Below are 142,370 nucleotides of genomic sequence, written 5' to 3' on the forward strand. Positions count from 1 at the left end.
GCTTAGAATGATTGAAATGAATAACACTTGGGAGTTGCTGGATAGACCTCAACACAAAAGGCCTATAAGTGTCAAATGGGTTTATAGAACCAAACTTAATGCAGATGGTTCTATAAACAAATATAAAGCCAAATTAGTTATGAAAAGGTATGCTCAAGTGTATAGAGTTGATTTCTCTTAAACTTTTGCTCCAATAGCATAAATTGATACAATTAGAATACTTCTTACCTTGACAGCATAAAAGGGATGGAAGGTTTACCAATTGGATGTAAAATCTACATTTTTAAATGGTTATTTACATGAAAAGATCTTTGTTAAGCAGCTAGAAGGTTTCCAAGTGAAAAGACAAAAAAAAAAGGTCTACTTGTTAAAAAAAGCCTTGTATGGCCTTAAATAAGCTCCCAAGGCCTGGTACAATAGGATTGATAAATACCTACTAGGTTTTGGTTTTGGTAAAAACCTACATTGTATGTAAAAGAAATTGATGCAAATATGATTATAGTTTTTATTTATATTGATGACATGCTTGTGATAAGAAGTGATAAAGAGCTAATAAAAGAGTTTCAGACTAAAATGCTCAAAGTATTTAAGATGACAGATGTTGGTTTGATGTCTTATTTTTTAAGAATGGAAGTGAAGTAAAATCAAGATGGAGTCTTCATATACCAAAAGAAATATGTTGGGAAAATACTTAAGAAATTTTATATGAAGGACTGCAAATGTGCAAATACCCCAATGAATTAGAAGGAGAAATTTAGCAAGGATGATGGAACAAGCAAACTTGATGAAGATCAATACAGAAGTTTGATTGGTTGTTTGATGTATCTTCCTACCACTGACCTAAACATTATGTTTGCAGTGAGTTTGCTCTTATGATTCATGCATTATGCCAATGAAGTGCACTTTTAAGCTACTAAAAAGATTGTCAAATATATTAAAGGCATAGTAAATTATGGTATCAAATATTTTTACTATCAAGATTTTAAACTCCATAGTTATTCTGATAATGATTGGGCCGATTCAGTTGATAACATGAAAAGGATAACAGGTTTTTGTTTTAGCTATGGATGAAGAATGTTCTCCCGGTGCTCAAAGAAGCAAGAAGTGATAACTCAAAGCACAACTAAAGTTGAGTATGTTACAGCCACTGTAGTTGTGAATCAAGTACTTTGGCTCAAGAAGATACTTACAGATTTGCACATGGAAGAGAAAAAGCCAGCACAGATTCATATAGACAACCAAGCTACAATTCTAATATCAAATAATCCTATTTTTCATGGCAGAACTAAACACTTTAAGATCAAGTTATATTTCTTAAGAAAAGTGCAAAAAAAAGGTGAAGTTAATTTGCTTTATTATAGAACTGAGGATTAAATTGCATATATGTTAACCAAAGCCCTCTCTAAAGCAAGATTTAAAGCTTTAAGAAGTAAACTAGGTCTTTGCAGCTACTGCGGCAAGGAGGAGTATTGCAAGAATGCCTTATCAGCTGCATTATGTAGACATGGGCTGCTAATAGGTGGTGAAGAATGAAATGTGCATAAAAAGTGGTGAAACTAAATATGCCATGTTTGACCAAAATTTTACAAAATTAGTTGTGTGTTAGTAGTTTTTATTTATGGCTTGCAAATAGTAAGATCATGCCTTATAACTGGTAGTCATTCTAGTTTTTGGTTAAAAGTTTTTTGTATTTAAGAAAGTTGCATTAAATGAAGAAGTTGAACAACATTTCAATTTCATATTCTCATTGGTCATTCGTACGAGTTTTTTTTTTTTTCTTTGTCTTTGTAAAACCAACAAGGTTGCTAAACTAAAACTTAGGAACGAAGATTTGTTGCCATTTCTGAGCCACCTAGCAACTAGCATGGAAGAGAGTAAGGCCATAGCCTTCAAGACTTGTTGAGAAATTAAGGGACCTCTTTGTGACTATTATCCTCAATAGTTTGGGAAGCCCATTCTACTAACAGGACATGCCTCGCCTAAACACAGAGCTTACAGCTTGAAGAGAAATGGGCTAATTGGCTAAGCAAGTTTGAGAGAAGTTCTATGGTGTTTTGTGCCTTTTTGGAAGCCAGATTAGGTTACAAAAGGATGAGTTTCAGGAGTTAGTTCTTGCATTTGAGTTGTTTGGGCTACCATTTCTGTTGGCATTAAGACCACCCACGGAATGCAATACGGTTGAAGAAGCATTACCTGAGGGATTTCAAGAGAGGGTTCAAGGAAGAGGGTTGGTCCATGGTGGTTGGGTTGAACAAGGATTGATACCAAGACACCCATCAGTCGGTTGTTCTGTGAATCACCGTGGTTATGGAACAATGTGGGAGTCATTGCTCAGTGAATGCCAAATTGTATTGATCCTGGACCTGGTAGATCAATGCTGAACACCGGATTAATGGTAGAGGAATTCAAGGTTGCAGTTGAAGTTGAGAGAGAAGAAAACAGGAGAACTTCACTAAATCCAGCAAGTTGGTGATGGACAAGGACAATCAAATTGCTGGTCTATTAAAAGATAATCATGCCAAGCTGAAGCTAATCCTTTCTGATCAAGTCCTTCAAGAAGAATATATCAAAAATTTCATCCAAGGTTTGCAAGATCTTGTGTCAAATACTAATAGTGTGTAAATTGCAAAAAGAAAAAGAAAAAAAAATCTTTGACATGATTCAAATAAAGCCAAGGTGTAAGTGATTGTAGCCATGTATTCGTAGTTATATAGAACAAGACTTGTAAAAATTCTTGACCAGCTTCTTTTTCCATTCCTAGCGTCAAGTTTTATTTTGATATTTAAGAGGCTTATATTTGATGTACCGATTATAAATATTATACGCTTTCAAAGCATCACAGATTATCAATTTTTTATAATTATTTCCATAATGAAAAGATAATATATATGATATGAACTATAATATTCATTTAAATTATTTTTAATGTTTCGATTAAAAAAACAAAATTTCATAATGATTTAAACAAGATTAAAAATAAAAGAAAAAATTCTCTGAACTTTTTTCATGAATCACAAAAATTCCTTACAAATAGTATTTCATCTAGTTTTAGTGAAATTTTTAAACTTTATTTTGAAAGTAGAATGACTAACACACCTGTAAGGTATATTAAAAATGATATAAAAAATTAATATAACAACAAAATAGTTAAATCTAAATGTGGTTTATAAAATTTAAAAATTCTAGATATGACTTCTCTGTGAAACTTATTTAACCTAAAAATAAAAGAAAAGCCATATTGAATGAGTTCTTTTTATTTGGTTTAATTAATTGAAAGTTTGTTTGACATTTTGTTTCACTTAATTTTTTATTACAATTTTATAATTATTCAATTATAATAAAAATTACATAAATTTGATCATTTATAAATGTAAATTACATATTAAATTTGACAAATTTTAAGTTATAATAAGTAACTAGGCAGTTTTCTACACGTGCTAAGGTTCAACAACAACAATAATTAAAAATATTAAAACATATTTTTACATACCTATTTTATTAACCTCTGAAATATTAAATTTTTTAAAATCAAATGTGAAAATTTGTCATCAACCCACCAAAAAAAAAAAAAAAAGAATTGAAATGGGTTGAGAATTTTGCAGCACAAATTAACAAATTTATGATCAAATTTTTTTAATATCTTTTAAATGATGGATTTTGCAAAAAAGAATTATATATTAGTGAATATATTTATCAATAAATTATAAAAATTTAAATAAAACGATAAAAAAATATTTACAATTCGGTGAATGTTTTTTATAGGAGAAAAATTTGGATGACGACTAAAGAATTAAAAATGGGTAATTTTTTTTTAAGGTTTTCTTATAAAGGCTTTTAAAAAATCAATAATATTAAATAGATCGACAAAAAAAATAATTGAATAAGAAAGAAGAAGAGATTTCATCGTTTTTTAATTTAATGAATTAAACTTTTCACTTTTTCTAAATTGGTAAATGTTGGAATTAAATACTTTTTTATTTAAATATTTGTTTAGATAATTGTAAAATTTTAATTTACAAGTAAAAAAAATTAAATCAATTTATGGAGTTGTACAATCAAATAAATAACAAAATTCCCTAAAAATAAAAAGATAACTTATGTATGAAGTTAATATGTAACATCTTTCATGAAAAATATAGATTCTAATAAAATTATGCTAAATTGTCGATGATACAAGACAAAACGTGAACTTCGTTTTTTCTTTTTCAGTGAACAGTAGTAGTCACATATAAGGTTGTAAACGAGTCGAGCCGAGTCGAGTAGTGAGAAGCTCGAGCTCGAGCTCAACTCACAATTCGAGGCTCGATACTCGGCTCGAGCTTGATCGAGTTTTATTTTTCAAATTCGAGCTCGATTCGTGATCGAATTCGAGCTACTCGAGCTCGCTCGATTAAGCTCGATTAATATGTAAAAATAAGCTCGATTCGTATACTCGATAAAAATTCGATTATTCATGCTCGAACTCGAACTCGAATTCGGACTCGAAATATTTTATTAATTAAAATAATAAAAATATATTTAAATATAAAAATTCGATTAGGCTCGCGAGCTACTCGAGTCAGATATAATAATACTCGAATTCGGTTCGATCGATAAGTCGAGCTACTCGAGCTCGAGCTCGACTCGACAATAATCGAATCGAATTCGAATTTTTTTTGAATCAAATCCGAATAACTTGCGAGTACTAATGTATCATTTACACCCCTAATCACATACTCACATGCCCGACTGAAGAGTTGGGCCAAAGGACACTGACGACTCCAATCTAATGTCCCCTTGTATTTTTCAAATTTTGCATTGAAAATGATATAACAATCTAGCTTTTGAATATTTTTCCTTCGTTTTAGAACTGATCGTAGGTTGTCCTAATTAATTTCCTATTAGCCGAAAGTATATCATTTATGATTATTAAATTATAATTAATTAATTATAATTTAAAATTATATAAAATTTATATTTATAAGTGATAAATTTTTGTATAATTTTTTTATTATAATCGGACGTAAGCCCTAAATTTCATTAAAAATAGCAAACATTGTGAAATATAGGGCCTACATCTTTATTACTTAAAATAATTGATGGAAATTTTAGTTGTTGAAAATGTGAAAGGGTAATTTTTTTAGAGATAATATCAGAGACGAAGTCAGTATCAAATCAATGGTAAATTAAATTAGAAAAGGGTTAAGAATGAAAATAATAACATCAAAACAGTGCCAAAACAATAATTTTAAGGGCATCAAAATTTTTTTTGGGAAAGCCACGACCCCTGCCCTAAATTCACCTACGTATAATATCATAAACAATTCTTTAATTATAATAAAATATGTAATATGGTAGTTAAATTTTAAATTTTTTTAAAATAATATTTAAATTATTAATTTATTAATTAGTATAATTATTAAAAAATTATTTGCTCATATGTATCATAATTTAAAATTAATCATATCATAAATAAGTATTATATTAATTAACTTACTTTATTTATCAAATATCAAACAAAATATTTTTAAAGTTTAATATAAAATATTTCAAGGCTATTCTTAACATTTTTTTTTTTTAATAATACACTGAAAAGCTGATAAACGCAGGTATATAACATTTTCTGTTAGCCAGTCAACACACAGTAGAAGCAAAAGATGAGCAAATCCGACTGCTCCAAACTTCACATAGCCTTGTTTCCATGGTTTGCCTTCGGCCATTTCATCCCCTACATCCATCTCTCAAACAAGCTTGCTCAGAAAGGTCACAAAGTTTCTTTCCTTTTGCCTAAAGGAATACAGCCAAAGTTGGAACATCTTAACCAGTACCCACACCTGATTCGATTCTTTCCTCTTGTTCTTTCCCATGTAGATGGCCTCCCTCCAGGGGCTGAATCTACATCTAATGTGCCTCTGGAACTGCAAAAGTACCTTGCTATTGCCTTGGATCAAACCCGAGATCAAGTTGAAGTCGTCTTAAAGGTTACAAAACCTGATATGGTTTTCTGTGATTTCGGGCACTGGATTCCAGCCTTGGCTCGCCAAATTGGGATTAAGTCCATATGCTATGAAGTGGTTTCCTCAATGCCCTGCGGCCTAGCCGGCAGGAAAATAGCAAAGGAAATGAGTGTAGATGAGTTGATACAATTACCTCCTGGATATCCTTCTTCCAAAGTGAGAATCAAAGCTGAAGAGGTTGCTGCACTATTGTTTATTGCTGAAGATTTCGGAATTGGGTTGTCATTTCAGGATCGTATAAGAACTTGCGTGAAAGAAAGTGATGCCATAGCCTTCAAGACTTACCGTGAAATTGAGGGGCCATTTTGTGATTATGTTGCTCAAAGATTTGGTAAGTCAGTTTTGCTGTCAGGGCCTTGCTTGCCTGAAACACAGACCCAGCAGCTTGAAGATAAATGGGCTAATTGGCTAAACAAGTTTGAGCCAAGTTCTGTCGTATTCTGCTCATTTGGAAGCCAGAGTATGTTAGAAAAGGATGAGTTCCAAGAATTGCTTCTAGGGTTTGAGCTATCTGGGCTACCATTTCTTGTAGCTTTGAAACCACCACAAGGGTGCTTAACGATCGAAGAGGCGTTGCCTGAGGGGTTTCAGGGGAGGGTTCAAGGAAGAGGCTTGGTGCATGGTGGTTGGGTTCCTCAAGAGCTGCTACTAAGGCACCCATCCATTGGGTGTTTCGTGAATCACTGTGGTTATGGAACAATGTGGGAGTCTTTGTTCAGTGACTGTCAAATTGTGTTGATTCCTGAAATCTCAGATCAAATTCTCAACACCAGATTGATGGTAGAAGAACTCAGGATTGCGGTTGAAGTAGAGAGAGGAAAAAACAGGCAGATTCCGAAGGAATCCTTGAGTAAAGCCATCAAGTTGGTGATGGACAAGGACAATGAAATGGCTAGCCTCTTGAAGAGAAACCATGCCAAGCTGAAGCAACTACTTTCTAACAGAGATCTTCAAGAAGAATATATCAACAATTTCATCCGAGATTTGCAAAATCTTCTCAAATAGAATGTTAATTTCCCCAAGTCTTAAATCTTATAGGACTTTAATAAAGGCAAGATTATAATAAAGTAAAGGTCCTTTGAGACTGATCTTGAATTATGTAAGTGATGTTGAATATGGATCATGGGGTTTGCTTTAAATTCTTTTTCCTCCATCTTCAAGTGGTGTTCTTCCTTCCATAATGTTGAATCGCTTAGCTTCAAAATGAAAATTTGTTGTATTTGGTTGTTTAGGATACATAGTCTGATATTACTTCAAAATATGTATTAATTTCTAAATTATTTTACAGTGGTAGGTGATAAGGAATGATTTATATCCACTCAATGATACTATTATTTTCCATGCTAATATCTCCTCCATCTCTTTTATAAAAAAAATAATAATAAATAAATCTCTTGCAAGTCGAAATTTTTCGCAGCGCATGAAACATTGCCTTGTAATTGAAAAAGCCCCTCCGTCTCAAAATGTTTGGTTATATTAATTTTTATGAAATAAAAAAAAAAAGTTTTGATTTTAATGTATTTAATATTAAAATTAAAATTTCATAATTTTTAATATTAAAAAGTAAAAAATAAAAAAAATAATTTTAAAATATAAAAAAACAAAAATTTTAGATAAGAATATAATTTTAGGACATCTAAAAAAATAAAAAATAAAAAATAAATAAAACAGAAAGAATAATAATGATTTGCTCGATATATAACCACATGAAATAATTAAATGAAATAATTATTTGCTTAAAAGATAATTTTTGGCTAGATTAACCAGCTTTGGTTCAAGTCCTCTCTCACAAATAATAAAGAAGAGAACTTTTTTGCTTTTTATTTAATTTTCATTACTTTTATAAATAGTAGTAAGATCATCTATTTATAAATGTCAATTTAATATTAAATGTGTATAATTTTAAATTATGTTTGATTGATTGTATTATAATAATTGTTAAAGATAGAAGAAAAAAGTGGTTTTTTTTTTTTTTTTTTGGGTAGGAGTAATAGTAGTCACATTATTGCATGTCTAGTTATAGGATTGAGCCAAAGGAAATAAACAAATATAATATAATGTCTCCTTTTTGAAAAAGGAAAAAAAAAAAAAAAAGGCATCCAATTGATATAAGAATGGATAAAGGGTATAACAAATATAATCTCATGCCTCCTTTTTCTTAATTTTTTTAAGGAAAAAATAAAGCATCCAACTGATATATATAAGAATGGTTAAAGGATATACAAAATTCTTGAATTATAATTAAAAAAATCTAAATATTTATTATTTTTATTATAATCAATCAATTCTTTAATATTTATTTGCATTTAATTGAAATTTTATTTGAAAAAAAAAGTTAACGCCGTTAATTTTACAACACAAATTAACAAATTTATGATCAAATTTTTTTAATATCTTTTAATTGATGGATTTTGCCAAAAAAATTATATATTAGTGAATATATTTATCAATAAATTATAAAAATTTAAATAAAATGATCAAAAAATATTTACAATTCGGTGAATGTTTTTTATAGGAGCAAAATTTGGATGACGACTAAAGAATTAAAAATGGGTAATTTTTTTCTAAGGTTTTCTTATAAAGGCTTTTAAAAAATCAATAATATTAAATAGATCGACAAAAAAAATAATTGAATAAGAAAGAAGAAGAGATTTCATCATTTTTTAATTTAATGAATTAAACTTTTCATTTTTTCTAAATTGATAATTGTTGGAATTAAATTTTTTTTATTTAAATATTTGTTTAGATAATTGTAAAATTTTAATTTACAAGTAAAAAAAATTAAATGAATTTATGGAGTTGTACGATGAAATAAATAACAAAATTCTCTAAAAATAAAAAGATAACTTATGTATGAAGTTAATATGTAACATCTTTCATGAAAAATATAGATTCTAATAAAATTATGCTAAATTGTCGATGATACAAGACAAAACATGAACTTCGTTTTTTCTTTTTCAGTGAACAGTGGTAGTCACATGCTCACATTAAGAGTTAGGCCAAAGGACACTGACGACTCCAATCTAATGTCCCCTTGATTTTTCAAATTTTGCATTGAAAACAATGACGGGTTCACTATTGAATATTATTCCTTCGTTTTAGAAAAGATCGTTGGTTGTCCTAATTAATTTCCTATTAGCCGAAACTGTATCATTTATGATTATTATATTATAATTTAAGATTATATAAAATTTATTAAAATTTTAAATAAAATTTATATTTATAAGTGATAAATTTTTGAATAATTTTTTATTATAATAGGACCTAAGCCCTAAATTTCATTAAAAATAGCAAACATTGGGCTACATCTTTATTACTGAAAATAATTGATGGAAATTTTAGTTGTTGAAAATGTGAAAGGGCAATTTTTTTAGAGATAATATCAGAGACAAGTCAGTATCAAATCAATGGTAAATTAAATTAGAAAACAGTTAAGAATGAAAATAATAACATCAAAACAGTGCCAAAACAATAATTGTAAGGGTATCAAAAATTTTTTTGGGAAAGCCACGACCCCTGCCCTAAATTCACCTACGTATAATATCATAAACAATTCTTTAATTATAATAAAATATGTAATATGGTAGTCAAATTTAAAATTTTTTTAAAATAATATTTAAATTATTAATTTATTAATTAGTATAATTATTAAAAAATTATTTGCGAATATGTATCATATTAAGACTTTAATTAAAAAATGCTAGCTATAAGCACTCTTAATTACCTGGCAAATAATGCAAGAATCAGGTTCCTGGTCAATGGGCGCTGCCTCTTCCAGATTTATGTTTTGTTGCAAATGTTGAATAAGTTCTTGTTTTCAATTTACTTCTAATGGTTTCCTCTATACAAACACAGTAACATACAAAACCCTTAATCAAATGGAGTTAGATAAACATTCTCAGTTGAACCACCAATCTTTGATAGTGACAACCATCAAGCCTGGTGTCATGAGCCACCTTTGTATATGGTCATGACCGGGACTTAGGTTGCCATGAGCTATCCATGTATAGGGCCATGGCTGGGTAGATCCCTTGTGCTAGGAAAAGTGTCCCCATTTCAAACATTGTAACGGTTACTAGTAGCATAGCTCTAAAAGTTCTAAGGCTCTTTAGGGGGGTGAGCCGGCAGCGTAGTGTTGGGCTGTCTCACCGGGTGCTATGCGAGCTTAGGCCACCCACTAAGGGCTGCCCCCTGACCCTGGTGATGGTGGGAGGTCCCGATGTATGATTCTCGTTTATATTAAATTCACCCCGATTGAATGCCCGATTGTTGCCTCGATGTGTTTCTTTCTTTCTCGATGTGAATGTGCCTTGTTGTGTGTATGCTTGAGATTGACCTCGATATATTGTGCCTTATTGTGAATGCTTGAGACTAACCATGGTTTATGGTTATTTGTTCAGATCTCGATCTATTGAAGGCTGACTTGGGTGGAAGCGTCCATTCAAGTGCCACACGGGCTAGTGCTTGTTGAGAGAAAGCTTAGTCCGTGACACTTGGGCTGTTAGAATGGTAATTTATTTGGATGCTTTGGATCTATAAAAAGTAGTGAATGATGACTATGAAATTCTTACAGTACCTATTAATCCAACAATTGCTCAGCTCAAGAATCATAAAGAGAAAAGGACTAGAAAGTTAAAAGCAAAAGCTTATTTATATTATGTAGTTTCAAGCACAATATTTACCAGAATCATAAACCTACAATCAATAAAAGAGATCTAAGAGTATCTCAAAAAGGAAGACCTAAGCAATAAAAGGATAAAAAATATGCAGATGCTGATTTTAATAAAAAAATTTAAGATGCAAAGAAAGAAAGAGTCAAAATCCATCAAAGAGTACGTTGACAAGCTACTTAGTATTATAAATAAGGTGAGACCATTTGATAAAAAAAAAATTTATGAGAGAATTGTGCATAAAATTCTGATTACATTATTTGAGAAATATGAAGCTAAAATTTTTTCTTTAGAAAAGTCAAAGGATCAATCAAATATTTCTTTGGTAGAGTTGATGAATGCATTGTAGGCATAAAAGTAAAAAAGGATGATGAGACAAGAGAATTCTATGAATGGTGCTTTTCAAGCAAAGGCATAAAATTCAGAATGAGGAAAAAATAGAAAGCAGAACAACAACAAGCCTGGCAATAATGCAGGTAACAACAAAAATAAGGATAAAACTTATCCACCTTATCTACACTATAAGAAGACCAATCATTACAGAAGAAGTGCTAGTGGAGACCAGATATTCAATGCAAAAAAATATGATCAAATTGGGCACATAAAAAAGATTTGCAAGTCACATAAATATGAAAAAGAAACAAATATCACTACTAAACAATATTATAAAGAGCAGTTGTTTATTGTAAAAAGCTTTGCAACGAACAACAGTTTTAATGACTATTGGCTTATTGATAGTGGTTGTACAAACCACATGACAAATGATTAAGAGCTTTTTAAAAAACTTGATAAAACTAACATTTTCAAAGTCAAGATTAGAAATGGTGAATACATTACAATCAAAGGCAAAAGAACAGTGGTTATAAAGAGCCAAATAGGTTTGAAATACATTATTGGTGTTTTATATGTGCCTGACATTGATCAAAACATGCTTAATGTTAGACAACACTTGAAAAGGGTTTCAAAATATCATTCGAAGACAAATGGTGTAAGATAAAAAAATGCATAAGGCATAGATACATTTAAGATAAAAAGAAAAAGAAAAAACTTTACTCTAAATCTAATGAAAGAGAAGCAAATAGCATTTTCATGTAACATAAGCTATGCAAAATTATGACACAAAAGGCTTGAGCATTTTCATTATGTTGGACTTTTTTATATGTAAAAACACGATCCGATGAAAAGAATGTCATTGCTAGAAGAGAATATGGTAGATTATGTAGCTTGTCAATATGACGAACAAGTTAGAAGTTTTTTTCTTTAAATTGCATGAAAAGCAACACATAAGCTTTAATTGGTTCACACAGATGTACGAAGGCCTCAGAAAACATCATTTTTAAATGGCAATAAGTATTATATTGTATTTATTGATGATTATACAATATTCTATTGAATTTATTTTTTGTTAAATTCTAATATGAGGTTGCTAGTGTATTTTAAAAATTTAAAGTATGAGTGAAGAATCAAAGTGGTTGCAAAATATAAGTAATAAGGTCAGATAATGGGAAGGAAGATACTTCTTATAGGTTTAACAAATTTTACAAAAAAATTGGTATTGAACATTAACTTATATCACCATATACTCCATAGCAGAATGGAGTAAATGAAAGGAAAAACAAAACTATAATGAAAGTGACAAGGTGTATACTATATGAAAAGGAGCTGTCAAAGAAATTATAGGTAAAAGCTATAAACACAGTAGTCTTTATACTAAACAGACTATCAACCAAAATTCTACATAAGAGAACTCCATTTGAAGCATGGTTTAGATATAAGCCAGACTTACAGCATCTAAAAACCTTTGGTTGCCTATGTTTTTCTTATATGCCATAGGTAAAATGAGACAAACTCGATAAAAAGGCAAACCAGGAGTCTTTATTGGATATAGCAGCTCATCTAAGGTTTATAAAATTTTTTAATCACAAAACAAAAAAATTCTTATGAGCAGAGATGTTAAGTTTATGTAGGATAAACAATGAAACTAAAATGAATGACAAAAATAACAACACCCAAAGTTTCAGCAAAATCTTGAGAATGACATAAATGATGCACCAGTCAAAGGTACAAGTTCATTGTCTGATATTTATGAAAAGTTTGACATTGTTATTTTTAAACCTACAAAGTTTAAAGAGACAAAAAAGGATGACAAGTGGATTGATGCAATGAAGGAAGAGCTTAGAATGATTGAAATGAATAACACTTGGGAGTTGCTGGATAAACCTCAACACAAAAGGCCTATAGGTGTCAAATGGGTTTATAGAACCAAACTTAATGCAGATGGTTCTATAAACAAATATAAAGCCAAATTAGTTATGGAATAGGTATGCTCAAGTGTTTAGAGTTGATTTTTCTGAAACTTTTGCTCCAATAGTATAAATTGATACAATTAGAATACTTCTTACCTTGACAGCATAAAAAGGATGGAAGGTCTACCAATTGCATGTAAAATCTACATTTTTAAATGGTTATTTACATGAAAAGATCTTTGTTAAGCAGCTAGAAGGTTTTCAAGTGAAAGGACAAAAGGAAAAGGTCTACTTGTTAAAAAAGGCCTTGTATGACCTTAAATAAACTCCCAAGGCCTGGTACAATAGGATTGATAAATACCTACTAGGTTTTGGTTTTGGTAAAAACTTGAGTGAAGCTACATTGTATGTAAAAGAAATTGATGCGAATATGATCATAGTTTCTATTTATATTGATGACATGCTTGTGACAGGAAGTGATGAAGAGCTAATAAAAGAGTTTAAGACCGAAATGCTCAAAGTATTTAAGATGACAGATGTTGGTTTGATGTCTTATTTTTTAAGAATGGATGTGAAGCAAAATCAAGATAGAGTCTTCATATACCGAAAGAAATATGTTGGAAAAATACTTAAGAAATTTTATATGAAGGACTGCAAATGTGCAAATACCCCAATGAATTAGAAGGAGAAATTTAGCAAGGATGATAGATTAAACAAACTTGATGAAGATCAATACAGAAGTTTGATTGGTTGTTTGATGTATCTTTTTACCACTGACCTAAACATTATGTTTGCAATGAGTTTGCTCTTACGATTCATGCATTATGCCAATGAAGTGCACTTTTAAGCTACTAAAAGGATTGTCAGATATATTAAAGGCACAGTAAATTATGGTATCAAATATTTTTACTGTTAGGATTTTAAACTCCATAGTTATTCTGATAATGATTGGGCCGATTCAGTTGATAACATGAAAAGGATAACAGGTTTTTGTTTTAGCTATGGATGAAGAATGTTCTTCTGGTGCTCAAAGAAGCAAAAAGTGATAACTCAAAACACAGCTAAGGCTGAGTATGTTGCAGCCACTGTAGTTGTGAATAAAGTACTTTGGCTCAAGAAGATACTTACAGACGTGCACATGGAAGAGAAAGAGCCAGCACAGATTCATATAGACAACCAAGCTACAATTCTAATATCAAATAATCCTACTTTTCATGGCAGAACTAAACACTTTAAGATCAAGTTATATTTCTTAAGAAAAGTGCAAAAAAAAGGTGAAGTTAGTTTGCTTTATTATAGAACTGAGGATTAAATTGCATATATGTTAACCAAAACCCTCTCTAAAGCAAGATTTAAAGCTTTAAGAAGTAAACTAGATCTTTGCAGCTACTGCGGCAAGGAGGAGTGTTGCAAGAATGCCTTATCAGCTGCATTATGTAGACATGGGCTGCTAATAGGTGGTGAAGAATGAAATGTGCATAAAAAGTGGTGAAACTAAATATGCCATGTTTGACCAAAATTTTACAAAATTAGTTGTGTGTTAGTAGTTTTTGTTTATGGCTTGCAAATAGTAAGATCATGCCTTATAACTGGTAGTCATTCTAGTTTTTGGTTAAAAGTTTTTTGTATTTAAGAAAGTTGCATTAAATGAAGAAGTTGAACAACATTTCAATTTCATATTCTCATTGGTCATTCGTACGAGTTTTTTTTTTTTTCTTTATCTTTGTAAAACCAACAAGGTTGCTAAACTAAAACTTAGGAACGAAGATTTGTTGCCATTTCTGAGCCACCTAGCAACTAGCATGGAAGAGAGTGAGGCCATAGCCTTCGAGACTTGTTGAGAAATTAAGGGACCTCTTTGTGACTATTATCCTCAATAGTTTGGGAAGCCCATTCTACTAACAGGACATGCCTCGCCTAAACACAGAGCTTACAGCTTGAAGAGAAATGGGCTAATTGGCTAAGCAAGTTGAGAGAAGTTCTATGGTGTTTTGTGCCTTTTTGGAAGCCAGATTAGGTTACAAAAGGATGAGTTTCAGGAGTTAGTTCTTGGATTTGAGTTGTTTGGGCTACCATTTCTGTTGGCATTAAGACCACCCACGGAATGCAATACGGTTGAAGAAGCATTACCTGAGGGATTTCAAGAGAGGGTTCAAGGAAGAGGGTTGGTCCATGGTGGTTGGGTTCAACAAGGATTGATACCAAGACACCCATCAGTCGGTTGTTCTGTGAATCACTGTGGTTATGGAACAATGTGGGAATCATTGCTCAGTGAATGCCAAATTGCATTGATCCTGGACCTGGTAGATCAATGCTGAACACCAGATTAATGGTAGAGGAATTCAAGGTTGCAGTTGAAGTTGAGAGACAAGAAAACAGGAGAACTTGACTAAATCCAGCAAGTTGGTGATGGACAAGGACAATCAAATTGCTGGTCTATTAAAAGATAATCATGCCAAGCTGAAGCTAATCCTTTCTAATCAAGTCCTTCAAGAAGATTATATCAAAAATTTCATCCAAGGTTTGCAAGATCTTGTGTCAAATACTAATAGTGTGTAAATTGCAAAAAGAAAAAGAAAAAAAAATCTTTGACATGATTCAAATAAAGCCAAGGTGTATGTGATTGTAGCCATGTATTCCTAGTTATATAGAACAAGACTTGTAAAAATTCTTGACCAGCTTCTTTTTCCATTCCTAGCGTCAAGTTTTATTTTGATATTTAAGAGGCTTATATTTGATGTACCGATTATAAATATTATACGCTTTCAAAGCATCACAAATTATCAATTTTTTATAATTATTTCCATAATGAAAAGATAATATATATGATATGAACTATAATATTCATTTAAATTATTTTTAATGTTTCGATTAAAAAAACAAAATTTCATAATGATTTAAACAAGATTAAAAATAAAAGAAAAAATTCTCTGAACTTTTTTCATGAATCACAAAAATTTCTTACAAATAGTATTTCATCTAGTTTTAGTGAAATTTTTAAACTTTATTTTGAAAGTAGAATGACAAACACACCTGTAAGGTATATTAAAAATGATATAAAAAATTAATATAACAACAAAATAGTTATCTCTAAATGTGGTTTATAAAATTTAAAAATTCTAGATATGACTTCTCTATGAAACTTATTTAACCTAAATATAAAAGAAAAGCCATATTGAATGAGTTCTTTTTATTTGGTTTAATTAATTGAAAGTTTGTTTGAAATTTTGTTTCACTTAATTTTTTATTATAATTTTATATTTATTCAATTATAATAAAAATTACATAAATTTGATCATTTTTAAATGTAAATTACATATTAAATTTGACAAATTTTAAGTTATAATAAGTAACTAGGCAGTTTTCTACACGTGCTGCGGTTCAACAACAACAATAATTAAAAATATTAAAACATATTTTTACATACCTATTTTATTAACCTCTGAAACATTAAGTTTTTTAAAATCAAATGCGAAAACTTGTCATGAACCCACAAAAAAAAAAAAAAAGAATTGAAATGGGTTGAGAATTTTGCAGCACAAATTAACAAAATTTATGATCAAATTTTTTTAATATCTTTTAAATGATGGATTTTGCAAAAAAGAATTATATATTAGTGAATATATTTATCAATAAATTATAAAAATTTAAATAAAATGATAAAAAAATATTTACAATTCGGTGAATGTTTTTTATAGGAGCAAAATTTGGATGACGACTAAAGAATTAAAAATGGGTAATTTTTTTTGAAGGTTTTCTTATAAAGGCTTTTAAAAAATCAATAATATTAAATAGATAGACAAAAAAAAATAATTGAATAAGAAAGAAGAAGAGATTTCATCATTTTTTTATTTAATGAATTAAACTTTTCACTTTTTCTAAATTGATAATTGTTGGAATTAAATATTTTTTTATTTAAATATTTGTTTAGATAATTGTAAAATTTTAATTTACAAGTAAAAAAAATTAAATCAATTTATGGAGTTGTACAATCAAATAAATAACAAAATTCTCTAAAAATAAAAAGATAACTTATGTATGAAGTTAATATGTAACATCTTTCATGAAAAATATAGATTCTAATAAAATTATGCTAAATTGTCGATGATACAAGACAAAACGTGAACTTCGTTTTTTCTTTTTCAGTAAACAGTAATAGTCACATATAAGACTGTAAACGAGCCGAGCCGAGCCGAGTAGTGAGAAGCTCGAGCTCGAGCTCGACTCACAATTCGGGGTTCGATACTCGGCTCGAGCTCGATCGAGTTTTATTTTTCAAGCTCGAACTCGATTCGTGATCGAATTCGAGCTACTCGAGCTCGCTCGATTAATATGTAAAAATAAGCTCGATTCGTATACTCGACAAGAATTCGATTATTCATGCTCGAACTCGAACTCGGACTCGAAATATTTTATTAATTAAAATAATAAAAATATATTTAAATATAAAAGCTCGATTAGGCTCGCGAGCTACTCGAGTCAGATATAATAATACTCGAATTCGGCTCGATCGATAAGTCGAGCTACTCGAGCTAGAGCTCGACTCGACAATAATCGAACCGAATTCGAGTTTTTTTCGAATCGAACCCGAGTAACTTGCGAATATTAATGTACTATTTACACCCTTAATCACATACTCACATGCCCAGCTGAAGAGTTGGGCCAAAGGACACTGACGACTCCAATCTAATGTCCCCTTGTATTTTTCAAATTTTGCATTGAAAATGATATAACAATCTAGCTTTTGAATATTTTTCCTTCGTTTTAGAACTGATCGTAGGTTGTCCTAATTAATTTCCTATTAGCCGAAAGTGTATCATTTATGATTATTAAATTATAATTAATTAATTATAATTTAAAATTATATAAAATTTATATTTATAAGTGATAAATTTTTGTATAATTTTTTTATTATAATCGGACGTAAGCCCTAAATTTCATTAAAAATAGCAAACATTGTGAAATATAGCGCCTACATCTTTATTACTGAAAATAATTGATGGAAATTTTAGTTGTTGAAAATGTGAAAGGGTAATTTTTTTAGAGATAATATCAGAGACGAAGTCAGTATCAAATCAATGGTAAATTAAATTAGAAAAGGGTTAAGAATGAAAATAATAACATCAAAACAGTGCCAAAACAATAATTTTAAGGGCATCAAAATTTTTTTTGGGAAAGCCACGACCCCTGCCCTAAATTCACCTACGTATAATATCATAAACAATTCTTTAATTATAATAAAATATGTAATATGGTAGTTAAATTTTAAATTTTTTTAAAATAATATTTAAATTATTAATTTATTAATTAGTATAATTATTAAAAAATTATTTGCTCATATGTATCATAATTTAAAATTAATCATATCATAAATAAGTATTATATTAATTAACTTACTTTATTTATCAAATATCAAACAAAATATTTTTAAAGTTTAATATAAAATATTTCAAGGCTATTCTTAACATTTTTTTTTTTTTAATAATACACTGAAAAGCTGATAAACGCAGGTATATAACATTTTCTGTTAGCCAGTCAACACACAGTAGAAGCAAAAGATGAGCAAATCCGACTGCTCCAAACTTCACATAGCCTTGTTTCCATGGTTTGCCTTCGGCCATTTCATCCCCTACATCCATCTCTCAAACAAGCTTGCTCAGAAAGGTCACAAAGTTTCTTTCCTTTTGCCTAAAGGAATACAGCCAAAGTTGGAACATCTTAACCAGTACCCACACCTGATTCGATTCTTTCCTCTTGTTCTTTCCCATGTAGATGGCCTCCCTCCAGGGGCTGAATCTACATCTAATGTGCCTCTGGAACTGCAAAAGTACCTTGCTATTGCCTTGGATCAAACCCGAGATCAAGTTGAAGCCGTCTTAAAGGTTACAAAACCTGATATGGTTTTCTGTGATTTCGGGCACTGGATTCCAGCCTTGGCTCGCCAAATTGGGATTAAGTCCATATGCTATGAAGTGGTTTCCTCAATGCCCTGCGGCCTAGCCGGCAGGAAAATAGCAAAGGAAATGAGTGTAGATGAGTTGATACAATTACCTCCTGGATATCCTTCTTCCAAAGTGAGAATCAAAGCTGAAGAGGTTGCTGCACTATTGTTTATTGCTGAAGATTTCGGAATTGGGTTGTCATTTCAGGATCGTATAAGAACTTGCGTGAAAGAAAGGGATGCCATAGCCTTCAGGACTTACCGTGAAATTGAGGGGCCATTTTGTGATTATGTTGCTCAAAGATTTGGTAAGTCAGTTTTGCTGTCAGGGCCTTGCTTGCCTGAAACACAGACCCAGCAGCTTGAAGATAAATGGGCTAATTGGCTAAACAAGTTTGAGCCAAGTTCTGTCGTATTCTGCTCATTTGGAAGCCAGAGTATGTTAGAAAAGGATGAGTTCCAAGAATTGCTTCTAGGGTTTGAGCTATCTGGGCTACCTTTTCTTGTAGCTTTGAAACCACCACAAGGGTGCTTAACGATCGAAGAGGCGTTGCCTGAGGGGTTTCAGGAGAGGGTTCGAGGAAGAGGCTTGGTGCATGGTGGTTGGGTTCCTCAAGAGCTGCTACTAAGGCACCCATCCATTGGGTGTTTCGTGAATCACTGTGGTTATGGAACAATGTGGGAGTTTTTGTTCAGTGACTGTCAAATTGTGTTGATTCCTGAAATCCCAGATCAAATTCTCAACACCAGATTGATGGTAGAAGAACTCAGGATTGCGGTTGAAGTAGAGAGAGGAAAAAACAGGCAGATTCCGAAGGAATCCTTGAGTAAAGCCATCAAGTTGGTGATGGACAAGGACAATGAAATGGCTAGCCTCTTGAAGAGAAACCATGCCAAGCTGAAGCAACTACTTTCTAACAGAGATCTTCAAGAAGAATATATCAACAATTTCATCCGAGATTTGCAAAATCTTCTCAAATAGAATGTTAATTTCCCCAAGTCTTAAATCTTATAGGACTTTAATAAAGGCAAGATTATAATAAAGTAAAGGTCCTTTGAGACTGATCTTGAATTATGTAAGTGATGTTGAATATGGATCATGGGGTTTGCTTTAAATTCTTTTTCCTCCATCTTCAAGTGGTGTTCTTCCTTCCATAATGTTGTATCGCTTAGCTTCAAAATGAAAATTTGTTGTATTTGGTTGCTTTAGGATAAATAGTCTGATATTACTTCAAAATATGTATTAATTTCTAAATTATTTAACAGTGGTAGGTGATAAGGAATGATTTATATCCACTCAATGATTCTATTATTTTCCATGCTAATATCTCCTCCAGCTCTTTTATAAAAAATAAATAAATAAATCTCTTGCAAGTCGAAATTTTTCGCAGCGCATGAAACATTGCCTTGTAATTGAAAAAGCCCCTCCATCTCAAACTGTTTGGTTATATTAATTTTTATGAAATTAAAAAAAAAAATTTTGATTTTAATGTATTTAATATTAAAATTAAAATTATTTTTATAGAATTAAAATTTCATAATTTTTAATATTAAAAAGTAAAAAAAATAAAAAAATAAAATTTTAGATCTTCAAAAAAAGAAAAAGAATATAATTTTAGGACATCTAAAAAAATAAAAAATAATAATGATTTGCTCGATATATAACCACATGAAATAATTAAATGAAATAATTATTTGCTTAAAACATAATTTTTTGGCTAGATTAACCAGCTTTGGTTCAAGTCTTCTCTCACAAATAATAAAGAAGAGAAATTTTTTGCTTTTTATTTAATTTTCATTACTTTTATAAGTAGTAGTAAGATCATCTATATATAAATGTCAATTTCATATTAAATGTATATAATTTTAAATTATGTTCGATTGATTGTATTATAATAATTGTTAAAGATATAAGACAAAAGTGTTTTTTTCTTTTGGCAGGAGTAATAGTTGTCACATTATTACATGTCTAATTATAGGATTGAGCCAACGGAAATATACAAATATAATATAATGCCCAAAGCTTTTGGTTTAGTGGTTAAAGGTGCTTAAGGAGACATTAAGAATCTGATTTCAAATCAAGCATTCCTTCTCCCCTTTATATATACTAGGGTTTTACTCTCCTGATGTAATAAAAATGTATATATATATATATAATATAATGTCTCCTTTTTTAAAAAGGAAAAAAAAAGCATCCAATTTATATAAGAATTGATAAAGGGTATAACCAATATAATCTAATGCCTCCTTTTTCTTAATTTTTTTAAGAAAATAAAATAAAGCATCCAACTGATATATATAAGAATGGTTAAAGGATATACAAAATTCCTGAATTATAATTAAAAAAATCTAAATATTTATTATTTTTATTATAATCAATCAATTCTTTAATATTTATTTGCATCTAATTGAATTTTTATTTGAATGAAAAAGTTATCACAGTTAATTTTTTTCAATTAAAATAAAATTTTATATGTCATCTATAAAATAGATAAAAATTTGCTATTACGTAGTTAATATATGTGAAAACAAAGTAAAATAAAATCTTTTTCTTTTTCTTTTTCGTTTTTTTCTTTATTTTCTCTCCCACTTTTTTTCTAAGATCTTTCCAAGAGTTTAATTGATTGTGAATTGGGAATTACTTGATTTAATTTTTTTTGCATGATTAAATTTCATCTAATTAAAAGTTCAATTGAGTTGATATAAAAAAATTAAGAGTTTGATTAATTATAATAAAATATTAAAGGCTCAAATGATTATTGAATTATAATTTAAGGACATTTTTTAACCTTTAGCTTATAAAAATCTAACTATTAAATTTATGGAATTCTCCATTATTTTTAAATATATATATTTAAATAAAAATTAATTATTTAATATAAAATACTTTCATGAGTTAAGCTTAGATCAACTCAAACTTAAAAAGTTATGTCCAAATCCAATCTCTAGATAGGTTTAAATTAAATGTTATATTTTTCTTTTTAAATGAGTTGATTTTAAATTAATTTTAATCAAAATAAAAAATAAAATAATAGATTCTAAAAAATTTTTTAACAATATTAAAACTCATCAATTTTTTTAGTAAGTACTTTTATTATTACATCACCTTCATTATTTCTAATCTGTTGCCCTTATTTAAAACTCTCCCCTTTAGACGCTTTAAATGGAAGAAGTTTTCAATTTTAGAGGGAACCAGTAACGCAAGTAAAAACTAGCACACTACACAGTCGTCGCTGTAAATTACTTGAAAAATTTTATTGCTAAAGATAAACTGTGATTCGTATTTTACCAAATTTAAAATTTAAAGATTCAATCTGAAAATAATATGATGATATAATAAAAAAAATTGTTTACCGATCATTCAAAATGAAACCTTCAAATAAGGTAGCAGTTCGAATTAATTGTCACCTTTTCAAATATGTAAGTAATGCTAATTGTGGTTTAGGGTTTAATCAAAAGTAATGCTAATTGTCACCTTTGATTCAGGCGGACAAGGCCCTTTTGTCATAAATGAGTTTAATCCGTTGATACTCATTTGAATTTTATATTATTTTTATTATATGATAATTTTTTTTATATTTTATATTAGTAATTTATAGAAATTAAATTGTATCATATAATTTACTTATAAAATATTTAAACTATTAATCGATAAAATTATAATTTTTATTTTTAATTATTATTTTCTAAAAAATATAAAATGTATATTACTTAGTTTAATTATGAACAAATCAAAAATAAGACAAAAAAACATGATATAAATGAATTATCATATGAAAAAAAACAAATAATAAAATAATGACATGATATCCATGTTTTTTAGAATTTACAAATATAAAATTAATATTGAGTAATTTTCACATATTAATTTGATGAATTCTTTTAATTTTTACTGATAATTACAAATATTTTTTCGAATCATATAAATTATATGATTCATGTATTAATTTTATATATTATTTTTTATATATAATTAAAAATATTATTCAAAAAACTATAAAATTTTAAAAAATTATTAATAAATTATAGTTGATCCGATACAGTACGAAAACTAATACCGTCCTAGACACGAGCACCATGAACCATAAGAAATGTAAACCATGTATCTTGTCGGATCATATTCTTAATTTTTAATGGCTGTTTCCCTCGTAGGACACGTTAAATAATAAATCTGAATCATACAATCCATTGACATATAAATTAATTTTTTTTAATAAATATGTCAATCTAACGTCTAAATTCCGCCCGAAATAATGCAATCAATAAGGTCAGGGTTTATCATCATTGTTTCCTTCAAAACAAACTATTATATCTACTCCATTTACCCATTTTTTATGCATCCCTCAAAAGGCAAAAGTGCATGAAACCGTTGTTGCTTGCACCATGGAAAAGATATTGCCGAGTGGGTTCTCAAATGATTGATGCTTGACAGAATTACTTTGAAAAAGAAAAAGAAATGAAAAACACATTATAGTTGAAAGTCAATATTACAGCATGAGACTGCATAATGAGAGTCTGTACAATTGTTGATAATTACAGAGCCAACAGAATAAATGATTGACTGTCTGTTAGATATCTGCAAGTTCCATGTACAAAATATTCGACAAAATATCAATTTAGTTTATAGTAAACAGATTAATCATAAGACATCTGGGAGAGCTTCCCCTGATTGATTCTGCCACCATCAACCATTTTATGTAATTTATTACCTTTGCTGGATAAACTCACCCCATGTTTTATACATCCTTGGACGCTGTGGCTAATGCCTCAGATTTGCAGATAGGACATACATTCTTCACAAGCAGCCACTTCCTTAAGCAACCCGCATGATACTCGTGTCCGCAATCAAGACTTCCGATTTTCTCTTGGTTCTTATAATCCTCCTGCAAAATTCCAAGAGAAATGTGTAATAAAACAAAGAAAGAGATGTGCATTTTAAGCTCTTCAATAAAAGAAAATGCTAGCTATAAGCACTCTTAATTACCTGGCAAATAATGCAAGAATCAGGTTCCTGGTCAATGGGCGCTGCCTCTTCCAGATTTATATTTGTTGCAAATGTTGAATAGGTTCTTATTTTCAATTTAATTCTAATGGTTTCCTCTGACAACCCAGTGTTCACATTGCCAATCCGCTCTCCCAGTGCAAGTAGCTCCTGCGGTTGTTTGGAAAATTTTCCAATAAACTTTCAGTAAAAATAAAGTCAAACCATGTAAGAAAAATAACATTAATGAACTTCAACTTACCTCATAAGACATGTCCTCTATATCCAAGCGCATATCTCGATGATGATCAATAAAATTACCCACTTCATAAAATTCTGGGAACTCCAGTACAGCAACTCCCTGCACCAATCAACTAAAAGACATCAGCATATTTATAAACAGAAAAATAACGAAAAAGTGTCACTTATATATGAATTCCTTTTTCCTAGTTTCAGAAAAGAAAACATACAAAAAATCAAAAGAAATAATGTTACACAAATGAAAATTAGGTACTTACATCTGGTGGAAGAACTCTCAAGTGAGGAAGATTGCGGTGTCTCAGAGTTGTCACAGGTACAGCACCACTCTCTCGGCGAGAATGATATATCCTAAAGCCATTAGGTGGAACTGGTCCCATATGCCTTCGCCCCATCTCCAAACCATCCTGAGAAGGATTCATCGTGCCCTGTGAGGCATAACTAGCTGGAAAGCGATAAGGAACTGCTGCTACTTGTGGATGAATGTTAATGCTGTGGCCTCTTACTCCTTCAATAGGAGGTGCAGGGTGATGGAGGTTATTGTTCCGAAGGTCAAGGGGAGAAGAATGTGAAAAGTTTGAGGAACTTCTATGCCTAGTCTCCATAGGTCCACCAATATTGCTACCTGTACAAACACAAGTCAGTGAAGAGTCCAAGGCAATCAGTTCCGATGTAAAAACATATTCCTAAATCACCTCATTTACACGGATCCTGCTTTCAATAAATAGAAATATATTTTTGAAAAAAAAAAAAAACTGTTTACTAAAATTGAATTTCCTAACAAAGAGTTACATTAAGGCTCCGATTGGTAACCTGAAAATGATTTTTGAAAGGAAATTATTTTCCATGAAAAATCTTTTCTTGAAAAGAAAATATTTTCAAGTGTTTGAAAATTTTATAGAAAATATGTTTCCTCATTTGGATGACATAGCTGAAAATGTTTTCTATAACATTCATCAAACTTTTCTTATGATTCTAATTTTTTTTTCATCCATTTTTCATGAATATTATACATTTTAACAACAATATTTCATCCAAAATTTTCATGATTTTAATAATAAATTAATCAATATTTGTAATACACATATGAATTCATTAACCCAAAACTCAAATCCATTCGCATTCATCATAATTCAAATTGAAATCCAAACAAATTCATAACAATTCATGATACCCATTTCTAATTGATAAAAAACCCAGTCAAAATCTTTAAATTGGATACAACTATTGACCTAAAAACAGCAAGAGTAGACCTTGACAAGAGGAGTTTCATCAAAATTGATGTACCTTCAATTACTCTTCTGCAGGTTGTTTTTTGGAGGCAGAAAAGAAAGATTAATGGTAGTTTCTATAGGTTGTTCTGGAGGCAGCAAATGACAAGGAAAAGAAAGATTAATAGTGGCTGGCGATGGAAAAAGGTATGAGTTGAGATTGACGAGGTTTGTTAAGAAAGATGAAAGCTAGGCTCCGTTTGTTTCATTGAAAATAATTTTCGAAAATTGATTTTCGCATTTTTAGGTATTTATTTGGTGGAAAACTGGCTAAGTCAATGAAAAATGAGACCATTTTTCTGAAAATTGTCTTACAGATTTGAAAAGGGGAACACATTTTCAAAAAAAAAGCTATCTATGAGTAGAACTATTTATCAATACTTTTACGCATAATTTTACTTACAAATAATATATTATTAATATAATATGTTAATAAATAATATTATAATATATTCATAATGATATTATATTAATAAATATTATTATAAATAAATATTATACTAATATATTAATTTTAATAAATAATATTATATTGATAAATAAATAATATTATATTAATAAATAATATTAAAATAAATATTATTAATTTAATTAATAACTATTATTATAATATATTAATAAATAATTTAAAGAATTTTTTATATTAACATAATATTTTAATATTAAATATTATTATTAAAATATAATTATTTTTAATATTAATAAATTTAATAATATATAATTTCAATATATGTTAATAATAAATAATTTTTAATATTTTAATAGTTATATTAATATTATTTAAAAAAACAGATTTTCCAAAAAACAACCAAACAACGAAAAACATTTTTCATTAACTCATCCAGACAACAAAAAATCTCTTTCAATTCAGAAATTGTAAATATTTTTCAAAAATCATTTTCCCGAAGTCATTTTCTGTGAAATAAACGTAGCCTTAAAGTATGCAAATTGTTTGATGAAGCAAACATCTAGTCAATAGTAGCTAATATAAAGAAGATGATGCAGATTTTTTGGAAAAAAAATTTTTTTTGAGGTGAAGGAGGATTGAAGATGGTGGAGTCAGATTTAAGAGTATGGTGGTTCTATGGGAGATCCATCGGTTTCCTGGGGTTTTGTGGTGGAAGCAGATTCAAATTTATGATTATACAAGATGAAGTATTATGGGATATCCATGGGTATCATGGTAGTTGTGAAAAGAAAAAGTAATTGAAGGAAGATAGAAGAATTGTGGGAGAAAAGATATGGATTTGTTTATAAGTTTGTTGAAGAAGATGAAAGATTGTCATTCTTCACGGAAACTGTCTTCTGCCCCAAAAAAAAGAAGACAATTTCCATGTTTCTTCTTTCATTTTCTTGTTGACCCAAAATGATTTTCTGTTGACCTTACTATTTTCCCCCTTCCAAATGTAGGAAAGTAAGAAAAATGGATTTCAGAAGCCGTTTTCATGATTACCAAACAGAGCCTAAATAGAAAACAACAACCTCAATAGGAAAGAATAGGATGGGGAAACTACCATGCATATAAGAAACACCAGAAGCGTGAGTCCAAGCAGAGGCACCTCCATCTGTTATTGTTGGCTGAAAGGGCTGACCCATGTAATTTCCTTGAAAAAAATGGTTAGCACTATGCATCAAGACAGGATCCACTGCAGTTGCCCCCAATCTGTTCCTCACACTTCTTTGAGATCCTGCTTCTCTAATTGGTGGAGGGCCATTACCCCTATACTGAGGGATGGTGAAGGATGCAGCATCCACTGTGCCAACCCCATCAGGATGCCTGGTATTTAATGGTGTAACTGAGGAACTAGAGCTTGATGAGGCATTAAAATGCTGAAAATTTCCAGGGATCCCTTCAGAATTCTTTCTCTTATATGCACCTCTAACATTATCCATGAAGTGGCAATTCCTTGCATATTCATCTGCAGAAACTCCAATGCTACCGTAGTTGCTGGAAGATGGCATCTGGTCTGTGGGTCCATGATTTACAGGAACACTTGACGAAGGGGTAGCCACATAGGGAATGTAAAAGTTGGATGCACTTCCAATACCAAGATCAAGATTTGGGGAATGATGATGATGCTGAACACCAGGGTACTGAGGGATTCCATAGAACATACCACTGTTAAAATGCTCTGGTAAGGGATGAGTATCAAGACTAGTTATGTTCCCTGGAGCTGTGACTGCCATCTGGATATCAGGTGGTGGATAGTTAGTCATACCACCCAAAAAGATGCAGGGCTCAGGATGATGATATCCCTGGCCTTGCTGATCTATTTCTAAATCAATCATCTGACTAGGGCATAGCATATTTCTTTCACCCATGCTGTTCCAATAAATCGTTGCTGCAATTTGTCCCTGCTTCAAAGTCAAAAGAATAAGAAAACAACCAGCTCAGCGCAGAATGATAAACCATATTATAAGTTGACATTTAATATACTAAAGGAGAGAAAAGGGACAGCTGGACAGCATGCATTTATCCATTTACTAAAATATAAAAAATACAAATGTAACGTGAAAATATCAAAGAATCCATAAATTTTGAATTATCAGAAAAAAAATAAGGAAATGAAGCTTGGACACATATTCAACCTAAATCTGAAACGCGACAAGTATCTCATTTATCCAACTTAAGAGCTGAAATACAAGACATGCAAAGCATTACTTGCCAAAAACACATTCTCATCTATTTATTTGGAATTTGAAATAGATGCTCCAATTTCACTAGAAAAATAAAGAATTTCCTTCCAGCAATGAAAAAGAACATATCAATAAATCCACTTTTTAAATTGAAGCACTTGCAAACCAAGAAAGGGTTAATGTAGCATCAAGGACAAAGGCATGGATCCCCTAAACATACTACTCATTGTGCTCTCTTAGCTATTACATTGTCCACTTATTTAACCTAGCCTAAATGAGATTGCAAAAGCAAAGTAAAAATTAATTTTCCAGTACTCAAATAGAGACTCAAAAAGATTAAATTCGGCAGAAACACGCATTCCCTTAAAACAAGAGTTTCTTTTGACATCTTCCCAACTCTCAAAGTTCCAAATGCTAATCTTCCCATACATACTATCATACATCTCCTTCCCCAATCATCAACCAAACAAAAAAAATAATTACCATGATCTAACCTTGAATTTTCCCAAAAAATTCACTAGCAAAATAGGCATTTAAAATAATAAACCGTCATCAAAAACTTTCAATCTACAGAATCGCCTATATCAAGCTAGGAGAATGGGGAAATCTACAACATTTACCCTCCTTTAGAACTATATTAAAGTTCTTGATAAAAAAATCCTAATTATTGATTAAATTTTTTATGTAAAAAAAATTTCAACCTTTTGTTCATAACTATCTCAGTCCTAAAAAGCACCCCACAAATTATAATACCAAGCTCCTTCTTTGTTTAGAACTTCAAATAAACCCAAAAAAAAAAAAGATTTTGAAAAAAAAAAAGAGAAATTTTCAAATATATATCTTAATTTCACAGAAATTTGTCAACTTGTTAAATACCCATTATTTATTAAACAATTATCAAACCAATTTGTTAACATCATGCAAAATAAAAAATAAAAAATAAAGAAAGGAAAAATTATGGGTGTTTTTTCTTTGCCGTACCTTATAACCATGAACAAAATCAAAGCACAGAAAGAGAACAGCAGCTTATCTTAAAGAAACCCTGAAAGAAACCAAAAGAAAATAATCAATCTTTCTGTTAGTTAAAACCGCATTGATCAAAATTCAGACAATGTAGAACCCTAGGGATTCAAAGATTAAACGTACAATTAAAAATCTTGAAAAAAAAAACCTTTAAAAAAATATAGAAAAGAAGGCGACTAACCGAATTGAAGCGAAATTAGGGAAAGAAAGAGATTGGGAGATCGAGAGATCTGATTATTATGAACAAAATTAAAGAGAAGAAATTAAAAGAGAGAGAAAAATGAGAGGAAGAGCGAGAGAGATAGAAAGAGGCACAGCCATATTTCTACTTTATAAACAGAGTTCTTTGGGGACTTTTTTTTTTTTTTTTTTTGGCTTTTTTTAACAGCCACAGTAAAATATATGTAAGAAAATCCTATTTAAATTGGGGTTTTTATTTTGTCTGAATTTAAATTAGGTTTTTCTATTTAGGGAAATTTTGAATTTTGTATAAAATTTTTTATTGATTATTACTATTTTCTTTTTCTATTTTATTACTCTTTGGATTGGTTCTATGAATTGTAAATGAGAATTTAATTTATAAATGAATTTTCTTTTTTATTTAGACATTTTTCTTGAGAAATTTACAACTTTAATTTTATGTTATTTAGTGACATTAAAATTAAGAAAATATACATAAGGTGATATTAAAATAGTTCATAATCATGGAAAATTCAATTTTGATAAATTTGATATTTAATTGAATAATTTAAAGATTAAGTCATTGATTATTATTACGTTAAATTAAAAAATTTAATATGATTTTTAAATTTAAATTATTTACGACTAATTACATATTAACTCGATATAATATTTTGTAAATAAAAATTGTAAAAGGGTAATTTTAAATTAAAAATTAATTATTTTTTTTATTTTATGTGCTTGTACTGATAACTTGTTAGTTATTAAATAAAAATAAATTTAATAATTCGTGTCATTGTATTATATAAAATATTATATTTATGTTTTATTTTATATAAAAATTATGTATCACGATTCATATTAACATGAAAATATAAAATATATTTTTTTAATTTTGTTAAATCTATTTATAATTTTTATTAAAATTTTAAATTATATTATTTTTATATCTTTTATTGAGATCTAAATAAAAATTGTTATTCATAACCATGCCCCCATTTGAAACATAAGACTTCAATTATGAAGATTCACATCATAATTTGTTTTTTCTTTTCTTTTTTTTTTTAAGATTTAATGATCCTTATAATTTTCATGGTACATTAAAGAAGAAACCATGTATTGTTGATTGATTATTTATAAAAATTATTTCATACATAGTTGATCAAGATTTTAAAATTTAAAATTATCATATATTTTATTAAAAAAATTTAAATAATTAATAAATTATTATAATAAATAAAAACATATGAGAATATTATAAGATAAAATTAAAAAATTTTATCATAGTATATAAAATAATAAAATGCATAATAGATCTTCTTAAAGGTAGTTTATAATTAAAAAAAAAAAGAACAAGATTTTAATGACCTATATAAAATTCATGCAAAATAATTGCCTTTTTTTAAGTCAAATGCACATCAAAGAGAAGGAACTTTAGGTAATTATAGGTGTATTTCCGACCATTTGTTTTAACAAAGATTGGTTGGTGCTTGTACAATTATCAAGGTTAAATCCATTCTAATTGTACATGCCAAATTTAATTCTCAAAAATTTTATAAAAAAAATTATAATTTTAAAATAAATTATTATAAATGTTAAATTTAAATTTATTAAATATTAATTTTTAAAATTTATTATACAAATTATCTGAGATAAAAACATTTCAACCTTTGCCTGTACAAAAGGGACTCGTGGATCACCAAATAACCAAGTCCGAATTACAGGTGGTCCAACTCACGAGTCAAGTACATTGTTGTTGACCAAAACAAAAGCCTTAAAAAAATTAACTCATTAAATGTTTTCAACATGTTTTTGAGTTAACATTGTCATCCACTTTTGACCCTTTCTTTTTTATAATGTGGTTACCGTATGGGTACATTTTGTTTAAATTTTTTAAAATTTTTATCTATTTAAATTTAAACCAGTAACTTCCTTAATCAACATAAATACCATATGAATTAATATTAAATTGATTATATTTTATTTTCTTGAAATAACTTTAGAACACAGCCTCTCAATTCTCAAATTAGTGTAATATATTTAAAATTCTATTTTTAAAGTATTTATTCCAAAAATTAATTTTTTATATACTAAGATTAATTCTTGTGAGTCACTTTTGATTTTTTAAATGATGGAATTAATTTATTAAAATTCATCTTTTTTTTTATGAAAAAATTTTAAATTTAAAATTTATTGATGATTATAAAATTATCTGTTTTAAATTATTAAATATAATATATTTTGTTTTAATTTAAAAAATTAAAAAATTTATTTATTTTAATTTTTTTTTACCGAAAAATAATCTCTTATCTATCGTAACGAACGTAACAAAAGGAAAAAAAAAAACTCGTAAAGAATAAAAGCGAAAGTTAAAGGGCATCAGCTTTAATTTGCTGGGCAAAAGGGCATTGATTTGGCTGCCAAAGGGCTGGGTTTGGGGGCGGGGGGGAATTGGCGTAGACTGCAGGAAAAGGGTGTATTTTTTAATGTGATTAAAAAAAAAATACGAAAGGCATATTCTTCGATTCCCATGCAAAACGCTCAATTTTCAGCACATTATGCATGTGGGTCCTCTAATTCCTAGCCGCAAAACACAAAGAAACAAAAAAGATGGGATGGGGAGATCCCACCCTTTGTAGGCAAGCTTTAGCAAATAGCAATCCAACACGACTGGGTTTCTTATCTCTTCCATTTGCCTCTCCAATTAACAATATATATATAACATTTCTTTTGAGAGCACGCTCAAAATAATTATATCTTTCTTCAAATTAGGACAATACTTTATTAAAATTATTATTACTTAAATCTAAAATACAGAAAAAAATTCATATCAAAATAGTACCCAAAAAATGTGTCTAGGGAGATTAATCATGAGTTTTGAAACGATAGGGGGCTATCAGCAATTATCCCATATATGACATTATGCATTAGAGCATGAGTCACTAGCTAATTTGGTTAAATTAATCTCAAGTCCTTAATTAATACAACTAAATAATAATTATTTGAAGATTGAGGAGCAAAGATGAAGTGGTCATTTATTATTATTTTTTTTATAAATTCGAATTTCCACATGATAAGAAAGATTTTTATACAGGGTCTTAATCATTCCAACTTTACTTTCTGAAAGCCTACCAAATTTCATTCCAATACCTGCTGAACCTTATCCCACATCATTTTCAATGTTCTCATTTTCTCTTTTCCAACTTATCTAATTTGCCATTGAATAAATATTATTCCAAGCTCTAGCAAAAAGATAGATTGTTTGCTTCTAAGTTTGCTAATATTTGCAACAAATCAAAAACCCATTAATGTCTGCCATTTTAAACCTTTTTTTTTTTTTAACATAATACAATGACGATAAAAGGTATCCTCTAATTTTATTCGAACAAAAATCTTTTTAGACAATTTTAAAAATATATTTACCATATCGATGTCATTTTTAAACTTTTTATGTAACCTAAATTTCACCTAACTCATGCTTGAGAGATATTCCTTTCCTGTTTTATTGAAGGGAATTAAGGTTAAAAAGTAGGCAAGGAGAATATAAGAAAGAGAAGTCTAATTAACAAGGTGTCTTCCTTCTCCAGCTTGTAATTTGCTTCAATGAGTAGCGCTCAGACCAGATTCTTTTCACTTTCTTAATTGCCAAAACAAGGTTGGATTTTGCTGGCTTTGTCGATTTTGAAGGCTACCTACACCACCACCTTCAACTTCCTCTATCCTTTATGTTTTATATATTCTTTATTTTGTTATGAGATTTATTTTAATATTCCTTATTTTTGGGTAAGGATCAATGAACGTAAGCATCACCGGCTTCCATTTTGGAATCAACTTTGGAAGCCTCCTCTTGAACATTTTATTTATGAATTAATAAATTTGAGTGCTGTAATGAGCTAAGGTGACTTGAGCTAGCTCCTTCCTCCGAACAACCCCTCCCAGCCGGCCTCTGCTTTCCTTGCACGTGTATGCGCGATACAAAGCTTATTGGTGAACATAAATGAATGGAGCTTAAACCAATCTTATTCGTGAGGCATTCGACAAGCACAACAGTTACAACTTAAGAAAGGAATAACAAGCTATGGAACAACATTTATTTTCTTTTCTTTTTCTAGTTTTCTTCCTACATGAGAAATTATTTGAAAGCTAACTTTGATCTCATAATAATCCAAATTTTAACTAGTATCATTTAAAACTTGGACTAAACTCCCAAACAACTGAAACCCTAGCAACAATAATCAAGAGGTTCAAACTTTGAAAATTGAGGCGATAAACTAGAACTATTCTAGTCCATGAAAACTCTAGCAACAGTAATCTAGATGTTGAGCATAGCAAAATCAGGTGATCAGCAAGATCTGTTCTAGTCCATGAACCCTGCTCACTTAGCAGAAGATATCCCTTGCAAGCCAAATCTATGCTCTTGGTTTACATGTTTAGCATGCTTTAGTATTAGTACAACATAGTGTCGTCGATAAGATACGTCAACAGATGGCACAGAAGAGATTATCCAAAAGCAGATATAAAGTACAATTAAGTTTGGAAGATGGATAGCATCTATCAGTTTCAAAACCCTTTTTAATGGGATAAAATCTTCAGCATACAAAATGTAAAAGTCAAATATAAATGATAGAGAAAAACTTATGGTAATTTGATCATAATGATTTATCAACCTGGTTATTTGCGAGCTTCAACTTTCTTCAGTTCTCTTGCTGCAAGAACAAATAGAAATGATATCAGCTTCAACAGAAATTGCAAATATGCATATAGGGCAGGTCTAACTCTAACGCTTATTCTTTATATCAGAGAATTTGGAGTAAATAAATAACCAGAGAGGAAACATGACATAGAGGAGCAAAAAGGGTGCATTATAACGTAAAGAGGAGATAATTAGCAACAGGAACTATACCAGCCTTCTCTTCTTCTCTCTTCTTAGCAGCCTCTGCCCTTTGTTGCCTTATCAGGGCTAAGCGCTCTGCAATAGCAATTAATTGAAAATCAATAGACCAATAGAATAAAAAATGTACAGCGAATGGTGAAAGATAAGAGAGTGTAATCATCAGAGAATACATAAGATGAAACAACACAGGAACAAGGGAGAAAAAGAAAACAAAGGAGTTCGGCTATTAGCCAAGTGCACAGCAGGAACCCATGAGACATCAAGGTGATACCTTGGGATTATTCTAATACACTCAGCTGATACGGAGTTGTCTCCATCAAATAGGAGAAACCAACTCAGTAGTATTGTAGATTAAAACCAGCATATTCATCTCTTAACCTTCCTTCTCAAGAGCTCCATTCCATTAAAAAATGATCTAGATTGCTAAGTGGTAAGGAAAATAGAAGCAGTTCTGACACTTAACACAAAAGAGACTTTCCATCCTCAGTTGCAACTTTCCTTTATCATTATCAAAGTATAAGAGTTGAAACAGTTTACTACCTCAGAATATAACACCTATAGCAGGAAGAAACCAGTTCAAAAAATCTGAGGAAAAGATCTTATATGACCTCTCACACACACCTTGCCAACAGATTCCTGCCAAATTTTAAAACTTTATGTTACCTAACCATTTAGGTCCACGGATAATGATCTTCTACCAATGCTTAGACAAATCACATTATCATTTGTATCACACTAATATGGAGGATTGTTTAAACCCAGCATACAGTACTACTCCCTTTGATGACTCAAAAGGGAGATGAGTTATCTCATCTCCCTTCTTCAGCACCTAGTCAATGAACATGATTTCAACCTAAGCTTTGCATATTCAAACTTAATTAACCCTAAAGTGGCAAAACAGTCCAGCAAAGAGGATAGAGAAAGCCATGTTGTAGGCTTGTAGCATAAGAAGATTTGTCAGGACTATCAAAACTCCTTAGCAACTTAATAAACACTTAATTTAGGTTTCACTACAGTATACACCACCTGATAATGGGAGATAAATAATCCATGATTCATATTGTTTTCCACTAGTTACCTAAATCTTTTCTTGCTTGTTCGGTTTTCCCTTGTTCCTGCAGCTTCATATAGCGTTCATGTGCTTTTTGCTTTTCTATCTCCTCTCTGCAGTCATAAATAGTAAAATAAGAGCACAATGCAAGCAAGTGTCAAACGAAATAACCAATTCAAATACATAATTACTTGCTTTAGTAAATCAACAACCATTGCAAATAAGTAAAAGAGGTTTATAGCTTCAAAAGATGGAGATTCACATGCATGACCACCATATTTTGAAGCAAATAACTTACAGTACTTTCAATGAAAGTAAGTGGTGAAAAGGCTTCTAGCTCATTACATGCCAAAACGGCAAGGCATAAAATTTTATTATATTGTGCCCGTTTCCTACAAGGATCATAGTCTACAAAATATTCTGTCTAGAAGGAAGTTAAGATTTGTAAAATTATAGTCATTCAAGATAACGAAATGCGTACGCACAACAAAGAGGTACCAAATAAATGCAACTCTAAGGAAAGCCTAGAACTAATGTTGACCATATAGTTAACAAGTTGTGGTTATGATCTATTATTAAACACATCAAGGAACTTTTAAATTGTTGATGTTATAATTCAACATGTTTATATAAAAGCCATAGTCTGTAGAAACACCAGGAAGTTATAGGTTTATAGTACATAATTTCAGCTTTGCAGTAACAAATTTTAATCCTCATAGTTGGTAGAGTTACTGAGAAGGATTTAGGAATGTATCATATCCACATCATATATTTTGTTAGTTGTAGAAGTTCTTTCTCTAATTACAAAAGGATAAAATTTAATGTCCAAAAGTCTACTACCTTTTCACCCTCAAAGTTATTCCAAAAACAAAACTTAACTCAACAAAAGCATTCCTATGTAATATTAATTCTAGATTCAACAAAAAGCAAAATAGTTACAGTACTTCATCAAAAAAAAAAAAAAAAACTGGAAAATCAATGAGAACTATTAAACTCTAAATGAACCAACAATGAGAACAGTAAATATTACTTTTTTTCTTGTAAGATATAACAGATAAACTAATACTTAAGAAAAATCCCAATTGTTACAAACTAGTACAATTGTTTAAGCAATAAACAATTGCCCAGATGCACATGATAAAACAGTGCTCAGTCAGATTTGATATAGAAATAGAATTACAAACCTTTCACGCCTTGATAGTTCAGTTGTTGTTCCCATCTGGAACATAAAATTTCAATTACTCAATATAGTTACAAGTTCATATATGTTTATGATTAATAAAGACTTTGTGCAGCAGAGGAGTATTTGTAGAACTTACATCAGCATCTTTAGCTTTGACATTCTTTTGTTTAACCAAATTTGGGTTCTCAATCTCGATAAGCCCTTGAGTCCCTTTTCGTTTCTGCCATATTAGCACCAATATCAGACATGAAGTATAAAAGGTAAATAAGACACTAGGAACTTATTGCAAATGGAGCCAACGTCCTTTAGACAAAAAAAGTGCACAAAAATAATGACCTCAGGCTCTTCTTGTACTTCCTCTTCAGACTGTTCTTCTTCTTCCTCCACTTCAGCTTCTTCCTAGAATGAAAGATAAAGTACCATCTGATTTACTAAGTGAAATAAAGTCTCAAAAACGCAAACATACACATTCATAAGGGAAGAAAGAGAAGCATAGCAACAAAGATAATAGCAAAGCACATATTTAAGAAAATAAAATTAGTTTTGCCAATCAAATATTCAACAAAGCTGATTATGAAGCATGAGAAAGAAACAAAAACAACCACCATCAAACTTAACTGTTAAATCTATTGTAATCAATCATTATCCATTTATCTTCTACATGCCAAATTCAAATTTTCCAACCATTACAAGTATCTAAATGTAACATTCAAGATATAAGTCTTAACACATATAAAGTCCAATTGCATACTAACATTCTTTTACAATATGTTCCAACAAAAGATGATAATAACCTAATTTAAAACAACCCAAACAGCCAAAATCAATGAAAATTATAACATGCAAATTGTCATCCATCTTACACGAGAAAAGAAAAAACATCCTACCTAACTTGCCCAAATTCAAGCAGTGCATCAATTTTGGTTTGTCAAAAAGTAAACTTTTAACTATTTTCTTCTTCATGAAATCACCATCAAGATTAAAACTATACTTCTTTTCACACAATATGTAGCGAAAATACATGATAACAACAAACAGATTACCATAAGAAAAAATAAACTATTAATAATAAAAAATAATAATTTCATCAAACATATTATTCTTGAAATTTTACAACCACAAGTGAATCGACTGCCTAAAAATTAGCATAAAAATCTTACCTTCCTAAAAGTACGGGGACGAGCAGAGGTACCAGCACCTGCAACCATTAAAACATTAAACAAACACACTGATTAATAATAAAAGTTATAAAACCATAAAAAAGCAAAAAAAATTTAAATTTTTTTTTAGTATTTTAGCCTCTGAATTTGATTCAATGTTCCAATTTTTAGCTGAACGGATTAAAAGAAAAAAATAAATTTAAATACAAAATCACTTCCCAGTTTCTTTGACGCTAAAATTTAAGTTTAAAAATATAAAGTTTTTATTTTTAAAGTAAAAATTTCTCCATTTTCTATATTTAGTATCTAAATGTTCACACAAGAATGAAATCTATACGATAAGCTACTGATCCAACAGCTCAAAGCTTGGTTAGATCTAATCTCAGGAAATCGTATACAAATATGTATACGTACATGCATACGAATAAAAATAAAAAAGATAAATACGTAGAAGAAGAAAAGAGAGAGAGTACGAAGCTCTTCGGGAGTAGAAAAATGGCGGTGGCCAGTGGGCTTGCCCTTGAATTTTCCTCTTCCCATTTTTGCCTTTTTTGAATGAACGAAGAAGAAGAAAGTGAGAGTCTGCAACTGAGAATGAGGGTTTTTCTTTTTGGTGTAAATAAATTTAGGCCTTTTGAATTAGATTCTTAAAACTTTAATCTCCTTTTTCACTGCAATTTTTTTTTTATCAGCCACTTTTTTGAGAAATACTTTGTTGGGGCGTTAAGTCCACGCGACATTTAGATTTTTATTTTTTTTTTAATTTTAAAATTTTTAATTTAACTTTTCAAACAAAAATAATATAAAATAAATATATAAAAAAGAAGTAAATAAAGTTTTCATCCTCTTCGCCATACAATTAAAGAGGTCTTATCGGATACCAAAACCTTATCTCTTTTATTGTTGGTTATATTTAGAAATGATATGGATAATAGATTTTTATTTATCTTGAATTTGATTTAATTTTATGTATTAAAATTTTAAATTCAATCTGATTTAATATTAAAATATTATTTTTATATTTAAATTTGATTCAATTTATTTATATATAAAATTTTAATTAATTTGATTTGATTTAAAATTAATAAAATATTTTTTAATAAAATTACTATTTTTAAAATCTAAATATATAAATATAAAATTAAATAAATAAAAAAATTATATATATAACGTATGGGTAGAAGTGGGTTTAATTAAAACCCTAATCCAATTTTTTTGATTTGATCTTACTTAAAATTCAATTAAAAAAGGTTTTATAAAATTGAGTCAAATCAAAATTTGATGGATTCATGTTAAATTACTAGTTATACTAATTTTATATAAAAAATAATTAAATAAAAAATTATGTAATTAAGAAAAAATAAAATAAAGTTCAATATATTTATTTTTTTTAAATTTATAATTTAAATTGTAATTGTTAAAATTAAAAAATCTAACCCTATATTGCAGTATACCATCGAAATAGTTTATTGATTTAATACATCTCGATTAATTTAATTATTTTTGTATATATTTTTGTCTAAAAATTTAATATATTTTCTTGTGTCCAAAGGAATAAAAAAAAGTTTATAAAATAAATAGAATAATTGCATAATTGCAATCTAACTTAGAGGTTAAAATTGAAATAATCTATTTTCCTCAAAATTTTGTTATTGGAATACAAAAATGCTAAGTAATAATCTTTAGAAGAATTTGGAATTTGGATTATTACGATGATTATTTAGTTTAATCGGAGAAGTTAATTTGATTTCCAATTAACTTATCATGATATGATTTTTTATACAAAAAATCATAATTTTAAAATAAAAAAATAAATTATAAACTTTGCATTTTGAATTTTGAAATTTTTTAAATATAAATATTGAAATTTAAAATTAAAATCTATTAAATATTATATTTTAAAAATAACTATGTAAATAAACTAAACTAACCTCGAAATATGATATGATGCTTCATTTGCGTGCAAAAAGTTATAGCAATTAATCTCTTCAAATAAAGTAGCCAAGCAAGGAGTATATATGTCAAAATATATCAGTAAGTAGTTGCTCAATTAATAAGAGATCGTTCTTTTTTATGTAAAAATTTTGAGTTAAAATTCAGTTTATAATTATTTGTTGAAATTATTTTAAATATGCGATTTTTAATGACATATCTTAAATTACTAAATACGATACATTTATCTTAATCTGAACGATTAAATAATTTATCAACTTCAAATTTTTTATACCAAATATATATATATATATATGCAAGTGTATGTCAAAATATGATGCAATTCTTATATTAATTTAAACGATTGAATAATTTATTAATTTTAATTTTTTTATACCAAATATATATATATATATATATGTGTGTGTGCAAGTGTGTGTCAAAATATGATGCAAGTGTGTGTCAAAATATGATGCAAGTGAAACCAGTGAAAGACAATCTTTTTGCATAGTTTTAATGCAAATGAGAATTTACCTTTGAGAATCCCACTTTCTCAAAAGATGTTCCCTTTATCATGTGCCAAAATTTTATTCCAAAACTTTAAACAAAAAGTGCAAAAAGCTTGCTTACTTTTGTAAAGATGTGGAGTGGTCGGCGCATCGTATATTGTAATGAATAAAGCTTATTGCAACTTTTTTGACCAATTGCATCCATCCTTTAAGACAGAATTCATGCATGATCAAATGTGTTTATTAATCGGTCCTAAAAGTGTAACAGTCTGAGTTATTATTGAGTTATTATAATTGATTTGGTTGAATGAACACTTCAACTATTCACTCAATGCTAAGGACTCAATCTTAAAATTGGGTCTAAGTTTGATATGGATTCAATTCATGAACAATGAATTCGTCTCATATTGAGATTGAGTTTAGTAAAAATTCAATCTATGAATGACTTTAAATTTCACCCATTAATATCAAAATTTGAAAATTTTATTCAATTCAATAATAATCAAATTTAATTAGAATTGTTCACTAAATTGAGTGTTACATGGCATGATATGATTTGACATGATATAAATCATATTCAACACGATTCATTATTAAATTATGAGATTAGACCAAATATAATATATATATATATATATTGTGCTATACTAAAAATTTTTAAGTTCATGAGTCAACATAACTCGACTCGGGGCCAATGCTAATAAGTAGCACTTGGGTTAATACGGCACAATACACAAATTCAATTATGTCATGTTATGTTAAAGCATAATTGTTATACATAAGCTTTCAACTTTTGAGTGTATTTTTATTATTTGTTATATTACAATAAAATTATGTTCATTTTTTAAATATTTTATAAAATAAAATTATATTAAATAAATTTACTTATTAAATATTTAAATTATTAATATATAAATTATATCAAATTAGTTTACAAATCGTTCCATGTACATGTATATGATCTCTCACATAAATTAAACTCTCTCACATGTTATTTTTAATAATAATAGATAAATATTTTTTAAAAAATAATTAGAATTTTGAAAAAAAAATTAATGGATTATGTTTAGTTTAGCTTGACACAAAAAATAATATCGTGCTTAGCATGATACGATCCATGAAAATTACGGATCATGTGATGCATTGGGCCACACCTTTAAGTTTTGTGGGCTATATCAACATACTACGTTAAAAAAATAATGTTGAACCAATATGATCTATTAACATATAAATTAATATTTAAATGAAATATACCAGCCTAGCATGATCCATTTGATAATGCTAAATGTAGATGACTAAATTAAAATAGATAGACTATTTTTTTAACACAAGATTATTTAGCTTTAAGCCTCCTGTCATTTTATTTAGTTTCATTCAAGTATGATATTATATTTACTTTGCTTCGCTCGAGTGCATTTAAATGAAGTTAATGCTTAGATTTGTTCAAGAGTCAGATTACTTGTCTAAATTCAAAAGTTTGTTCGAATTTTAAAAGATTTAAACTAAAAATCAAAACTTGTTAAATGAATTTGTACATAATTTTAGATCTGTTTAAATTTTGGATTAAGTCTTAAACAAAATATTTAAAACCTAAATTTGGCTTGATCTAACTCAAATTTACATATATATAAAATTTTTATTTTTACGTATACATAAATTATATAAAAATTAATTCACATATATATATATACATTAAAAATAAAAATTATATATATTTTATTAAACTTAATTTTAATTGTTATATAATTTTAATTTTTATATATAAGTTTTATTTATATATAAAATTTTAAAATTTAATTTTTATGTATATATGAATTAAATATAACCTCATTAAACTTAATTTAATAATATTTTTAATTTTTTATTATATAAAATTAAATTTAATAAATATGTTTTAAATTTTTTTAATTTAAATTAAAGTTAAAAAAATTTTAAGATTTAACCAAATTTAAATAAATATATAAATTATTAATACCAAATATAAATCTATTTTAAATTCAACCGGATCCAAGACATAAACACCTCTGCTAATGCCCCCACACTTTTTTTTTTCGTTTTAATAAATTTCAATAGCCTTTATATATATCTCCGTTTATTTACACAACTACACTAGAGTGTCTTATCTATTTTTTAACCCCCGAAATAATACTTTCCACAACTTTTTATACTTCAATAGTATTTTTTTTTTCAATTTACACCATTTTTCTTTTATAAAACCAAAAACCAAGCATACCCTAAGCCCTAAATACTCGTCTAAAACCCTGGACAATTCTGTTCCAACACGACATCGACCTAGGAAAGCGTCATTAGGTTACTCCACTTCATGTCCCTGAAATTGGCAAAGCCTTAGCAGAAGAAGAAGAATAAGATGGGCAGTGAAGTGAAGAAGAACCCAAAGCAATTTCAGCTAAATCCAAACTGGGCTCAACTCCAACAAGTACATTTTTCTTTTCTCTAAGAAGACTCTATCTTAATTTTTTTTCTTTGAAAAGATTTTACTCTTTTTCTCTTTGGTTTAAATATTGCAGAAGCTGCAGTCGTCAGTGAAGCCTTTAAGGCACTCCAAAAACCCACAATCAGAAACCCCAAATTCCGTATTAGGTAAAATTACTAGCAGTTTTGCTATATATTTTTCTCTTTTTTTGCTTTGCAGAAGAATTAACGAATGGGTTTTTTTTTTTTTTTTTTAAAGGGGAGGGGTGAATGGTGAGAAGATTAAATTTTGATTTTTTTTTTGTTACTTTTGACAGTTTGTTGATATTGGGTCGGATTTTTTCTAATAGGAAAACGTAAGGACAGGCCAACTTCAGAGTCTGAAGATGCTAAGCCTAATCCTCTGATCCCATCAAATGATGATTCCAGGTGCTTTATTTGTTATCTGATTGTTCAATATCAATCAAAGCATTGTGAATTTTCCCTTGTTTATTTATTTTCTTGATTAGTAGTGATTCTGCTGACAAATAGGGCATGCTCCAACATCTGCAAGTGTACCAATTTAACTTGAATTTTGCTTTTTTACTTGATTAAAATGGTTATTCAACTGGAAATGGGGAGCAATGGGGTCGGTTTAAATATAATGTTTAGTAAAACAAATTACAAATATGGGTCGATTGTAGAACGTCTATCCATCTTGTTTGATTACACGTGGGGTTTTATGCAAGAAGAAACTTATGTTGCATAGGCTTTAGTTATCAAAGCAAGGAAGTAGAAGTAGATCTATTTGGTTCTTATTTTGTGGTTTTATTGAGGAGTAGAGATGTTCCACTAACTTTAATGCATAGGATAGTAGGGCCGCTTTATGGTGTTTTAATGTGAAATTTGATTTTGATGTGCAAGAATGCTGCTAGAAGCTCCATTATGCCTTCATTTGAGTTGATTTGAAGTGGTTCTTATGGTCTATCTCTATGCTGCCACTTTCAATGACTTATCAACTGTTTGACAGTGTGACAGATGTGCTAGCCATGGACTGTGAAATGGTTGGTGTTGGTCTGGGGAACAAAAGTGCTCTTGGACGAGTTACACTGGTAATTTTAGCTCTCCCTACATCTTTGAATCTTGCTTTTCCCATATTATGATCTTATATTACCCATAGTGAAATGCTATGTTGGGATAAAAATATGTTAAAGAAATATCTCTCGTTCCCTGTTTTGTTTGAAATTATTATTCTTATAGTTGAAGAATAAACAATATATGATGCAGTGTATTCCTCTTGCTTTAGGGGTTAATTGCACTTGTAATGTGTTGCTTTCCCAAGTTCTTTATTTATTCTTTCTAATCTTTTGTGAGTTGATTTACTTTCAAATGAGTGATATGTTGTGGGTTAATTTAAACGTTCCCGGTTTAATAAGATTTTGTGTTTAATATATTATTCTTTTTAGGGTCATTGATTACTTAGTACTTCAGTAAATGACAGGTAAATAAATGGGGAAATGTCATATATGATGAATTTGTGCGGCCAGTAGAACGCGTTGTTGACTTCCGCACACGAATTAGTGGCATTAGACCTCGAGACTTGAGGAAAGGTTGGTTTAATTTGTTTTGCTAGTTAATAGAATGCTCTGAAACTCGGAGTATAATCTCCTGAGAAGGCAATTGGCTTAATTTGGTTTTTTTTTCTATTGTATATACGCTGAATATGTGTTTTTGGCATACTTGTGATGTGCCTCTTTCATAGATGGAATGTCCTTTTCCATTCATGAATCAACGCCTTTTCAAGCAAATCTTTCTTTAAAACGTAAATGTCATGTGAAAAGGGGTAATCCTTTGTAATGCTGAGTGAAGATGCATTATCATTTGTGTTAAATATCTACTGAGCTATGCCATATGCGTACCCTTATAGCGGAGAAAAGATTTTCCTTTTGATTCAGGAAAGTATATACTTTTTTTAAAAAGCTGGAAACTATATAATGCGATAGATTTCTAAAATATCAAGAGTTTAGCATTTGATGTTATAAACGTGAGAGTTGAAACTCAACTTGCTACCCTGGAAAAAAAATCAATTTCAGGTTTAGAAACATTTGCATTACAGGGTATGATTGCTTAGGGAAGAATATTTGGCCATAATGCATGTTTTTCTTGCCCTGCAGCAAAGGATTTTCAGGTTGTTCAGAAGAAAGTGGCAGAGTTGATTGAGGGAAGGACTCTCGTGGGTCATGCCTTGCACAATGACCTTAAGGTTTTCCATATCTGCTTTGTCATTTTGTTGGTTGATTGAAGCATAAAACTGGCCCTGAGGTATTAATATGGATTGTTTTTTTTCAATAGGCATTACTTCTAACGCATCCTAAGAAGAATATGCGGGATACGTCGGAGTATCAGCCCTTTCTAAAGTACCAGTCTTTCCTCCCTTAGCTACTATGGCCTAGATGGTTGCATTATAGTTGACTGTCCTTTACTTTCTATTCCTTCTTTGAACAAGCGTTATTGTTGCAACAGTGAAGGACGCAGAAAGGCACTTCGGCATCTTGCAGCAGAGGTTTTAGGTGTTGAGATCCAGAATGGGGAGCACTGCCCTGTAAGTAAAACGTTCATTATACACTTGTTATCCATAAACTTACTAAAACGTGAATAACTACATTGAAATTATGTATAAAGACCTGTTGGTTGATTGATTTGCTATTTTCTAAACTTGTTTTTGACATTTCTAGTCCAAATCCAAGATGTTGAAAGTTGCCGATTTGTCAGTGTTTGGACTTTGGAGTTGGTGGTTATAATCTTATTTAAGGGTGATGTTTTATGTTCATTTAAAGCATTTCTTGAGGATCTAATATTTCATTCTTGAAGGACCAAAGTGCCAAGTATGCTGTCAATATGGCACAGCAATAAAGTGACACTAGTATGTTGTATCATCCATAATTTATCACAAGAGAAAGAGGGCAGTTTACTTTGGAAGAATACTTGGGGCAGGAAAGTTCCTTCTCAAGTGTCCCTTTTTTTCTAGGATGCTGCTCCTCAGTCAAACTGTCAAAGGATCCTTACTGTGGATAACTTAATTGATAGGGTTATTTTTGTTTTGGGTAGCCCCCACTTAACACCCTTTGTGGTATTTGCGAGTACCACAGGGGGTGCATGTGGGGTTTACTCTTGTTTTTATAGAGCTAATTTGCTAGAAGATCAGAAAGCATGAACCAACTAAATCATTGCTCAGTGATAAGGGAATTATGGTTTTATCTGAGGCATATTCGGGTCGGTCATGAATTACCAATCATTTTGCTAGTGTTGGTGAGCTCTAATGTGTTCGGGGGCAAACAAAGGGACTGCTTTCCATATTTTTACCCTGAAACTATGATGCAGCCTATAGCACAGAGGGTGTATGTGGGGTTTGCTCTTTTGTTTTTATAGAGCTAATATGCAAGAAGATGCAGAAAGCATCAACCAACTAAATCATTGCTCTGTGATAAGGGAATTATGGTCTTATCTGAAGCATATTAGGGTTGGTCATGAATTACCACTCATTTTGCTAGTGTTAATGAGCTCAAATGTGTTAAAGGGCAAACAGAGGGCCTGCTTTCCTTATTTTTGCCCCGAAATTATGATGCTACCTTTTCAAACTAATATGTATTCTCGTTTTTCAGGTAGACGATGCTCGTGCTGCTATGCTCCTTTACCAGAAAAACAGAAAGGAATGGGAGAAGAGTGCTAAGGATCAAATAAGGCTCAAAGCAAAGCAGAAGAAACGCAAGCAGAGAAAGAAACCAAAGTCACACAGCAACCATGGTCCAATTGCATCTTAGTGGTGTCTTTCTGCTTAATTGTTGTACTTAATATTCCAGAATCTTCCAGTAGAATCACCTTCACAGGGATTTACAGAATTCTTTTCTTGCCATGAAACCGGACCGGAAAAAACCAGGATGCATCATCAGACAGCGATAAGCAGCCATGGCTAACCTCTTTAGCTAGTGACTCCCATACCAAAGCAACATTGTCAACTTGTTAGTATGATGAAAAGAACTTGTTTATTTTGGCCATTCATTAAACATTGTTTTTATTTTCATCTATTACCAGATTTGTTGCTAAGTGAAAGAATTTTGGATTATCATAGCACTTGAATTTGGTTATCAAATCCTCCATTCCAAATTCAATCAATCATAAACCTCAATAATCAATCAAAGGTTGTTCTATTTGACTTTCAATTTTATACGCATTGACAAGGAAAAAAACGTCGTCGTTTAATATGCTATTAAAAACTAAAAGGAGTTTACCCTTTTTTTGAAAAGAAATTTCATTAAATTTTTTAAGTGAATTTTTTAAAGTTTTCACTAGAAACGGTTAAATAAAAATAAAAAATAAAAATATCTCGTTAAATAAAATAAATGTGTAAAATTTTAATAAATTTTGATATCTATATATTTTTAAATAGATACTTTTAATAAAAATTTGATAAAATTTTTTTAAAATAAATATAGATTAAATTTAAATCATAAATAATATTTTTAATAAATTTTTTATATATTATTACTTTTTTCATTAAATTCTATCAATTTATTAATTTAAATTTTTACTAATTATTATTAAGAAATAAGTTTACAAATTTCAAAAAGATTTGTCTTCGTTTATGGCCCGCGTTAATCATAATTTTCTCGTAAGCTTCCAGACCTTTCTCTCCACTAAAAAAGGGCTGTCTTCTCGTCGAATCTTTACTCATCGCTCCTCCGATTCAGGTAATTCCTTTTTTTTTTTCCGTCCTTTTGGGCTTTCAATCTCACAATTCTATTAGTACTGTTTACCTTTTTTTCGAAGAACAGTTTGACAAGAATCAAGTCTTCCGCCTTTTCGTTTTGATCACCTTAACAGAGAAATAGTTTTGTTAGGGTTTTTCTTTTCTGGGTTTTTTTTTTTTGGGGGGGGGGGGGAACTAATTGCTTCAGTTATTGGTAGTTGATAACAGGTTTAGGTTTTTTTTTTTTTTTTGGGAATAAATGAGAAAAAGGAAGTCAAGGGCAAAACCAGCACCTGACAAGAGAATGGACAAGCTCGGTACTGTTTCCAGTTGCCCCCTTTGCAACCATGGAACCGGCGTCGAATGCCGCCTGTGAATTTTCCTTTTTACTCTTTGTTGATTTTACTTTCATCGATTGCATTGTACCTGGATTTTCGTCCTATTTAAACTTGATAATCAACCGATATGGTATATTTATTTGTGGAATTGTGTACATTTTTTTATCGTATTCGATCGGTTTATGGTGCTAAGTGAGATTTAGTTTCTAGAATTTATGTGCTGTTCTTTTGGGAACTTAAGGGTTTGATTTGGTTGTAGGGAAATGAAGAACTTGATTGGTGAGGCGGCGTGTAGTATTTGTCAGGAGAGCTTTAGCACAACCATTACAGGTATGTTGATTTGCTGCTGCTTTCACTCTATAATTTGCATGTGTGTCTTTTGCTAGAGTTTGTTATTTGGTCATTACATTCGAAAAATTTTGATTCAGCCAAACTATTGCATATATGATTGTTCCTGTTTATTAGTTTTAATAAGGACATGCATAGACGTCCAAGAAAAAATTTGGAAGCATAAGGAAATATGAAAAAGGTAGCAAAAATTTGGAAGCATAGGTGTTGGTGCCGAGCTTTATGAGGATGGCAAAAACTTGAAATTACAAGAGATTGGGGATCAATTAGGAATAAAGGCCAGAGGTGTCTCCCGCATTTGTGTTTTGTCATTTTAGTCAGTGCTCGAAAGAAAGAGAAAGAGGGAAATCTAGAGAAAGAGAGTATAGGAAGTCGATTGCCCATACTTGGGATGAGAGGGGTTATTTATACTTGGGAGGGGAAGTTTCCGAATCTAGGTAACCCGAGCTCTGGGAGTCGGGTTTAAGGCTAACGGGGCTGACCTGACATGGCAGGAAGAAATCCAATAGAAGAATGACAAGAAAGCATATCCATGAACTTTCGAGTGGGTTTGCAGAGCTGACTGACCTGGCGTGAAATCTTATAATTCAGGTTGGCCTAACACGTTAGCATGGCTCTAATGACCAAAGTGTCTGTGGTTTGATAGTGAGTCACCCTCATAGTTGGAAAATATTATTATGCCTTTTTGACAAAAAAAATTGCCTCTAACATTCTATTTCCCTAACATTACGTTTCTTTAACAAACTGTCTAATGGTTTAGATGAGGGTAGGGTAGAGGTGCCCGACCTAGCTTGAGATTGGTTAAGATTACATCTAAGCTAGGACTTTTAAGTGGTCTGAGTTCCAACGTGTTAAGGTAGTGGTTGTGATCCAATCAATGTGGGTATCTGCTAAGGTTTTCAATGATCCAGGCTTTACTTGCTTGCATTATGACTATAGCCAAGGTGATCTAAATATCTGATCTTGTGAAATTTTTTTCATCCAAGTTTTGTTGTATTATAATGAATCCGAGGTGACACTTGGGATATTTCTTGAAGAATGGTTCCAGATTCATCTGAATTGGCTTCTAATGAAGAGAGAGAAGCTTTTAATGAATTTTGGCAGTTACTTTAGGATAGAGGTTAGGGACACCTAGGTCAGCCGATCTGGATAGAAATTCCTTTAGATGATAAGGTTCCTTCTGTTATTGCATAAAAAGATTGAAGTTGAAGACAGCATGCAAGTTCAGGGTGAGAGGGTCACCCATAGTTTAGATGAGTTCATAGCAGCCATAGATGCGGATATCCATAATCCCCCTACCAACCTAACCACTTTTGTTCCTCCTATTTTTCCCTTCCGTTTGGTCTCGTCCTTTTAGCTCCTTCCTCCTTAGTCGTCCTACAAATCAAATTTCTGTTATCATCAAAACCCTAATGATCCTTCATAGTGCCCATACCACTATAGGTCCGGTCTCAAATTATGATTCAGGGTCGTTGTCAGACTAGACTCAGATTCTAAATTCGAGCCATCATCTTCCTTTTTTTATTTCTAAAGTTATGAAGATTCTTGGTTCCGAGGAGGTTGAAAAACCTGAGCAAGCCATGGAATCCTAGCAGGTTAAGGAGGAAGAGGAAGGTGATGAGGAGCCTGCGCAGTTTGAGGCCGATGTCATGGTTGTAGATCCTTCTCTTCCTCTATGTACTCCTGTCCTTGGGATTAGCCCAAAGGAGGTCATGAAAACCTTTAAAGGGTCGAGCTCTCCTGAAGATTGTCCAAACCTGTGTTTTGCCCATTATGTAGTCACCCTAGAAACCAATTTTGGTCTTTCCAAGGAGGAATTTGGGGTAAATGACCCGAGCTCTAATGATTGGGTAACCAATCTAGTAGAGTTTGATGGGATTTGGGTCCGCTGGGAATTTATTTTAGCAGGTCTTAGGTTTCTTTTACATTTTTTTATTGATGAAGTTTTACTTGCTTATAATTTAACTATCACTCAGCCTACCCCAAATTCTTTTAGGTAAATAGTAGGTTTTATAATTATTTGCCAAGAAGTAGGTCTTCTTCCCATCATAGGTTTATGTGAGAAATTTTTTTGCAGTAAAAAATATATCTATGAGAAGAGCTGGTACTTTGTAGCAGCTCGACCCTCAAAGAAGATTTTTGCCAACTGCCTAGGCTCTATAAAGACCTGGTAGGCCCTCTTCCTCTGCATAAAGAAGGTCAGTGGAGTGTGGGAGGTGAATAATGCCCTGAGCCTTTTTAAGGATGCCAATGTAGGGCCACTGACTAATTGGGAGCTCGGGCCTTGTGACACAATAAATGATTTCCTTAAGCACGGGGTCTTAGTTATAGATGTCTGTGTGCTGACCTCCTCTAGTGTCCTTAAGGAGATTTGATTTGGGGTAACTGCTTTAGCTATTTCTAACCCATTACCTGTTTTTATAGATTGTTTCCTATCTACTTTAGCTATTTCTAACCCATTACCTGTTTTTATAGATTATTCTCCAACTCTTAGTTTGGTTTTCAGAGATGGCAGGTCCACCACGTTCCTCAGCTTTGAAGAAGTCCTCAGGTTTCAACATGGCCCGTTTCACTCAGCCAGTGACACAGGGGAAAGAAAAAGGGAAGGCTCCACAATTTGATATGCAGCCCCCTATCTCGGATACCAGGATAGTCGAGAAGCCACCTCAGCACTCTCAGACTGGGGGTAAGACTACAGTAGACATGGCTAAGTTGAAGGAGAAGATGGTGGCTGTAGAGAAGTCATATAAGAGGCCAAGGGTTGAGTCTTTATTAACTGATATCCCTCCCGAGGCCCACCCTGCTGGGGGCAAGTATTCCTTGGCCGTGGAGTTTAAGGTTGAGGACAGTGCTTTTGACAACCCTGAGATTGCAAAGAAGATCGGCCAGTATACTATGATAAAGAAGGGTAAGTTTTACTCGGTTCTTTGTAATTTTTTAGATAAAATATCTAGTTGTTATCTTTATTTTTATCCAAGTTTGAGCTTGATTTTGTTTGTAGATTTTGATCGGCTTCCCAAGTCTGTGTCTAAGAACATGAACCAAACTATCTTGCACTCTTACAAAGCCTTTGCTCATCTCATCAAGGTTGAGCAGGATATGAAAAATTACACCACACAGATCACCTCTCTTTTAGACAAGAATAAGAAGCTCAAGGACTCCAACATTGAGTTTAAGAGTACTAATGATAAGCTGGGTAAAAAGGTGGAGGAATTGACTCAGCGGCTTGAGGATATATCTTTACAGAAAGCCGCAACAGACTTTCTCCTCCGACAGTATGAGCTCCGTCTTAACAACACTTTGGCCGAAGTGGAGAGTCTAAAAAGAGATCTTCAGGCATCCAAAGACGCTGAACCAAAGGCTGTAGAGAACTTCCTATTATCCGAGGATTACTACAACAGGCAGACAGAGTTTGCCAGAAGCCAGGTGTTTGGTTCCTTTGACTTGGCTCTAAGGGAGGTCAAGTTCATTTACAAAGACCTTGACCTTTCCATGATTGATGTAAAAAATCTGAGGACTGTGAAAGATGATGGTGGAGAAAAAGGGGAGGAAGAGCAGCAACAGGATAAGGATGACATGAAGATTGATCAAGTAGTTGCTGAATTGGCTATTACGACTGCAGAGGTGGGGACTGTCACAGAGACTTTTGCTGAGGTTCAACTCGAGAAAGATATTCAATTTGAGGAAGCTGAGGCGCCCACTGCGGAAGCTCAGGCTAAGGTTGGGACCTGATCTGCCCTTTAGAATTTCTGTAATTGTATTTTGTTGTGTTTTCTTTTTTTTTTTTTTTTTTGTAATTTTCAAATTTATATCAATAGAATTACAGTTTATATCTTCTTTCTAATTTTTTCTTTGAGCTTAGAATGAAGTGTTCTATTGTAGAAATTAAGTTTCTTAGGTTAGCATTTAAAACTTGAATTGGACGAATTGTTTCATAAATTAGATAAGAATTAGATCGGTAATATCCTCAAATTGAACAATTTTCATAAGTTATTAATGGGAATAATCACCAAAGAACTTTATTCATTTCTTAGCTTAGACTTACAAATCATGAACGAGTTCGTGTCACGGACCTAAGGAAGAGTCATGAATCTCACATCGGACATAAAAAGAGAGTTACTGGGGTATATAAGGGTTCACATCGTCTTTTTCTTATGAGGCGCTTTTTGTAAGACAAAACCGTGAGGTCATGGAAGCAAAAGTGGATAATACCTCACAAGGGTGTGAACCGTGGTAGATAGGTTGATCTGGGACGTCAAATGAATAGATGTTCCGGTCCTGGAGCCGTGCGGTCAGAGTGGATAATATCTCACAAGAGTGTGAACCGTGGTAGGTAGGTTGATTTGGGACGTTGGATGAATGGATGTTCGGGTCTTGGAGCCATGCGGGTCGGAGCTTAAGTCTCGACCCGTGACAAGTAGTATCAGAGCTAGCTTTAAACTGTTTGATTCACGTCAAGCCCTTCGAGGGAGGTAGATAAGGTGGTCAGCCTCAGTGATAAGGGTCTCATGAGGTTGGGTGGGGGAGAATGTCACAGACCTAAGGAAGAGTTTTGAATCTCACATCGGACATAAAACCATTCGAGGGAGGTAAGTAGGGTGGTCAGCCTTTGTGACGAGGGCGTCACGAAGTTCGGTGGGAAAGAATGTCACAGACCTAAGGAAGAGTCCTGAATCTCACATCGGACATAAAAAGAGGGTCATTGGGGTATATATAGGTTCACATCGCCTTCTCCTTGTGAGGTGTTTTTTGTAGAACAAAACTGTGAGGTCATGAGGGTCAGAGCAGACAATACCTCACAATGGTGTGAATCGTGATAAATAGGTTGATTTGGGATGTCAGATGAGTGGATGTTCGGATTTTGGAGTTGCGCGAGTCGGAACTTAAGTCTCGGCCCATGACACTCGGATATACAGATACATTTGCCACTTATTGATAATAAATCTTTAAATTATCTAAGTTTTATGTGTTCGGATAAGGTTTTCATTTAAGTCTTACAATCTCTAAGTACCAAGTCGGGCAACTTCATTTCCAATGTATGGCCCTTTTCAGCTTGGTGCCAATTTCCCACCTTGGTCATATTTATCTGAGGTTTCAACTTTTCTAAATACTAGGTCTTCCCCATGTATATCTTTATGTTAGACTCTTCTATTGTTGTAGCTCGAAACCTTTTGTTGATAAGTAGTTATCCTAGTCAAGGTTGCATCTCTCTGTTCCTCGGTCACATCTAAGTTTGTTCTTGGGGCTTCTTTATTTCCTTTATCATTGATTAGTTCAATATGGAAGCTCGGCAGATTGATCTTTACGGGAACTACAACTTCCATTCCGAAAGCTAGGTTAATGTAGGAACTTTATGGTGGCACTTAGTGCCCATAGTATCGCGAAAAGCTCCTCGGTCCATGCTCTTTTAGCATTGCCTAACCTTTTTTTCAAAGCTTCTAAATTAGTTTTGTTGGCTGTTCGGCCTATCCTTTAGGCTGAATATGGGTTATCGAGGTAAACCTTAGGTCAATACTGGGGTTAGAACACCATTTCTTAAATTTTGGGTTGTTAAACTATTTCTCATTATCTGTTATCAGTGACAGAGGTAGCCTAAATTGGTAGATGATGTTTTTTAGAAACAAGCTTTTCAACTTGTGTCTCTATACTAGTGTCTAATGTCTCGGCCTCTAACCATTTGGCAAAGTTGTATATTGCCACCAGTACAAACTTCTTTTGCCTTGGAGTTGAGGTGAAAGAGGCAATCACATCCATTCCTCATTGCATAAAATTCCTCATTGCATAAAAGGTCGTGAACTTATTATGAAAGTGAGCTTAGTTGATGGTAAATGTTGAATGTGAGTGAATCTTTGACATCTATCGTATTTTTAAACTGATCGGTCACGTCCTTTCTGATAGTAGGCTAATAGTACCATTGTCTCAGCACTTTATAAGCTAGAGTCGAGGACTAATTTGCCTTCCACGTATCACTTGCTAAATTTCTTCGAGGACATTGTCCGCTTTTTCTTCATCCACACTCCTCAAGTATGACAAATTGAACGATCTCCTATATAACTTCTCTTTGATAAAAGTGTACCAATGCACTTTTCTTATTAATGCCTTAGTTTTGATCTTATCCTCGGGCAATTTCGCTGATGTTAAATAAGCTTTGATCGGCATCATCCAAGATTCTTTCGATTGATTTGGTTGATTTGTTTTTTGTTTGTGCTTTTTTCAAGTATGTCTTCCATTAAGACACCATCCGAGTTGTTTGACGTAGTGTTGGTTGCTAGTTTAGATGTGGCATTAGTTAAGGGATTCGTTGACCTGTATATTCTCCTCACTTGGCTTTTTGAAATGCTGGTAAGCATGCTTTTACTCTTTCTAGGTACTTCTTCATTCCTTTTTCATTGGCTTCAAATTTCCCATTCACTTGGTTAATCGCTAGTGGTGAGTCACTATAAATGATGAGTTTGTTAATATTCAGATCAATAGCTAATTTTAACCCTACAATTAATGTTTTATATTCAATTTTCGAGGTCTTGAACTTAAATCTAAAAGTATATTGTAGTTGTATGTTTTTAGAGTTGACAAAAATTAATGTAGCTCCACTTTTATCACTCGTGATCGACCTATTTGTCGAAATGTGCGAGTTTTGAGAATTTGATCGTCGAATTTGAGGAATAACAAAAAAATGGGGTTGAAAAATATTTTCAATAAAAATGAAAATAAAGAGTTACCATTAATATATTTTATATATAATTGATCACCTAAAAATTTCATCATTTTAATGAAATATTTAAAACGAATTTAAAGTTTTATGAAAGAATATTTGGTGGTCTGCGAAAATAAAATTAAGTCTAAAAGTCAATTACGTGTGAAAAAAATTAACATCCTTACAATGCTTGTCAAAAATTATACCAATTAATTGCATGTTATCTTTAAATTTTGATAAAAATAGTCTTATTTTGAATGTTTAAAAATTAATTTTTTTGTTTACTCCAAAAATTAAATATTTTTTTCTTTTGAGGCAAATAATTTTTAATTTTTTTCTAAAGCAAAACATTTTATTTTTGGATCAATATGAAAATATCTTAAATAACAACATATCTTTTTCACTATTTTATATTTAGGTATAATGCTTTAAAAATAGCTTTAGCTTAGAAATTTTCAAATTGCCTCATAAAATCGAAATAATACCTCATATAAATAATAATTGTTGCAAGTTCTTTTATATTTAGGTCAGATTCTCAAAAGTTATATTTATTTAAAATATTATCTTATTTTAAAACGTTTTCTTTTAAAAAACTTTATTTATAAAACTTATGTAATATTCATGAACATAATAATATATCATGAATGCATGATAATTAAATATGAATGATAAAATATAAGTGCTTGATAATTAAAGAATGCATGTGATAATAAAATAAAATAAAATGTAAATACATGAAGGGTATAAGTTGGTTTTAGGGTTTGAGAATTAGTTTAGGGTTTGAGGATAATTTAAGGTTTAGGTTAGGGGTTTAGGATTTGGGATTTAAGGTTTTGGAATGTATGAAACAAAATTATTAAAATGCCATTGATAAAAATGTCAAATTTGATGTATATAACAAAATTACTATTAGGCCATTGATAATAATGTAAACTTTGATGCATGGGAACAATGTGACAAAAATTATCAAAATACCACTAATGAAAATGCAAATTTTAATGCATGGACCATGTATGAAAACAAACATATTACAAACTTAGGCATATTTACAAATTTATTACAAACTAGATATGCATGTAACAACATGGTCAAAATGAATCAAAAATCAAAGATTTCAAAATTTTAAAGACATGTTCTACCATTTTTTTTTTTGTTTTGAAACTTATGTAATTAACAAGAAAAATCACTAAAAGTCTACTAATTCAATACTTTTATTCATTAAAAATTTGATGAAACACATAGAAAACTTGATAAACAAATAAGATAGGAGCAACATTTAGACATAAGCAAGGAAAGAAAGTTTGGCCAAAGCATTGGGAAGCTTAGCTGAACACTTCCATTGCAACCCACAATATGCTACCATTTATATTTAGCTAAAGCACGCATGAAAAATTTGTAAAATTATTATATGAAGGCATTTATATCATGAGAGAAATTTTATTAAACATGTAAATATCTAAACAAAGAAGAATCCATAAAAAGAAGAACAGTAGCCAAATACTATACACAAACCACTAAACTAACCAACATACATGCAAATAACAAGTAAACTAATAATCCAAATATTCATATACAGAATCTAAAGCAAGGAAATCATCCAAAACAAACTAAGAAAGGTTCGACCATAGGAGGAATAAAGGTTAGCCAAATCCCCCATAAGCATTTTAATGGTGGATTAGTTTTTTGTTGTTTGATTATTTTGGTTTTAGTCAAAACTATTATTTAGTTGGATGAAATTTAGATCCAAGCTTGGATTAAAAGAGATGAAAAACTATGTATTTTCTCAATAAAAATAAAAAAATTAAAGGCTAAGTGATATAAAATATGGACAATGTTATGGGATACTTATGAAAATGCAAAGGAAAAAACTGATCTTGGAAAAATCAAATTACAAAATTACCTATTTAGGGTATTTTAGTAATTTCACACTTTTTAATGTGCACTTAAAGTTTTTAATGCACAAAAAATCATCAAATAATATGAAAATATAAATTAGAGAGTTTTGTGAAAAATCGATTTTGAAAATATCAAATTATGAAAATACACAAAGGGTATTTTGATAATTTCATACATTCAGAGCTGTAATTAAGGTTTTTAATGCACTAAAAATCATGAAATAATATAAAATCATGATTTGGAGCGTTTTGTATAAAATAACCTCTGAAAGGTCAAATTACAAAAATACCCCTAAAGGTATTTTAGTAATTCCACATCACCTGGAGTGCAATAAGGGTTTTTAATGCACAAAAAATCATAAAATAATATTTAAATGTGATTTCAAAGTTTTCAAAAAAATCCAACTATGAGAAAGTCAAATCACAAGAATACCTTTGAAGAGCAATTCGATAATTTTATCATTTTTAAAGTACAATCAGGGTTTTCGATGCGTTAAAATCACAAATATCATTTTTAAGCCTTGTTAGTCCCATTTGATTCTGAATTTTGAAAAATTGACCTCCAATTTGACTAATTTTAATCCATTTTGATTAAGTTTGACTTTGTTCGACAAGGTTTGACAAAGTTTGATCCTTAGACATTTTGGGTCAAATTGGTCCTAAATCAAATTTGAAAACTTGTCAAAATTCAATAAATGTTAGATTTCAACCGGGTTGGATTTTAAAAGCCTCTTGACTGATTGAAATTTACCCAGACAAAATTAGGTATTTACATTGTCATGTAAAGTTCCAATGCTTTCTGGTCCTTTAGTTCTTGTATCGAGGTAATATGGTTGGAAGTTTTAGTTGAGATACACTTAACAATGAAATCCGTTACAACTTATGATTTAAGAGCCGTTCTAAGTAATATATGTAGGTCAAATTTATTGAGTTTTATGGCCCACTTGATTAATCTTCCTGAAAGCTTGGGTTTCTATAAAATTTATCTGAGAAGTTAATTGATCGGTACATTTATTGTGTGAGATTGAAAGTATATTCTTAATTTCCTAGGTGATGCCACCATTACATAAGCTAATTTCTTTATCTTCTGCTAATTTAGCTTGGTTCATGTTAAGACTTTACTAATAAAGTACACCGATCTCTGTTTTCCATATTCCCCTTTTAAGTACTGAGTTGACGGCTTGGTCAGTCATTGCTATATATAAGTATAGTGGCTTATTTGGTCTTCGTTTTGACAATGTATGGGGTGTGAAGAAGAACTTTTTAAACTTTATAAAAGCCTGTTGACGTTTTGGTGTTCACTAAAAACCCTAGATATTTTTGAATATCTTAAAGAAAGGTAAACATTGATCAGTCAACTTAGACATGAACTTACTGAAGGCTGTTATCCTTTTGGTAAACCTTTACACTTCTTTCATTGAGATTGGTGGTTTGGTATCTGGGATGGCCTATATTTTTTCAAGATTAGCCTTTATGCTTCTTTAGTGTATCACATACCTAGGAATTGGCTCGCGGTGACTTTAAAAACATATCTGCTTAGATTGAGATTCATGTTATATTTTCTTGTAATGTTGAAAGTTTCTTCTAAGTCCTTCAGGTGTTCATTTGATTTTTTGTTCTTAACTATCATGTCATCCACACACACTTTCATATGTTGGGATCGATCTAGTATTTGAACACTTTATTAACCTATCTCTAATAGGTCGTGCTCACATTTTCAAATCAAATGGCATCACTCTGTGGTAATAAAAACCCTTCGCGGTCACAAAGGTATTTTTTTTCTCATCTTCTTTTTTCATTTTAATCTGATTATAGTCAAAATATGTATCCATAAAACTAAAGAACAAAATTGTCATTTATTAGTCGATCTATGATAGAGTATTTACATTTGAAAGGAGAAGTTTTTACATATAAGTGACCCAAGCTATAGAAGTCGAGTTTATAGCTGACGGGGTCAACTTGACCTGACATGGTAGGAAAAAATCCAATAAAAGAATGAAAAGTCAGTATATCTATGAGCTTTCAGGTGAATTTGAAGAGTTAGTCGAGCTGATGTGGACTCCGATAATTTTGATTAGCTTGAGATGTCAGCTTAATTATAATAATCAAAATGTCCTTAATTTGATAGTAAGTTACTCTCTTGAAAAATACTATCATACCCTTTTGATAAGAAAGTACTCCTAATAATAGAGAAAAAGTGAAAATTTGGAATGGATCCATGATTTGTTTGGTGGAATAATAAGTCTTAAAATTTTACTAGTTTAGAAGTTGTAGATTTGTGGTTGTCAGAGTTAATGATGACTGGTAAGAAAGAAATTGCTTGTGGGATCTAGTAGGTTTATGAGACATGATAGGTTAATGGAACACGGCAGAGGAAGCTAATTGCTGTAAATAGAACTACATAAAGTTGTGGATAGGGTTGGTTGAGTTGGTAACAATCAAATACTTTGTTTCTAAGATTTAAGTTCAATTTCATTGATGGTAATTAATAAATCCAATGTAAGTCCTATATGAAGTCTACAATTTGCCTTGGCCTTGGAATGGAAGCCTCTTCTCACCTTAAATTATTTTTATCAAAAAATAACTACATTAAGTTACCGCATTAAAATTTGCGTAGAAGAAGGTAAATGGGTTTTATTGTCTTTAGCTGTAGCAGAGTTAAGTCATTGATGATTTTTCATTTTGCGAAGTTGATCTTTAGATTATATGCGAATGAAATTTATCTTGAGAATGTTAGGATGGGGCCTCTAAGGAGTAGGGAATGGATTCTTTTATATTTGTTTGTTTACATTGGATTCCATTGTTGTAATTTTTAGTGACTATTAAGATATCATCCACGTTGAACTAATCTTTCTTCTCTTCTGTTTCTGCAGCTTTAACAGAACCAATAGACATGTAAGTTAAAAACCCATGTGAACTGTGTTGGAAATTGAGCATATTAATTATCATTCAATAAGTTTTATCTAACTTGGCCTCGATTGACTTCAGATACAGTGAATGGATTAATGAATGTGAAAGGGTGAACAACCTTGAAGATGATGGTGCTTAGTAAGAAGCAATGGGATGGTTATGCTTTTACTGCACTGCTGAAGAAGGCCATGACATCAATGTTTATGTTACAGAACGTATCCTTTTGCTTCCATCAAAAAGAATGTTTTTCTTATGGAATGACTTTACTTTGCACTCTACTGCATCATGTGCTGCATGTCATGTGTTTTGTTTTGATAAAGGGTTAAACTTGAATGTGTAATGCACTGTTTTCGTACTAACAGTTGCTCAACAGATCTAATTGGAGTTAAAGATGGAAACATTTGTGTAGTTTTAGATCTTTTTCTTATTCAATGGCTGACTTATCTAATTTGGGTAGGTTTCCTCTTACCTTTTGTAGTTATTCCCCCTTACACACAATTCATTCTTTTTTTATTGTTGGGTGTGATTTGAGTAAATCTTGGTCAATTTGTACTTACATACCCCTTTTAAAAAAATTAAAAAAAAGAAACAAATAATAAAAAAAATAAAAAAACAAAAAGTAAAATCATCAACTAAACTAAATTTAAATGATAAAATCATAAAATAATGAATTTGAAATTTTAATAAAAAAATATAATAAAATATAAACATTTAAATTTAACGATTCATATATTTATGTTATATAATATATTAAAATTTATATATTTATATCATATTTTATATAAAAATTATATATTATAATTTATATCGATATAAAAATATAAAATATATATTTTTTAATTTAATTAAATTCATCTATAACAATTATTAAAATTTTAAATCATATCACTTTTATATTTTTTATTTACATTATATTTGTGTCTTGTTTAAATTATTAAATTTACATAAAATAATATATCTAATTTAAGTCAAATATGATTTTAAATATGATATTTTAAGCAACTTTAAAAAAATACTTTAACAATTTTTATTCTTTTAAAAATTACTATATTATTAATACAACTTATTTATCAAATTATTAATTTTGTCTTTCCTTTTCAAAATTCAGACCATTTAGTATAACTCTAATTTATTACCCGACGAAACGATAATTATAAAACGCACGGGACTAACCCGATTTGGCGACAAAATTAGCGTCGAAGATACCTACCAAAAATAAAATAAAATAAAACATCTCTTTTTCTTGTTCTGATATCAGAATTTCACAAACCATTGTCAAAACAAAATCTTGTCCCTCGCCCACCTTTCTCTGCCTCATAAACACACCCAATAAAAGATTAAAAAAAAAAAAAAAAAACACTGCACTTACTGAAACCCAAAACCCAAAACATTAACCAAAATTTTAATTCTCAAGAAAGACAAAAAAAGAAAAGAAGCCCGCGCAAGAGAGAGTTGGAATAGATGGGTCGGCCTCCGAGTAACGGTGGCCCTGCCTTTCGTTTCACCCAAACTGAGGTACCATTTTTCCTTTTTTAATTTAGTGTTACATTCGATTTATTTGAATATGAATGCTGTGGATGTTAATGGTTTGGATTTTTTAGTTCAAAATGTCAAATGGGTCAGTTAGATTGCTTGTTTTATGCAATTTATTTCTGGGTTTTTTGGTTTAAAGTTTATCTGCGAATTTTCTGTCTTTGATTACTTTGACTGATTGGGTTTTTTTGACAGGTTGGTTCATAGTTAGTTAGATATTGTTGTTCTTTGTTAACGATTGTATTAGTTATTGCTAGGAATTATTCTTATGTTTTAAATGCTTTTGCTTGTTCTAAGTTTTACCCTTTTTAATCTAATTATAGTAATTTTGGAAAATAATCATAGTGCTATGCTCGGGCCCTTAAGATTCTCCGGGAAGGGGATAGGCCCTGCAAAGCCTGTTCTTTGTTAATGGTGTTAATTATTGCTAGGAATTGTTGTTATGTTTTAAATGCTTAGACTTCTTCAAGTTTGTTTTTACTTTGTTAATCTAAATTTAGTATTTTTGGTAAATAATCATAGTTGTTTTCTCGCGCAGTTAAGATTGCCCGGGAAGGGAATATGCCCGAGCAAATCCTGTTCTTTGTTAATGTTATTAGTTATTGCTAGGAATTATTATTATGTTTTAAATGCTTAGTCTCCTTCAAGGTTGTTTTGCCTTTCTTAATCTAATTTTAGTATTTTTGGTAAATAACCTCAGTGCTATACTTCTGCCTTTAAGATTTCCCGGGAAGGGGATATGTCCGGGCAAAATCAAAAGATGCAATTTTGGTAAAGTCATATTTTTCTGAGTTAGAGGGGTAATGCCCTTTTAATAAAAATATGGATGGGAAACATGAGACTCTGAGAATATGCCTCCTCACTGCATTTACTTCTAAATATTTAAGAAAAGAAAGTGATTGCAAACGGAATTTGGTATAACTATCAGTTTCTTTGTCTGTGCGAGGTGTGTAAGACTATGATGCAATGTAATTTTTAATCTGCTGCTTCTTTGGTTATAGCTCTAGGCAATAAAGAATCATTGTGTATGTGAAATATCGTAGTATAGTTTTTTGTTTAGCATCTGATTTTTTCTCCCTGTTTTAATTCTCTAAACAATGAGTTTGTAAAATAATCTTTACATAAGGTTGCGGAGATGGAGACTGTTCTCCAAGAGCACCATAATCAAATGCCGGTTCGGGAGATCCTTGTAAGTCTTGCGGATAAGTTCAGGTATGCATTAATTTCCTTAAAGAACATTATGTAGCATGATATATTATTCTTACCTCGTTGTAAGCAATCAAAACTTTAAGGAAATTTTCTTTGGTTGTAGTGAGTCAGCAGATCGGAAAGGGAAGATTGTTGTGCAATTTAAGCAAGTAAGAACTTGATTTCATTTTTTTGTATGAGGAAATGTTTGCTGTCCTTTACTCTGGAAAACTTTTGTATAGGTATGGAATTGGTTCCAAAATAGGCGCTATGCAATAAGGGCAAAATTGAGTAAGGTTCCTGGGAAGTTAAATATTACATCTGTGCCTCAGGATGATTCAAATCCTGCTAGAAATGTGCCTCAACCTGTTGCTGCTCCCCTGCCTCCCCCTATAACTGCTCCAATGTCTGCTGCTATGCCTGCTTCCACAGGTATAACAGATTCTGATTCTGTCTTTATAGTCTTGAAGGCCCCCTTTCTTTCTCCTAAATTTGGGGTTACTAATCAGATGCTTCGCCGTCCATATAGTTATTTATGTGAGATTGAAGAATCCAATTGGGCACTTTGTTTGTGGATGTGTTCTTATGTTGCAATTGTCTGTAGTATTGTGATGATAGGTCTTTAAATGTAATGCATTATATTGCCACTATATATTCTTAAAAAAAAAAAATACTACTATATATTTTCCCATCATAAATGTTAGTTTAACAGTTTGTTAAGCTGTTTATTACAAGTTAATTAAGATGATTATTAGGTTAACTATTTAGGATACTTTAAGGGCAGGCACCTGCCCTCCCACAAAACGAAAGCAGAGAGGATGCTGTTTTTTCTACTTTTGGCTGTGTTCTTTTTCTTCTCTAATTATATGTTGATGGTTTACTTTTGAGGGAGGGATTTTAGTAATCTCTACTGTACAAATTTGTTTCTTATGAAAAGGACTGTGCTAGAAAAGATAAACTCAATAATTGACTCATTTCACATGTTATGAACCTATAGTTATCCAAATGCATCATTTAGTTGTGTATGGACATTATGTCTATATGAAAAGATGAACTTGTTTACTGCATGAATCAAATCAACAGTTTAACTTCTGCTAAAAGCACAATGTTTAATATAAAATTCTAGTGGATGATGTCGATTCTCTTTGGGTGATGATCAATGGACACATTAAAAACTAGCTTCTATGCATGAGATATGACCCAAATGAATACTCAACTGGTTCAACATTAGATTTGACATCTATAGATGAATTAATTAGCCACAAATTGGAAATCACTTACATTGTCTTATAGGAGAGTGCACTGGTTTGCAAAAGTTCCAATCAATTCTAGGAGGTTAAGGGGAGGAAAGCATCATAGCATAAAAATGTGATTAAGAAACAAAGAAACTAGAGTTACTACTTCACTTTGAGGCTTCCATGCCTCCCAGTGTTAATTATCCTCTTTTTGTCATCCCATTTTAGATTAATAGCCTTCATTTTCGGTGCCCAGTTCCTGGTGCAGGAAGACATATGTCAGAATCTTATATGGAATTTGAAGCTAAATCTTCAAGGGATGGTGCTTGGTAAGTTTTCAATTCAGAGTTGAAAGTTTGGAGGCTGATGCTTGCCTTCATCTTTATCTACATTTTGCTTCTCTGATAAACAAATCATTTGCAGTCAGCCCAATTCTCTTAATCTCCTTATTGCAGGTATGATGTTGCAACCTTTTTGGCCCATAGACATTTGGACACAGGTGATCCGGTAATTTTTTAGCCCAATATCACTGCATATGCTGGTGCAAGTCTGATCTACTGTTTCATCAGTTGCATAAATTAGCCACTCTAATTATTCTCTTTCTAATTTCTTATGTTTACCTGACCACATCTTTTTATTTTTGACCTGAAACTGGTTACATACTTTTGAAATTTATCATCATCACGTCTTTTTCTGTTTCACTTTCTGTTGAAATATTTTGATGGTTTTCTTCTTTAATTTTTCTAATGGTTTATGCAGAACTCAAGAATACCACAATTTGCCATCTAAGAAAAAGAAATAGCAAAATATTTTGCTGTCTTTTGCAGGAAGTACAGGTTCGGTTTGCTGGTTTTGGACCAGAGGAGGATGAGTGGGTTAACGTTCGCAAGCATGTCAGGCAACGGTCCCTCCCATGTGAAGCATCTGAGTGTGTTGCAGTTCTACCGGGGGACCTTATACTTTGTTTTCAGGTGGAGTTCCACTTATGATTTCCAATCAATGATGGCATGAAAGAAATCCTTGAGAGAATATATATTTCTTTTAATCAAACTTTTTCTTAGAATTCATTTTCTCAATGCTTTCAAAATTTTCAGGAAGGTAAAGATCAGGCTCTTTACTTTGATGCCCATGTCCTTGATGCGCAAAGGCGGAGGCATGATGTCAGAGGTTGCCGTTGTAGATTTCTGGTGCGCTACGATCATGACCAGTCTGAGGTATTAGTTGATTACTCTATTATTGTTTTAAATTGTTTTGGCTTTTGTCCCTCGCCTGGGCAAAAAAGGAAACACCATTTTCTTTCTTTTTTTCCCCTTCTTATACTAAATAAATGTGTTAGGACTGTCTCTTATCAAAGAAAAAAAAATGTGTTAGTCTGTCCATGTCTATCAGCTGTTCTGGCATGGGTTTTTCCTATTATGGAGGGAACACCTGACATCAGCGCTGGAGACATCCCCTTTACCACTCACACACCCCACACACACTCACCTGAAAAAGAAAGGAACTAGCATGTTAAATGATTACCTATGTATTGCATTGTTTAACTCCTGCCTTTTGATGACTCTTAAGATCTTCACTATAATGACATTAACTTTCATCCCTTAGGAAATTGTACCTTTGAGGAAGGTTTGCCGTCGGCCTGAAACTGATTACAGGTTGCAGCAACTGCATGCCTCAAGTAACTTGACATCTACCGATCAGCAGAAAACTAGCACAGATCCTTCTACATTCCCTGCACCAACTGAAGCAATGCAGAAGCAGCAGAATCCAGATCTATCCAGGACAGCCCCAGTTTCACATGCTAAAGTTTCTATAGCCAATCTAGTAGCAACCAATCCTGGAATTTCCCCCAGTGGTGCTGTGGTTACTGCTTCCAGTGGCCCTGGTCAAAACATGCAGGAAGGAAACTAGTAGGTTCAGAGAGGGATGGACAATGGGGCAAAGTTCCCCACTGAAATTCTAAAATTTTTGGATAATATTATGTAATTATTACAAGTTTTAAGAAGTTTTAACTTTATCTTGATTGAAATTTAGTTAATATTTCACTCTAAATTTTATTACTAGTACCTTTTAGAAAAATATTTTTCTTTTCTAAAAGAAATTTAATAGCAGAGCTTGTCCAAACATTATGATAGTATGTTATTCAGACTTGAGAGAGTATTGGACATAAGTTTTTGTTAAACAAGGATGTACTAAATTTTTTAAAAGTTTTTTTATATATATTTGAAGAGTCGGAATTTTATATTCATGTTTTACAACGATGTTTTAAGAGAAAATTAAAGAATCCGAATAGATTATAATAATAAATTTTCATTAATAATGAATAATAAGGGATTTATTTTATAAGATTTTTGTTATAAAACTATATTTATGAACATTATTGCCATAATATGTTATTACATTTATTAAAAAAATAATTTTAAATCAAATGCAAATCCTAAGCTTGAATAAATAGATTAGGTTAGAACACTGTAATATATGAAAGTAACAATTGTTTATACATGTCCTTCCACGCCCCAAACTCACTAACTACTTCCTCTGCGGACTATAACGCTTCCACGTCTCCCCATTGCTTTCTTCACTCTTACTGTCCCCTTCATGTATAGAAAAAGAAGCTGAAACCCAGAAAAACTCAAGAAAAAGAAAAGAAAAAGAATGAGAGTTTTGAAATCCCAAAGCGTAAAACCCAGACCCATTTCAGAGTTATTGATGAAAGTGGGTTCGATTCGATGCTACGTTAGTAGTTGTAGGGCGGTGTTGTTGCCTCGGTTCGGTGGACCTGAGGTGTTGGAGCTGCGACCCGATGTTCGAGTTCCTGATCTTAAGCCCAATGAAGTCCTCGTTCGAGCACGAGCTGTCTCTATTAATCACCTTGATACCAGAGTAAGTCCTCCCTTTTTTGGGTCAATTTTTTTTCTTGTTTAATGTAACAGTTATAAGTTTGTTGTTATTTGTGTCTTAGAGTGGATTGTTTGGTTCCTGTGAAAGTGCGAGAAAAATGAAATGGGATGGAAACGAGTTCTTTAAAAAAAATGTTTTATTTCGTTGATTTACTAGCTATATGAATCAATCTCCTTGATGCATGTAAAGTGTCTTTTTTTATTGAATTCCTTGTTTAATTTGTTTAATTTTCTTAATGCAATCATGAATTGGTTATTTGGATGGTATGAAAATGTTGGGTGGCGCTGGATTTTTTCCCTTTATTAAGGCGTTTCTGAGATGTGGAAATTTGAAATTCTATAAATTTGGTGGAATTGATCTATGGTTTTTACTTTTTATTACCCAAAGTTGCTAAAAGAGTAAATTAAATCGAAAGGAGCGAATATTTTGAATTACATTTCAAGTCATGCACCTAAATTGTGTAGCTTTAATTTTCTGGATTTCTGTTTGTTCAGATGCGATCAGGTTATGGTCGTTCCATATCTGAACCACTTCTGCCTCTGATTTTGGGACGTGATGTTAGTGGCGTAGTTGCTGCTGTTGGAGCTTCTGTGAAGTCACTGACTGTAGGGCAGGAAGTTTTTGGTGCTTTGCACCCAACTGCTGTGAGGGGCACATATGCTGACTATGCAATTCTTTCAGAAGATGAGCTTTCTCCAAAACCAGCATCGGTTACTCATGTGGTAAAAGTTAAATCTTTTCGTCATTCTTTGGGTAAAGAACAAATTTATGTTACTTTTGGTTGCTTTTCTTAAGAATAGATTTATATGACTTTTGATTATTTGTTTTCTTCATCCATTCTGGTTGACTCTAGGTGGATGGTAATTTCTGTTTACCTTGGTGACTTCTTGAGTGCGTAGTTGTGTTGCTATTTAAACTTTTTTTTACCATTCTCGCACTCTGTTATCATCAACTAGGTTGATTTATGGTTCCCTAGCTTTTCGTTTCACAATATTTAATTTCATAATTCAGACAATATTGTTGTTTTCATCTTTTTTACTTTGTAGTTATGTAAATTGAATTTAAGAAGCACTTTTGGTTGTTGTAGGAAGCAAGTGCCATTCCTTTTGCTGCATTGACCGCATGGCGTGCCTTAAAAAGTACTGCTAGGATAACTGAAGGGTAGGTTTGTGTGTCTGAAAATTTGATCTTCTTTGGCAAATTATTGTCAAATATTTTAACTATTAATAATGTTTAACTAACCATAAGTTATTTGGGTATATTCATGGAATGGTATGATCATCTTTGAGGTACATAATATTCATCATTGTAGATCAGTGGGTTTAAAGGTATATCTGGCAAATGAACATTGTTTTACTGGATTATAAATTCTAATCCATCCCACTTTTCTTAATTAGTTTTTAGGCTCTATAAGTCTTTGGCTTCAACTTAATTTATTTCATTTTGTTTATCTATTTATATTTGTCCAAAGATGAATCTCCTGTTATGCATTTCAAATTAAAGTAACTACATAAGGATATTGATGAAGTATGTCATCTCATTTCTGTGCCTCATCTTCAATACAATCTTCCAACTGAAATATAGCACTAAATTTTCTGGAAACTGTTGCAACTCATATTCCCATGATTGAATTCCCATTCAACAGGCAAAAGCTGTTAGTAGTAGGTGGTGGAGGGGCAGTTGGTTTTGCTGCAATACAGCTTGCAGTAGCTGCAGGGTGCCATGTTACAACTACATGTGGAAATCAAAGTATTAATCGAGTAATGGCAGCAGGTGCTGAGCAGGCTGTTGACTACACTGCTGAGGTGGTGAATTGATAATTTACAGAGTTATTAATTAGTTTCACCCCATGATTTTAGTTGTTTGGAGTGATATATCTTAGGTAGATCAATAATTTGTGTTTACATGCTTACTTACAGGACCTTGAAGTGGTAATTAAGGGAAAATTTGATGCTGTTCTGGACACCATTGGTGTACCAGAGACAGAAAGAATAGGCATCAATCTTTTGAATAGAGGTGGACACTATATGACACTTCAGGTAAGAGAAGGAAGCTTGTAATTATTGTTGTTCTTAGAAGGGAACTTCCTTCTATTTCCTTACCTCTTCTGGTTCAATACTTCGAGTAAATAACGTGAGCTAGGACTCTTTCGACCCTTTGGCATTGCCTGGAACTTTATCCTCTGCATGGTGCAAGTCCTCAAAGAACTTGTACCATCTTTGCTAGCTGGGAACCTCCAAAGGGAATTTTAAATGCATATGTTATGAATGCTTTGATGGAATTATTGAATGTTTAGTTGTCAATTACTCTATTATTGTAGGGGGAGGCAGCAGCTCTGAGTGACAGGTATGGACTACCAATTGGGCTCCCTATGGCTACAGCTGTTTTACTGAAGAAAAGGATTCAATACCAGTATTCTCATGGAATAGGTACATTGATTATCTGTCATCTTATGCTTTATATACATATTGTTCGTTAAGAACAGTTCTACTCTTGTTTCTCTAGTTAAAAGCCATACGAGAGAGGGTCCAATTAGGAATAATATGAGCATGTTGAAACTTTTCAGCTTGTTACTGTCTCATTAGTAAGTTCCCATTTTGTTGAGCTTTGCTGATGTTTCTTATGTATGTGTAGCTCATAACAAAATTAGGTCTGCAATTCTGAAAAGATAGTAACAAGTCTGTTATCTATACTTCCATAAAGGATCTCCGCCTCTTGTTTTATAGGTTACGGCACATCCATTTTTTTTTCCTTATATACCAGCTTGTTGGAGCATTAATCATTTTAATCATGAATGTTAATGAAAGACTCTTTTTTTGTCTAGATTTTCTCCTTTCTTAAATATTTTTATTCTTGTGTGTTTAAGAGTTTGATGATATCAATAAATCCATGCCGGGAAGATGGATTAATGTTTCATGATGTTAAAGATCTGTTGCTGAATCTTATGATCACTACATCATTCCCTACTCTTTTGGTGGTACAGAATATTCATGGATATACATGAGGGCTGACTCGGAAGGTTTACATGAAATACGTCGATTATCAGAAGCTGGAAAGCTGCATATACCTGTAGAAAAAACATTTCCCATAACTCAAGTAAGAGAGGCTCATGAAGCTAAAGACAAGAAGCAAATCCTAGGTAAAGTAGTGCTGGAACTTGATTGAAGTTAATTCTAAAAGCATGAAAATAACTTCGAATTTTTGTAATTCGATCTTTCAACAGTTAGGATATGGTTTTCTTTTCTTGGCTTGCCCCCTACATACTAGGATGTTGTATATAATATGGGAATTTTGGAGTGCAAGCCTTCAGTGTCCTGTCAGAATCTGTAAATCGCTTGAGCATAAATTTTTTCCTTCATTTTGCTGAAATTTTATAGTTAAGCATTTTGAATCAAAAAATGAAATTCATTTGAATGTGTTACTTGATTGAACCATCTATAATTATTATGAAAGCTTCTGTAAAATGGTTTGGTCATCTCAATTTCTAAAAATGCAGAATTTCTGTCAAACTGGGATGTACCAATCAAAAGCCTGGGAAAGAAAAGTATGGGGTTATCCAATCAGGGAACTTTGAAATAACCCAGAAAGCTTCATCTCTTTGAAAGTTCATCTATCTTTTGCCTCAAGTTCTCCACCTCTTTCTCTAAATTTCTGCTTTTCTGAGTCGGTGCGTGGCAGAAACAATCACACCACTGGTCCAAAGATAATACCAAAAATCTTCTGAAATGTAAGAAGATATTGCTGTAGGAAAACAGCACAGGCCCCCAGCTTATTATTAGCTAACGAGTTCTGACTTTTGACCTCTATTTCTTGCTTACACTGTACTTCTGCCCTGGAGTTTCTATGCACCTCGTAGATTATAATTATAGCACCTCCAGCAACCTGAATAAAGAGAAATGAAAGTTTTTATGTGCTAAGAAAAATATACCCTTCATAATAAATCAAACAATGGGTGAGAATCCAAATCATGTCATCATTAAATATCTAGATAATATACCCTCCAAGAATCAATAGGCAGAATTTATCCTTTAATTAGTTCAAAAGAAGGAAAATATAAATATCCATATGATTATTGGCAAAAGGAATTATAAATGTTACATCTGTCAAATCAAAATTAAATGCGTTGTACTCCCACAAAAATAGTATATTATATGATAGTACCAACAAATGATAGCCAATTGAATTACAACCTAAAATCACTTAACATTGAACACAATAAACTTACCTGTTGAACCAATCCTCTTTGGTTTTTTTTTTATCTCACTTCCTGCGAGTATTTAACTTATGAATGTCCGAAATAATGCAGCTTAGCCCAACTAAGGCTCAGATAGATGTGTCATAGTCAATACACCAAACCTTATGGTCATGAATAATGGGATCGATCCGGTCCAATCATGCCTCATAACCCTAACCTCGACTAGCCAACTCCAAGCTTGGACCACTTAATCTTGAACCATATGCTGAAAGATTGACTTGACTCCCCACTAACATGGATGGCATCATGATTTTGGATCAAAATCCTCAAATGTCGTATGCCCCCTTCTTTTGTGACATTACAGTTGGCTTGACCTTCAATTTGGGTTTGATTTAGAATGCCAAATCATCTACTTTAATCCGAACTTTTTTTTTTATTAAAGAATCTTAACCTTTAACTTTCAGTACTTCTTTTGTCTTGTTCTTGAGTCATTGTCTTGGTCAAAAACCACACTCATTTTCAAGTGAAACCCTTGACTATCTCACTATTTCTCTATCATTTCACTTTGAAGTTAGTTTAAAAAAAAAAAAACCTTGTTGGCAGCCTGGCTTCCTAAATAAATTAAGCGAAAATGACATGTGGGTAGGCAAATAGATTAGATCTACAATTTTAAACAAGAATCATAAGAAAAAAATAAGAAATATAAATTAAAATTTTAATAAAATTATACATAAATTTGAAAAAATAAAAAAATTATGTTTATTGTGCGATATAAATTAATTTTTATATTTTACATATATTTAATATAAAATAAATATAAATATATATAAATCATTAAATTTATTTAGTAATGAATAATATTTGACATGACAATTCACGGCGAGCACTTTAAAAGTAAGGATGATTCTGTCCACACCAGATAGGAGATTGGATGATAATTACACTCACGCGCTTTTAAGTGCGACTCTCAATGTAATGCGTGGGGGCGGCCCTCTGGCCCTCCGCCAAACGACAACCAAGCTTTTGCTCCTCTGATTCTTTCAACTGCTCATGTTTCCGTACCCACAAGTTTTTCTTGTTTTTTGCCCACGCGCTTGCCAATTATTATTCATTACATGAGAAAAAAAAAAAAGGAACTTTGGGTTTTGTTTGGCATAAATAACTACCAACTAGTCTGTTATGTGGACATTGTGGGCAACAATAAGCAATTAGGTTAACATTAGGTTGATGGTTTTTTTTTATTTTTTTAAATACCATGATCAAGTAAAAATATTATGTTCAATATTGACATGTGATATTTTATTTTTGTTGGCCCAAGTAATAATATATTATTTTTTATAAAAAAATCATAATACAAAAATAAAAATTTTATAAATATTAAGATTTAAATTTAAATTTTATTAACTTTATTTATTAAAAATAATTATGTAAATAAAATAAGTTTAACCTTAGATTCAATATCAATATATTATCAATTACTTTGAAAAAAAAAAACTAGAATTCTTTTACAACTTAGATAAATATTACCACATAAGCAAATATAAGTAAAAATTGCAATTGAATTTAGAACATCTTTTTTTTTTTTTTTTTATCATTGAGACAACTCATAGTCAAGAATAAATCTACGTAAAACAATTATTGTTATCGTAAAGAAATTTAATTCTGATGTAGGGTTGAGGAAAGTTATGCACAAACAACATGAAGGCGAGTGGGGTAAAACATTTGTACATGATGATTAAAATTGATTATCAAAATGGGAGCGTTTAATGCATGCATTGCCGTTCCCATCATCATTTCATCCTATCTCTCGAAGTCCGGTCACGTGCACCCCTTAGGATTCTCTTTTGTTTTCACCTCGTCTCTATCTCCTCTAGATATGTGGATATACCATACGAGAATTAAAAATAAAATAAAATATTAATAAAAATTATAAATAAATTTGATAAATTAAAAAAATATTTTATATTTTCATATAAATTATAATATATAATTTTTATATAAAATATGATATAAATATAAAAATTATTAATATTTTATGTAATATAAATACATAAATTATTAAATTTAATCTCACTCCAAACCCCCCCCCCTCCTCCCATGTGCTTCTCCCTGCAAAATCCTAAAATCCCCCACATATTTTCCAATATTATCACTTTTTTTTTGTCCTTTTTTCTACAACCAAAACAGCTACTTTCTTTGTTGTGTTGGCTTGAACTAAAGAAAGTAAGGCAAGAAAAAAGAGGGCACACGGATGGCGATTGACATTCCCAAGACACTTTCCCCCCATATCTCTTTTGTCAATCCTCGTCTTGTTTCTATTGTCCACCATTAGCAATCTGGCCACGTTTTTTATGGTGCACGTTGTAACATGGTAGGGAAAGCCTTCCCTTGGGATAACATGGTCCAACTTTCTTTCATTTTTCATCTCAAATGGATGGTTTATTAGGTTTTTAAGGCTGAAAAGAAATTGATCACTAAAATGCTTGTTTTCGAAAATTTTAAGGTACCAATGGAGCATTTTGTTTTAATGGCAGTTGCATGTATTCCTTACTCAAAGACAAGTTACTCCACTTAGCAAAGAGAGAAACTTCAATTTCTTATCAATTAAGATTTGGTTTTTGTGATGAACAATTCAAAAGTAAAATCCTAAATGCCTTGAATTGAGATTGTTGTACGTGGTTAAGATTTATGATATTAAAAAAAAAAAAAAAACTCAAGTTCGTATCTTACGATTTTTTGTTGGTAGACGATCTATAAATTTGAAAAATCTAAAAAAAATTTATAAATTTCATTTGTTAATTGGCGACTTATCTTAACCTTATTCTTAGATTTATAATAGCATGCATGTTATAAGAATAATTAGAGTATCATTTATCTTATTTGTCTATATTGCTCTAATATAATGCCATGAGCAACAAGACAAACACTTGTAATCAAACTTTCTTAAATCGCAAATTTTAAATTTCTCAGTGCTTCATTACATAATTGAATCATAATTGAATTTGAACTAATATTCAATGTTTCAAGATTGATAGATGAGTCTTGCAAGTTTAGGCATGAACCAATATGTTGTTATGTTGTCAAATCAATCAAGTAGCTTTTGCTATTAAGCCATCTTTTTTCCGTTAGAAAGAGGTGCACCCCTACAATCAAAATCATTCACATGGCTTGTAGTTGACGGGGCACAAAAAAGAGGGATGAGATACCAGCTAATGATAAAAACATGTTTTTAATTTGGTGATAAAATAAACTTTATCTCAAATTTGTAAATATAAAATAAAAATAATATTTTAATAATATTATGATGATTATTTTTTAACTTTTTAATATTTTAATATTTAAACATAAAAACTAAAAATAATAATAAAAATATCACTACTTTCATACTATTTTCAATTTTGTGAGCAGTTGAGTAATCAAAATGTCAGAACAAAATAATACTACATTGAATAAGTTAAAACATGTTGGATAGATTTACCAATTTTCATGTAGTGCCAATAAAGATTCTAAACACATCAAAACAAATGGCAAAATTCCCATCTTCCCCAATCTCTTCTTTCAAAAAAAAAAAAAAATCTCAAAAACATCCCTTTCGCCTTTTTTAACTTCACTTCCCTTCGTTTTCACCTATTAAAGATAATTGATCAAACCTTAGGCTAACTTTTTGTGTCAACAGTTTGCTGGGATTTCACCCTCAGCCCACCACTTGTGGAAGGTTTCTTGGTCCACTTTTAATGACCCAAAACTCAAAAGAAAAAGTTTTTGGAAAGGATAAATGCAAAAATATATAAAAATAATACCTTTTAAATTTAATGAAAATTATATAATTTTGATAAAAATTAAAAAAATTATTTTATATTTAACACAAATTATAATGATATAATTTTTTTTTATATATTTTTACGTGTATTTCATGTAAAATAGATTATACACCGATACACAGAAATGTCATATAGAAACTTCAAGGCTAAAATGGTCATATCATAAAACCAAAAGATTAAAAAAACATACACACACTAACAGCTATGGTCCATGGGAACCAGAAAGAAAAGCTTACAATTTGCTAAAGACAAAATAGCATTTCGTCACCTTCCATTAAAACCTCCATTATTTCCTTTTTTTCATTTCATTTCCTTTGCTTTGCTTTTCATTTCTCTCTCTCTTCCATTAATCTTTTCGATCTGTAAATCTTTGCAGCCCACCGCTGCACAATCAAACAAGCAAAAACCCATTGTTTCTTATGTTCTTTCTTTGACTATCCACAAAAAAAAAAATCTCTCAAAATCTTAACTTTTTCTGTTGGGTTTGTTCTTCTTTCTATCGAAATGGTCATATCACAGTGAACCAAGAAAAAAAAATAATGGATCCGGACAGACCCCATCGAAGTACTAGCATCAACAACAGTAGCAGTAGCAGCAACACAACAAGCACCACGAGTGAGCTCTTCATTTGTTTCACTTCATGCCTTTCTTCTTCATCAATGAAAATCTCTTCAAAATCTATCCTTAGTCCTGGTCGTAATAGGGAACCTTCACAAATCTCTCTTTCTTCATCCCTTAGTAGGAGATTGAGGAGTAATGGTAGCATGAAAGGTGGTCATGCTTCACCAATGTTCCCTACAAATGGCAAAAAAAGAGGCTGTGCTTTTGAAAATCCTGAGCCTTCTTCCCCTAAGGTTACTTGTATAGGTCAAGTTAGAGTCAAGACTAAGAAACAGGGCAAAAAGTTTAGAGCTTGTAAATCTAAAAGAAGAGGGGAAGTTAGTTTCAGGAAAGTGGATCATAACAATGTCAACAATGGAAGCAACAGTCTTGATACAAGTAGCTGTCAGGATTACAATATGGGTCATTTTTTGAGCAATAGCAGTCATCATCATCAGCAGCAACAACAGCAACAAGAATGCAAGAAATGGGTGCATCTGCCATTGAGTATTTGTGAAGCATTGAGGGCATTTGGGGCTGAATTTAACTGCTTTTTGCCTTGCAGGTCTTCGTGTATGGCTAACCAAAGGGACAAAGAAGAGAAAACAGGAGGATCTGGAGGGAATAATGGTAATGGAAATGGGAGTTCTTCTTCTTGTGGGGCTGTTTTTTCCAGGTGGCTTGTGGCAGTGCAAGAAGGGGAAGGGAAAGAGAGGGAGATTGAATTGGTTGTTGGTGGCGAAGATGATGAGAGAAGGGGAAGTAGTGAGATGATGAGAAGTAGTCAAAGGAGACATGTTTTTGAGGATATTGAAATAAATGATTTTGGCAATGAAAATATGGGTGATGAAGAAGAAGAAGCTAGGGTGAGTATTTGTATACCACCTAAGAATGCTTTGTTGTTGATGAGGTGCAGATCTGATCCTGTTAAAATGGCTGCTCTTGCTAATAAGTTTTGGGAAACTCCAGTGCCTAAAGATGATGTTGAAGAAGAAGAAGAAGAGGAAGAAGCTGAAAATGAAAATGAAAGTGGAGAGAAAGAGGAAGAACAAGAGCTGGTGCAAGAGGATGCTTTGGAAGTGGAAACAGAAGAAAGGCAAGTAAAATTTGAGCAAGAAATGGAACATCAAGGAGTGAGTGAAGTTAGTGAAATGTTTGTTTCTTGTGAAGCAACCGAGGAACAAGGAATCCCAGAAGCAGAAGCTGAAGCTGAAACAGAGCCAGAATCTGTTTTGGTAGGGGATGAAACTGAAGTAGTAGAAGAAACAAGTGTAGCATGTCAAGATCAAGAACAAGAAAATCAAGTAGAAGAAGACCAGCAAGAATCAACAATAAAAGAAGAAATTTTGACAGAACTTGTTTCATTTGATCTTGGCAAGCTGCAGGATGAAGAAAATACACCAGAAATAGAACAAGAAAATGAAGATGGCCTTGAAGAAGAAGCTGAAGAGGAAACTGTTAGTGGCAAAGCAAAGGAGGAAGGGGAAGATCAAGCAGTAGTTGAAGAAGCTGAAGAGGAAACTGTTAGTGGCAAAGCAAAGGAGGAAGGGGAAGATCAAGCAGTAGTTGAAGAAGCTGAAGATGAAGAAGGGGATTCAACTTCAACAGTAGAGGGGGAAGAAACGGAGCCAACTCGAGAAAGACCCGAACTTGAATGCCATGAAACCCGAGAACCCGACCAGGAAGATAAGTCAAAGAAGAGTGAAACTCAACAGAACTTACTGCCAGATTGTTTGCTGTTAATGATGTGCGAGCCAAAGCTGTCAATGGAGGTATCCAAGGAAACTTGGGTTCGTAGCACGGATTTCATCAGGTGGGTACCAGAGAAGAAAAAGCAACCAGCGGTCAAACAAAAGGACGGTAAAGGTGAACCCAAAAGAAGAATCAGCATTGACTCTAATCCCGCTCCAATTTTCTTGCAGCCACCTAGGTCTTCTTGCTCTTTCCCGGCCGCTCCACCAATGGCTACGGCGGCTGCTGCTGCTAATGTAGCTGTCGGCGGTGGGTCTAAAGCTACCATGGTCGAGCAGAAGCATGTTGGGGGTAAAGGGTATGAGCCGTTTGTGCTCACGCGCTGCAAGTCAGAGCCGAGGAGATCATCCACTAAGCTTGCACAGGATGCTTGCTTTTGGAAGAATAGGAAGCTCGAGCCGACGTCACTTGGAGTTGGCGCGGCTGGAGTTGGCTTTTGATGAGCCGAGTTTGGTAAAAATGCAATTAAAGGTTAAAAAATATTTGTGGCAAGTTGCTTGAGTAAATCAGGAAATGTTGTAGCTTTCGGTCGTTTTGGATAGTAAAATATTTTGGGGTTGTTTTTTTTTTTTTTTTTTTTTACTGCTCCAGCTTTGCTTTGTAAATTTCTTTTATTTGAAGCAGTTCATTTTGTTTTTTCTCCCTTATTAGGTATAATAAAAACTGTAAAAGCTGTAAAACAGTCATATCTGCTCTCACTAGTTTTTCGGTTTGGGGTAACTTTTCAGTGGTAGCAGGAAAAAATGAGTGATTCTGATTTTCAAAGAAGCTTGACGCTGATGAATGAAAAATTGCATGTTACCAATGGGCTGCCAAAGGGTCCACCAAAGGTCAATTCTGAGCCGTTAGATTGGTTTGATAGGTGAACAATGAAAACATGGTCAGGGTCATGATTTGATGGGAATAACATTATTAAAGCTTTTTGATGTTTTAGTTCGGTTAAGGATGCTTTCAAGTCTCTAAATGATTGACAGTTGGGGGAAGATCTTGTCAAATTAGGGCCATTCAAGGTCCCCAATTGGTCTATTTTTTGTGGATAAGTCTTTAAACCACTTTGAGTTTATGAACTTAACTTTGATGTTGTTGTTTACGAGCTGTTGTTAAAATCTCGTACAAAGTTATTTTCATGCTAGAATATGTATTAGTTTGATTAATTTTACAATTCGTGAATGATGTTAGTCATTAATTGGATGGTTTTTTTATAAGCAAGAGAAAATGTTACGATTTGTCATAATAATTTAATAAATTAATTAAATTATAAGACAGATGAATAAATCAAAACAAAAATCGGGTTATCCAATATTAATTTTTAATTGAATTTAACTTTGAATCAAACTTATCTGAACTTGCTTACGCCGGCAGCTAGGAAATTACTTGGTTGTTCACATTGCTTGTGCATGATTTCTTATCATGGCAGCTAGGAAAAGTTTGATTTTTTCACCTGAGCAGCACATGATTTCATATTATGAACTTCAACAGATGAAATAATTGTCCTGGCACTGAATCATGGCTGAGTGAAACCTTTGCTTAGTTTCTGAAAGTAAGATATCCACATGTCAATCATACCACGCAATGTCATTATCAAGTTTCAAGAGAACAAAATTAGTGCTCATCTTTCTCATTTTTTTGAACAGAGTCTGCCTTTTCCCAGACCAAGGTTTTTTTTTTTTTTTTCCAGCATGAGCTCAACTTTGTATCTTGTTGTTGTTTTTAAGGTAAGGACAAAGATAAAGTAGGTGCAAATTTCGTATAATATTTATTATATAATATTTATTAAAATTTTAAAAAAAATCTTATTATTTTTGTATTGAATTATTTTATTATGTTTAAAAATTGTCAAATCTAAAACAAAGTTAAAATAAAGAAAAAAAAAGGTTAAAGTGGAAGTAGCATATTTGCGTAAGTGGGATTGTATGTTTTTATTTTTATTTTTTTATTCTTATGCAGTTTCTTTTTGCCTTGTTGCATGTTTGCATTTGGGCAAAGACATTGTAGCCATTAAAAGATTCAATTTGAAAAGAAAAATCTCATAACTGGCTACTCAAACATTTTGTGAATGCCTTTCTTCTTTTTTAAGCTTGTGCTACATGGTGCTGGTAAAAGACACAGTCACAAGGGAGAATAGAAGAACAAAATAGTTGAAAGAAAAGGAGTATGTTTAGAGCATTTGATTTAATAGTTGATGCATATTTTCGTGTTCAATGGGTATGTTTGAGTCTCTCATTTTACAAATAAAATAAAAATCAAAGAAAATTTTATTCAAAATAATAAGTGAATTGCAGTTTTCTACACTCCAAAAATTGAATTATTTTCTTTGACCAAAAAGAAAGTAGAAGAAAATAACATGTTTAACTAAATTTAACATGAAAAGCAGCTTAAAAGAGAAGATATGCTTAGAGACAAAAGGCTATTGAGTGGAGGCCTTCATAGGAAAACAAGGCTTTTTCTGTTGATTATAGCTTTTCTTTTGTTCTGAAATTGAGCCAGTGAGTGGGGTCTTAACTCTGTATCCAACTTCATCTCGTTTCAACTTTAAATCCCCAAACAAAGGAGCCAAAACCTGGAAAAGATGCTAAACATTGTCAAACAATGTGTGTGAAATGCTTTTGAATAATGGATCCTCCCCCACCCTTTTTTATTTTTTTAACTCCTTTTTGTCTTACTTTTATTTAATCATATGAAGAACCCAAATCTGAGTTACACTACCAATATATGTACAAAACCATGTGATTAGGCCCTAGGGAATTAGGTACAAAGCCTAAATTTAGGCAATTAGGCCTCTGGCCATAGCACGACTTTCATACACATTTTCAATGGTTCGAGCTCTAGTCTCTTATATGAATTAAATTCACCTAAGGATAGCAGCTCCACTTGTTTCGATGAATTTTGATTTGATTTGATATTTTAAAATTGATTTATTTTTTAAAAAATTAAATTTTAGACCAAATTAATTTTAGATTGTATTGAATTGAATATAATTTAATATAATATTAAATCAGATTAAATTCAAATATAAAAAAATAAAAAATTATCAAATCAAATCAAATTTAAATATTATAGATATAAAATTTAATTAAATTTGAGATGAATAAAAATCAACACCGTCTTGACCTATTATCATCCTCAAATCTACTTCTTTGAACAAATGATACGTGTATTTGTCATTGAGCTAAATGATAGCTGAAAGATTAAAAAAAAAAAAGAAGAAAATTTACAGATATGGGACATGGGTTACATGCTTTATTACATTATATCAAAAAGAGATGGCTTGTTGGGTATCGGCTCGTGCAAGAGTCACGGTGTTAAGCCTCAACCCAAATGATCATTCTTAACACACGTTCAATGTAAGACCCAGCACACTTAAATTTTAACTTATGTTGAATTTTTTGTTAATTTTTTGAGAAGTTTGGTTATGATAAATTGAGTTTTTTTTTTCTTTTTTTGTATTTAAAACATTAAAATTTAAACTTTGATCATTAAAATTAAAAATTCAGTATTCCGTCAACATATTAATTTAAACTATCTTTTACAATCTATAGTATAATGATAAATTTCAATCATTATAACTCATTGGCATTTACTTTGTTTTGGATTCAAATTATTTCTATCCTTTTGATTGTCATTTGCAAACTTTTGAATGGAATTGTCAAGATTATAGCCCAATGGCATAGGAGAAAATCAACCCACTAATGACCTTGCCTTCCTAAAAATTCCAAAAACGACTCACATTCTTCAACCATTTGAGTTTAATTCAAAAGAGTTATCAGTAAATAAATTTTCAAGGAAAACTACATGAGCAAGCTACAAAGTTCTATTGACATTAGCTTGCACTTTTAAAGGTGACTTCAAGCCAAGTTTTCAAAAAAAAAAATTGCAAATGTTAAAATTTAAACTTCAGACATTAAATATTACATCTTTACATTTTAAAGATGATTTATAAACTAATTGAACCAAATTCCAAGTTCAACAAATACTTTTACCTTGGACTCTAATAATGATTTGATTGCAAATTTTGGACTTTCAAGAATGATGTGATGGTAATGGCATCTGGATAAGTTTTCTTATATAGTAGCCGTCCTATATTAGTATTTGTAATTAGGATAGACTTTTTAATTCAATTAGGTGTTAAAGTAAATGAACCATAACTATGTAAACCTATTCCCTCTAAATCGACCCCAAAATAGCATATCCAAATTATAAAAAATCTCATAGAAGCCACAAACGTGGAATTTATACCTTCCAAATTTATTTCTTTGGTTTTGGAAATAAATCGTGATTCCGTCCAAGTAATAAATGCCCACAGTCTTCTTTGGATCCCAATTCCAATATTATTCCCACGCCTCATTAGCCCACACGGCTCCCGAAAGAGACAAAAACACTGATTTGTGCAGCAACGAATCCAAATTCCTGTCATATATTCTAGACCAGGTCATTGGAGTTATCTGAAAAGCAGACCAGTACAGCAATATTCTTGTCCAACATGTGAAGAATTGTTGTTTAATGTTTCTAAACTACTTAAGAATAGACATCATATTTATCATAGTTCATAAACTGATACTGATTCAGCTATAGTTTTCAGCATTCAGTTTCTCTTGGTTACCATATTGTTGTAATGGACAAAGCAAATTCTTGACCAACAACAACTCTGTTGCATAAGATAGTTCATAGGTACAAGCACCAGAAAATTGCATCATCACATTATTGACCAACAACAACTCTGTTGCATAAGATAGTTCATAGGTACAAGTACCAGAAAATTGCATCATCACATTATTATAATATAATACATTTTGCAGTGCTTAAATATTCCCTACCTTACATTGTTTTCAAAATTCGTCATCATCAACCATATGACAGAAGAAGAGACGAGACAGCAAGAAATCAGGGAAGAAAAAGCAACTGAGAAGAAATTCTGTCCCAGGCAAGGCTAATGAAAACTTATTACAAGAACATCAAATAAAGGAAAGAAAATGGCAAGGCTAATGAAAACAAATTAAAAGAACATCATATGAAGGGAAAAAAAATTAGAGTGCATGCCTAAAATGCTTACTCAATCTATAGAGAGGAAGAGGTGGACATCAAAATTGCGCTCCTTCCTGCTTCTACCTCAGCATCAAAGAAGTCCTGAAGTGCAATCATGTTAATAGTACATGACTTCAAGCTCCTAATTGCCTCTGCAGTAGCCAAGGCTCCTTCAACGGTCGTTATTATAGGAACCTTGTAAGCAAGAGCCATTCTCCTCAACTGCCGGCCATCAATCTGATCAAGTGCATCGCCAGAGCTTGTTATAACCATCAACTGGATCTGACCATTCGCAATCATATCACCAGCATGTGGCCGCCCCTCGTGCATTTTCAACACTTGTTCCACATGGATACCTTTTAGTTCTAGAAAGTGAGCTGTCCCAGAAGTTGATACAATCTTGAATCCCAGCCCCAAGAAAGCATTTGCAATTCTTTCAAGATAGGGCTTTGTGAAGTCATTTAAGCTCAGGAAAACAGTCCCAGAAAGTGGTAGCTTCTGCCCAGCAGCAATCTGAGCTTTTGCAAATGCTATTGCAAACTCAAAATCAATACCCATCACCTCTCCGGTGCTTTTCATTTCAGGACCTAACAACACATCACAGCCTTGGAACTTCTCAAATGGAAGAACAGCTTCCTTAACTGACACATGTTGTGGTGTCACCTCTTTCGTGAAACCTAGATCATTAAGTGACTTCCCCGACATAACAAGGGCAGCATATTTAGCCAGTGGGTGCCCAATAGCCTTGGAAACAAATGGTACAGTACGAGAAGCACGGGGATTTGCCTCAAGTAAGAAAACATCAGCAGAAGCTGTGATGGCAAACTGACAGTTCATAAGCCCGCAGACATTTAGCCTCATAGCCAATTTTGTAGTCCATGACCTTATAGTATCCAAGCAAGAAGATGGGATAGTTTGTGTGGGGATTGAGCAGGCAGAATCACCAGAATGGACCCCAGCCTGCTCAATGTGCTCCATTATCCCTCCAATCACCACATTACCATGAGAATCAGCAAGTGCATCTACATCAATCTCGATCGCATCAGATAAATACTTGTCAACCAGTACAGGCCGTTCTGGGTCCACCTCAACAGCATTCTCTAGATAAGTCACCAGCTTGTCATCACTATATACAATCTCCATCGCTCGGCCACCCAACACATAGGAGGGCCGGACAACAACTGGGTAACCTATATCTGTTGCAATGGCAAGAGCATCATCCTCACTCTTCGCAATCCCTCCTTTTGGCTGCTCAATCTTTAATTCCTTAAGCATAGCATTGAACCTCTCTCTGTCCTCAGCAGCATCGATGGAATCTGGTGATGTACCCCATATACGAACATGTCCAGCCCCACTGGCACACAAAGGCCTGTTCTCATCTAAGTAATGCTGGATGGGCAGAGCCAACTTAAGGGGTGTTTGACCTCCAAACTGGACAATGATGCCATCGGGTCTTTCTAAATCAATTACATTTAGAACATCTTCAACCGTCAGGGGTTCAAAATAAAGACGATCACTGGTATCATAATCTGTGGATACAGTTTCAGGATTTGAATTCATCATGATTGTCTCAAATCCAGCTTTCTGCAAAGGGAAAAAAATGCAACAAAAAAAAAAAAAGGGGGACAGAAAAAATCAGCAAATTTATGCGGAAGGGTGAAAATGCCAAATACAAGCAGCTTCGCCATATTAAATCTATGGAAGCATAAACAGGAAGAAGGTAACTCAAACCTGAAGGGCAAAAGATGTATGGCAACAGCAGTAGTCAAACTCAATCCCCTGACCGATACGATTTGGTCCTCCACCCAAAATCAAAACCTTCTTCTTTTCAGTAGGAGTGGATTCACACTCAAAATCGTATGAGGAGTACATATAAGGGGTATTGGCCTCGAATTCAGCAGCACAGGTATCTACCCTCTTATATGCTGGAGTAACTCCCATCAATATTCGCTTTTCCCGGACTTCTTTCTCTGATGACTTAGTTGCAAAGGCTATCTGCTTATCACTAAAGCCTCTCTTTTTGACTTCATAAAATTCATCCTTTGTCAGATCAGACAAACTTCGAGACAGAAGATATTGCTCCACATCTACTAATTCTTTAAGCTGAGTGAGGAACCATTTGTCAATGAAACTCAGCTCGTATATATCATCCACTTTCATCCCCTTCTTCATTACAGCATATAAAGCATGGATTCGATCTGGGCTGGGGACTCTGAGACTGTACTTCAATTGGTCCCAATCCCAGTCAAGTTCTTTAACTTTTGCACAACCCCATCCAGAGTAGCCACATTCTAGTGATCGAACTGCCTTCTGAAAGGATTCTTGAAATGTGCGGCCTAGAGCCATGGATTCCCCAACAGATTTCATCTGGGTTGTCAACACTGGCTGAGAACCAGGGAATTTCTCGAATGCAAACCGTGGGATCTGCAACATTTGTATAGATGAAAGATTTTGGAAAAATAAGAAATTCATAAGCTGATGATATAAATTCACATGCAAGTAAATAAAATATTAAATGCTATCTCAATCTAGGCAAAAAGTTATTTATATAAAAAAGGCAATTAAAACACACAGATAGAGACCCTAACGTATTGTTCCTTCTATGAGATGAATCATCAGTTGTAAATAACTATTCATAACCATTAAACACAGATGCCTCAATACAGTCAGGTTTTATAGTTGATAAACAATCTACTCCTTGCTTCATCTGAACTACTCTGAAAGCAAAACAAAAGCATACAAAGAACAAGGCAAATACGAAGTTCTTACCTTAGTCACCACATAATCAATAGAAGGCTCAAAACTAGCAGGAGTCTTCTTGGTAATATCATTTGGAATCTGATCCAACGTATAACCAACTGACAACTTAGCAGCCATTTTCGCAATAGGAAACCCCGTAGCTTTAGAAGCCAAAGCAGAACTCCTTGAAACCCTTGGATTCATCTCAATGACCATAACTTCACCATCAACAGGATTAACAGCAAATTGCACATTCGAACCTCCACACTCCACACCAATCTCCCTAATAATCTTAACACTATAATCCCTCAACCTCTGATACTCCTTATCAGTCAAAGTCTGTGCAGGCGCCACAGTAATCGAATCCCCTGTATGCACTCCCATTGGATCAATATTCTCAATTGAACAAATGATCACAACATTATCAGCCAAGTCCCTCATAACCTCCAACTCATATTCTTTCCATCCTAACAATGATTTCTCAACTAAAACCTGCGAAGTCAAACTCGCAGCCAAACCCGCCTTACAAATGGCCTCAAACTCTTCCTTATTATAAGCTATCCCGCCTCCAGTCCCTCCTAAAGTAAACGCAGGCCTAATGATCAATGGGAACTCCCCAATTTCTTTGGCTATTTCGATACATTCATCTAACGTATTCCCTATCCCAGAAGGTGGAGTTTTTATACCTATATTTTTCATAGCTTGCTTGAACAACTCACGATCCTCGGCTTTTTTAATGGCGTCCAGCTTTGCTCCTATTAATTCCACGCCGTATCTGTCTAAAAACCCGGATTCTGCTAACGCCACAGCGAGGTTTAAGGCGGTTTGGCCACCCATTGTGGGTAAGAGCGCGTCGGGACGTTCTTTTTCGAGGACTTGTTCGACTAAATCGGGTGTCATCGGAGTTATGTAAGTCCGGTTCGCCATTTCCGGGTCGGTCATGATCGTTGCAGGATTAGAATTTATCAAAACTACCTCGTACCCTTCTTCTCTTAACGCTTTGCAAGCTTGGGTACCCGAGTAATCAAATTCACAAGCTTGGCCGATGACAATTGGACCGGCTCCAAGGATCATTATCTTTTTCAAATCCGTTCGTTTGTCTACTTTGGGACCCTTTTCTTCGGTGTTGGCGGTGGAATATGCTTGGATTGGTCGCCCCTTGGCCGCCACCGTACCAGAAAGGCGGCGTTGCGGTGGACATGAACGGAGGTAGAAAGATTTGGGGTATTGTTTAGGGGTCGTGGAAGAGAAAAAGAAGAAAACAGGGAAGCTGAAGGATTTGGGAAGGAAAGGCTTGGAAAAAGCAGAGAAATGGGAAGTGGAAGAAGAAGAGAAGTTTTTGCAGCAGTTCATCGTTGGGATTTTTAAGTTGTTTAGGGTGGCCGCAGCCGCCGCTGTTTAGAGTGAAGAGAGAGACGAAACAAGAAAGTGACACAGAGGAGGAGGATTTAACTAGGGTTTTGAACTACATTTGTCCTTTTAAGGTTGCTCTTTCAAGTGTGTTCTTGCTTTGAGTTTTGTTCCTGTCTGAAACTATGATAATGGGCTTTTTCATTGGGCTTATCATTTAACAATCAATCAATGCATACAATTAAAGCAATCCCATGCTGATTTTGATTGCAATTTTTCAACAGATCAAATTAATAATGATACGAGATGTAGTTATGGAAATAAGACTGAGAGGTGAGGTTAATTTCGATATTGATAATGTTTTTCTAAATTCAATTGAAGAGAAGATGGGAGTAACAGCCCATCAGGATTCAGGGATTGAATGAGGTAACAGAGTTGACAATGGAACCTTTCAGGATTTAGTTATAATATCTTTGTACTTCATACAGCAAAAGGCAATTTATATTCTTCTAACTTTTAAATCTCTATCAATCATTGCTTCCCATTATAAATAAATAAATATTGACAACGCCAACAATTTTTTTACAAAAAAAAAAAAAAAACCTAAAAATAATTTTATGATCGAAATTTTTGGCGGTTAAATTTCGATGATAAACATAATAATTTTAATTGACCAAAAAACAAAAAAAAAACCACACTAATTTAAGTTGGACAAATTATCTTGATCACTACCAAATTTCCAACCAAATATGCTCTCTATTATTCTATGCTGCCTAGTTGAAACATTTTTTTTTCCTTACAATCTAGAACATTTATTTATGCCCATCGGTCAACATCCACATTTCATATTTATTTTGGTTTCTTAATGTTGATCAAATATATATGTTAAAATTTTATTCTTCTTTATGAGTTTATATTTGCTTAAAGCCTTTGAGTAAAATAATATTAGAATATATGCATATCAAATCATATGTATAAATTTTTTAAAAGTTTATATTTGGTAAACTCTAGGTTTATAGTGCTATATACTATTAGTTCACCACAAATTATTGCATTATTGTTAAAATTTTAAAATTATAAAATCTTTAAAATTTAAATATTTAATTATTTTAAAATAAATTAATTATGTTGTGACTTATGATGTTCTAATAGTATATAGCATCTTGATAATATATAAAATATAAATCTCTTTTATCATTAAATAAAGTCTAATTGATACATGAAATGAATTTTTAATAATATAAATCATCTTTTAAATATAATTGTATGAATTAAGTTAAGTTTCGAATTTAGTGTACTCAAAATCAAATAAGATCAATGTAGTAATTTTTTAAAGAAGGTTTTAATGTTATTCCATGTGCTAACAAAAAATAAACTATGCTAAGTTGCATTTCTTTAAAGGAAAAGCTGCATTCTATGTCATCATTGTCTATAATTTACTCCAAATAAGATAATGTGATATGAACTTTATCAGTTAAACTAATCCACTATGAAATTAATCACACCCTGGCAGTAATAGCAAAGGCTTATTAATACTGGACATTGATTCTCCTCTACAGTTAATTTGAAAGACAAAAATCATGGCTTGGACCAAGGAATACTTGGATTTAGTTTTGGTCCCAAGTGGGTTGTTGATCATGTCTGCTTACCATGTCTTTCTTCTGTATAGATGTCTCAAATTACCGCAAACCACTGTCATTGGCTATGAAAACCACTGCAGGAAAGCTTGGGTTGAGAGAATGTTGCAGGTCAGCTCCTCTTCTTCAATATAAACAAAATTCAGCTTTGATTATTATTTAATCAGTAATTTTGTTGAATGTTTTTCAGGTTGAGGCGAAGGATATAGGCTTAGCATTAACAACAATCAACAGCACAATCTCAGCATCAACTTTCCTGGCAACAGTATCTCTAACTTTGAGTTCTCTCATTGGAACATGGCTTGCTGATTCTTCTCATAATCTCTTCAGAAACAGTCTTAATTATGGCAATACAAACTCATCAATCATCTCTGTCAAATACGTCAGCCTTCTTATCTGTTTCATGGTGGCTTTCGGTTCGTTTCTTCAATGTGTTACGAACTTTGTCCATGCTAGTTTCCTTATCAGCATGCCAAATGCAGATATTCCAGCAAGTTATGTCCAGAAGGCAGTGATAAGAGGCAGTGCTTGTTGGTCAATCGGCTTACGAGCAATATACCTTGCCACCACCTTGCTGCTGTGGATTTTTGGTCCAATTCCAATGTTTGCTGCTTCAGTGATTATGGTGGTGATTTTGCACATGCTTGACAGAAACGCGACCCCATTACATAAGTTTGAACCAGCCAACTCTCATAACCAGTTTACAAAGATCCGTGGGGAGTTAGCTGCAGTAGCTAGGACAGTTATTGAGCATCATGACAGATAAGGTGCACAACAAACCGAGTGGATCGAGTTTTTAAGTTCAAAAGCAACAGCTGGTTACTCCACCATTTCCACCTTGAATTGATTTTAGCAAAACATCCAGCTTCAAAGAAGCAACATTCTGTGTTTCTATTTCCAAAGCTCATTTTGTTTGGGATCTCTTCGTGGCTAGCTTTAACAAAATCATGAGCAAGTGCTGCATTAATCTGCATATGTACCATAAAGTTTCAAGTTCCTGACAAACTTTCCACTCATCATTATGTACCAATTACATGTTTAGCCTCCATATCCTTCTTTGTTAATGTAACAATGTTAACAATAATCTTTGATCTGAATCAACTTCATAGTACATATAGCACATATATGCTATATGTACAATTCCAAAAACGCCTAAAATTTCCTAACATGTGAATAGCCAACGTTTTTTGCGGCGTATTTTAAAAACGCTGTTAACTGTTACAAACATCGGTTGAAAAAAAAAACACCATTAAAAGCCCAATTTCTTTGTGTATATAAACTAAACATCTTGCTTAGAAAGTAGGACAACATTGACTCTTTAGTCTTAAACAGAGTGAATGTTTGGTCTCAATAGACAGATTGTAGGAAGAGTTAAACTGATATGTTAATATATCAAGTTACCAGTTGAGTTGGTCTTCACCAAATTTGAGAGAAAATGAATTGCTTAAATTAAACAATCAAAGAATTATATCAAAATAATGATTTCTACTCGAAAAAAAGTGAAGTTAAGGTCCGACATGCGAATTGCTTTTATTACTTTTTTTTTTTTCCTTCAATTTTCTCCCATGCAGATTGTGAGTACCATAACAAGTAATCAATAATCAATAAATAATAATAACAAATTTCTTCCCCTTTCCATGTAAATGAGAGGAAAAGAAAACATGAGAGGGAAAGAAAAGTGTAATGCATATGTGTAAGTCGCATTTTTTTCATAATTCTCTATAATTAATGCAAATAAGACAATATGACAGCGGCATTAGTCAAACAATCAGTATAAAATATAAACTCAAAGCCTAGTCATAATAATAAAAGATTATGAATTATGAATCCTAAGTGCTGGCAGACAAAGAAAATAGTTTGAAAGAAGGAATACTTGGATGTTGTTTTGGTCCCAAGTGGTTATGTTGGTAGTTTAGAACGTTGTTTAGTGGTGAAAGATTTAATGTTTGTTTTAATTATTTATAGTTTGAATAAGAAATATTTGTTAAAAACAGTTATGTAACAAAAGAGTTAAAACTATTAAATGAATGATTATATTTGAATAGAAATATTCATTTATAATAATTATATAACAAAAAAAGTTATAATTATTTAAATAAATTGGTATGATTATTTATCAAAAGAACATGTTTGTTCATCAATTATAAATAAATTTATGCATAATCATTTTATTATTTTTGTTTGGAGAGTCTGAAAATTTGTCGTATCTTAGAAGTATAATTACCTTTAAAACAATATTCTTCGCCCCTCAAAGCTGAAATTATTTTTTATTATTTTATTTATTTTTTCTAACAGATTATCATTCATGTCTGCCTACCAAGTCTTCCTTATTCAGATGCCTGAAATTTCCATATAATGTACCAATTGATTAAAAATAAGTAGAATTGAGTCATGGATATTAGGTTTGAAGAAAAGAGAATGGAGATTGATCAACCTTGAATATTGTGCATCTCTGTAGCAGCAGTTATGAAGTTCATCACATTTTACAATCAACAAGAAGAAGCAAAACTTTTCCCACTATGAGGGGACTGCCGCATGAATTATACCTTGCCATTACTCTTTTTAAGGTGTCCCGAATTACAGTTTATAGCAATAAGGTACCAACTGCCTGGAGGATTGATCATTCATATAAAAAATGGGAGGTTGTGACTATGAAACAGCATAGCTATCAAGAAAGAAAAGTCATATATATGAAACAATGTGGCAAAACATTTACATTTCCTCCTTGCAAATGAGTAAAGTGTACGTAAAGCCTATTTCTTCCACTATCTGTAGATAACCTCTAGCACTATTGTTTACCACCTGGACTCTGATCCTCCCTACTGCTCGTCAATTCTGTCCCCTCTACAGCATTTTCTTTCACAGAACTTAGTGAGCCAACATTCTCCTCACCTTTACTCTCATTTTCTTTACGTGTGGAACCGTCCATGAAGGAACTTATGGCAAGTTGACCCGAATAAAGGAATAAGCCAAGAGAATTGATGCCAAAAACAAAAGTTGCAAGGTAGCACAATCCGTTCACGATAGTCCTGCAAGCAATTGTACGAGGGATGAAAACCAAAAAGATTTACAGGCAGGAGTTAAATGGAGCACTAGTGAGAGCTACCTGATAGTTATCGATATCTGACGAACCTGCAAAGCATAAAGATGAAAATGTTTGAGAAAAATGACACTGTTTAAGTAACTATTCTCGAACTGGAACTGGTACCATACTACCATGTACTACATAATGGTCATGCTTGGTGCATAAAAAGATGGATAGGATAGGATGATAAAGATGAAAATGTTTGAGAAAAATGATACTGTTTAAGTAACTACTCTCGAACTGGAAATGGCACCATGTACTACATTAAAGATACTGTATGAGGTCTTATACGGTCCATACTTATTAATTGTCAAAATATGAAACCCTTGAAATTCTCTACCTGAATATCATTTTCCTACGAGGCATGATAAAGAGTGTAAAGTCTGGTGTTGTATACTCGCAGGGGCTTCCTAAGTAGCTGCTCCTATCTAACCTTGTATAAAATCTTAAAACAAGGACATTAAGGTATGCTTCCCTATTCAAAGTGAATCAACACACACCAGATTTTACCATGCAAAATATATATTGCATATGTGCTATCAATAGTCACCTATGATCAAATCCAAAGTCACATCAAACAGATTTAATGATATTCTTATTCACATGGGATATACATGAAGTCACTATCCCTCATCTTTCATGAGCATTGTGATAGTTTTTCCATCATGTAAAAAATATTGTGAACAGTAGAGATAACTACTCACAAAATCAAAGAATCAAGCAACTAAACCAAATAAGAAAGAAATACTAAATACAGGCACAGATAAGGGCACCAAAAGGACCAACCGAGAAATTATCAGAAACTGTCTGGCGACTAAAAGCTGCTTCAATAGTAGTGGTGAACTTATAAAGAATAAGAGCAATGACACCCGCAGCTATGCTTCCCAACAATGCCTGAACTGGTGAGGGTGTGGACGACTTGGTTTCAATTGAAGCTGACGCCATTGCTTTCAAGTTATCTAGTGCCTCTTCCTTCAATGATTTCTTTATCCCTGATGACCTCAATCTCTAGAGACAACAAAAATCTTTTCTTTAATATCCAACTCCAGACATAATAAGACATAAATTGAAAAAGAAAAGAAGGAAAACACACAGAAAATCGAAATAACACTGAAAAATAAAAGAACAGATACTTTGGTCTAATTTACATTTGCAACGAAGTAAGACTAATGAAAACACAGGAAGGCCTAGATATAATTGAAGAAGTTTGATAAGAGTGAATAGGAAAAACCAAAACAAAATCAACAATAAGAATAGAACGCTGAAACCCAATATCAATAGAGTTTTAATTTTTAATGGGAGATTAAAAGAAAACCCAATTCTCCAAATTGAAAATTTGACACAAGCAACCAAAACAGACAGGAGAAAAGTTTTCTTTACAGCTAGGTGGATATACTCACTCACCAGCTCTTTAGCACGCTTAGCACGGCGTCTAAGGGACCGAAACAGGAAGACCCCAATGGCACCAGTAAGCAAAACACCGGTGGCAGTTTGGAGAGGAGTGGGGTCATCACTTGTAGCAAAGATTGAAGAAGAACTAGAAGATGGTGGCAACTCAAAGGGACCCTCTTCTTCTTCTGCTTCTGCAATGGTGGTGATGGGTTTTCGAGCTTGAGCAAACAATGGCCCAAGGAGGACTTTGGGGTGTAAAGAGAAAGGAGAGAAAAAGCTGGGTTTTCGGAGAGAGAAGAGTGGGGAAGAAGATGGGCAGTGGGGGGGAGGGAAAGAGAGAGGGGAAGGGGAGGAAAGGAGATGGAGAGATTGAAGCATTTGCAGCAAAGGTTTTAGTTTCAGAGAAGAGTGGAAAAGGATGAGTCTTTTTCTGGGGCTATTTTGGTTTGTTTGCCATCACAATCTTTTATGGATTCTGGTTTTTGTTGATTCAAATGGGAATTGAAGTGAAGCTGAACGCTGAAGTGTGTGTAAAATATCTGTTGGATATTGTTGCAGCTGGTCCCAGTCTGAAGGGGTTTTTTATTATCTCAACACCCCAAGATTTTTCTTTTCTTTTTCTTTTATTTTATTTGTTATTGTAAATTAATTCAAGGAAAATTCTAATTGCTAGGTTATCGAAAATTTATTTTTGGAGGGTAAAGTAGTAAAAATTTAAGAAAAATTATATAAAACAAAATTTTAGGAAAATTTTTTATTAATTAATGTAATAAAAAAACTATTATCGAAAAACTTATAAAATTTAAAATTAATAAAAAAATAAGTTGATTTTACTATTTTGGAATTAAAAAATTCTTATGAAATCTTAATTAAATATTTTATTTTTTAATGTTATGAAAGATGATAAAAAAACTATTAGGTCTAATCTAACATATAAAAATTGAAAATTTTGAAAGCTGAATAAGAATAAATAATATTATTGGATACTACATAATTTTATTAAAATTTAATATGTTAATTGAAAAAATTCATTGTGATAAAAAAAAATGAAGAGACTTTTTCATAAAGTTCAATTTAATTAGAGTTATTATAAAATTTTAATAATTGATATAAAAAATTATTAAAAAAGAAATAATAAATTTTAAATTTATAAGAAAAAAGTTGTATTTACTATTTTTATCCTTAGTTTAATTAACACCTCATAAGATTTTATTTATTTTAAGGTTAAAATAATAAAATTAACTTTTTTATTAATTTAAAATTTTATAATTTTTTTAATAATAACTTTTTTAATTACACTAATTAATAAAAATTTTTAATAAAATTTTATTTTTTTGTAATTTCCCTTAAATTTTCATTCTCTTCTTCTTCAAAAATCAAATTTTGATAAATTATAAAATTTATGGGATATAAATATTCGAAAACTTATAAAAAATGATAATTAAATAATTTCATTTATAAAAAATTTTTAGAAAAATGAAATGTAAAAAAAAAAAAGAGGTGCTTTTAGAAGCACCCTTAATTCAATATTTTTTCTAACTTTTTTATAATTTTTTGATATGTGAATAATTTGTGTCACATCATCATTCTGCATTTTCTTTTAAAAAAACTTTTGAATTTGAAGATCTGCAAATGAAAAAAAAAGAAAAGTGAACAAACTTGAAAAAGAAAATAAAATCTTGAACTGAATATCATTTTGATTTCTCCTACCTCTTTCTCCTCTCAAACTTCTATAATTTACTCTATGGAGCTAATCAATGGATTATTGTGATTACAAGAACGAATTATTGTTATTAATATCCACGTTAGTTTATCAACATAAGAGTTACAGGCACCACAAAATTGTCCACATAAAAAATTCAAACTACTATCAGACAAGAACTTCCCTTCCATCTTTGCCTTCTGAACTTGAACACTGAGGAAAGAATCACCTCTTTCTTTGGTAGAAGAAATTGTTAATGTTTAACGATTTTTCAGCACTCTTGTCGAACATTAGTTGCCACAGCTCTGGCCCAAAACTTGAGTTGTTCTTTCATATCTTCTGCTGAATCCTTAGATACACAATTTGGAATGGGAGGTGGATGGCTTTGTACAAGCCATGCCTCAGACAAATAAGGCCTCCTCACGTTATCTTGTTTCGAGTCCTCTATCTTGTTTTCCTGCAGGCCTGGGAGTATGCTCACAACACCGGGGCTCAGGTCTTCCTTGTCAAATGTGAATCCTAAATCCTTGAACCCTTGCAGTTCCTGGAATGCAAGATCACTTTGGCTTTTTTGCAGTATCTTCTGATTTGAATACCGTCGTCTCATTTCCTGAACCACATTGGTATTGTTAGTCGTTTCCATTTCTAGATTTCTTGGTCGTCTACATCTTTGCATGCTGCAACTTTGTGTCATGGCCTGCAAATGCAATGTTTGAACATTAGATAATGAAATGAAAAATGACAAACTCGAATCTTAGTTCAGTCGGTTTATATAGTCAACCTTTATAAGTGGAATTTAGCAGGTCTAAAGATTAAATCTCAGTACCTGTAGTCTCTTCCCTTATTTTTAGGCCGCAGCTTTCTTTGTAAAAAAGATGACAGATACATGTGCAATTCTCATTTCCATATCATTCAAGCCACATATATCAGAATTCAGCGGAATTTTGCTAGCTTTAGCTCATTACATAAATTATACTGAACATATAAGGATCAAATGAATCAATTCAAGTATGCATTATGAAATTGCAGAAGATTCTATAGTACCAGTACCTTACTAGGACTGTGCCTTGGGGGCAAGGTGTCAGAAGAGTTAGCCAATGCTTGTCGAATCAATTTGCTCATTCTAATATCACTGTCATTATCTTGAATTAACTCTCTCCTCCCCTTAGAAGTTGGCAAGGAAGGTGTCCTCAGCAGATTAATTCGCGATGATTGTCCACTCAATTGGCTCTTCCTATCAGTTTTCTTTTCTTGAATCTCATGTATCTTCTCTGTACAAGTTGTTTCTGATGCTTGAAGAGATAATTGCCTATTCAATTTGCTCCTCCCATCATTGCTTTTCCTTTCTTGAACCTGTTCCTCCCTCCCTATCAAACTACAATGTGCTGAACCTTTATCCTGGAATTTCTTTGTTGATTCAGAGTTTTGGATACATGAATCTTTTGCCAAAACCTCTTGGCTAAAGTTTGATGAAGTACAAGGATCAGAATAACATCTTAACATCCTTCTTCTCCTATTGAACAAGTTCTCAAAAAACCAAGACTCCTCCAAAAGATCAAGAACTTCCACTTTCTGATCAGCTTCACCGGAAGAAGACTCACAAATGTCATGATGGTCATGACTATTCTCCATTGCTGCAACCACAAGCTTCTAACCCCTAACAAACTGATAAGAAAGACCCACATGGGAGGATTCTTAGTATCTTCTTCTTTTTATTCTGTCATCTATTGAATGAAACTGATTAGGAAAAGTCAAGTGGGGTAAGGATACCATGTGCTTCAAGGTCACAACCAAATATTATATTGAAGGAAAGACTTGGTAGCCAAATTTGATGCTTAGAACTAGAAAGATGAGCTAGAAATTGAAGTGAAATGTCTGAAATTTAATTCTAACAACTAAGAAATATGGGGGAAGTGTTACTTTTCATATGCTATGATTTCTGTCATTGCCAGCACATTGCCCATGTGACAGTCGTTTATTATTACATATAAAATATGGTTTTGACAGCTAATGTTAAATGTTTTTGGACAAGTATGAAAACAAGTCATTGCCAATCGAAACTGCAGATTTAGGTGTTTTTCTTTGGCTGTTGGTTGGAAGTTCAAGAGGGTTCGAGTTGTATTATTTTTTTGGTAGAACCTCCTTCAATCATGGGCTAGAAATTGAAGCCACCGACCTTGATTTCTGGCATTGATTGTCAGCAGGGTTTGACATTTCTCACAATTTTCTCTTCATATATTACTATACACTTATTTTAAAGTATGCATACCATTAAGTTAATTTAAATATATAATCTTTTCTAAACCCATAGTATAAATTTAAACTAGCCTCAAATTATAAATTACCAACGGATGGTTAACCTTCATGACAAAAATAAAGAAAATGTGCTATGTAAAAAAATAATTTTTCATGATTTTGTTAGATTTAATATAAATAAATTTATTTGAATCAACTTAAAAAAAAATAAATTGGATAAAACTAAAAAACCTCACTTAATAAAAAGAAGTTGAGCCTCAAATGCCAACTCATGTTCAATCATTGAACATCTCTATAATTTAGAGAATAATAGAACTTACGAGTTTGATCATGTCTGATTTCAGAATATTGGATAAAATATTGTAAGCATATAATCTATCATCTATCTATATAGAAAAGTGTGAACTCCAAAACTATTAATAATGAACGACTTAAATACTTTTATAAATTTTTAAATTAATAAATTTATCCTTAAATATGTATAAATTCTATTAATTTATTAAAATTTAATTATAATAAACTAAAATTAAAATGATGTAAAATTAAATTATTTAAAATTTTAAAAATTTAATTCTAAAAGTATTAAAAATGATTGCCTAAAATATTCTTACTAAATGTTTTTATATGAATTTTTTTATTATTAGACTCTTTCTTTTTATAATTAGACTAAAAAAAAATACTAAAAGTGATTAATTAAAATACTGTTAATAAATTTTAATTTTAAAAAATCTAAAAAGTAATCGATCAAAATGTCATTAGTAATTTTTTTAGAAATTTTAATTTAAATGACTTTTTTTATTATTATTAGACTCTTTTTATAAGTAAAATGATTTTTCACATAAAAAAATTTAGGTGGTTGAATGATCTAATGTGAATTATTCTAAGTAAAAAATTATCTAAGTGAAATAAAATTAATTGTTTTTTGTGAATTCTTTCAATGTAAGATTTTATTTTGTTTTATTTTTTAAAATTATGTATTTTAATATTTTATATAATAAAAATTTATGTATAATAAAATTTTTAAAATAAAAAAATTTAAGTTTTTAGTTGATAGAACGTACAATTATATTCAATTAATAAAAGTACTAATGAAAGATTATTTTAAACAGAAAAAAGAAATAAAAAATTGATTGATTATGCATAACTCTATCATCCTTATATAATAAAAAATATTAGTGTTATATGATATTTCAATAAAAAATATACAAATACATTGATTTCAAATTTTTTTATGATTAATATGAAACTTTTTTATTTGGTGAAATATTATATACTCATTATCCCTTTTATATTAGTTGAAGAATATTAACTATTATATAAAATTTTTTGAGGTTATCATATTAGGTAATATTTGTTCAAAAGAATTGAAATTTATCAAATTAATTATCCCTTTACATCTAAAATAAAAAATTATTATAAATTATAATTTAACTAAATTTAAAAGTGATTTAAAGGTATTTATTATCAAAATTTATTTGATAAATATTTATTTGATTGTGTATTTAATATTTCAATTATTTTTAATTTTAACTTTTTATAATTTTGAGTTAAAATTTAAACTTAGGATTAGAAATCAATTAGGTTAAGTTAAGTTTTATCATATACTTCTATTTATAGTGTATTCAATTATTCACTTATACATCTGGGCTCATTTGACTCAATAATTGGTACATACTTTTTTTTTATTTAAAAAGGTGGATTTAAATCATCATAAATTTAAATTAAAAATAAGTATAATGAATTACTTATAATTTTAATTGCAATTTAGAAATTCTCTTAAAATTAATTAACTAATTCAACCACAAAAACAATAAAAATGAAATGTTGAAGATGAAGGGAAATGAAACTTAAATAAAAAAAACTTTTAAATTATTACAGAAGGTGAATCACTAATATTGGATTTTAATTAGGCTATTATTTCAATTTAGATTTTGATTATATTTAATCATTTCAGATTTTAATTAATTACTAAGTTGTTAATGTTTTAAAATCAATTGAAATCGAGTTAAGTTAGTTCATTTTTATAATAATGTGTATTATATTATTTTTAATTAAATTAAAATTTAAAATAAGTAAAAAATTTATTTATATTTAATTTGAGTTTTGAATTGTTTCAAGTTTGAGTTTATTAATCTATGCTATTTTAATTATACTTTTACGACACCTGTAATAAATTTCAAAATAAAATAAGAATACAATATAATAAAAATTTAAGTACAAAGTTATAGAGTTTTAGATAATAATTTTAGAAAAAAAAATCCTTCTGCCCAAATTTTGCAAAGATTAAAGGATACTTCTTTTTTTTTAGGATTTTGAAATTTGTATTATAAAAATGTTAATATAAATCAATGAATTTATAATTGTTTATTTATTAATCATGTTATAGCTATATAGGTTAAAGAAGACAATTCAAACATTTCATTTGAAAGAGATCATATCATAGTTCAAACTTATTTATAAAGATAGCATATAATTAAGCATTATTTTAGTTGTTATGACCCTTTATAATATTTTTTATTCTTTTCAAATGAAGAAGTTAATTGACATCAAAATATCAAAAAAGCCATTTTGAATGATAGTATTAAGAATGAAGTAACAATTAAAAATATATTATCTTTTCATTTGGTAGAAGAAATTTTTTATGGAGAATGTGAAATATTCTTTACTCTTTTTAAATGGAGAAATTGATTGGCATTAAAATATCAAAGAAGTTATTTTAAATGGTGGTAATTAGAATGAAGTAACAATTAAAAATATACCATGTTTTTGTTTAGTAAAAACAAAATTTATGAAGAATGCGAAAGTAATTATTATGATTCTAATATTTTTTAAAATTATTGTCTGCTTAATTTTTATAAAATTTATTTAGTAAACAAGTTCATATTGCTTTTATCATATATATAACAAAATCTTTAATTAGAATTATATGCTTAAAAATAGAAACATAAGGTAAAGTTATTACTTCCATTGATAATAGAACACTTCAAAACTTTCAATCTTTTATATACAATTTTACTTCATTAAAAAGTATGAAAATATATACACTAATAATTTATTCAAATTATCAATAATGCTTATCTTAATATCTACTATTTTACCATGAACTAAAATTTGAAGAAAATCTTAAAAATATTGACTTAATATATTTTGTATATATTTATTTAATTTAGTTTTAATACTTATATTAGTATAAAAAGTTATGATTTTAACTTATTATTACATGTTAAGCTATGGAGTAAATTAAAAGCATTTACTCATACTTTTCAAATCATTTAAACTTGAACTTTTTCTTCTTTCTTTTTTTATCTTACAAATTATATAATTTTGCATACATTATGATTACTTTCTTTTTAGATGTACATAAATCAATGATAATATAGTAGTAGATAATTAATAAGTTAGTAATTAATCAGTGAAAACTTAAATGTAATCAGTATAATATAATAATAATCATCGATAATTTAGTAGTAAATTAATGATAACTTAATAATAAATGAATGATAATTTAGTGATAAATAATTGATAACTTTTTAGTATATCAATAATAATATAATAATTTATGATAATACCTTAATGATAAATCAATTATAATATTATTATACGTAAATGTACACTAAAATGATACTAAATCCAGGATAACTTAATAAAAAATAATTTAGCGGTTAATTATTGATAATTTAGTAATAAATCAATGATAATTTAATAGTAAATTAGTAATAATTTATTAGTAAATCAATTTCAATTTAAAATAATTAATTGATAGCAAATCAATGATAAATTAATAGTAAATAATTGATAACTTAGTAGTTAATCATTGAAAACTTAAAAGTAAATCAATAATAACTTAATAATAAATCATGCATGATTTAATATAAATTAGTAATAACTTGATCTTGAATTATAGATAATTTAGTGATAAATCGGTGATAATTTTGTAGTAAATAATAAAAAATTAAGTAGTAAGTCAATGATACCCTAACAGTAAATATATAAAAATATAATAATAAATCATTGGTAATTTAATAGTAAATTAATAATTTAGTAGAATATCACTAATAATATAATAGTAAATTATTAATAACTTAATTGTAAATCAATGATAATTCAATAATATATTAGTTAATCATTGATAACTTTTTAGTGAATTATCGATAAATTGGTAGTAAATTAAATATAACTTTATAATAAATCATCGATAACTTAATAATAAATCACTAATAATTTAATAGAAATCATTCACAACTTAATGATAAATATTTTATAACTTAATGGTAAATCATTCATAAATTAGAAGTAAATATCATTGATAATTTAATAATAAATTTTTGATAATTTACTGGTAAATAATTGATAAATTAATTATCAATCATTGATAATTTTTTTTTATATTTGAAGTTGCCTGTGATTGAACCCTTGTTACTAATAGAAATGAAGTCAAAACTTTTATTTTGACAACTAGGATAAACTTACCACAAACTTATTCAATAAAAAGAATTAGTGAAAAAAATTCTAAATTTAAATAAAACAATAATGTTATTATATAAAAAGAAAATTATCTCATATATTATTAGTAGGTTGTTTAAATTTCATGTTTTATGGTTTTAAAAGTATAACAACATATTAATAAATCAGTGATAGGTTAATAAATACAAGTGATAATTTAGTTGTTAATTATTAATAACTTAATAAAAAATCAATTATAATTTAATAGTAAATTAGTGATAACTTAATAGTAAGTAAATTTCAATTTAGTAGTAGTTAATTGATAATTATAGTAATAAATTATAAATAACTTAATAGTAAATCAATGATAATTTAGTAGTTTATTATTGAAATTTAAAAGTAAATCAATATAACTTAGTAGTAGTTAATCATCAATAACTTAATAGTAAATTATAGATAATTTAATATAAATTAGTGATAACTTGATAATAAATCATGGTTAATTTTGGAATAATTCTATGATTATTTTGTAGTAAATAATCAAAAACTAAATAGTAAATTAAGGATAACAAAATAATAAATGCATAATAACATAATAGTAAATCATTGATAATTTATATGTATATTATTGATAATTTAATAGTAAATTAGTGATAATTTAATCGTAAATTAGTTAATTATTTATATCTTTGTAGTAAATCATCAATAAATTAATAGTAAATCAATTATAACTTTATTACAATCATCAATAATTTGGTAGTAAATCATTAATAATTTAATAGTAAATAATTCATAATTTAGTAATAAATCATTCACAAGTTAGTAGTAAATTAATATTAATTTAGTAGTAAATTATTGATAATTTAATAATATATCACTGATAACTTAGTAATAAATCTCTGATAATATAATAATAAATTAATGATAACTTAATTGTTAATCATTGATAAACTTTTGGGACTTAAAGTGGTTAGGAATTAAATTTTGATTATTAGCAAAAATGAAACTTGAAATTTATTTTCGGAGACTTGAATAAACCTACCACAAGCATATTCAAAAAAAATTCTAAATTTGAATGAAATAATATTGTTATTATATAAAAAATTATTTTATACTAGAATTAAATTTGAGTTTTCTTACGGGAATCTATTATTAAATATGTAATAACTTGAATTTTATCAATGATTAGTAAAAGTATATCATAAGTTACTAAAAAGTTAATTATTAAAATTACTTACTAAAATTTTATCAATGATTATCAAAATTGTATTGAAAGTTACTAAAATCTTATAAAAAAATTATTAAAATCAAAATTATATCAAAAGTTATCAAAATTTACTTATATTATATCAAAATCAAAATTAAATTAATATTATTTATCATTGTTATCATAATATTAAAAAAAATTTATTGATATAAATTTTTAGAGATAAAAATTATACGTGAATCATGCACATGTTAAAAACTAGTAAGATAAAAATTCTGTCAATAGGGACAGTCATGACACAAAAATGGCTATATTATTTGTGAATTACAATTTGAGAACAATACTTCAAAGATTTGAATGAAGAATCAAATTAATTTCTAAGCACCAGACTGGCACGACCGAAACAATTATTATTTGATTGAAATATTAAAATATTAATTAGGCGAAACCAAAAATATTCCAGCCTGATAAGATAAGTTGTTATCACTCTTTCTTGTCTCTTCTATAATTAAGCTGTAATTAGCAGTTGTAGAAAGATTCTAAAAAGAGATTGATCTCTTCTTGTTCATTCTTTGAGAGTGAGTTTGGATTGAAATTTGTAGGGTTTTTGGCAAATGGGATTGCTGGAAGAAGATCATTTTTTTTGATTGATGCATTTTGGCTAGCTGTTCACATACTATACTGAACGGAACCCGTTTCTGGTCTTTCCTTTTGGTTCATTCACAAATTTTATTTTGTTCATTTATTTTTTCTTGAAATTGTCCAGAACGAATTTTTGGAACCATTGCCAATTGCCAAAAAGACATGCTCAATCATGAAGCAGCTTTGATGAACCTTGTCCGAAACAATGCTGCAATATATTCATCCAGCAGCAGCAGCTATGAACAGGCTAAGGAATTTTCTATTGCTCTTACAGGCAAGGCAAGGCAAGCATCAAAACATAGTTCCATCCCATAGCTAGAGTCCCAAAGGAAACCCCATCGAAATGTCACCATAAATATCATTTTCAGGGAATACAGGGAGCCTAAATATTAAGCACACTTGGAGAGGCAATGTCTATGATATAAAATAAAACTTCCAACATTCATAATCTCAAAATTTGATCCTTTAAATTGCAGCATTTAGGATTCTCCTCTCATTGAAATCAACAGTTGCAGTCATAGAGTACAGATCAATGGATTATTAGTCAGAACACAAAAGAATGCAAAAGACGACAAACACCAGAACAATAAACCTCAATAGGAATATATATTATTATGTAATGGCCATAAGAAAACATACTTACAGTACTCAGAGGTGCAATAAACTCAGATGATATGTACATGGTATATAGGTTAGCTTCTACCCAGGAGAACCAAAATTTGGGGAAGCAGTTTGAGTAGGAAAGAAAGCAAGACCATCCTAGTATGCCTTGTGGGCGACGATTCGATACTGCCTTAAGCAAACACTCAGCCAACAAAATTTGATTTTAATCTCCAAAGAAACTCACCTTGCCACAGCCAGACAATCTAAGCTGTAAAACAAAATCAATCAAAAGGCTGCTTTGTCATTAATAGACTCTATAAGAGAACAAAGGCACAATGTATCGAATTTACAGTGAAAAGAAACTTCTTTGTTAGAATCCATAGGAACCATCACTCCATCTCTGTAAACAAATTTTGGATCAAACCCGATTTGGATACTTGGAGAGGGGGTGCCTACAGAGTGACAGCTACACTGCATTGGAATAACTAAACTATTTTCTGAGCTTTTGCAACGGCATGTGCTCCATTCTGGACAGTTAGATAAGTTTCTATGATTTTCATTTCTCAGGTTGCCATCAAATTTATTGCTGCTACATCCAGCAGCATAAACTTTCCTAACTGTTGAAAGAAGATCCACAGACAATAATGCAACTGTATCATGAACATCATCTACCGTCCAATGGCTCCCATCTGATTTCCATTGTTTAAGCAGAACTTTTTGCATTAAACTAAGGAGGGTATGTAGGCAACCAGAGCAGCAACGATAAAAGCACGTGACCCCTGATTCAGTTGGAAGAGCAGTTTCGCTTGAAGAGAAATTGGGATCTTCTTTATGTTCATTGTTTTTGGGCTTGCCATCTTCAGATGTGATAGTGATCTCTGTTTCAGAAGCATTAATCTGGTTGCAAGCTTTCCCAGAGCCATAGAACTTTGCACCATTCAGTTCATCTGAATTACAGAATCCATTCCCAGAAAGAACGGATTCACTCAGTGCAAATCCATTAGATTGTATTGAGGACCCAGGATCTCCCTCAACCATAGGATTTCTAGTACTTTCTAACCCACTCGGTCCTGGATTTGCCCCATTCTGCTTGTCTCCAAGAACTGGATGCTTAGCCACAGAACAGTTATGATGCTCCACCATAGTAGAATTATCGCTGAGACCTTTTTGCTCTACATTTTCTTCCACAGCAGCAACTTTTCCCTGCTGACTAGGAGCACAATCATCATCCATCTTGTTCAAGTCAATGCAGTCTATATTTTGCACAGTTAATTCTACCTCCACCATAGGAGTTCTAGTGCTTTCTGACCCACAAGGTCCAGGATTTGTTACATTCTGCTTTTCTACATGAACAATTGGTTGGTTGAGCAGAGAAGAATTAAGATGCTCCTCGGAAGTGGTATTACCGTCAAGGCCAATCCCCTGTGCAGCTTCTTCAAAAAGTTCAGCTTTTTCCTCGTGATTAGGAGCAAAATCATCATCCATTTTGTTTAAGTCAATGAAATCAATATTCTTCACAGGGAATTCCTTGGTGTTAGCACCCAGACCTTCTGATTCAGGGCAACTTCGAGACTTGTATTCCTTAGTTTGATCTGTATAATTCACACATGTAAAATGATTATCTGGAGACCCCAAAGCATATGGTATGAAGCTCGCTGCTTTTATTTGAACATCCTGATCTAAACTGCAAATGAATCAAGTCTCTTGTTAGATGATAATCCATATACATATATGAACCAACAAGTATATAAGCAATGAGAAAGAGGGTACCTCTGCAGTGAATACACCCAACTGTAAACCATATCTTCCATATAAGCAACTTGAGATAAAATACGAACATACTGATATCTGTCTTTTCCAGTGTTAACTTTTGCATTAATCCACCCAACTAGGAGCTCAAGAACCTTCCGTACCTCAGATGAAACTTCTCTAAGTGATGTGTACACACCTCTGTATGCTGATAAACCAACAGCAACAAGACCTCTGACCAAACCAAATATCTCTTTGTTTTTAATGTTGCTGGAGCCACAAGCAACAGCTCCCTTGTCTAATGAGTTGGTGGGACGAATGATACAAGAGTTGAATGGCCAGCCCTTCCAGGGACCACCTATATCTGCAGAAGGACCTTCTTTAAGTTTTGATGTCACCCAGCAAAGCTCTGCAAAATGAGGATATCGCAAAATTTGATAGCCAAATGAAGTTATTGCCAGCATCAAGCTTGATTTCATCTTCAAATTTCTACTGTTGACTGGTAGTGCTGCCGCTATGACAGACAAATCACCATGCAATTGTGATCCAACCCCCACTTCACAGGCCAAACCATGAGATATATTGTCATTTTCTGCAGTTCCATAGGTTTGGACAGAATTTTTTGTTTTGGAATCTTCATGGACATGAGATCTTTGATGAATTAAATGAACAAACAATTGAAGGATATCCCTTGATAACTCTGAAGCAGATAGTTTGATAGCCATATCATGGTTAAAATTCCCACCAACATGAACAGTGAATCTGGGTACAATGTGCTCTAATGTAGTTTTCTGACTGCAATTTGGTAGATCACCCTTAAAAAATTGCCTTATTCTATCAGGGAGTTCCAGATATGGAACTTCAGAAGTAGCCTGTTGGGAGATAAGAAGCATTAAGACTTAGACATGCGTGCAAGACATGTTAAGGCAGTAAGAGAAAGAGTTCGGCGGAGAAAGAGGGGGATGGGACTTTGATCTTAATAGAGAAATTTCCGATTGAATAAGGGATCAGACTGAAACACTGACACGTTTTTAACAATTGACTTCACAATGTCATAACTTAAGATTAAGGACCAGATCATGAAGTTTCAAGTTTGTACATTATTTTGATCAGTCAATCTACTTTGAGTTCATGTTTGCATAAAAGAAGCTCTAACCTAGAGCTTCTCAAATGCAGGTCAATCAATTCTCTGATTCTACCCAACAAGCTGCTAATCAGCAACTGTCAAATTAACCTTTACTGTCAAATGACAGAAATTTAACTAGATAGTAATAAATGTCCAAGCACTTAGATCTAAATATTGTCAAGCAAGTGCAACAATGTTCCCCCCTGACACTAGCCAAATCAAAGCAACCCAAGGAACAGTTGGAGAAAAAAAAAAGAAGATACCCTGATTAGATCAAGCATATGAATTTGCTTTGATCAAAGCAAAAACAACTTTCATTTCTAAGCTCCACAAGTAGAGCCTAGCTACTCAAGCAACAAAATAAACTAAACTATTAGATCTTGAAATGCAAATAAGTAAATGAAATAATTCATACCAGAATTATCAAGGATGTAGTCACACAAATAGATTCCACTTGCTCAACAAATGAGCTCCAGGCATGTGAGACGCTTTGAACAGCTACTGTAGCCTCCACCGTCTCTGCCAATTCAGATTGCTGCAGAGAGGATTCATTTTCCTTTTCAACAACTTCAGGATCTTCCACCATAGGAGCTTGATGGAATATTGAAGATGAATTGCTCTCCTCAGCAGCTTGATCAATTGTCTCCACAGCCCACAAATCTATTCTTGGCATAAAAACCACAGTTGACCCCAAGCTTGCACATTTCACTGCCATGGAATTTGAATAGTTTGTAAGGATATTTCAGATGAATTAGATCTAGCAACCCTAACCCTTTAATGTAACATTCACACAAGAAATTTCTTTTGACCTCAAAACACATGGTGTGAATGTATAGAATAAAAAGCTTAAAACATGAACCAAGGTGCTTAGTCATTGTCATACATGTTCAACAAACCTCTCACTCACCATTAAGCTACTGAGCACAAGAGGATTAAAAAAAAAAAAGCAAGCCCAAGAAACAAATAAATCCAATTATTTAAGTTTCACTGAGGTATCTATAGGAATCTCCATAATGCCAGTCCCCTTTTAGTCAAATTATATGTGAGCTAGCACTACTGACTTCATAATGAAACTTACCAGAAGCCAATGCATACAGTGAATTCCAACTTTTGACATAGGGTAGTATCTATGGTCCACTAGCTTCATTTTCAAGAGATAAATACTCCATGCCAAATAAGTTGTTCTTTTAGTTAGGCCTTTAATGGTTCTTTAACTCATATTTCCAACTAACCTAGATAGAAGAGACAAGAAATATTCCTAAACAATTGAAGTACCAAGCAGCTTAAACATGATCCAAGAAGCATAGAAGGCAAAAGGAGGTGGGGAAACACATGGTGTGAAAGGATAGAAGTCAGCATTTATAATCTATCTCATGTTGCTCAAAAAGTAAACAGGTATACCAAAGAACTAATGCTACCTACAAAAGAAAAAAGATAAAGTATGAGGAACATACTTAAAATTTGAGTCACTCCGTGAATTAAGTCACCATGTCCTTCTTGTGCAATTGTAGCTAAATCAACTTTCTGTATTTCAACATTCCCGATGAAACAGTGAAGAAGACAAGAAGCAAGATGCTTTTGGCCAGACCTGGGACTTCCAGCAACTAATATCTGAAACCCTGTTTTCCTTGTTGAAGTAAAACAGGTATTTCGTGACAAACTAGAGAATGTGCTTCCATTACGCACTATTGAGGGTTCAAACTTAGCACCATCATCACTAATATCACCTATGAAAGCATCATAATCAGCAAAGCTAGTCTCTCCAATTAACATTCCAGCACGTGACAGCTTTCTCTCTATCTCCTTAGCAACCTCTCCTTCTTGAAGAAGGTCATTAAGATGGGACCACCAATGATCCTTGGGCAGTCTCTTGTCATGCAATGTGGAAACAAGCACACTCTCAATCACTGCACCACCTTTAGAAAGAAGGGGTGGCAACCAGAGGCGTTCATCCAAATGAAGAGAAACAAGCAAGGTGGATAATGGTTCCAATAGACAAGGAATGAGATGGGTAGGAAGAGGAGAGGCAACTAAATCTTGAGCAGCCATTCCTGCCTCTCTACGTGAGCAAGGAGGTGGGGAACATGACAAAGCCTCCAACCAATCCCTTTCCTCAACTCTAACAATAGGGAGAGGAACACGTTTAGCACCAGGACTTTTCTCTTCAGCAGCAGACAACATATCCTGCAAAGGAAAATTCCTCTTCAAAGAAATAATAGCTGCTTGAGTACAAAGAGCCTGCAAATCTGCACCAGCAAACCCTACTGTCTTTCTTGCAACCCATTTGAGCAAAGATCCAGCAACTGGTTTTGGCCATTTTTTAGTATGAAGTTCAAGGATTGCAGCCCTGTCCTCCAATGATGGCAGTGGAAAATAAATCTCTCGATCAAATCTCCCTGGCCTCCTCAATGCGGGATCAACAGCATCAGGGCGATTAGTTGCCCCTATCACCACCACTGAACCTCGGGACTTTAAACCATCTAACAGAGCAAGCAATGTGGACACAACTGAACTATGTGTCTGATCTTGCTGCCTTGTCCGCCGAGGTGCTAAGCCATCTATCTCATCAAAGAATATTATAGAAGGTTGACATCTCTCAGCAACCTGGAACAAGAGCCTAAGCTGCCGTTCAGCATCACCAACATATTTTCCTAAGCAGTCAGCACCTTTGCGGGCAAAATATGCAATCCGTTTATTGCCGCGAGCACAAGAACCAATCAATGCTCGCACTACAAGAGTTTTACCTGTTCCAGGATAGCCATGCAAAAGAACACCTCTGGGAGGTGTAAGCCCCAGATTGTCAAAGAACTCAGGATATAATAGTGGTAAGATGACAACTTCCTTCATGCATCGGATAACATCCTGCAAGCCAGCAACAGATTCCCAACCCTCAAAAGATTTCCCACTCTCAGATTCTGAGCCTCCAATATAGACAGGTGCTATTCTTAACAAATCCCGATGAAGTCTCTTGCCCTCACGTTTCAAGAACTCTTCATCCTCACCACAATGCTCCAACCATTTTTCTTCAGCTTCAATATCCTTTCTCCATGCATCATTTGATACCTTCCTCATTTCCAACTTCATTTTCTTAGCTTCCATTTTCTTTATCCGGGCTAAATATTGAGTACCATGTGGTTGGAAGAGATACCGATGATCAGTGCAGGCTATGAGAAATTTGCGATGATCAAAGATACATCCATTAGCCCTTGCACAAGGCTGAAAAAAATGGAATGTCATCAATTAGAAAGTAATATAACCTCTTCCTTTTTCCCGAACAAAAATTGAAGTAGAGAAGAAGGGGAGGGTGCATTAAGGGAGATTTTTTTGAGCAAAAGATATCAAGAAACAAACCAAGTGGTATGTTTTTGGACACCGATCAACACGGCAACCAATTGTTGCTCCTGGCCGCCCGCATATACTGCATTTTAATGCTCTTCCTCTGCAAAGCGCTGCCCTAACATTTTTTAAGCAACCCAAGCCAGCAAAATAAACCTACAGGCATGAACATCAATGAAAGGGGATATATAGCAGAATAAGGATGAATTAAAGGGGAGATGAAAGAGTGATAGATACTGTAAACGTCCAGAACCAATTCTTTAATTGCCTAAAATTATATTATGGTTGGCATATAGAAAAATGAATGTTGTTAAAAGAGAAATTTCAAGATATACAAGGCATGAAGAAAACTATAATGGTCAAGAGGCTATGGGAAAAGACCAGGGTGTGTCAAAAGCCCAAAACAAGCTATGGTAATGACAGTGGACATCCAAAATGCATATAAAATCCTAAAGCTGACAAAGGAAGAAATAATAGTTGATAAAAATCAGCATGCATATGTATATAATGAATACTTATACATATATATCCACCAACACAAGGAGAGAGGCAATTAAAAAGTTAAGTTTGAAAAAGTGGAAAATAAAATGGGAAAAAAACAGAACTGCACCTCAGGACTCCATACAGCACAGTGTTGATGAACCCAGATTCCAGCAATACCATAACGATCATTTATAGGACCCAGGAGACGACCAAGCCACCCAGGTTCGTCACCAAACCCATCCCAAATGTCATAGTTTGGTTCCTCTGAAGCTGAAAAGCTGTATGCTTCATTTTCGCTATCACCTGCATCATGGACCAGCTTCTTTGGGGGTTTTCCATCAGTTCCACCACCACACAAACCACACCTTCTCCCTTGTTTGATACGTGGCTTGCCAATTGTATCAGCAGCCGCTTGATTTGACTCCTGTACCTTCATATCACTCTGATATTCTGAAGGTTTTTCATCAATCTTCACCAATCCATCATCTTTTGCATCATGAACACCAACATCTTCAACTTCCTCTGGAACATTTTCGACTTCTACAACATCGTCTTCATTTTCTCTTTCATTCTGACATTCTAACTGTTGCACTTGTTCTTCCCTCAGTTCCACTCTTTCAATTGTTTCAGTTACCTCAATATTTTCATGGCCAATGCACCCCTCCTCTGATTGTATACAATTTGATACCTCTCTATCTTCTTCTTTAACCAACTCAACCACATTACCATCTATCCTCTCCTCATTTCCATGACTCATTACGTTCTGTAATACTGCTGGACCCTCCACAACCTCATCCTTCCTATTATTTCCATGACTTATTTCTCTGTCTAAAACAGGAGCACCCTCCACTAGCCCTTCCCCTTTAATTTCCTCTTTTTCCAGCTCCCTTTCTTCTTCCATGCCACAAATCTCAGCCTTTTCTTCACTCTCTCTACCACTTGCTGCCTTAATACTCCTCGGCCTCTTGGATTTTGCAGCCTTCATTTCCCCACCATCCATTTCACCCTCCTCTTCCGTCTCCTTCTCCTTCTCCTCATTCTCATCCTCATCATCAACCTCATCTGCATCCACATCCTCATCCTCCTCCTCATTCCCACCTGTATCCTCAAAAAGCTTCCTCCTCCTACTGGACAAAACTCTCTCCTCCATCTTCACTTCAAGACTCACATCCCTTCCCCTCGTCCTCAACCTTGACCTCCAACTCCCCAGAGTCAGCACCTCCCTCGTCTCCTCCTCCTCCTCCTCCTCTTTCTCCTCCTTCACACTCCCTAAGCTCCTCCTCCCCCGACAAAATCTCCCATTCTTCCCAATCTTCCGCCTTTTCTTCGGAGGCGGAGGCGACACATCCAAAATAACAGGTGCCTTCCTGACCCGTAAGCTCCTACGGAGCTCCAAATCCACACTCCCCGACCCATCAACACCATCCCCCTCATTTCCCTCTCCATGGTTCCTATTATACTCTTCCTCACATATTGCGTCTAATCTCTTATGCTTCTTTCGAAGCCTAGTACCCGATTGTTGCCAAGAATCCCTCCGTTTCGATGAAGAAACTGAGGAAGGTGATAGTTGCATGACCAAAACCCCCCACAAAATATATATAAAAACCACTAACTTATATATCAAATTTCTTCTAAAGCTTCACAAACTATCGCATATCATTTTAATTCAAAGCTTTAGGCAAATGGGTATTCAACTAACGATCCATCTTTCAATTTTCTCAATGGGGTGCTTCAATAGAGCAATGGTTTTTACAGATACATAAAAATCGATCGAACTCAGTACTTAACTCACCAGAGAAACGCTGAGTTGGATCGTTCCGAATTGGAAATCGAAAATTATGAGAAACCCATGAAGCAAAATCGCTTAGAAATCAATTTAGGAGAAAAAAGTTCGGATTTTGAGTTGCTTCAAGTTTTGGGTTTTTTTTTTTTTTTTAAATCAGGTGAAAAAGGATACTAGGGCATAAGGTTTCAGAGAAACTGAAAATACTAACCAAGGCATTTTATTCCGATAATTTTTCTGTTCATCTTCACGCTCGTTGAAAACACGTGACTTAGAATGATATATTTTTTGGGAGTTGTTGATTTTGGGGCCTGAGGGTTAGGGGCTTGATAACTTGATTAGAGGTTGTTAGGGTGAGTTGCAACTTAAATGAGGGGAGTGAGAGGAACGCGCTCAATGGAAGAGTGGGGATGTCGCTAAGATGAATGAATTTTCTTCATTTTTCGTACCAAAAAGGCGAAAGTTGCCGCCAAATATCTTGGATTTGTTGTCGATGAAAATATCATAAAGTTGGGGAAAATATCATAAAGTTATTGCGGAGTGTATTGGCCTATTAGGAATGAGATTTGAAGGTACAACGGCTCTTTAGCGGAGGAGAGATACCCAGTTATCTACCAAAGTAATTTTGGTAAAATGTTGTCAATTGGAGTCACTCGGTTCATATCTAATGATTCTATCATTGTTGATTTTGAGGTTGTTAAGCGATTTAGAGAGAGTTTGATTGCACCATTTGCATGTCGTTTTGGCATTGAACCCATCTTACCACACTACCAAACAAAAGTTAAGTGTAACCTTAACATTGAATTCATCTTCTATGGTGCTATCATTCACACGCTATTACTGTTTCTGCCTCAATTCGAAGTTTACCAACATTCTACAGTATGTTGATTTGATGGTAAATTTTTAGTTTTAATGATTAAGATTTGATTCTTGACATCCTCAAATACGAAATACAAAATACAACTATGTTCTTAAAGTGAATCTCCATTACATTATTGGGATAACAAAATTTAATCCCTATCAGTTGGATATTGCTCTACAACAAATATAGCAAATGAGACAAGTTTCCAAACCACAGCCTGCTCATAGAGTACTCACTACTCAAAACCTTCCAAGGAAGAATTTGACTAAGCATTATCTGGATTAAAAAGATAGCATCAAATGTCAAAACCAAAGAATGCAAGTTTCTATTCCCCAAATTTTACAGCTACCGTAGTATCACTGGAAGGTTTAGATTTAGCTTAAAGCCGCCTTTCTCTTCTTTGAGGAGCCCTAATGCGATTCTCATAGTGAAATTCAACTTTTTGAGATTCAGGATGCCTCCTTGCAGTAATTTGCATAAGAGCACCATCAGCAAGCATGTGTTGTAATACCCTTGCTATATTTTTTGAGTCATCAATACCTAGATGGTGACTACCCAATGCTGGAATTTCAAGCTGCTTCATCATGGACATCATTCCTCTGGCCTGTTATCCATGGTCAAGCAATTCATATCACATAAGAACAAAGAAGACAAGCATCCTTAAAGAAACAATTATATGAAGACATAATTAAAAGTAAAATCAAATGAAACTTTGATCTTTTTTGTTGTTGTTGTTATTGTTGATGAGAAAGGAGTGATAATGCAAGGTTGGATATAATAAATAAGTACAAACATGTTCATGACTGTTATGCTTGTGCCTAGCCTTCCATCAAGATCACTATTTCAGTTTTTCCGCCTACACTTCAGTACCCTTTTAAACTAAAAACAAAAGAAAAGAAAAGAGATTATTTCCTTAAGGCTTAGAAAATTATGGCTTTACAACCAGTTATAGAACCAAAAGAACTTAATCTTAATCAGGAAGGAAACAGGTTCACCCGGGATTGAATCGAGTAAAAATGATTTAAGCACAAAATCAAATTTATCATTTCAAGACATGAGTATTTGTCAGGCACTATCCATTTAAAGCTCCAAGATGCATCAAATCGAAGAAAGATGAAAACAGGGGCTCAGTCTCATTAAAGCTCGTAGTTACCTCACGCCCATAAAAATTTAGATAAACATCCTTTAGATTGATCCATTCCATAAAATATGGAGGGAGCTTGATCCCGGAAACTATGCATTGCTGAGGGATTTTTGTCTTCAAATCCCAGTTTCCACTGATATCAAAGAAATGAACATTCTTCAGTAGACAAAAAACAAATAAATATCAAATAGATTTCAAGACTCACCAAGTTACAAATGCTGCACAAGCAAGGCAGCCACCCTCTTCCTTTTTCCATAGGTTATGTTGAGTCAACCAAGCTTCAAACTGCTGAATAACTTCCATAAATGGCAGAGCTGTATAATGCCAGACTCTACAATCAAGTTAATTTTAGCAAGAAAACAAATTTCATTAGCCCAAAATACTACCAATTATCGTAGCAAGGAATTAGCCAGCAAAGTGGCAGCTGCTAATATCACTGATAAGATAGAACAAAAGTAGCTTCAGTATTACCTGTCAACCCCAATTTCACCATATTTTCCTTCAATATATTTGTTTATTGCTTGCTCACTCATCTTAGAGGGCCTCACAAACCTGTAACAATTTTTTTTTATAAGTTAGATATACAGTTTTGAAAAAGAACTAAACTCAGTTGCAACTAAGTTACACTACTATCAAAATGGGCATTACTTAGGTAATGGTCCATCATTTGCCACAAACTTTTGGAGGCAAAACCAGTCACTTGCAAAACTGGGTGAATTTTTTTTTCTTTTATTGAAGGACAAAGCTTTTAAGTTTTACATTCATGACCCCAAAATTTTGCTTGCCTTCTTTTCACTTTTAATTTAGTCTTTTAAACTCTAAGTTTTTTATTGTACAAAATATAAATTACATTAATTAATAAATCTTGAATCAAAATTAATATAAACTTTTTTTTTTTACATTTCAGCACACTCATATATTTTATCTAAGCAAAATTTTCAAAATTATACTATCATTAAAAATGAATTGCACTGGTGCCAAACATACTGTAAAGAAAAAATAAAGGAACCTGTGGAAGAAATCCACTAAACCCAATGATTTTGCATCCATCAGCAGCACAGGAAACTCAAGTATCTCAACTTTCCCTTCTAAATCCAGCACCAAGAGAAAATCCACATCTTGAGAGCATTTTTTATCACTGTCAGTGGCATTAACTTGAAGATCCCTGGAGCAATCATGATTAAACTTCTCCAGATGGATAGAATCATCCATCTGAAATGATAGAGTGACTAAATCAGATATCAGAACTAACAATACCTAATCTTCTTTTTTTTTTTTTTGGAAAATAACATTTCTACTCATATCTAAAACTTAAACATGACTAAGAGATTCAAAAGACTAGCATTTCCCACATTCAAACATCACAAACAATAATCAACCAAATTTACATGTTCTACTCGATTTCAGGACTAATAAGAAACAAACCAAAATGCTATTCTGGACATGGCAACATTGTCCGAGGGGAATTAAAATAAGCAGCTGGAAAATGCAAGTTTATGCAACCAACCTTTCTATAAAATGGTATGCAATTCGATCATATACTATGAAAATTTATACAACCCAACAAAAATATGATACTTTCTTTTTTTCTGGATTTCAGCACTTTACCTCAATGAAACCAATAAATACCAAACAAATCCACATAATCCTAATATAATAAGGCTTGGTTCCATCAGTATTTCTGTTACTTGCTCTTATTATTTGCTTATGCTTTGTAAAAAAAAAATATTAAAAAGGAAAAACAAAGACAAAGAAAAAAAATCATATTTGGTTGCATATTACCAAAATGCAATACGCTCCCAAAGAATTAATTATTCTATACAAAACTAAAGTCATTTATTTTGTTATTCAAAAAGTTAAATTTGAATTTTACTCTCAAAAATAAAATGAAACAGCAAAAAATAACAAGTGGAGGTGTGGAACCCAAATTGTATACCCAGAAAGACAAGCACATGTTTAAAAATATACCCACATATAAAATGGACACAAAAATCAGGCTTTTCAAATTAAGTCAAACAGATGGTAAGCACCAGAGAAATTGTGAAAATAAACAATGAAAATCAACAAAGGTTGGCATTTTCTTAGTGTTTGTGATAAAGAGTAGGGGTGGGAAAAGCTAGCAGGCAAACCTGAGTACACTTGCCTTGAGTGTAGTACAAACACATGGGCCTCCAACGACTACTACTACTACTACCCACTTGGGTTTCCATTGCAGCATACAAAGGAGAAGGAGGAGGAAGAGATGAAGAAGAGAAGGAGAACTGGGCTATAATGGAAAATTTGCATGAAGGAACATGAGGTAGAGTTGAATTAAATAATAGGTTTATGATTGGAGGAGAAAGAGAACGGCTGAACAGAGAAAAGATTCGAGAAACAGGAAACCTAGTACTATTCATGAAAGCCGCTGTCGAGAATGGCTTAAGTTCTGCTCCACGAGAAAGATTTTCTAGTATCTTAAGAATAAATGCTTAAGACTTGCAAGAAATTTTATACGGCGTCAAAAACCCAAAAATAATATGACTTGTCCCAACATAATACGTAAAAAAATAAAATAAAATCATTATCCACTATTAACATTTAACAGTTTTGATTTTTAAATTTTATAATAAAAATTAATAGTGTCACATATTTCAGTTTTTCTTAATTTTTTATTTAATATATCTTTTATGTTAAAATTTATTATTATTCTTTAATTTTATTAATTTTGTTATTACATTTTTATTTTCTTTGATTTTTTTTATAGAAAATAATTTCACAAAATATTTTGGTAATGTAAATAACAAAATTTCATCAATTCCGAATGAAAATTAACAAAATTAAAAATATAATGACAAAATTCCACGAAATTTAAGTATATTAACCCAGAATTTAATCTCAGATCGCTCATGAACTGAATTAGAATGATTCTGCAAAATGTATGAACATGATGAGTATCCAAGTTTCAAAATGGAGAAGTAAATGGTTTCAGAAATCAAAAGAAGAAAGAAGAAAGTGATTACGGTAAGAAAGGTGCATAATTACACTTCTATGTATTAAGACTGTACAAAGGAAATCTAATCAGCTAGGAGACCACAGTGACTCAATCATGATATCAAACCGGGAATGTTGCATAACTGCTTCCATCATGGACTCTCTTCCTCATGAGGCCTCCATCTCTGTAAAATCTTCTATCACACCAGTTCTAGCAGTCTCTTCACTCAATGAGCGCTGCTCCTCAATCTCAAAGAGTAACAATGGGTCGCAGGTAACTTTTTTCGCCTGCAGCATCTTAGGGCAAGCTGATAGAAGAAGAAATGGTCAGGAATGAGAGCACTATAGAGAAACAATAACTCTAATATGAAATCAAATGGTATACCTGATACGGGGCATTTAGCATTGCCACGCTTGGATTTTATGAAGTCCAGGATAGCATTCCTTTCGTAAATATGCTTGCAGTCCACGCTGCATCAGGGTAAACAACCTGGATATCATTTAAAACAAAACGACAGGTACAGAAATGCAAATTCGAATGCATGCTCATGTTTCTAAACAACTCAATCATATTGGCAACACCAAAAGGCCACCTTTCTATGAGTTAGATTTTCAGGTTTTCCTAACCAACTGAATCTCTTACAGCAAAAGGCAATGGAACTCCCATGCTTCCTACCATTCACACTCAAATTGAAACTTAAAAGATACTGTACCAAGCACATTGGCTTTTTGGGAAGTTTTTGAATGATACACTAATATATACGCACCTGTCCTAAAACAACAGAATAAAATAAAGAAAATTTTCAACTAAGAGCAAATACATCTCTCAAAACATAAACAAGTTAATCAGATAAAACAAAATACAAGTTTTCACTTGAAAGATCTGTTTATAATTAACTACATAATACCTGCGAACTGGTTCTGTTAGTTCAGTAATAGGCTTTCCAGTCAATGGACATTTAAGATTCTTAATATTGCTCTCCGTACTGGTCAAGACAATATCCTCCTGCTCTTCACCTGGCATTGGCTGTCCAGCATGATGAACATTCTGAGGAAGATTTAAGAACACCGGATATGTAAGAAATCCCACTTGAATGATCAGCCAAAATAGTTATAAATCATATTACCAATTAATATAAAAGCTTAAATATGAAGATCATTCGTAAATAGTGCGGCACATAATATCTCTTGGCATCCAGTATTTCAATTCTGGCATGAGTGAGAGAAAGTCAGCGCTTCGTAGATTTAGAGACCAACAGATTGCCCACCAACTGCAAACTAATATGAGGACTCCTATTTCATTGTAAATGCCACTGGGAAGCAGCCCTGACCATAATCTCAAATGCCATGTATTTATTGAACTCAAACACACCTCCACACTCGTCCCTCGACTGTTGCTTTCATTAGTAAGTAAAATTTCTTACACCAAGTGATCAAGACTCTAATCATAGCTACCTCTATTCTGATTGAAATGAAATTTGAGTACAAGGTATGTGACGGACCTATGCTTTGTTCAATCTTTCATTCTGGTGGACTTGCACAGGAGGGGTAGTGAATAAACCAGGCTACACAACATCATCTTAACATTTAAGAAGATCAGTGGTCCCATATTGCCAACGCATCAAAACCAGAATAAGGTCTACACTTATTGTCTTTGCTTAGGTAGGACATCCATTGTTCCAAAATTCCTATTAAAGATTAAGGCATGAAACTCCACCAAAAACCATATCCAGTACAAATGCTACATGAAAACCAAAGGCCAAGGTTATCTCAATAAAACTCTATGTTATTTGACATGCTTTCTTTGGTCATAATGCACCTATAAATTCTATAATGTTTTCTTCAAGTAAATAACCAAAGCCATAATGAGCTTAACCTTTCACAATACGAGGCAACCATCAGCCAGGAGAAAACATTTGCGAACAAATTCTCAACTTGCTCAGCATTATGCATTTTTCTGTCATTCATTTTTATAGTTCTTAGATTATTACTCATGTCTTCCACCTTCTTTCCTCCCCCGTGCATATATATATATATATATATATATATATATATATATATATATATAGAGAGAGAGAGAGAGAGAGAGAGAGAGAGAAGGAAATGATTCTGACAAAACCGAATTATCCATGCTAGTTTGCATTTCTATACAAACAAACATGTTGATTTTGTCTACATACATACATACATACGTACATACATACATATGCATATAAATGCATGCATAATATGCAACCCATAATGTTTCAGAATCGGAAAGTCAAGGAGACCAACAATCCTTAGTACAAAATCAGATTAGCAGTATAAGAAGATAAAAAATAATCACTGACTTGACACTTCCATCTTAATAATTTCAAAAAATGGCTTGATGAGTTTAAAAAACATACCCAGACAGCTTGCCGGAACTGATGTATCAATGGATGATTCTGTGGACTTGAAGATGAACTAGCCTTGACCTTTTCAAACTCGGTATCAAGCAACTTCTTAAAATCAGTTAACTGTGGTTAAACATGCAAGCAGCAGATGACATTAATTTAGTAAGTGTTAGCACATTTAAATATCATGTTATTACTAAACCAATATATATATATATATATATATATATATGCATAAAAAAAAATGCACCTCAGTCCCAGGTTGGTATGCATCTCCAACAGATTGAATAGCTGATGAATAATGTAGGCAGTTTTCATGAGCTTCTACCAGTTCAACAACAGCATCTTCGAGCTGCTTCACCTACAAATCAAACTATCATCAATATCTACGGTACCAAAAAGGATTTTGTGATCTGATTATCTTTAAACTTTTGGTTTTGAAGTCAACATATATCAAAATATTGTTTTGCTTATTTCATTTATTCTTCAACATTATTTTTGACCTCTTTCTAGAAGCTATTGTAACAACAGAGGTTGAAACATACAAACCAGTCCGTAGAGCTACAACTCAAATGAAGCACTCTTTCCAAAACCCTAAAAAACCTAGGAGCTGGCACTACACAACATGGTTACAATGCTACCAACCAAAACCCCAACCAACAAAATAAACCACTCTCATGTAACTTACCTCCATATTAATCATCCTTATTAATCAATCAAAGGGAGATAACGGACAAAATAAATATTTACATAATCATTTTGATCATCTCATCTTGTTTCAGGCTTTACTCGAGCAAAAGGTTAGGCAATAGTTAAAAGTTTTAATGCATTTTTTTTTTCAAAAATTTCAACACTTTCTTAATAAAACAAATATAAAGGTTTTTAAAAAATGGGGTTTACCACTAAGCTTATTGGAATCGACTCCAGGACTATGGGTCTCGACACAGTTGAAACCCAAAAGACAAAGAAAAGATGGGGTTTTATGGGTGTTGGACAAAATCTAAACCCAATCGAATCCCACATTTCCCCACTACTTTTTACACCAAGAAATCCAACACAGAAGCAAATTAAAAAAAAAAATTTCCTTTTAACATATTTCCAGTAGCTAAACAGGGGGAAGAAAATAAAAATTTATGCTTTAAAAAGAATATATTATCATATAAAATAAATATTTAAATACCATCTCAGTTTGATTATCTCTCTCTAAATCCACCGCGATTTCCCTCATAAAATTCAAAGATTTTCTTATATCCTGAAAAAGAAATAAAGAATTCAAATTGTTTTGTGAAAATAGACAAAAATTAAAACTTTAATAATAAAAAAAAAAACTTACGGTGACAAGCGTTTGATTATCGGAGTAAAGATTGGAAGCGGCGCGTCTGATTCTGCCAATGACGCCGTCGGAGCGAGATGCCGATGTCGACGCCATTTAGGGTTCTGGATCGGGTCGTTTTACGGTTTCCCGAACTGCTTGGGTTTTTGGGGTACTGATTTAATGATTTGGAGGGAGAGGGGCAAGAAAAAGAGAGGGAAGAAGAAGATATAATTCTAACGTGAAAAACGCTGCGTTTCCTGATGCCATTAAAACGCACCGTTTACTGGTATTGTTTCTTTTTTCATTAGTTGTATATTGACCTTTTTTCTTTCCTAAAACAAATTGTTTTTTATTTTTTTAATTGAATCAAGATAATTTCTTTGAGTTTATATGAAAAAATTCCCTCCAAAAACTTTTTCATAAACATTTTTTGTATAATTAGAATGTTATAGACCAAAATAGATTGGACATGAACTTTGGTTATTAATACAATTATTGGACTTTGTTTCTTTATTTTGTTGTAAGGAGGCCATTTTACTTACAAAAATATGTGTTATTGTTGAGGGAAGGGAATGGAAGGTTGTCGAGAATTTCAAGATGCAGCTGTAGGAGGTGTGAGAGCAGGATAAAACAAAAGTAAAAGAATACTATACTGTCATTCAATTATGCAATTATGGAATCTCTCTTTTTCTCTTTGAATTTCTCTTCCCTATATCTTCTTCCTCTCAAGTCTTTGTTCTTAGTCTTCTTTTTTTTATGACTTTCTGTAAATTTTTTCATTTTAATTCTTGAAATTTGAGTTTGTAACATTGGTATCAGAGCCCCGACCCGGCACTCATGGCAGATGGGATCACCACTAGGATGCAAAAGGAAATCTATCAAAATGCCCAAGATATTTCCAAGCTACAGAATGATATTCAACAGCTGGATGCAATGATGGAGTAGAGGTTTGAAATCATGTAAACTCAACTATTGAAACACTTAAAGAAACTACTTGAAATGGCTCCTAAGGATGGTAGCTTGACATCTCAGAAGCAAGAAAGAGATTAAGTTTCTGTTAGCGGACCAGAGAAAATAATGGGAAAAGAATTGGCCTCTAGCATTTAAGCTCCATAACCATTTTATTGTGAGGAAATTTTCAACAACTTTCTGCCAATATCTCAAAACAAGTATTTATTTCCAGATTCATCTAAGATTTTTTAAATTGGACTGTCTTAAATTTTGTAGGGAGGATTTCAAAGGGTGGATTATGAAACTAGAACAGTATTTTAAGGCTAAAAAAGTTCTTAAAATTGCTAAAGTAAGAGTTGTAATATTAAGTCTAGAGGTGAAGGCATTGCAATGGTATCAACACTATACCAGGACACAAGGTGGGTTTGATAAATCGATATGGATAGATTATATTAAGGAGACGAAAGACAAATTTGCTTATGAAGAATATGATGATCCCATGGCTGAATTAGTATAACTAAAGCAAACAACCACAGTAGAGCAATGTTATGAAGATTTTTTGGGTATCTTGAATATTTTACAGTTGTCTGATTTTTACGACTTGAGCATTTTTATAAGTAACTTAAAACTAAACATTTCTCGATCCATTAAACTCTTTAGGCCTATCACCTTGAACCAAGCTTTACTTTCCGCTAAACAAATTGAGTTTATTATTTACCTTGACACTAAAAGAACCTACACTTGTTCAAAACCAACTTTTACTACATACCAGACCATCTCTACCAGTACTCACACAAGAACCAGTAACTCGCCTTCTTTGTTACCAACACCTAAGGCTCCACCAGAACCTAACATTTTTCAAACAACCAATATAAAAACCTTTAACCAACCATCAAACAGAAACTATACCCTTTATGGTAGTATAAACAGCTTAAAGCCCATTACCAAAAGAACTACACCAATTGAAATTGAGGAAATGAGGAAGAAGGGATTATGTTATTGATGCGGACCTAAGTATACAGTGGGCCATAAGTGCATGAGGTCTCAACTATATCAATTACTTGTTGATGATTATGAAAAAATGGGTGACACAGAAGAATTTTTTGATTGTATAGACAATCTTAAAGTGTTAATGGCTGAAAAAGAAGGGAATGATCAACCGATGATTTCTCTACACTCGATGCCTGGTGTTTTTGAGTTCCAGACCATGTAGATACAAGGAGTGGTAAAAAATAATGAATTAATTGTGTTGATAGATTCTGGGAGCACCTACAATTTTATAGTCATATCACTGCTTAAGGCATTAGGATTACACACTAGATAGAACTATCAAGCTAGTGTGACCATAGCAAATGGTGAAAATGTTAGGACCGCTGGTTTGTGTCAGAATTTACAATGGTCAGTATTGGAGGCAGAATTCACAACTGACTTTATGTCCTTCCCCTTGAAGGATTATGATGTGGTGTTTGGGGTTCAATGGTTGAAAATCTTAGGACCTATAATATGGGACTTCTTTGCCTTGACTATGCAATTCGAATTTCAAGGCCAACGGAAGACACTTCATCAAATTCAGCCTTGGAAACCAGATGTGACCAGTGAGAATAGCATTCTTGTCCTAACCTTGGTGAGGGAACGTTTGACGCCAATATCTTTTTAGTTGACAATGGTGTATTCGGGGTTATTTCCATAAATACAGACATTCACGTAGGAGGTGAGGATTTTTATCAGATGATTATGGAGTATTTAGAAGAGAGGAGGATCAAGAAAAGGTCTCATGAATGGTAACTCATCAACAAGCAGAAACCAATTTGGTTGTGCAAGCCAAAGGAGATAATTAAGGAGAAGTATCTTATCTTACAAGAGCTTGACCAATGATTGGGAAGAGCACCTTGTTTTCAAGCGCTTTTTTATTGAAGGTCAGCTTAAGTTCAAGGCTATTCTGTTTGTACTAAAGAGGGCTTCATTTGTTCTCTTTGACACTTGGAAAAAAAACAATATCAAGTTCCATGTTAATAGGGTGTTCATTATGGATGACTGTGAAGCACTCCTTCAAGGATACCTAGGACTTGTGAAAGGTGTTGTTGACTCTAATGACTATGAAAACTTGCAACTCAACATTTCTCATGAGATGCTACAGTAGAATAAGATTTTGAAATTGATTAGGAAGAACCTTGTTAAACAGTGCCTTGAGATATTTAATGAGATTGCTGATAACAAAGAGAGATATGAGCTGTTTGCAGAGGGATGATCAGTTGTTGAATTTGTGCTTAAATCCCTTTATAAGTTATTTAGCTAGAGCATAGAGATAACCCTTACAAAGTTGGATGTCACTCTTAGCAATGCTGTTTACAAGTTAAATGTTAGGCCTTTGTTAAGGTTGGCTTGCAGCACAATTTTTTATATTGCCTTGAGTTTCATTGATTTGTTGATTCAGCACATACAACCTCCCAAAGATGTTTTGAAGGTAGGATATTTAGTTGAACCATCATTTGTGGCAAAGCCAAGCTTGGTCGAGCATCACCATTTCCTAAAAAGAACAGGGCAGAAAGAGTGTCTCCCTTGCTTTCCATTGAGGACGTTGTTGTCGACAAGTTTGCTGATAATGCTAATAGCACGGTGATGTCAGCATATATGAGCTTGTTGGAATTGAAGAAGCATTTGCATTTGATCCTTGAGGACAAGGATCTTCCTCATAGGGGAGATATTGTTACAGACCAAAATGGATTGGGGTTGGACTTGAGCTATATTATAATTACTGGACATTGATTCTCTATTCTACTATAAGGCCTAAGTTGAGTGAGGCCCTTTTATTTTAAAAAATGTGTTACCGTTGAGGGAAGTTAAGAGAATTGTTAGGTTGTCATCTGAGAATTGTTAGGTTGTCATCCGAGAATTCCAGGATGCAACTATAAGGTGTGAGACCAGGATAAAACAACAGTAAAGGAACATTGTACTGTCATTCGATTATGCAATTATGGAATCTTTCTTTTCTCTCTTAATTATTTTTCCTATTTCTTCTTCCTCTCATGTCTTTGTTCCGAATCTTCTTCTTCTTATAACTTTATGGAAAATTTTCATTTTAATTCTTGAAATTTGGGCTTGTAACAGAAACCACAATCTAAAAATAAAAAAAATTACAAATATTACGATTGAACCCCGAATCCACTTACAAGTTGATTGGACTCTTAAAAATCTAACTATAGAATAATCTTTTCGACTCGGTGAAAACTCTCTAATCAACTCTTAAATAAAACCTTAATTAGTTAAAATATTAAATTTAATTGAGAGGAATCAAATTTAAAAATGAAATTTTTGTTGCTTAGAATATGTAGGAATTATTTAAGAAATAGACTTGTTCACGAAAATGGTGGTTCACTAGCTTGGTTCGGTCCAAGTTGGGCTTTGTACAAAATTTTTCAAACACGTGTCTGACTCGAATTAGTAGTGGTTATTATTAAATGATTATTTTTAAATTAATTCCCTCAAGCTTCGGGGACTTCCCCATGCCTCCAAATTATTTTCAAAACTTGTAGTGATTGGCCTTGTAATTAGCTTCATAATTTGACTAATTTTTCTACAAAGTTTTGGTAAAATTTCATTGTCCAAATCTTCGGCTCAGTTGTTGTAGACTTTGAACAGATTATAACTTATCATTGGCTGAAACTAATGTTCCACTTGTAAACAAATTTTCTTTTATTTTTAGTCCAAAAATATTTGTTGAATTCAGCTATCATGTAATTCTAGTACACGAATTAAATATTTATATCAACTATCATCATCCATGAAATCATATATAAATTTAAAATATAAGATTTAATTCAATTAATTTATATAATCACTCATAAAAACTAAACAGATATAAAGTTCAAACCCTTCACCTGTTACCTATTCTTCTATTCTCAAATTCTTGGATGTTAATTTCGAGCAACCTGGTCAGGCGACATTAATTGCTATTGTTTTTTTTTATTCTGCGAGTCATCTAATGAGATTACTTAAGTAGCATCTTTAACTGTTAAACATAAGAATTCAACCTCTAATCATATTGTTAATTAAGAAATTAAAATACCATTTGATTATATTATGAGGTAAACAAAATTATTCAACAAACTAATAATGGTAAATATATATTTTCTTACTAAAAAAAATTGAAACTCAATTCCTTGATTATGTAGAAATAATATACACACTAATCGTTAAGCTAAATACTTCGGTTTTGATATACGAATTAGTGAGCATGGTAATTACTTTCGATTTAACTATATGTTTCTTAGAATATCGGATCTAATTAACTATATCTTTGAGCATACATATATTAATTAAGTACACTTAATTGACATAAACTCACTTCTTGATTAATAAGTTCTCATTGATAATTAGCAAGTAATTACATAATAGAAATTTTTATTTGATATTTTTAATGTTACAATGTAGTATTTGGAAATTCCAAAATTAACAGTCCAATAGTTCTGGACTACTGGTGTACATAAAAATTTAAAACCATGTAAATAAAAAATTAATATTCTTTCAAATCAAAGATTCTTATCTATCTAGTTACTCCATTTGCCATTAGCAGAGAACACTTATGCATCAGACTTTTAGGATATAGCATGATATACTAGAAAAAAAAATGGTAAAATATGAATCACTGAAAAAATCCCAAGTGTGTTGGAAATGAGATGAGACAGAAATTAAAGTAAGCAATTTCCAAGGAATGATGCATGAATGTTGAAGGGATTCTGTCAAGCTTGCCACTTGCATCGAGCATTAAGTTGGATGGAAACAAGCTACATAGGTTAAAAGAAGGGTCAATCACTTTGCCAATGTTATAGGACAAGTTTATCAATCACTCAAAAGTCAAGTAACATAGCATCTACGCGTTTATTGCTCAATGATAAATGCATATATTCCTGTTCAGTTGGGCTCGGATCTCTTCTTCTTCAAATCAAATCATTTAATAAAGACATTAAATTTTTTTTTTCTTTTTATATGAGAGTGCATGAACATTTTCATGATAAAACATGGTTACTACAAAGTAACACTAAAGAATCCTACTAAAGTTGTGTTTGGCAAGAAGGGAAAAAGAAGGATAAGTTTTTTTTTTTTTAAAATCCAGCAGCCTTGATTCACTGCATAACTTAGCCATTGAATGATATTTTTTATCCTTTTTATCTTTTCCTCCGTCCGACGAAACACAGCCTAAAAAAGTCACGACTGATTTCTACTATTTTCTTACAAATTAAGACACCCAACAAGAAACTTGTTATTACACCATCAATATTACAATAAACAACAATTTCCCACAACCGCCTTAGCTCCAAGTTGACCTATGTCCTCCAATCAAACAAGTATAGAGTTCATCAATTTGCAAAACTTCATGATCATGAACATTGTCTTCATGAAAGCCAGAGCTTCCTCCTTCACTAGACCCTTTTGAATTGCAAGAAACAAAATTAGGAAGGTGATGATGCTGATGTTGATATTGATATTGACGATGATTATCTCTTTGATTATTCATAGCAAACATCATCTCTTGAGCTTTCCTTAACTCTCCTTGAAGATACTTAACATCTTTCTCAAGCCTTCTTTTTTCAGACAATGCATTCTCTAGTTTCACTTGGAGAGTGTTGTAATCAAGTTCCAAGCTTTGTGTCTTCCACCGGGCTCGCTTGTTTTGGTACCAAATTGCTACTTGTCTTGCTGGAACACCAAGCTGGTTAGCCAGGTGAAGCTTGAGCTCAGGTTCTAGCTTCTTGTTGGCATTGAAACTTTTCTCTAGCAACCTCACTTGCTCTTGGTTTAGCCTCTTTTTGTTGTGTTTTGGAGAATATATTTTTTGGCTTTGAAACTCCATGATTTTGGTTTTTTAGTAGTTTTAGAGAAGAAAGAAAGTGATTTTTGGTTGGGATTATTTTGGTGGGTGATAATCCTATATATACTCTTATGAAAGTTTGATTAAGCAATTGAAGAAGAAGTCCTATAAAAAATGAAAAGATGGATGGAAAGAAGAATTAGAAAAGAGATGGAGAGACTGGCTAGGCGGCTTACATAGCATTCAAGTCACACATATGGAGATGGTCTTCACGTGGGTTGGTCCTACTCATGCAAATACATATGATATGTTATCTTATAGTATAGATTAGATATATATGATTGATTAAAATTAAAATTGATGATTTGGTTTTTAAATCTTGATTGCCTCCAAAACATATCTAGAACAAAATCCATATATAACATACCTCTTTGATACTTTAAAAACTAGTAAAAAATTAAGTGAGGGAATAAATAAAAATATAATTAATTTTCAAACAGAATGACCGAATTTGAAAATTGGTTTTTTCTTAAAATAATATATATTAGATTCTTTGCAAGATCACATAATAATTTTATAAATTAAATTAATATTTTTGATGTATCATCTTCTTAGATTTTCATTTTCTTCAAGGTCTTTGAAAAAAAAAGTTTTATTTGTTTTAGTGCATAATCTATAATTAGAGTGATTAGATACGTAGCCTCATCGTTACAACAAACTTTTTTCATAAAAAAATTTTTAAATTCGAAATCTAATTTAATTAATTTATATAATTATTTTTAAAATTTAACATCTAATATATTTAAAATTTAAAATTTAATGTTTATATATTTTTTTTAATTTTTAAGTTACGATCTTTTTCTTTTATTTGGTAAAAAAAATTTTTAGACCAATTCCTTTTCACTTTCCCAAAGAAGAAGGAAATGGAATAAATAAAACAAAGTAAAAGTCTTACATATCAACTTGCCTCATATTTAGGATTAAAAAAATGTGTAAAAGTTTGAAAGAAACAACAGATGCAAAGGAAGGTCTTCGTAGTTGTTGATATTTGACTGTCAGACTCTCAATTTGATCAGCTCCGGCGGCCAACAACATATATGGTAATAGTTAAATATTGCAAAAAGACTTGAAGGTACAATTAAAAGTTAGCTCAAAATATGGTTTCAGTTGAAGATGAAATTAATATATCGTAACATATTTTCCATTTAAGGCAATACTTAGATTGGGGAAAAAAAATGATTCTGAAATGTACCATTGCATATAGAGAATCTTAGCTTTGTTTATAAAAAAAAAAGAGAAGAATATCTTAATTATTTTAAAAAGTAACATTCAACATGTGAATTTTTTTTTTAGATTGTGACAGTAAAACAGCATACAAGTAAATGATCTTTAATTATTAACAATAATTTGGACAATCAATGTCACATAACTTTATTTTCTTAATTTTATTCATTTAATTTTATAGTTATATGCTCATCAAAAGCTTATTCAATTTTTAAACTTGATTCCAAAAGTTTTTCACAAATATCAAAATTATTTTTCTTAAGAAGAAATTGATTGCAACTATCTCTTAAAATTTTTCATTGTATATGTTTTTCTCAATTAACCTTAAACTTTAAAACAGAAAAAAAAAAGATAAATACAAAAATCACTTCCTGTTTTTGTCATTGTATGAAGACAATTTATGTTTGCAAGTAATAATTAAAATCCAAAATTTTCTACAAGAAATTTCCAAAAATTTGAAACCTAAAGCCATAGCCATTTTAACTCTAGGTTTCATAGACCCCCCACAAACATATGATAAGTTGAATAACAGCCGACAAAAACTGTGCATACGATTTCAACAAGTTTTCTCATATCACCAAAAAATAAAAAAGTTTCATGTCTTTTGCCAACAAAGTTTGTCACCTTTTATTATTTTTTGGATGAGGATCATTTATCAAAAGACTAAATGCATGAATATGGCAACTTTGGTTGCATTCAAAAAACTGTTAAAATCTTTTCAGTCAGACACTAAAAAAACTTTTGTATCCCTAAAGCTAAACTCATTTTGTTGCTATGGGACCAGATTCTTGTACAGATTAAGTGCATGAATTTGGTCCTTTTGTCACCTTAAAAAGAATAATATTAAGGGGTTTTCTTTCCAGATTAGATACTGCAAGATAATTGTGTTATAACTCTTTGAAGGAAAAAAAAAAGACAAATTATTTCTTTGAGAATTAAGAATAGTTATGTTCAAGAATTGAGCTATCCGTTTAGTCTGCAAACCTAATTTAATTAGAAGCGAATTTTGGATGGGGATTTTTGGAACCAATTCGAAATATTAAATTATTAATAAAAATATTTTTAATTTAATTGAAATTCAAATATATATTTAAAAATATTAAAAATTACTATTTTAGTAATTTTATAATATTTTAACATATGTTTTTGAAAATTTCAACCTTTTGAATGCTGGATAAAGTCATCTCTCAAATAGGACCTTTAGAAGACTGATCAGGTCCGATCTAGCCATAAACATCTGTGATTGAGAGTTTTGATCCTGCATGTTCCATCCCATGGCAGCTCAATAAATCTCAACGTAGGCACTCATTTGTGTGTGGGATCAATCAATGTTAATTTTTATGTATATTATTATTATTATTATTATTATCATCATCTTCTTTCCTTTTTTCATAATCTACGATTGAATCTTAAATTTACTGAAATTAGAGTTTCAATTTTGCATGAAACCAAGAATCGAATCAATCAAACTTGTCATATTTGAGCCTAATTTATGTTTGATAGAATCCAATCCTAGGATTCAAGTCTGGATAAATGCTAAGGTTGATAACGGGTCAGGTTGAAGCAGATTTTTGCTCGCCCCAAACCCGACCAGACCAAAATTTTTTTTTTAATTTTTTTCATACCCGAATCCGATTCGATCCGATATTGTATAAATCGTACCTGACCTAACTTGAAATTAATAAAATATTATTTTTTAAATATAAATATATAAATATATAAATAAAAAATTAAAAAATAATTTTTATATAATATAGGTCAGGTCGGGTTTGCCTAAAACCCAAACCCGACTTGACCCCGATTTTTTCTTAATAATACTTGACCTGACCCGACCCGAAACTCTATTAAAAAAAAAAACTGACCCTATGAGGTCAGGTCAGGTCGAAGGGACGGGTTGAGCTATCAACCCTAATTGGTTCTGTTTGAGCAGAATTCAATATTAGGATTCAAGCCTGGATTGGCTCTATTTCAACCCTAAAATTTCTACTGAGGTTGATTATAAATTAGATACAAGATCACAGAACAAATCGCGAGGAAATTTCTAGAGGAAAGATGAGTTGATTTTTAGGAACGGGAATATTGTTGGATTTAGGGTTTCTGACGAGTTGATTTTTGGAGGGTTTAGAAGTTTTTGGGTTTTAGGGTTTATAGATTCTAGGTTGAAAGTTTGAAAGCTTGTTTCTGGGTTTAGATTGAATTTTTTGAAAAGATTCTAGAAAAATCTAGAAAAATCTAAAAAAATTAGATTTTTAGGTTAAATGTTTGAATTTTTTGTAGTGACTTTTTTCAAAAATTGATAAATTGCCCAGTTTTCGATGGCCTGTTCTTGGTTTCATTTAGAGAGAAGGTAGAGAAAATTTGACTAAAGAGAGAGGACCAGTTACTTCTGCAGAAAAATTGAGGGACTTGGCTTTTATACTTGCATCAAACGATACTGTTTTAGTAAGCTCAGGATCCGCACATCAGCCCGTTGACTTGCGCACGACCTGCGCATCCAACCCGACCCAATTGCATATTTTTATTTTATTTTATTTTTATTTTTTAAGCTTTTTATTTTTATTTTTAGTATATTTATTTATTTTATTTTACTGATTTTTTGAGTAATTTATTATTTATTAAATATTTTGTAAAATTCCTTTTATTATTTTATTTTTGGAAAAAAACAAAATAAAAAATATGAATAAATAAAAAAACTCTCTTTTCAAATAAATTCATGAATCCTACTAAACTATTAGAGAATTTTTTATGAATTTAAACTTTATGGAATTTATCAAACTATTAGAGAATTTCATAAATCAAATTTTAAAAGAAAAATAAGTTTTTAATAAAAGTTTTGTATTTTATCCTACCAAAATATTGGATGATTGCATCTTAAGTTAAATCTTGTCAAATTATTGAAGGATTTAATGAGTTTTCTCAAAAACAAAATTTCATAAATATTTTTCAATAAAATCTCACCAAATTATTAGAAATTTGTATCAAAGTAAATCTTACCAAACTATTGAAAAACTTTACTAATTATTTTTCTGGATAAAATATATTAATAAATCTGATGATTGAGCCTCTTTAGGGTGGACGCTAGTCTCCATGAATACTCTTGAGGTGAGAAAATTATCCTAAATTATTACTAAACTATTGGAGTAATTTTAAGATTAATTTTCAATATTAAAATATTTTGGTAAATTATAAATATGTTTAAAGCTTGGATAATTTAAAATTAAATTGGTACCATCTTTTGATGGACACTGTAAGGGTACTATAACTTTTTTCACATATAACCGTACTCTCGAACCTAAAATATAATTTTGTAAATCAAAATTTACTATTTAAATATACCTAAGTTAATCTTGAAACTCATTTTTAAATAAGATAGATTCGATCAGATGATTAGGTGGCCAATCACACCTAAACAAAAAAAATTTGGTGGCAACTCCTTTAATCTATGTCTAGTGATAGGTTCACGAATCTATATGTTATAATAGTTTGGTGACTCCACTGGGGATAAAGAGAGTCAGGCCAGTAAATGATATCTTATTATCCAAGCCTTGTCTAATAAACTTGAGATTTGTTTTCTTTTTCTTTCCTCTTTGTTTTTTTTTCCTTACTTATATTTTGTTTAGTTATTCATTTATTTATTTCATATATCTATCATTCATTTGCATGTGCATAATATAAGTTTTACACCTGAGCTCCATCCCTTAGGAAGAAGTAAAGTACATACACCTTAATGAGATCTTATGTCTCCACATGGGTTAACAAAATACTCTCACTCAGATTGAACCATTTTCGCTTATAGCCTATAATAGGCAAGGATGAAGGTGTCTTACTAGTCTGTGATAGACAATAATGTAAAGAACAATTTGAAAGCCTTTTTAAAAATAGTCCAAACCACATATAGCCAACCTTAAGAGCCTAACCATAGGTAAAGCCATGTCATTCCATCTTTCATAGTTAATTCAAAATTTAAAGTCATATTGTTATTTTACTTATTTTATAATGTTTGCTCTTTATTTTATATTGAGATGACTAACCGGTTTTCTTGTCTTACTTATTTCTTTTCTTCTTGTGCATATTCATAAACATACATGCAAATTACATATTGTTTTTGCCCTGAAAGTATTTTTAATAAAAGTTTTCATGAAACTCACAAAATGTCAAGTTTGTGCTTTGTCTATAATTTTCAAATGTGATTCACCATAGATGTGAAGATAGAGTAAAAAAAGAGACAGCAAGAAGAAAATGATTGCTTACTGCCTAGTTATGTCTTTACTTTGCTAAAGGATGTTTGTTTGCTCCTCAAACAAAATGATTTGAAAAGCCTATAAGATATATGAAATAGCATAGTTCCTTTAAAGCAACAGGTTTTTGTCAAAAGTTTAGGCATGTTGCACATCTCTTGTCAGTGAAGGTTAAAAACTCACTCATTAAGATGATGGTATAGTTTTGGGATCTTTCTTATCATTGCTTCATCTTTAATGAGATCGATTTGGTACCAATAATAGAGGAGTGTTCGACTTTGGTAGATATGCATCTTCAGTATCCAGACAGAGTGTATGTGAAGAAACAAAAATTAAGGTATCATAAAAAGCTAACTCACATCTTAGAGATATAAAATGATCTCATAGATTCATATATCCAAGAGAAGGAAAAGCACAAGGGTATTCCATTGGAGTTTCTTCAGGACTTTATTATTAAACACCCTAATCATGATCAAGGAATGAATGTGTTTGCTCTAACAATATATGGGATAGTCATTTTCCCTAAGGTTATAGGTCACATTGAGATAGAGGTGGTGATTTACTTGAATAGATTGAAAAGGGATGCAATCATTTATCGACAATATTGGCATAAACCATCAGATCTCTAAATTTTTGTAAACAAAATGATAAGGCTTATTTTTTGGGTTGCATACCACTATTATGTCTATGAATGAAGAGTCATTTCGACTGCAAGAAGAGTGTTTTCTCCAAACTCTATTTTGCAGTCGAAATCCGATTAAGAAATTTTGTGAGAGCAAATGGCTAGAAACAAAGACCCAAAAGAAATGAGAATGTCTAATGTAAAAGTTCACAGTTTATTAAGTGAAATGGTTAGGTCTATAGATAAATCAAGAACCTATGCTGTATCAATGTAGAGATGAGATAAGGGTTTCACTCTTAAGCTTATTGAGGTCAATAGGTTATGCACCATTAATGATAAGAAGACAATATAAAGCTGAATAGTTCATTCCTATGACACACTGGCTCAACCAATTTGACTACTTATATGGAAAACCTAAACTATTTCAAAAAATTGAAGGCATAATCAAGGCTTGGAAGAAGCCCAAAAGAGTGAACTCTGGACCATTTATGGATAAAGTCACTTAGAGATATTTGATTTGGAGAGCTGGAGGTTGCACCTATATTCAAAGACCATTGTCAGTCAGTGAATCAAGATTTGGATAATGTGCTCTTAGAGTTAGAACTTACAAGGAAGGAACATGAAGTTGAAAAAGAAAAAATGAAAAGAAATAGTGGAAAGACAAAACAAAAAAGTTAAAAATTCAAGTCTATAAGATTTTCAAGGAATGCAACATAAGCAAGACTCAAAAGGTTATTAGAGAACAAAATCACACTATTAAGAAATTGATGGAGTTGCAATAAGAACACAAAAGATTGTGCATATAGGTGTAGGCTAAAGAAATAAATAACACAGATTTAACTTGTGAGAATGAAAAGCTAAAAAGAGAATGCTCCCAAATGAAAGATGATTATGTTGAATCCTAGCATAAAAATGAAATACTGAGAGAGTACATCTGAAAGCTGAAACAAAAGTTGAATGAGCAAAGAAATCATATCATGACATTCATAGAAAATAACAGAGAATTATCCTATCAGGTATGGTTTGACAAAAAAAAAGGGTTGGGAATACAAAGATACATAGAGCATCTTATAACCCAGATAAACAAAACAGTGATTAAGGTAGGAGAAATGATAGGGAGGCTAAGACATTAAAAACTTTGGGCATGCCAATAAAAAACCATAGACAACGACTACTAAATTTCATTGAGAAAGCTAAGGATCAATATAAGCAAATTAGGCACTTTTACAAAGGGAAAATATTAGGCTTGATGTAAAATAGACTTTTGTAGAATAAATGAAAGTTTACTTTTGTTGAAATCTTTAAAAGGGCAATTTTTTTTCTTTTTCATAAATTGCATTACATTCATTCGTGATAAATTATATCATGTTCACTAATTTTAGATTGTGGTACTAAGGTGCAAGAATAATTCAACATCAGTTAACATTCGAGCTCAAGCTCGAAAGATGGAACAAGATAATGCAAATCGTTTTGAAAGATTAAAAAAGGCTCAGAAGGTAATTGAGGGGAAACTAAGCAAGATCCTTTAAACTCTGGATAAGATAACAAAGAAAAATCGATGGAAGAAGATATCTCGCATGAAGTCACTGAATTACTATATCCTTTAGGTTTTGGTCCACCTCAGACCCAAGCCATTCCAAGCTTTCAACTATAACAATCCACGTTCTTAAGTTGCAACTACTCGAGAATGCCCTGTACATCCAATCAAATAAATGTTCAGAGTTACACTAATCATGTCTCTATTGAAAAAGGTAGTCAAGCCAATCTAAATCCCCAAACTAGATAAGGTAAAAGAAAAAATGAAGTTACAAACGACTACATCCTCAAAAGACTCTAAGATTAATCAAATAATAAACATGATTAAGGAAAGATTGTAAACTATAGAAGACATTAACTTTTACTGATCCATTAATGCTATGGGACTTTGTTTGGTGTCAGATGTGATGATACCACTAAAGTCCAAAGTATCAAAGTTTGAAAAGTACGATGGTATTAAATGTCTCATTACACACATCACAATGTATTGTCGTAAAATGGCAGTACATGCCAATAACAAAAAACTGCTTATGCAAGTGTTCCAAGACAGCTTAATTGGGTATACTACAAGATGATATGTTCAGTTAGATAGGACTTGTATAAGACATTAAAAGATTTGATTTGATTTTTCATTAACCAATACCGTCATATCATAGATATGACTCTTGATCGCCTTTCATTGCAAGGTATGGAGAAAAAAGCATCTGAGTCTTTCAAAAAGTATGCTCAAAGATGGCAGGATGTCATCGCTCAAGTATAGCCACCACTAACAATAAAAAAAAACAACAGTACTGTTTGTAAATACTTTAAAGTCATCATACTATAAGAAGATGACAAAAAATATGACTAAAAATTTTACTAATATGATAATTTTGGGTGAGATCATTGAAAATGTAATAAAAAATGATAAACTAAAAGAGGGAAAATCCTCGGTTACTAAAAAAATACTTAAAAAGAAAGAAAGTGAGACTTAAGCTATTTGTTTTGAAGGACAACAATTCAAAAACTATCCTCGATCAATCTATCCCATATATCATCATATTATAAGTCATGCTTCTGCTTCACCTTACCAATCAACTACGCGACCTTTTTATGCATCCACAACAAGGCCCTCTATTTGTCTAACTACCCTAACAAGTAGTATGCAAAAATCACAAAATCGAGAAAAGCCTATATTTAATCCTATTCTCATAAGCTACACCGAATTCTACCAAAAGCTTTATAAAAATCACTTGATTGCTTTCATCCTTACAAAATAGCTTTAATCTCTTTATCTTAAGTGGTATGATTTCACTGTCCATTATGAGTAACATTATGGGATGGCTAGCCATTTTACTGATAATTACATTTTTTTAAAACATAGGGTGCAAAGTCTAATTAAAAAAGGGTTGATAAGCTTTTACACTAGTGAAAACACAGTATCTAATGTCATCGATAACTCATTACCCAATCATGCAGTCAATGCCTTGAATAAGGACAAAAGGCATATGAAAAAAAAGTGAAAGAGATCAAAACATCTGGTTAGTTATATGATGCTTTATACGAAGCTGGGATGATATAACCGGTAGCCCCATGCACTTATCATAGGAGATGTGTCTCAAATTAAAGATGTAAGTATCATAGTAGAGCTTTAGGGCACTCTACTAACACATGCAAGTAATTCTATGATAAGTTACAAAAGTTAATGGATTCTTACCATATAGAATTGTACAAAGACATAAAAGCTGAAGTGACCATGACAGACAAATGGGTGCTAAAATCGATCACCATTTGTTATGAAGAAAAGCCAAAATTAGTCAAAGATAAGTTTATTCCCAAGTTTGTGATTTTCAAAGTTCCTAGTCTATTTGCCTACATGGATGAGAAGGTTGTACCATGAAAGTATGGTTGTGAAGTAATAGTTCAAAGGCAAGAAAAAACTATTCCTAAATCTAAGGTCACTAACATAAATAGTGTGGGTGGCATGACTAGAAGTGAAAGATGTTATACTCTATAGGCATTAAAGAAAGTAAAGAAAGAGAAGATAAAGGTGATGGAGAAGCAAACTGAGCTAGAATTGATTCCAAAGAAAGGCATTCTAAAGTTTGTACTAGAAAAAGAAGCTTGCAAGTTCTTGAAATTGATGAAGCATAGTAAATATTCTGTGGTGGAACAATTGAACAAGATGCCAGCTAGAATTATTTTGTTGTCACTGCTACTGAATTCAAAACCACATCGTAATGCTTTGTTGAAGGTGTTGAATTAGGCTTATGTGGCACATAATGTGTCTATGGAATATGTGAACCACTTAGTGGGGAACTTAGTGGTACCACATCATATAGCTTTTAATGATAATAAAATTTTGTCCAAGGGTAGAGGAAGTACCAAAGCATTACATATCACTGTCAAATACGAAAGTCATGTAATAGCTAAAGTCCTTATTGATAATGGTTTGACTATTAATGTCATGCCCATATCTATTATGACCAGATTGCTCTTTGATATGTCCCACATCTAAAGCAGTCATATTGTGATATGAATATTTGATGAGACCAGATCGAAAGTGTTAAGAGACATTAAGATACCCATGTAAATCGAATCATGTACTTTCAATATAAAGTTCTAGGTTATAAACATTTTTTCATCTTATAGCTGTTTATTAGGAAGACCATGAATTTATATGACAAGTGTTGTTCCTTTCTCTTTACATCAAAAGATCAAATTCAATATGAAAGATTAATCAGTGTTAGTGGCTGGAGAAAAAAACTTGCTGGTGACTCAGCCAATGAATGCTCTATACATAAAAGCCGTAAAAAAGTCATTAGAATGCTCTTACCGATCATTTGAACCTATCAACACAGTAGGTGAAGGGCTTAAGGTGTACGAACCAAAGTTTAGCAAAATTATGATTAGTCAAATGATTAATAAGGGTTGAAATATTAGAATTTGTTTGGGCAAAAGCCTCTAAGGGATAAAAAAACCCTAATGATTGAAGATAATAACAAAAGGCTAGGTTTAGGTTATGACATAGAATAAATGCAAAATAATAGGAGAAGGGTAAAAAATAGGCCAATGGTTGTTCCTCATTTGTACAAAACATTTATTCTTGGAGGATATATGTACTTGAAAGCTGAAAAGAACACTGAAGGAGAACCAAGTTGGGAAGTATTTTTTGTTGAATTATCCATCCATATGATAGGCAAAGATGGTCGAAATGATGAAATATTGGTTTACCCATACCCTCTAAACTTTGAATTGAAGAATTGGAATGTCATCTAGATGCCTGTTATCTTTAATATTCTTTTAATGTAATCATAACTTTCAATTGCTTATACCCAAAAGTATTGGAATGATCTCTTCTATACGATCTTTTTATTATTCATCATTTCAATAAAAGATAAGAGCATGCATTTTATCCTTTTCTTCTATTCAATCCATTTTCTCAACATAGCATTTTGTTAATATTTCTTATTTCACTTAATTTTAGGCCTTTCAAATAAATATGAAGATAATCATGACAATGATTAGGTAATTAATTTTAAAAATTCAATTAATATTGATAACTTGATACTAAAGAAGACTTTGAAGAATACATTTTATCTCCAGACTTAATGGGATTAAGTGAGCAAAAGAATAAATTTATTGAGCCTCATCAAGAAATTACTAAGATGATCAAATTAGGTGATGTAGAGAACAAAAAAGAAGTCAAGGTTGGTACCTTACTCCCAATGGTATATAGACAATGATTACAAGATCTGCTTAGAGAATTTGTAAATGTGTTTGCTTGGTCCTACCAAGATTTGCTTGGTCCTACCAAGATATGCTTGGGCTCAGCATTGAGATAATGGAACATAGGCTACCCCTAAAGCAAGAATGTAAAGCAATCCAACAAAAATTGAGAATGATGAAACAAAACATGTTATTAAAAATTAAAAAAGAGGTAAAAAAGTAATTTGATGTAGGCTTCCTGCAAATGGCTAAATACCTTGAGTAGGTGGCTAACATAGTTTCTATCTCCAATAAAGATGAAAAAAATATGAATGTGTGTAAATTATTGCAATCTGAATAGGGCTAGCTCGAAAAATAATTTTTCTCTACCTCATATTGATACATTGGTAGATAATACGACCTAACATATGATCTTCTCTTTTATTGATGGATTCTTTAGCTGCAATCAAATAAAGATGGTTTCGGATGATATGGAGAAGACCATATTCGTAACTATGTGAAAAAATTTTATTATAAGGTTATGCCCTTTGGCTTGAATAATGCAAGGGTAACTTATCAAATGGTTATGGTGATTTTATTCCATGACATGATGCATAAAAAGATTAAAGTGTATGTGAATATGATCACAAAATCTCGAAAGGGAGAAGACAATGTAGCTAATCTCATGAAATTGTTTAAAAGATTAATAAAATTTCAACTCAAGTTAAATCCATCTAAATGTACATTTGAAGCCAAGTCAGAGAAACTATTAGGTTTTATAGTTAGTGAAAGGGAAATAGAAGTTGACTCAGATAAAACTTAGGCCATTCAAAATTTATCCCCATAAAGTACACCAAAGAAAGTCTGAGGTTTTTTAGGCAGATTAAACTACATCTTATAATTCATTTTCCAACTTACTTTCAAATGCAATTCCATCTTTAAACTTCTCCGAAAGAACAATCTCGATGAATGTAATGAGAAATGTTAAGAGGCTTTTAATAAGGTTAAGTAATACCTATCAAATCTTCCAATATTAGCACCATCTATCTCAGAAAGACCATTGATTCTATACATAATGGTGCATGAAAAGTCTATGGGATGTATGCTGGGACAACATGATGAATTTGGCAAAAAAAAAATAGCTATGGACTACTTGAGTAAAAAATTTAGGAGTATGAGTCTAAGTATTCATTATTAGAGAAGATGTGTTGTGTTTTGGCTTAGATGGCTAAAAGACTCAAGTAGTATATACTTTACCACACAACTTGGCTTATAGCTAAACTAGACCCAATCAAGTACACATTTAAGAAGCCATCATTATTAGAAAGAATTGCAAGATGGCAAGTGATGCTTTCAGAGTTTGAATAGTGTATGTAAGCTAAAATATGATCAAAAGAAGTGCCATCATAGAATTTCTTGTAGATCAAGCGACTAAAAATTATGAACTCATGAAACTTGATTTTTCAGATGAAGAACTAATGGCCATCTCAGGATTAGAGGAAGATAATAATGATGAAAAGGCATGAAGAATGTATTTCAATGGGGTTACTAATGCCATAGGGCATGAGATTGGAGCAATTTTAATATCTCCAAAAGAATACTACTACCTTGTTACAGCAAGATTAAACTTTAATTGCACTAATAATGTAGCTGAATATGAAGCTTGCATTATAGGATTGCATACTGCTTTGGATAAAAAATTGAAGTATTAAAGATGTTCGGAGATTCAACCTTGGTTATTTATCAATTAAAAAGAGAATGGGAAACAAGGGACTCAAAACTCATCCCATACCATAAATACATTTTAGAGTTATACAAGTAACTCGAGACAATTTAGTTTGAACACTTGCTTCGTGAATAAAATTAGATCACAAATGCCTTAGCCACCATGGTTGTAATGGTCTGAAATGATAATACTACTGAAATTTAGCTCATCAAGTTAGATGTCAGGGATATGTCTATGCATTGCACCAGTGTAGAAGAAGAAGGAGATGGAAATTCTAGTATTATGATATTTTATGATATCTAAGATATCAACAGTACTCGGATCAAGCAACAGAGAATGATAAGAAAGTCTTGAGAAGATTGGCTATGGGATTCTTCTTAGACAATGAGGTTTTGTATAAAAAAAGTAAAGATCAAGTGTTATTGCACTCTGTAAGTACCTCTGAGGCTAAGAAGATAATTGGAAAGGTCATGATGTCATATGCGGAGTGCATACGAATAGACATATGATGGCTAGACAGATTATAAGAGTCGGATATTATTGGTTGATAATAAAAAGGGACTGCATTGATTATGCTAAAAAATATCACAAATACCAAATTTATGTCAACAAGATTCATGTTTCTCATACTGCTTTATATGTTATAGCACCATATTGGTCATTTTCTATATGAGGAATGGATGTCATTGGTCCTATCACCCCAAATGCATCGAATAAGAATATATTCATTTTTGTGATGATTGATTACTTCACTAAATGGATCGAAACAGCTTTTTTCACAATTGTAACTTGATCAGTAGTCTGCAAGTTTATCAAGAGAAATATAATTTATAGATATGTACTCTTAGAAAAGATCATCTCAGCTAATACAAAGAATTTAAACAGTAAGATGATGCAAGAAATATATACTTAGTTCAAGATTAAGCATCATAATTCAGCTTCACATCGTCCAAAGATGAACGAAGCAGCAAAGGCTGTAAATAAGAATGTCACAAGGATTTTGGAAAAAATGACTAAAACATATAAGGATTGGTATAAGAAATTATCTTTTGTTTTGCATGCCTATCGAACATTAGTACGCACCTTTATCAGAGCAACTTCTTTTTTTTTTTTGGTTTATAGGATAAAAATCGTACTGTCAGTAGAAGTAGGATCCCATCTCTAAGGGTCCTAAGGGAAGTGAAGCTAGAAGAAGCTAAATGGATCCAAGAGCACTATGAACAATTGAATTTCATTGAAGAAAAGAGATTAACAACATTCTATCATGATCAATTGTACCAGGAAAGAATGATGAGAGCTCATGACAAAAAGGTCTGACCTTGTCAATTTTGAGAAAGAGAGTTAGTATTAAAAAGAATTCTCTCAAGTCAACATAATGATAGGAAAAAATGGACTCTAAATTGGAAAAGACTGTATGTTGTGAAAAAAGCATTTTCAAGAGAAGCTCTAATTTTGTTGGAGATGGATGAAGATGATTTTTCTAATCCTATAAATTCTGATGCCATGAAAAAATACTTTGCTCGAGCCAAAAAAAAGTTTCAGTTGAAAACCTGAAAGGGCAGTTTGAACTGAATAGAGGTTATTTGAGTTGAAAACCTATAAAGGCGATTTGGATAAGAAAAATATGGCATCACTTGAGAAGAGAGCTCTAAAGTGCTAAGGCATTATATGGTTGAGTTTTTGAAAAAATCCAAGATTTTTTGCCATGATTATCTAATTGTTTGTCTTGGGGCATTGCTATCCCAAATAACCATCTCTATACACTTTTATTTTATGCCTTTGTCACCATCTATAATTTACTTTTTCTCTAAATAAATGATATTCACTTCATCCTATTTATGTTCCATTTTTAATATTTGTCTTTCCCTATCTATGCCTTTTTCTCTAAAGTGCTAAGGCATTATATGGTTGAGTTTTTGAAAAAATCCAAGATTTTTTGCCATGATTATCTTATTGTTTGTCTTGGGGCATTGCTATCCCAAATAACCATCTCTATACACTTTTATTTTATGCCTTTGTCACCATCTATAATTTACTTTTTCTCTAAATAAATGATATTCACTTCATCCTATTTATGTTCTATTTTTAATATTTGTCTTTCCCTATCTATGCTTTGCCATGAATAGAAGAAGTGCATAATTCACATCTCATATTTTGAAATTGGGATAATGATCAATATTTGAGTAATGTCATAATAGATTTTGTATTACTTTAAAAGAATTAAAAGGGATGAGGGTCAAAGATGAAATCTTTAAAGTGTGATAAAGTCATTGATTTTGAAAGCTCCCATTGAGACAAAGATAAGTGTTTATCCTAAGTAACGAAGAATGGTTTGTAATCTCCTTGTGAGAAATATGTAGAAATGAGAATGTGAAGGAAAGTTGTCAGAACTTTAGTACTACAATTGAGGTTTCATTTGCATTCTAGATAAGGCATCAACTTGCATCATTATATTATCATTTGTCACTTGTTTTGATCTCGGCTCAGTCTAAATCATCTTTCTAAATCATGGTTCAATCCTAGTCACTTGCTTCGATCTCAACTCTGTTCAAATCATCTTTTTGACCATGGTTTGACCACTATCACCTAGTTTCAATCTCGCCTTGGTCCAAGTTAGTTTTTCAGAATTGCAGTTCAATCTCGATTGTTTGATCTCAACTCAATTCAAATCATTTTTTTAGACTTGTGGTTCAATGCTAGTTGTTTGATCTCGGCTTGATCTAGATTGTTTTTCCAACTTGCGATTCAATCCCAATCGTTTGATTTCAGCTTGATCCAGATCATTTTTTCAAACTTGT

The 142,370-nt window shown here is 31.9% G+C and overlaps 15 protein-coding genes, 1 long non-coding RNA gene and 4 pseudogenes across 27 annotated transcripts; 11 read left to right on the forward strand and 9 right to left on the reverse strand.

Annotated features, from left to right (window-relative positions):
• Positions 1-1,405: 1,405 nt before the first annotated feature.
• On the forward strand, positions 1,406-2,891 carry LOC149511665 (UDP-glycosyltransferase 79B2 pseudogene; annotated as a pseudogene).
• Positions 2,892-5,566: 2,675 nt separating this feature from the next.
• Positions 5,567-7,341, forward strand: LOC111276528 (UDP-glycosyltransferase 79B6 pseudogene; annotated as a pseudogene). Its single transcript, XR_016333693.1, has one exon. The product of XR_016333693.1 is annotated as a UDP-glycosyltransferase 79B6 pseudogene (transcript).
• A 6,989-nt stretch (positions 7,342-14,330) lies between these two features.
• On the forward strand, positions 14,331-15,565 carry LOC111276239 (UDP-glycosyltransferase 79B2 pseudogene; annotated as a pseudogene).
• A 2,836-nt stretch (positions 15,566-18,401) lies between these two features.
• Positions 18,402-20,157, forward strand: LOC111276530 (UDP-glycosyltransferase 79B6 pseudogene; annotated as a pseudogene). Its single transcript, XR_016333701.1, has one exon. The product of XR_016333701.1 is annotated as a UDP-glycosyltransferase 79B6 pseudogene (transcript).
• A 3,134-nt stretch (positions 20,158-23,291) lies between these two features.
• Positions 23,292-29,415, reverse strand: LOC111275872 (putative E3 ubiquitin-protein ligase ZFP1). 2 transcript variants are annotated; one of them, XM_022861457.2, is made up of 7 exons: positions 29,205-29,415; positions 28,982-29,042; positions 26,878-27,718; positions 24,353-24,717; positions 24,097-24,195; positions 23,838-24,005; positions 23,292-23,736 (listed from the first exon to the last, which is right to left on the reverse strand). In XM_022861457.2, the coding sequence occupies exons 3-7, from the start codon at positions 27,683-27,685 to the stop codon at positions 23,590-23,592; spliced, it is 1,587 nt and encodes a 528-aa protein (XP_022717192.1). In that variant the 5' UTR covers positions 27,686-27,718; positions 28,982-29,042; positions 29,205-29,415; the 3' UTR covers positions 23,292-23,589. The 2 variants fall into 2 exon arrangements, with proteins under 2 accessions (XP_022717192.1, XP_022717193.1); XM_022861458.2 differs by having other exon boundaries at positions 26,878-27,721; positions 29,205-29,342.
• A 4,288-nt stretch (positions 29,416-33,703) lies between these two features.
• On the reverse strand, positions 33,704-38,166 carry LOC111275871 (uncharacterized). Its single transcript, XM_022861455.2, has 8 exons — positions 37,965-38,166; positions 37,492-37,529; positions 36,668-36,730; positions 36,468-36,551; positions 36,333-36,367; positions 35,176-35,261; positions 34,107-34,172; positions 33,704-33,909 (listed from the first exon to the last, which is right to left on the reverse strand). The coding sequence occupies exons 1-8, from the start codon at positions 38,029-38,031 to the stop codon at positions 33,875-33,877; spliced, it is 474 nt and encodes a 157-aa protein (XP_022717190.1). The 5' UTR covers positions 38,032-38,166; the 3' UTR covers positions 33,704-33,874.
• A 3,927-nt stretch (positions 38,167-42,093) lies between these two features.
• On the forward strand, positions 42,094-46,429 carry LOC111275870 (Polynucleotidyl transferase, ribonuclease H-like superfamily protein). The gene is made up of 9 exons (XM_022861454.2): positions 42,094-42,369; positions 42,461-42,533; positions 42,716-42,794; positions 43,375-43,456; positions 43,846-43,954; positions 44,519-44,607; positions 44,697-44,761; positions 44,868-44,946; positions 46,007-46,429. Exons 1-9 carry the CDS (start codon positions 42,301-42,303, stop codon positions 46,163-46,165), a joined length of 804 nt encoding a protein of 267 aa, XP_022717189.2. The 5' UTR covers positions 42,094-42,300; the 3' UTR covers positions 46,166-46,429.
• A 524-nt stretch (positions 46,430-46,953) lies between these two features.
• On the forward strand, positions 46,954-51,621 carry LOC111275869 (uncharacterized). 7 transcript variants are annotated; one of them, XM_022861451.2, is made up of 4 exons: positions 46,954-47,092; positions 47,689-47,759; positions 50,284-50,685; positions 50,779-51,621. In XM_022861451.2, the coding sequence occupies exons 2-4, from the start codon at positions 47,693-47,695 to the stop codon at positions 51,507-51,509; spliced, it is 1,200 nt and encodes a 399-aa protein (XP_022717186.2). In that variant the 5' UTR covers positions 46,954-47,092; positions 47,689-47,692; the 3' UTR covers positions 51,510-51,621. The 7 variants fall into 7 exon arrangements, with proteins under 7 accessions (XP_022717186.2, XP_089610622.1, XP_089610623.1 ...); XM_089754496.1 differs by having other exon boundaries at positions 50,293-50,685; XM_089754497.1 differs by having other exon boundaries at positions 47,076-47,092; positions 50,253-50,685.
• A 6,445-nt stretch (positions 51,622-58,066) lies between these two features.
• Positions 58,067-59,491, forward strand: LOC149511666 (uncharacterized). Its single transcript, XR_016333685.1, has 3 exons — positions 58,067-58,136; positions 59,240-59,261; positions 59,355-59,491. It is a non-coding gene; the product is annotated as an uncharacterized LOC149511666 (long non-coding RNA).
• Positions 59,492-60,526: 1,035 nt separating this feature from the next.
• Positions 60,527-65,281, forward strand: LOC111275868 (protein SAWADEE HOMEODOMAIN HOMOLOG 2-like). The gene is made up of 9 exons (XM_022861449.2): positions 60,527-60,791; positions 61,936-62,021; positions 62,122-62,167; positions 62,240-62,429; positions 63,489-63,561; positions 63,688-63,739; positions 64,060-64,203; positions 64,327-64,446; positions 64,835-65,281. The coding sequence occupies exons 1-9, from the start codon at positions 60,738-60,740 to the stop codon at positions 65,138-65,140; spliced, it is 1,071 nt and encodes a 356-aa protein (XP_022717184.2). The 5' UTR covers positions 60,527-60,737; the 3' UTR covers positions 65,141-65,281.
• A 426-nt stretch (positions 65,282-65,707) lies between these two features.
• On the forward strand, positions 65,708-69,552 carry LOC111275867 (GroES-like zinc-binding alcohol dehydrogenase family protein). The gene is made up of 7 exons (XM_022861446.2): positions 65,708-66,112; positions 66,625-66,852; positions 67,218-67,291; positions 67,776-67,935; positions 68,050-68,169; positions 68,451-68,559; positions 69,114-69,552. The coding sequence occupies exons 1-7, from the start codon at positions 65,885-65,887 to the stop codon at positions 69,293-69,295; spliced, it is 1,101 nt and encodes a 366-aa protein (XP_022717181.1). The 5' UTR covers positions 65,708-65,884; the 3' UTR covers positions 69,296-69,552.
• Positions 69,553-74,354: 4,802 nt separating this feature from the next.
• On the forward strand, positions 74,355-77,184 carry HCF243 (Serine/Threonine-kinase pakA-like protein). The gene has a single exon (XM_022861445.2). The coding sequence runs from the start codon at positions 74,686-74,688 to the stop codon at positions 76,936-76,938; it is 2,253 nt and encodes a 750-aa protein (XP_022717180.2). The 5' UTR covers positions 74,355-74,685; the 3' UTR covers positions 76,939-77,184.
• A 1,557-nt stretch (positions 77,185-78,741) lies between these two features.
• On the reverse strand, positions 78,742-85,746 carry LOC111275864 (carbamoyl phosphate synthase arginine-specific large chain, chloroplastic-like). Of its 2 annotated transcripts, XR_016333576.1 has the most exons (5): positions 84,290-85,746; positions 83,252-83,944; positions 81,549-83,104; positions 80,735-80,905; positions 78,742-79,058 (listed from the first exon to the last, which is right to left on the reverse strand). XR_016333576.1 is itself a non-coding variant. In XM_022861444.2 (4 exons), the coding sequence occupies exons 1-3, from the start codon at positions 85,610-85,612 to the stop codon at positions 81,554-81,556; spliced, it is 3,567 nt and encodes a 1,188-aa protein (XP_022717179.2). In that variant the 5' UTR covers positions 85,613-85,746; the 3' UTR covers positions 80,532-80,905; positions 81,549-81,553. The 2 variants fall into 2 exon arrangements, 1 of the variants encoding a protein (XP_022717179.2); XM_022861444.2 differs by lacking the exon at positions 78,742-79,058 and having other exon boundaries at positions 80,532-80,905.
• Positions 85,747-87,153: 1,407 nt separating this feature from the next.
• Positions 87,154-88,150, forward strand: LOC111276238 (uncharacterized). Its single transcript, XM_089754723.1, has 2 exons — positions 87,154-87,357; positions 87,437-88,150. Exons 1-2 carry the CDS (start codon positions 87,190-87,192, stop codon positions 88,010-88,012), a joined length of 744 nt encoding a protein of 247 aa, XP_089610849.1. The 5' UTR covers positions 87,154-87,189; the 3' UTR covers positions 88,013-88,150.
• Positions 88,151-89,912: 1,762 nt separating this feature from the next.
• Positions 89,913-92,283, reverse strand: LOC111276527 (uncharacterized). Its single transcript, XM_022862272.2, has 4 exons — positions 91,736-92,283; positions 91,118-91,339; positions 90,353-90,378; positions 89,913-90,275 (listed from the first exon to the last, which is right to left on the reverse strand). The coding sequence occupies exons 1-4, from the start codon at positions 92,099-92,101 to the stop codon at positions 90,035-90,037; spliced, it is 855 nt and encodes a 284-aa protein (XP_022718007.2). The 5' UTR covers positions 92,102-92,283; the 3' UTR covers positions 89,913-90,034.
• Positions 92,284-93,507: 1,224 nt separating this feature from the next.
• LOC111276526 (serine/arginine repetitive matrix protein) lies at positions 93,508-95,165 on the reverse strand. Its single transcript, XM_022862271.2, has 2 exons — positions 94,476-95,165; positions 93,508-94,122 (listed from the first exon to the last, which is right to left on the reverse strand). Exons 1-2 carry the CDS (start codon positions 95,055-95,057, stop codon positions 93,697-93,699), a joined length of 1,008 nt encoding a protein of 335 aa, XP_022718006.1. The 5' UTR covers positions 95,058-95,165; the 3' UTR covers positions 93,508-93,696.
• A 7,395-nt stretch (positions 95,166-102,560) lies between these two features.
• Positions 102,561-111,471, reverse strand: LOC111275863 (P-loop containing nucleoside triphosphate hydrolases superfamily protein). The gene is given in 7 exon segments (XM_022861442.2): positions 102,561-102,882; positions 102,884-104,260; positions 104,347-105,197; positions 105,867-106,159; positions 106,906-108,667; positions 108,803-108,943; positions 109,398-111,471. Coding segments are annotated over 7 exon segments (5,895 nt in total). The 5' UTR covers positions 110,844-111,471; the 3' UTR covers positions 102,561-102,857.
• Positions 111,472-111,997: 526 nt separating this feature from the next.
• LOC111276237 (putative exonuclease domain-containing protein At3g15140) lies at positions 111,998-115,574 on the reverse strand. 2 transcript variants are annotated; one of them, XM_022862011.2, is made up of 6 exons: positions 115,189-115,574; positions 114,069-114,271; positions 113,531-113,611; positions 113,265-113,390; positions 113,069-113,192; positions 111,998-112,519 (listed from the first exon to the last, which is right to left on the reverse strand). In XM_022862011.2, the coding sequence occupies exons 1-6, from the start codon at positions 115,453-115,455 to the stop codon at positions 112,295-112,297; spliced, it is 1,026 nt and encodes a 341-aa protein (XP_022717746.2). In that variant the 5' UTR covers positions 115,456-115,574; the 3' UTR covers positions 111,998-112,294. The 2 variants fall into 2 exon arrangements, with proteins under 2 accessions (XP_022717746.2, XP_089610975.1); XM_089754849.1 differs by having other exon boundaries at positions 115,203-115,408.
• A 352-nt stretch (positions 115,575-115,926) lies between these two features.
• LOC111275862 (E3 SUMO-protein ligase MMS21) lies at positions 115,927-119,930 on the reverse strand. The gene is given in 8 exon segments (XM_022861439.2): positions 115,927-116,205; positions 116,207-116,337; positions 116,415-116,500; positions 116,938-117,077; positions 118,417-118,527; positions 118,655-118,765; positions 119,585-119,656; positions 119,738-119,930. Coding segments are annotated over 8 exon segments (771 nt in total). The 5' UTR covers positions 119,834-119,930; the 3' UTR covers positions 115,927-116,181.
• Positions 119,931-125,493: 5,563 nt separating this feature from the next.
• Positions 125,494-126,683, reverse strand: LOC111276525 (homeobox-leucine zipper protein ATHB-52-like). Its single transcript, XM_022862269.2, has one exon. The coding sequence runs from the start codon at positions 126,519-126,521 to the stop codon at positions 125,979-125,981; it is 543 nt and encodes a 180-aa protein (XP_022718004.1). The 5' UTR covers positions 126,522-126,683; the 3' UTR covers positions 125,494-125,978.
• Positions 126,684-142,370: the final 15,687 nt, after the last annotated feature.

Source organism: Durio zibethinus, chromosome 25 (assembly GCF_047325235.1).
Source record: "Durio zibethinus cultivar Kanyao isolate XHJ-2024 chromosome 25, ASM4732523v1, whole genome shotgun sequence".
NCBI lineage: Eukaryota > Viridiplantae > Streptophyta > Magnoliopsida > Malvales > Malvaceae > Durio > Durio zibethinus.

Bases quoted from the DNA above. Each gene is read 5' to 3' on its own strand.
- LOC111275867 (XM_022861446.2), top strand. From the start codon at position 65,885: ATGAGAGTTTTGAAATCCCAAAGCGTAAAACCCAGACCCATTTCAGAG. The intron at 66,113-66,624 runs GTAAGTCCTCCC...CTGTTTGTTCAG, and splicing joins TTAATCACCTTGATACCAGA to ATGCGATCAGGTTATGGTCG. The intron at 67,936-68,049 runs GTGGTGAATTGA...GCTTACTTACAG, and splicing joins CTGTTGACTACACTGCTGAG to GACCTTGAAGTGGTAATTAA.
- LOC111276238 (XM_089754723.1), top strand. From the start codon at position 87,190: ATGGCTTGGACCAAGGAATACTTGGATTTAGTTTTGGTCCCAAGTGGG. The intron at 87,358-87,436 runs GTCAGCTCCTCT...AATGTTTTTCAG, and splicing joins GGGTTGAGAGAATGTTGCAG to GTTGAGGCGAAGGATATAGG.
- LOC111275869 (XM_022861450.2), top strand. From the start codon at position 47,351: ATGAGAAAAAGGAAGTCAAGGGCAAAACCAGCACCTGACAAGAGAATG. The intron at 47,464-47,688 runs GTGAATTTTCCT...ATTTGGTTGTAG, and splicing joins ACCGGCGTCGAATGCCGCCT to GGAAATGAAGAACTTGATTG. The intron at 47,760-50,283 runs GTATGTTGATTT...TTTGGTTTTCAG, and splicing joins CTTTAGCACAACCATTACAG to AGATGGCAGGTCCACCACGT.
- LOC111275871 (XM_022861455.2), bottom strand. From the start codon at position 38,031: ATGGGAAGAGGAAAATTCAAGGGCAAGCCCACTGGCCACCGCCATTTT. The intron at 35,262-36,332 runs GTTTGTAATTCT...TTATGACTGCAG, and splicing joins GAACTATCAAGGCGTGAAAG to AGAGGAGATAGAAAAGCAAA. The intron at 33,910-34,106 runs GTATAGTTCCTG...TTGTTCTTGCAG, and splicing joins GAGAGAAGAAGAGAAGGCTG to CAAGAGAACTGAAGAAAGTT.
- LOC111275864 (XM_022861444.2), bottom strand. From the start codon at position 85,612: ATGAACTGCTGCAAAAACTTCTCTTCTTCTTCCACTTCCCATTTCTCT. The intron at 83,945-84,289 runs GTAAGAACTTCG...CAAATGTTGCAG, and splicing joins TTGATTATGTGGTGACTAAG to ATCCCACGGTTTGCATTCGA. The intron at 83,105-83,251 runs GTTTGAGTTACC...TTCCCTTTGCAG, and splicing joins ATACATCTTTTGCCCTTCAG to AAAGCTGGATTTGAGACAAT.
- LOC111276526 (XM_022862271.2), bottom strand. From the start codon at position 95,057: ATGGAGAATAGTCATGACCATCATGACATTTGTGAGTCTTCTTCCGGT. The intron at 94,123-94,475 runs GTACTGGTACTA...TTGCATTTGCAG, and splicing joins CAAGGCACAGTCCTAGTAAG to GCCATGACACAAAGTTGCAG.
- HCF243 (XM_022861445.2), top strand. From the start codon at position 74,686: ATGGATCCGGACAGACCCCATCGAAGTACTAGCATCAACAACAGTAGC.
- LOC111276527 (XM_022862272.2), bottom strand. From the start codon at position 92,101: ATGCTTCAATCTCTCCATCTCCTTTCCTCCCCTTCCCCTCTCTCTTTC. The intron at 91,340-91,735 runs GTGAGTGAGTAT...TGTTGTCTCTAG, and splicing joins CTAAGCGTGCTAAAGAGCTG to AGATTGAGGTCATCAGGGAT. The intron at 90,276-90,352 runs GTAGCTCTCACT...AATTGCTTGCAG, and splicing joins CAGATATCGATAACTATCAG to GACTATCGTGAACGGATTGT.
- LOC111276525 (XM_022862269.2), bottom strand. From the start codon at position 126,521: ATGGAGTTTCAAAGCCAAAAAATATATTCTCCAAAACACAACAAAAAG.
- LOC111275870 (XM_022861454.2), top strand. From the start codon at position 42,301: ATGGGCAGTGAAGTGAAGAAGAACCCAAAGCAATTTCAGCTAAATCCA. The intron at 42,795-43,374 runs GTGCTTTATTTG...ACTGTTTGACAG, and splicing joins CCATCAAATGATGATTCCAG to TGTGACAGATGTGCTAGCCA. The intron at 43,955-44,518 runs GTTGGTTTAATT...CTTGCCCTGCAG, and splicing joins ACCTCGAGACTTGAGGAAAG to CAAAGGATTTTCAGGTTGTT.
- LOC111275868 (XM_022861449.2), top strand. From the start codon at position 60,738: ATGGGTCGGCCTCCGAGTAACGGTGGCCCTGCCTTTCGTTTCACCCAA. The intron at 60,792-61,935 runs GTACCATTTTTC...TCTTTACATAAG, and splicing joins TTCGTTTCACCCAAACTGAG to GTTGCGGAGATGGAGACTGT. The intron at 63,562-63,687 runs GTAAGTTTTCAA...TCCTTATTGCAG, and splicing joins TCTTCAAGGGATGGTGCTTG to GTATGATGTTGCAACCTTTT.
- LOC111275872 (XM_022861457.2), bottom strand. From the start codon at position 27,685: ATGGGTGAAAGAAATATGCTATGCCCTAGTCAGATGATTGATTTAGAA. The intron at 24,718-26,877 runs GTAGTTTCCCCA...GTGTTTGTACAG, and splicing joins TGGTGTTTCTTATATGCATG to GTAGCAATATTGGTGGACCT. The intron at 24,006-24,096 runs GTAAGTTGAAGT...AAACAACCGCAG, and splicing joins TAGAGGACATGTCTTATGAG to GAGCTACTTGCACTGGGAGA.
- LOC111276237 (XM_022862011.2), bottom strand. From the start codon at position 115,455: ATGAATAGTACTAGGTTTCCTGTTTCTCGAATCTTTTCTCTGTTCAGC. The intron at 113,193-113,264 runs GTGAGTCTTGAA...CTTTGATATCAG, and splicing joins TGTGCAGCATTTGTAACTTG to TGGAAACTGGGATTTGAAGA. The intron at 112,520-113,068 runs GTAACTACGAGC...CATGGATAACAG, and splicing joins TAAATTTTTATGGGCGTGAG to GCCAGAGGAATGATGTCCAT.